Source organism: Ctenopharyngodon idella, chromosome 8 (assembly GCF_019924925.1).
Source record: "Ctenopharyngodon idella isolate HZGC_01 chromosome 8, HZGC01, whole genome shotgun sequence".
Taxonomy (NCBI): Eukaryota; Metazoa; Chordata; class Actinopteri; order Cypriniformes; family Xenocyprididae; genus Ctenopharyngodon; species Ctenopharyngodon idella.
In genome coordinates, this window is record NC_067227.1 from 18,034,193 (window position 1) to 18,178,371 (window position 144,179).

General features: G+C 37.3%; 4 protein-coding genes across 10 annotated transcripts; 2 read left to right on the forward strand and 2 right to left on the reverse strand.

Moving 5' to 3' along the window:
* Positions 1-401: 401 nt before the first annotated feature.
* Positions 402-8,827, forward strand: prdm2a (PR domain containing 2, with ZNF domain a). Of its 4 annotated transcripts, none has more exons than XM_051903748.1 (3): positions 402-487; positions 2,486-2,563; positions 2,703-8,827. In XM_051903748.1, exons 2-3 carry the CDS (start codon positions 2,545-2,547, stop codon positions 7,190-7,192), a joined length of 4,509 nt encoding a protein of 1,502 aa, XP_051759708.1. In that variant the 5' UTR covers positions 402-487; positions 2,486-2,544; the 3' UTR covers positions 7,193-8,827. The 4 variants fall into 4 exon arrangements, with proteins under 4 accessions (XP_051759708.1, XP_051759707.1, XP_051759709.1 ...); XM_051903747.1 differs by having other exon boundaries at positions 429-487; positions 2,684-8,827; XM_051903749.1 differs by having other exon boundaries at positions 460-502.
* Positions 8,828-10,830: 2,003 nt separating this feature from the next.
* Positions 10,831-25,951, forward strand: rimkla (ribosomal modification protein rimK-like family member A). The gene is made up of 5 exons (XM_051903801.1): positions 10,831-11,475; positions 17,197-17,427; positions 19,939-20,025; positions 21,928-22,131; positions 22,683-25,951. Exons 1-5 carry the CDS (start codon positions 11,313-11,315, stop codon positions 23,213-23,215), a joined length of 1,218 nt encoding a protein of 405 aa, XP_051759761.1. The 5' UTR covers positions 10,831-11,312; the 3' UTR covers positions 23,216-25,951.
* A 305-nt stretch (positions 25,952-26,256) lies between these two features.
* Positions 26,257-36,195, reverse strand: zmynd12 (zinc finger, MYND-type containing 12). Of its 3 annotated transcripts, XM_051903806.1 has the most exons (8): positions 35,908-36,195; positions 34,681-34,822; positions 34,414-34,585; positions 32,049-32,218; positions 31,673-31,795; positions 31,510-31,591; positions 27,180-27,325; positions 26,257-26,570 (listed from the first exon to the last, which is right to left on the reverse strand). In XM_051903806.1, the coding sequence occupies exons 1-8, from the start codon at positions 36,018-36,020 to the stop codon at positions 26,457-26,459; spliced, it is 1,062 nt and encodes a 353-aa protein (XP_051759766.1). In that variant the 5' UTR covers positions 36,021-36,195; the 3' UTR covers positions 26,257-26,456. The 3 variants fall into 3 exon arrangements, with proteins under 3 accessions (XP_051759766.1, XP_051759763.1, XP_051759764.1); XM_051903803.1 differs by having other exon boundaries at positions 26,257-27,325; XM_051903804.1 differs by lacking the exon at positions 35,908-36,195 and adding an exon at positions 35,526-35,714 and having other exon boundaries at positions 26,257-27,325.
* Positions 36,196-37,043: 848 nt separating this feature from the next.
* Positions 37,044-64,974, reverse strand: slc16a1b (solute carrier family 16 member 1b). 2 transcript variants are annotated; one of them, XM_051903794.1, is made up of 5 exons: positions 64,787-64,974; positions 49,269-49,561; positions 42,823-42,966; positions 41,905-42,699; positions 37,044-39,913 (listed from the first exon to the last, which is right to left on the reverse strand). In XM_051903794.1, exons 2-5 carry the CDS (start codon positions 49,483-49,485, stop codon positions 39,675-39,677), a joined length of 1,395 nt encoding a protein of 464 aa, XP_051759754.1. In that variant the 5' UTR covers positions 49,486-49,561; positions 64,787-64,974; the 3' UTR covers positions 37,044-39,674. The 2 variants fall into 2 exon arrangements, with proteins under 2 accessions (XP_051759754.1, XP_051759755.1); XM_051903795.1 differs by lacking the exon at positions 64,787-64,974 and adding an exon at positions 49,654-49,675.
* Between the last annotated feature and the right edge of the window lie 79,205 nt (positions 64,975-144,179).

Sequence of the window (144,179 nt, forward strand, 5' to 3'; positions counted from 1 at the left end):
CTGGATAATACTACATGATGAGTTTGTTGTTTATTTTTAATACATTGGGGGATATACTAGCCTAATATAATCTCCTTTTAAGAATTGCTTTCATGCATTTACATTTGTGAGTGAAAAAATGAACAAAAAATACCTTATTATCAGACAACAGCATTCCAAACACAGTATTTTTCTAAACCTCTAGCCAATAAAACATTCCCCCTGAAAATATTTGAAAATACGCAGTTAAAATCGGCATTCTCTTGTCCCTTTGCCCACTTGGGAAAATATATATTTGCCGTGATAAAAATTAAAGCAAATAATTAAAACGGATTTATTACACATAATTGAATATCTTAAAATGACTTTTGCTTTACGTGTAATATTCCATGTACTATACAGGTGCATGAGATCTCGCACATGCGCCTTGTCCGTAGTGCAGTCTGCAGTAGCGACCGTCCTGCGCGTGCCCACCAGACTCAAGCAGCGAGGCGTCACAACAAAGCTGGTAAGCAATACACAGGTATAGCCAATTTAATACAGAGACCAAAAAGGGCATTTCTAATCAAAATCATGTGGCATAAAACGGCTTGCCGAAGTTTTGCGATGTCAATCTCGTTTATGTTGTCTGAGAGTTAGCACCGAGACTAACCGTTCGTGCATTTTATTTATTTTTTCTAAGTAATTACGCCATAAAAATCACAGTGATATACAGACGTACGAACTAAAATGCATGTCGAAGCACTTTAACGTGAAGCGTGTCTCTGACCGTGACCTTCTCGTCTACGCGCTTAGCGACAGTGTCAAATGGGGTTTGTCTTATTTAAAGGGCTGTCAGACAGCCGCAACATGTGCGCCTTGACTGTACAACAGACATGTTTACACGATTATACCCGCCTTTAACAGTTTAATTTATTTGCTGATACCATGCATTTATGTTGTGTAATTATTTGCACACGTGCATAAATCTGAACAGGCCTGTATGATATTATAAACAGCCGCTGCACGGTGGTAAATCGATCCCCCGCATATGTACAGCGGGAATGCGGCAGTTATGGGTGCATTACGTTATTCTTGAGCATCGTAGACAAAGACTCTTGCTTGGTCCTGTTGCCATTGTGTTGATAAGTTGTCTATTTACTGCATTAGGACGCCCAGTGATCCTAAGAAGCCTCTGTAAAATGAGATTATTTAATATTAGCTTATAAATTAATCTGACCCCACCCTCACCTCCACAGTCGTACAGGTAGACTACAAATGAACCCATAAGCTCACTCCCTGTAGGTTTATCTTTGCCCACATCTGAATTTAACATTTGTAATACTGGTAGGATGTGGGGTATAGGTTGCAACACCAATTGTAAACATGGGTGTAGTTTGTGTATAGATTTGTTGTGGTAATTCAATTTACAAAATAATTATTATAAAGTAAGTTATGCCAACCCACTCACCACCCCACCCTCATTTCATTTTAAAGGAAACATTTTAATTCAACAGCAAATAAAATAGGAAACAAATATAGAACATACAATTATAGCAACTAAAACATAACAGACCTTGTGTGTGTGTGTTGTGTCACTCTCATAATTGTGTAAAATGTATGCATGGTGCTATTTTGTGCAATCTTGTGTCCAGTAGCAATACTTTGGAAAGTAGCATTTCAACCCTCTCTGTCTGGCTAGCCGTAATATTTCATGTTTTGTTTTGTTTTTTAACATGCAGGTGAAAAAGTGTGGATACTGTATAGAGCCTGCTCATTCAGATGATTCCAGATACCTGTCATTTTACATCCATTAACATGGTCACAAATCAAACCATAAACCAAGACTTCTATTGTAACCCAGGATGACAGTGGACATTTACAATAGTAATTTCACCCCTGTAGATAATTTCAAATTGGTTAAACTGATCGTGTACAACTCAGTCCATGTTACAACAGTATTCAGCTTCCCCAGTAAAATTAGTCTTTGTTTTGCATAAGTATGTTTGCATCACTGCTATTTTTTTTATTGAAGGGCAGCGTGAGTATTCTTGGAAGAAAGAATTTTAGCTCACACTCTTTGCACTGCTAGAGTCATGTTGTCATGGTCATAGAAATCTAGATATTTAATAGCATAAAGAGAATTTTTAGTAATGAACTCAACTGCCCACCTATGTTTTATTTGAAAAGTTGCAATTATGATGATTGTTATTATTAATAATAATATCATTATTATTTAATTACCCTTTGTTTACACATTTCAGACATGTAGATTGCATTTATGAGTTTATGTGTATGTGTTGGGCCTGGGTTAGTTTAAGATATCAGACAAGAGTGGCATTGCATCATGCCATGAATCAGCAACTGTACTTTCTGTCACCCAGTTGGTTAATCTGGCACACATATGTAAATTCTGATTAAAAAAAAAAACTATGCCATTTTAATAGAGATATCTCTTATGAATCGTTATTTTTAAGTTAGTATTGTCTTTATCAAAAAATATTACTGTATTCATTTTTCCCTTCAGCCAACAGGGGGCCTCTCCTACATACCTAAGAAGAAACATTAGCGAGGCCAGTGAGGAAGATGTGGAGATCAGATGACAGTAAGTTTAAAAATGTTTCTTCATTTTATACATTTAGCAATGTTTTTGACATATGTTGGACAAGATTGCACAGGGTATATACATTCATACAGCAAATAAAAATTCTTCATTGTGTCACAGGCATGTTCATATGTTTCAGTTGTGGAAGAGGAGAGACATAGTATGCCATCAGAGGCTTTTCTCCAGCAACCTGAGTTTCAAGATGACCACTCTGATGAAGCTGTACTTCATAGCATCTTGGAGCCAGAAGGGGGAGAGATAGAAAGAACCGATGAAAAGATGGATTGCAAAGACAAACAGAACCCTCAATTGTTTCAGAATGCAAGCCAGCCTGTGTCCCAAAATGTAGCTAATCATAATCAAGCCTGTCAGGCAAGTGACTTTGAGCATGCTGGAATGATAAAACAGGATTATAGGACTGATTTGCCTTTAAATGACACTAAGGCTGACCTTGACCCTGGTACTAAACTCCAGGGTGAATTGCCCTGTCCTCGCTGTGAGAGAAAGTTTTCGAGTAGTCAAGGCCTGCAGCGGCACATACAAACACATGCTCTTTCAACCTGCCACACACAGCGGTTTAAATGCAATCGCTGCAGAAGGACCTTCAGTACACTGTTTAGTCGTCGGAGGCATGAGAAAAGGCATGAAAATAGAAACAAGAAGATGAATGATCACACAATTGCCACTTGCACTGCTAGTCAGATTGTCCCTGGCAGTGGTGAACCTTTGAAAACAGCATCACAAAACCCACAGCCAAACAAGTGCATTAATGCAGCTGATGGTGAACAAAAGGATGATAAAAACAGTCATTTCAAAGCCTCACATGTCTGCAAGTACTGCAAAAAAGCATTTAGGACTCATACTTGTCTGAAGAGACATCAGCGCAGGATCCATGAGCACCAGCTTCTTCCAAGAGGAGTTTATAAGAAGATCAAAATCACTCAAGCACCTGAAGGACAGCAGCTTGTTGAGACAGACAGTCAGACTGCTAACCCACAGTGTGCAGAGGACATTGATAAGGAAAAGGAATACATGGTTGACATCTCCAGTAATATTTCAGAGAATCTCAGCTTCTACATAGATGGGAAAATTGTCTCGACGAGTGCTGTAAGTAACTGTGAGGTGATTGAGATGAACTCTGGGGGTTCTGCTGTGATTGGATTGAATGCGGTTATAATCAGTCCAGCTCAAATTACACAAGCTCTTAAATTAGAAACCAATAATAACAGTTTCAACCCTGACCTGTCTGGACAATCCTCAACGAGACGAAGGACATCTACCCCACCTTTACTCCCACAAATAAAAACAGAATTAGAGTCTGAATCCATCTTGAGTACCTCATCATCTTCCTTGTCATCTTTATCATTGTCCTCCACATCTGGAGCTCCACTGGTCACTGCTCATTTACCTCAGTGCATTGAGACAGTTGCCTTTCACAAGGAAAAAACTGTCTATCTGTCTCCCAAACTTAAGCAGCTCCTGCAGAATCAGGATGGCAGTAAACAATCATTTGCGTTAATTTCTGATGGCCACAAACTGGGTCCTCCCTTATCCCTGACTGTTTTACCTGCAACAACAACTAGATTTAAGAGAAGGACAACCTCCCCTCCCAGCTCACAACAGCAAAACTCTGATCTGAATGTAGAAAAGCAAGATCAGGATTCTACAAAAGCCAAGATGTCAAAGTTGGAGAGCCATGAGTTGAGCATCTTGGGCACTGAAGAAACTGAGCCTTTAAATGTACCCATAAACAGCTCTGATGGAGCTCAAATGCAGCAACAGATCTTGCCATTGGACTGCTCTGTATCAAGAACAGGTGGAAACTCCTGTAATCAACAGCCATTGGACCTCTCCAACTCTGTGGGTAAGCGAGACAGCAGTGACTCCTTAGCAGAGTCCATTCTGGACTTAAGTATTAGTGGAAAGAGTTTAGACTGTGACTCTGCTGGAGTCTACCTCACTCAGCCTGCTTTGAGGAAGAATAAACCTAACTCTATTATGCTTCAGAAGGTGCTTATGAATGAGTATGGTGGGGTAGACAATCCTTCAGTTGAAGATTCAGATGCTGCAGGTGTCGTCAGTGCTCCTGACCTAACAAACCTTGCAGTTATGCCAGTGTCTGATGCAAGTCCACCAAACCCTGAAAGGCTTTTGTTTGAGTTGTCTCTTCCTCCTGCCTCAATCCATTCAACCCCTCCATTGCTCACTCCTGTCACTATCCATCCAGCTGCCTCAGTCCCTCCAAGTCACGGTTCACCTTCTTCATCTCCAACTTTTGTATCCTTTCTATCAACTCCCACAGTGGAACCCAATCAGGACATTCAAACTCTCCATTCAACTTTCCTGGTATCTGACACTGTACCACCCGCAGGGTCTATAGAAGACTGCGCTGATAATCCTGTACATCTTTCACAGGGTGATTTGAAAATGACAATCCCTGACTGGGTGTCCTCTGCTCCTGGAGGTCTGGAGAGCCTTATACCTGCAGCCCCTTCACTGACTTTACAAGGCCCTCATTGGGTCGCTGATCCTGCCATATGTGAACTAGCTCAAAGAACTTTGGTTGTAGACTCTGTATTAGCTTCTGATACACAGATATTTTCTCCATCTCTGCCTATTAACCAGTCCAACATCACATCCTTGACTTTTCCTCCAAACACTGTTGTTATTGAGTATACAGTTGCACTGCAATCTACAGAAAATATTCTCCCAGCTCCCCAAGCTAATCCTGTTCAATGCCTCTCAGATAAATTTCCTGTTGATGCATTACAGCAAGAACCTTATGTCCCATCTGAGCCACAACCTCTCAGTCAAGACACCACCCTACTTTATGAGCAATCCACACAGTCGGCACCTATAGAGCAGTCATCAAGCTCTACAGATGGTACACCGACCCTCACGGCCTCCACTAGTGTTATTAAAGCAGAGAACAAAGACGAGGATCAGGACAATGTCCAGTCCTCTGATTGTTCTAAGCAGGAAAACACAATTGAAGATGAGTTAACTCCCTTGCATCCTTTTTGCAAGAACTTTATGTGCAATGTTTGTGAAGAGCCCTTCCAGTCCATGAAGATTCTCAGTCAACATGTAGGTGAACACTCTAAGGAGTGGCCCTATAAATGTGAATTTTGTGTACAGTTGTTTAAGAGCGACACAGGTTTGCTGGAGCACCGTTCCAGTTATCATGGAATTGGTAAAATTTATGTTTGTAAAACATGTTCTAAGGAATTTGCTTTCCTCTGCAACTTGGAACAGCATCAGCGAGATCTCCATCCCGGTCAAGAGTGCTCACACACCGAAGTAGTACATGGCAAGTTAAGACCTGAAAACCATAACAGTCCCAAAACTGACATGACTGATCCAGGCCTTCCAATCGAAGAAATCAAGCAAGAATCTGACAACACAACCACTAAAGCAGAGGAGGATGCCTTGGACAACTCTTCTGAAGAGCTGTTTACAACAATAAAAATCATGGCATCTGGAGGGGTCAAACCAAAAGGCCCAGATGTACGTCTAGGCATTAACCAACACTACCCAAGTTTCAAACCGCCTCCTTTTCCATACCATAATCGAACACCAACTGGGACGACAGCAGCATCAGCCACTAACTTTACCACCCACAATATCCCTCAGACCTTCAGCACAGCCATTCGTTGCACCAAGTGTGGTAAGAGCTTTGACAACATGCCCGAACTGCACAAGCACATCTTAGCCTGTGCTAATGCTAGTGACAAAAAGCGCTACACTCCTAAAAAGAACCCTATACCACTTAAGCAGTTTGCAAAAGCACAAAATGGGGTGTTATCACCTGCAAGGATTGTTAATAGTAGGCAGAATCTCTCTCAAAAGGTCGGACAACCGAAAAAACTGAACTTTCACGAATCGCCAGTTAAGATAAAAATGAGTGTCCTGAATAAGAAGAAATCTCAGCTGGTGCAAAGGGGTAGACCTGTTGGGGGGAGAAGGGCCTTTGCTCAGGATGACCTAGACATTTTTGCATGTCCTCACTGTAGCAGGGAGTTCACATACAACGCTAGCTTAAAGAAACATGTAGCTTTTAGCTGCCCCATGAGGCCGACCAGTAGAAACTCCAAGAAAAGAACACTCAGTGTCGTCTCAGCCCAGGAGAACAACGGGAGCCTTCGGAGACAAATTGCAAATATGAGTGCAAAGCCACAAGGGTCAAGCCATGGGCCAAAAACAATAACAAAGAGTCAGATCATCAAGCAAAATGCAGCAGTTGATGCCACTCAGGATTTTAGGCTTAAAAGATCTTCCATTCTGTCAACATCTGTGGTTCAATCTAATAAAAAAAGCAAGCCTATTTTAAATAGCAGCTTTTTGCCGCAGATGGATTCAAAGCAGATAGTCCTCTCCTCAGTTGCTCAGGTTAACTCTCAGGAGCCAGGTGTTCGGGTACATGTTTTGGGTAGAAAAATGGAGCAGAGAGTGGGCGACGTCAAGCTACAGCCCAGAAGAGATGACCGTTTGTCTCTGAGGTTGAGAGAGAGAGTAGGAGGACCTATTACTCGAAGTGTACAGCAGGCCAGCACCACAACAACAGTCCTTAAACAGCCAGACAGTCACAACATCATCATGCATCCTGTCATTCTTCAAGTCAAGAAATGAGAGTTGTGAAAAAAAAAAGATCATTGATGTCAACTTTTTTTTTAAATGCCTCCTTAGTGCAACATTTACCTGTAAATAGGCATCTAAATATTGGACATGTTGAAACAAACTTAGAATTATGGCTGAAAAAAAGAATGCCCTTTTTATCTTTTTAAATTCACTGGCTCAAACACAGCAGCCTATAATATTTACATTGTAAATATCATAAAATACCATTACTATCTATTCATATGAGAACACGGCCAACATATCAACTTGTCATATGTAAATACTTTTGCCTTCTGAAAAATTTTAATGTGCTATCACAGTTTCTGGGTAAGTCCACTTACAGAGTTTAACTCATACTCTGCTCTAACATATGTAGTTTTGAAATGACCTTGATGGGCTAGTTTAGGACTAAATGCTGAGCTAGCTAACTAAATTCGGCAGAAAAGTAGATCTCCGGAGCTAGACTGAGTACCTTTGGATTACATAAATCTCAAACCTTGGAAGTATAATGAAATGTCATGTTAAATCAAAGCCTGAAGAGTGGGGAAGTGGGGGGTCTCATGCACTTTATGCTGTAGTTCATATTCACCTGTGTTAAAATGCATTGCAATACGATTAATCAATTACTACCAATTATTTATTAATATATGTATTCTGTGTTTAAGAGAAGACAAGATGTGTTCAGTGAGGTTCACTGGAAAACAGGTATTATTGTAATGGTAACTGCTTCTATTTTTGTAGATTGTGTTAGTTGTGTTTTATTTGTTGTATAGATGCAGTTTAGACTCTTCATGCATGCCAGAGATTTCATGTATGAGTGAAGGGAAGGGTCAGAATATAATATATCTGCACCTCAAGGGGCAGGAGAAATGTATATTCTGTTCACAAATATGTATGAATCTATTTTAAAAGTTTCTATTTCTCTCTTCCTTACTTTTTGTGCTATTCTCCTGCTGAAATATAAACATATTTGGTCAGCTGTCAAATGAGTAGGTCTCATTTTTTGATGCACATATTGCGTAGCATTTGGGAAGATAGTTATTTGTGAAATAAGGCATTGGCCGTCAGGTCTGGAAATTTAGCTCTAAAGATGACTGTTTTAGGACACATTTGTGTCTTGTTGAGTGGCCATGCTGATGGTAAACAAAAAGTCCTAAAAGGGTCAATGATCATAATGCAGAGATGCAGTGTTTAGGACAAATGTTAAATGATTATATTTTTTATTAGAAGACCTGTTCTTTAATTGGATTCATTGTAACATTTTAGAACAAGTTAACAGGTAAAAAGTTTAAGGCTAATATGAACACTGTGAAATGTTTACACTATGATTGATTGTTGTGACTGAAAATGTTACCAAAGCTTGCTAACAGGAAGATACACTTAGCTAAATGGGCTTCTTTATAGTATATCAGAACTGATAATATCTATTAGAACTTGTCTTCTGGAGAGAAATAACACAATTATTGTAGGCTTAATCCTTTTTGTAACTTTTAATCCATTGTTTATTTATGGCCAAAAAGTTTGCTTTGTGGCATTTATATTCTTGACGCAAAATTATTGACTCAAAGTTTTCAGGCTTGAAAGAGTTTCAAAAGTTTTTTAATGTGAAATGTGAATGACTTAATAAATTGCTCTGTTTTAAGTTCATTTTATGAATATGTGTTTGATTCTTCAATTGCATGATATCACAAAAAAAAAAAAAAAAAAAAAACAGTGCAAGCTAAACTCATAAACATATTATGTATCAGTTTTTAATTCTACCCAAACAATTATGCATCCCAAGAGTAAAGAATGTCAGTGGCATTTCAGATGCATTCCAATAGCACTCACAAGCCTCATAAACATGTGATAGTACATTATCCTCCAGTTTCACAGACAAGGCTTAAGCCTATCGTCCTAGACTAAAATGCATGTTTAAGCTGTTTTAACTGAAAGCAACTTGAACTGGCATATCTTAAAATATATTATTGCCATTGTTTTGTCTCATTATGCACACCAGTAATGTTTTTTTTTCCTAAGGCATGTTTATAAAAGCTACTTAAATGTCCTAATTGAACTGAGGCCTAATCCTGGCTTAATCTAAACTATGACTGAAACCAGACCTATGTCTAAATATGACTAAAAACTAAATGCTAATGAACCATGGATAGTGTTTATTGTCTTGCACAACTGGTTGCTTAAATGAATCAAGAAAAAAAAATTATATTTATTCTATGTATTTTACTTATGAATATTATGTCAATAAAAGCTTCAATCTGAATATATGGTAGTGGTTTATGTGCGTGCTGATGTTATAGTAATAATATCCACTAGGTGGCAGCGTTGACTCGCCGTATGATCGCAACATCATGAAATTTACATCACAGACGCCCACATCATTGTTTAGAAATAATATATTTGTAATGCATTTGCTGAAGAAAAACTTGAATTTGTCCATCATATTAAAGTACTTTGGTAACATGAGTGGGTCACAGTTTTATAAACATTATTCAGGCTGTGCAATGTACATTGTATACGTATCGACATAAAAGAAATAAATAAATATCACGCCATAAATGTTCCGCCCTGAAAATATTTCTTGAAAGCTGATTGGCTAAGAAAAATTGGCGCTGGAGGTTGATGGACGTGTTAGGTCGAAATAAAGGCTGGACCAACAATCCTTCAAGGCTGAAATGAGGATTTACTGCATTGTGTTATTTTTGTGAACGGTACAGATCACATTTCACAGAGAACAGAAGAAAGATTAATTTGAGACAGGTTTGATTTTACTTAAAGATATTTATTTACCGGACGGTTTAATAATGTCTGTATCTATGTCTGTTTTCTCTCCCCCCTCGCCCCTCCCTCTGCCTCTCTGGGTGTAAACAAAGCCAAAGTGGGTCATTTTGTCGTGGTATGATTTGATCTCACATAAGAATAGTAAGGGTTCTGCATCCGTGACGAAATATTTAAATAGCCTCCAAGCTATGTATATGTCACTAAAACCACAAAAGAAATTAAACAAAGATATTAAGGTTCCTCTGAGATATAGTGGTACATTAACTCGAATTTCTAGACTGACAAGTTATCCATTTCCGACATCTATCTTTCAAAAAAAGAGAGAAAAGAAAAGAATCTTCAGTGTTTTGTTGTTATAGGGTTGCCACGACATTAAGAAAACGCTGGTTGAGCTACACAAAAGAGTGAGGATGCGCCTGCAGACGCTCTCATTCCCCACTTCCTCGGGGTGGGGGATTCTTCGCTCAACCGTTTTTTTTTTTCTTTTTCTGACCGTTTCAACACGTAGCATGAGCGAGACAGGCGTTGGTATCCAAACCAAACCAAACCTCCCCACGCCCGGTCTGAACCGGTTCGGGGGTAGTGCGCGCTCTTGGAGACTCCCTCCCCTCTCCCTTGCTGAAATTCCTGCCACGCGCTCATACACAAAAAAAAAAATCCTAGCAGAGTACGAGCGCGCGCACGCCCGCGCATACGTCACCTCCTCCCCTCTGCCTTGTTCACCCCGCATCTCTCATTGGTTCCTGCGGACATCTCGAGCCTCCTCTTGTTCTCTCCCCCGATTGGTTCGCGGTGAGGACTGTGGACTGCGATTGGTCAATGTGAGTGCGAGCCCTTCTCGCTCATTGGCTGGTGCGGGCTGTGCATGAGCGCGAGGGAAAGAGTTGTAAACGCGAAGCGCGTGCTGGAAAAGCCGAGGCGTAGGGCTGTGAGCAGCGCGAGCACCGGAGATCAGCAGGGGCATCACTCGTCACAACATCCAGCCTCTCATCCGCTCGCTCTCCATTTTGTCGCAATTTTTCGGTATATCTTTGAAAGTCTGTATCGTAGTGAGCAAGAGGAACCGAGCTCTGTAGCGAGGCTTTTGTTAGCCCGTGTTGGGGGCAATTATTGTTGCCCTCAGTGGGGGAGCGCGTTATCATTTTTCGGTTATTTGGGAGGCAAAATTGCAGCCCCTCACCGCGTGTTTGTTAAAAATCGATTTTAGGTCCGTTCTTGCTTGATCTCGGATCTGGTTAGAGCGGATTAACTGGGTTTTGTTTTTTAAAAAACAGTGTTGCGGCTCTTTGTGTGGCTCCAGCTTCGTGTCCCTGTTGCAAGCTACCCGAAGTTCCGCAGTCCGAGCTCCAAAAACATGTGTTCCCGGGTGTGGTTTATCACAGACCGGCGGATCAGCCAGGAATACCCGCAGGTCCAGATCCTGCGAGCTCTGAAGGAGCGCTGCGCCGAGGACGATGTTGAATTCCGCTATCTTCTAATGGATGAGATCGTCCTGACCATCACGGACGGACAGCTCGGTAAAAACCGCACGCACATATATACATGCATTCCATCTTTACGAACACTGAAATTGTTTTTGTTTGAACTGTTGAGTTGGCTAAATTACTGGACCGTGTGGATGTTTAGCACGCTTGCATTGAGCGGATGTGCATCACCGTGCGAGTGTTTTGTGTAGATGTGCGGGTGGGTGACCGCCTAACCCACTTTCAGCCCAGTCAGCCACCATAACCTAGTCGATGGATGGAAGGCCGTTTAAAATAGTTGGGAAATTGTTGTAATCTTATAGCGAATATTTAATATATTCACGTCAGTATTTAGATATATAACCGTGTATTGTTGCACCATGTGCGCGCGAACAGTCACGAGTGTGCGGCGCGAGCGCGTTCATTATCAACACATAAAGCCTCGAGCGCAGATGGCGCGACGTTCACAAAGACCCGTTATATTCAGGTGATACACTCGCCTTTATTTATTTATTTTTTAATATTCAATCGGCCAGCTTTGATCGAAATGAATTGAACTGTGTGTTATGACGCATTCGCGCGAGGTTCCTCATACAAAGGGCTTTAATCGAAATAATCGATTCGTCACGTGCAAACCTCAACTGAAATGCGACTTTAAAAATGTTTAATCTGCCGGAAGATGTTTGTACCGTCGTTTAGACGACTATCGTTGTAATAGCATCACGGTCTGGTAGCAAAGCAATACTAAGGATGCAGACATTGTCTGATTAACTTGTGGTATCCGGGATGCTTAAAGATACACACACCTATACTGAATCCTCTTAGTCACACACTATCTTGTTTTACCTGTCTTGTTTTATAGACACTTATATGCTTAAGCATTTAAAAATCGGAGCCAACAGTGGTTACTACCAAAGATGACTTCAATTCACTTTAAGACCTAGTGTGTGAATTGATATTGCAGAACCCCTTAATATGCAGAAAACATATGTGTGGGGGTCATGCTGTTAAATTAAAAGGATAGTTCATAAAAAAATACATTTCTTTATATTTTAATCACCCTCATGTTGTTCTAAACCATCATCATGCTGATTTTCTTCAGTGGTAAATGTTAGGCAGAATGTGAGAGGTTGGCAGCCTGAGTCACCATTCAGTTTAACGGCATCTTTTTTTCCATACAATGCAAGTGAATGGTGACCTAGTCTGTTATTCTGCCTAACGTCTTCTTGGAAGTAAAACATACCAATTTGGAACAAGATGAGGGTGAGTAAATGGTGGTTTGTTTGTTTTTTCCGTTTTTTTTTTCTTCATTTTTTAGCTCAATTATCCCTTTAATAATAAACTGACAGCAAGTTGCAAAGTGTTTCATAAGATAATGATCTGAGTTATTGACACCAGTGTTGCCATTGTTGGTGGGTAGGGCTGTTTTGCTTTGACATGACAGCATTTCTTTTAGGTGGTGCAGATGGGCACTGGGATATAGTGCATTTTGCATGGACCTGAGGTAAAGGGAGTGGCTATGCACCAATGCAGCTCTGCCTTGAATCAGCTACTTTAAGTTTAGTGGTGTGACTTTGCGACATAATAGATAGCCAGTCTAACAGGATGATCCCGAACAGACAAGATAAGAAGGAGAGAAGAACTGAGACCACGTTGACCTACTTTAATGCAAAGGTATAATGCTGTATGGAGAACACAACTGGAGCAGGTTGTTGGCCCGTCATGTTTATGTCTGTGTGTGTTTAATGTGCTGGCCTGGATCCTGTCTTGGTCCGATAAAGAGGTGGTTGACAGTTGGTCAGCTCTGGGATTTAAACCTCCAGAGATCCTGACATTCTGCTGAGTTACATCATCAACGTCAGACACATGGAACAGAGTAGGTCAGCACATAATCATGATCGCTTGTGTCAGTAAAAACATTGCAGTTAAAGACCATCGTTTGAGGACATATCAAAATTCCTGAATAATAAATTCCTAAATTTATTTGTGAACCTATTGACAGGCGCCCCAAGAGTGTGTGTATAGTTATCTTATCACCTGCTGTGCGTGTTACGCCACATGCGGCAATCAAACAATCAATAGGCAATCAAGGTTCAGGACTTTTGGCAGCGTGATTTTTCACTTCATGTGATGGTGTGACCGATGTGTATGTGTGTGTGCGCGTTACTTTTTGATGTCAAGTGTCCATTCCTCTAAGACATGTGAAATCTAACACCAATTTATTGTCTCACACATGCACAAACTGCAAGCATGCTGAAAAATACAAAAACGTGCAGAAAATGCGCACACGTGACTGTATTAGAGTTAGTGGTTAGTGAAACTTCAGACCGGAACAATTGAATCAACTTCCCAAGACATTTTTTTTCTATCAGCAAAGTCCTAGGGTAGATTTTATAGACATAGAAGGTTGGGAAGTGTATCTGTTGTGCACTAAAATTGAGGTAGTTCCCCTTGATGATCTCAACTAGGAAAAAGCAAAATGCAGAAGATGATTCACATGAGTTAGGAACCTCAGTGTTTGATAACACTACTGTAAATTCAGTGGCTTTAGGAGGACTCAATTTAAATTTTCTCTGGTGTATGCTTGTGTAATAAAGCGTCAGTCTGGATTATACAGGAATGAATGCCAATTCTAGCCCTTAATATACACAATTTGAGCTGTATGCAAGTTGTTTATGGTGGTCCCGCTTGTTTATGAATGGTAAGCCAACATGGCTTTTTTTTTTTTTTTTTTTTTTTGGGGTGATGATTGTGGTTGAAAATCTGCAGGATGAATTTAAATATGGTAATGTAGTTTTGAGTACTGCTTTCTCATTGGCAGCTGAATGACAAGTATTCAGAACACTCAAAATGCAACTCAATATATGAAATTTTCACTTGCACCACCATTCAAAAGTTTAGGGCCAGTAAGATTGATCAAAAGTGACATCTTTTGTAACAAAACAATCAAACAAGTTCTATTCAAAATATCCTGAAAAAAATATTAAACCGCACAAATGTTTTCAACATTGATGAACAATGAATGAAATGCTTCTTGAGTATGATTTCATGTGACATTGAAGACTGGAGTAAAGACTGTTGAAAATTCAGCTTTGCCATCACAGGAGTAAATTACATTTTAAAATATATTCAAATTTATTTTAAGTTTTAATTTTTTACTATATTTTTGATCAAATAAATACAGCCTAAATGGGCATATAAGAGACAACCCCAAACTTTTGAATGGTAGTTTATATTGAATAATTGTGTTGTATTATCCAGGCACTGTGTGATTGGCTGTTGTGGCTGTTAATGGGGATTACTTGTCTTGTGTTTTGTCTGTTTATCTACCTGTATCTAATTCTAGCTCACCTTACCCTCACAGCATACCTCTGAAGTAGGTTAACCCTGTGTCTATACTGTGCTTAACACAGTAGGTTACCCTGAAATCCTCACTCGCTCTGGATTTGGTGTGAGTGTGAGAGTCAGTCGTGTTTCTTAACCCGCAGTGAGACAGCTGCCGCAGAACTGACAGAAGGGGGAAGTGAGGGACGTGCTGTATGTTCTGAGTCTATGGATACGTTTACTGATTGAGCCTCAGGCAGATACAAGTAACCATAATTGACTTAGCTTACATGAACATAATAATACAAGACCTAAAACAAATAAAGGTCTGTACACACAAGTGCTTAATAGGATAGTTCACCCAACAATGAAATTTGTCATCATTTACTCACCCTCAAGTTGTTCCAAACCTGTATGAATTTTGTTGATCTGCTGAACACAAAAGAAGATATTTTGAAGAATGTCAGTAACCAAACAGTTGATGGGCCCCATTGACTTCCATAGTATGGAGAAAAGAAAAAAAAAAGTCACTATGGTCCATCAACTGTTGGTTACTGACATTCTTCAGAATGTCTTCTTTTGTGTTCAACAGAACAAAGAAATTCATACAGGTTTGGAACAACTTGAGGGTGAGTAAATGATGACAGAATTTTAATTTTTGGGTGAACTATCCCTTTAAGGGGTGATTCTCTGTGCTGCAGTGAGTATATGACTTTCATTTCCTCCGGAAATTAGTCAGTCTGGTATGAGCTTCAGATCTGTTGGTGCACCTGGTTGGTTAAAGTTGGTCTATATAGTGTACTGTTTTATTGGGAATTAATTAGTCAGGTAACTGGTTTATTCAAAACCAAATAAATAAACATTCTACCATGTTTATCAGTGTTGTGAAATATTGAGTAAGAATTGTGGTGTTTCAAAACCTAGTGAACCACTGACACCATCCAGGATGGTGAACACGGTGAGATAAATGTCAACTACAAATATAGACTTGTCTTTCAAAAGGAAATGAATGTTGCAAAAGATTTCTATTTCAAAAATGCTGTTGTATTGAACTTTGTTCATCAAAGAATCCTGAAAAATGTATCACTGTATTTGATCAAAATGTATTTTTGATCATATAAATGCAGCCTTATGGTGAGCATTAGAGATTTTTCAAAAACAATCTTGTTGACCCCAAACTTTTGAATGGAAGAGTAATTACTTGGTTGTAATTAATAGCACAGTTTGTTGTAATTTAAAATTTATTATTGCACCCAATATTTGTGTGTGCTTTGTATTTGAGGCTGCCAACCTCAAATTCTATTTAAAAAAAAAAAAAAAAAAAAAATTGCGTGTGCATTGTTGGTGTAGCACATTGAAATGCTTATGAGGTCCTGTGACAATTAGGATGCTCCCTGTTTAGGAAATTTGCTAGGTTTCGGAACAGAGCTATTGTCCTCTCAGGTGGGGAAAAAGATGACTGACTGTTCAGTCAACATACAATACATAATGTTATATAATTTGAATTTAGTTTTTTTTTTTCTTTTTTTTCTTGGGAATCAAAAATGTTTGCATTTCTCTTTCATTTCTTATATGCCAATATAGTTCTGTCATGCCCGTTTAACTGCATTCCAGTCCCATCTGCCTTGATCCATGAGAGGAAAAGAGAGTGCTGATGTAGCAGTTGCTAGTGAAGATGCTGAGTCGTGGTTTGTGTGTGTGTTGCTCCATCCTAAGATGGCGGAGAAGCAGGAGAGATTAGAAATACAGTGACGCATTCATGTTTTGTTTCTTGTTCTCTCATGGCTCCTTTTATATCCTCTGATTTACATTTCCTGTTATTTCTTGAAATACTCAATCATGTATTTGGCTTTATGTAATCTCTGAAATCCTTTCTTCTGCTATTTTGTGTGTTCTGTTCCATCTAAACAACAAAATTACATGTTTGCCATTTTTAATGTTTGATTGCTCTCAACTGTTCTTGTATTCGTAATCTGAGTCGAAACGCAAGATTTAAGTTAAGTCCAGTGAGTGCCGGCTTTAAAACCGATTTAAAATTTTATTCAAGTGAAGGCTCGTGTTAAGTGAGCATAAAACCAAACTGGCATCTTAATTAAAAACAGAAAGCAGTGCAAACTGGGTTAGTGGGTCAACGTGAACTTCGCTATAGCGAGGCAAAGCAAGCGACCTTCTGCAGCATTGTGTAACAGCTCTCCAAAGGAGATCAGCTATTTAGTATTACAGAGATGCTGTTGTGTGTTGTTTTGTGAACTAAGGCCAGCTCATCTGTCACATTGACTGTTTGTGTGTGTGAGGGCAAGAGAAAGGGGCGACACATCCAAATGAAAGTCTGGCTCTCATTGGTTGCTCAGATACATGAGTGTAATCCCTCCACACAATACTGCACCGGCCAAAACAGACTGCTCTGCCTGTGCTGCAGCATTTGATTTATCTTCCCTTTCTTTCTTTCAGGTCTGCGGGTTGGGCAGGAAAACGTTACCTCATACCCGCAAGTTGCCGTGGTGCGCGTTCCGACCCCATGGGTCCAGTCGGACAGTGACATCACCGTACTGCGTCACCTGGAGAAGTTGGGCTGTCGTCTGGTCAACCGCCCTCAGGCCATCCTCAACTGTGTCAATAAGTTCTGGACCTTCCAGGAGCTCGCTGGGCATGGAGTGCCTCTGCCTGACACGTACTCCTACGGTGAGAGATCATCTTTATGTCTGAAACCATCAATTCCCAATAATCAATTTGTAATAAAAAAATAAGGAATGAAGTTTTTTGTACATCTTATATGAATATTAGGGCTGGGCATTGACAAAATTCACGATTTGGTTTTGATTCAATTTGTTTTAATATTGATTAATTGGGCCTATCTCTTAGCTAGTGCTGTAAACTATACCGGGAACCCCAGTTGGTACATCACTATAAAATTAAAGGTAATTGTTACATAATTGTTTTTTACTAAATTGTTTTTGTTTAATATAAACATTTAAATTGTGGCTGTCATAAAAACATGATTTGTTCAAACATACGTTTAATATTGAAGAACAGTTGAATACAATGAATATGCAATATAGTGCATACATTTAGCAAAATATTCCATTTTGAAGTTAATTTTTCTAGCTGACTAATGAGGTTTTGGACATTAAATGGCTTAAATGTATTGAATGGGTAAATGTAACATTGTGATATTGTTTAGAAGCTGTTTTGTTGACATTTTTTCATGGTTGAAACACTGAGCGATTTACATGTGACAAAACGGATTTTGGTAAGTTGCACCATATCAACGTACATAAAGAGGAAGAGATGATCAGTTCATGTGCGCTCCGCACTGCTGCTTCTCTTGAACTGAAGAGCTACAGCAATCCATCATGACACATGAAAGAACGCCTAAACGGTATTTATTGTTTGAATTTCATAATAAAATTGACCAAATTTGAAAGCTGAGACCTTTTCATATCAGAAGTAACAAAACACAAAGATTGAGATTTATTGGATGGGAGGCACGATAAAAAGTTGTTCGTTTTTGTTTAAATAAAAAAATTGTTTAAGTTTGTTCATTCATTAACTGAAAACAGCATAGACTGAAAGATCGATTCTTGGGATTGAAGAATCAATATCGGTTATATGCAAAGGATGCATTAATTTCGTCAAAAGTGACCATAAAATTTTAACTTTATTCAAAGAATCCTGAGAAAAGTATCACTGTTTCCATAAAAATATTGAGCAGCACAACTATTTTTTTTTTTTTTTTTTTTTTTTTTTTTTCAACCTCCAAACCAGCATATTAGAATGATTTCTGGAGGATTGTGAATATGAAGACTGAAGTATTGGCTGCTGAAAATTCAGCTTTTGTTCATCACATAAATAAAATACATATTAAAACATAAAACGGTTATTTTAAAGTGCAATAATAATTCACAATATTTTTGTCTTTTACTGTATTTTTGATCAAATACATGCAGCATTGGTGAGCATAAGAGACTCTCAGAAACATTACAAAGATACTCTCCTGTTTGTAGATTGAAAGGGGAAGCCCTCATTACTAACTGAAGAAAACCAAAATGGGAAAAACCAGAGAGAGACTGAATAGAAGGGGAGGGGGTGTATAAAAGCAGATACAGCTGTTGTAGTGACGTGTTCCTGGCAGAGCCAATATGACATACCCTTCATTTTCTCTCTTTCGCCCCCTCCTACTGATCGCTGAACGAGTTCATCTGCTCCTCTCTAACCAGCCAAACAGATTCTACATCCATAAAGAATGTTCTCTTCAAAAGCATGAAGAATATTTATATTTGGGAATGTACAGGGTGCTGACACATTCAACAGTTATACTGGCTGTGGTTTGGGTTTGAGCTTAAATTATATTTCTACCCATGTTTTCGCTTTCTCTTTCTCTCTTGCTTCTACTGTCTTTCCATATGTTCTTTCTGTTTCGTCTTGGACACGTTCTATCAAACCAGAGGTTGCATTAATTAAAAATTGTCATTTACTGAACATTGATGGCTAATTTCAAATGCTGTCTGGTATTGTAATATAGGTACAAGAAAGAAAACGATTTAAACCTGGATTCCTTTTTTCCTTTAAATGTCTCTAGCTTGTAGTCTGTTTTGCCATGTTTAGGTGTTTGAAGTCATAAACATTGACTGTGACTTAAATTTAAAAAGGGGCTACATTTATATTGTTAAAACATGAATAACAGACCATACATGTCCAAAGCATGAATTACATGAATCGTCACTTTAATTATTAAAATGGTTCATATTGGCTATATTGAGATTATATAAAATGTACACAAATAGAACATATCTCTACATTCTTAAAGAGGAAATGAAAACAAATTTCAAGTATAAAAATAGACCATGAGGGAAGTTTTTACAGAGTGATACAATTTATAGCACAGCCTCTGGGTCTGACATGTGGCCATCATGTTTTTTCGGAAGAACATATTTTCCTAAAACATCTTCGAGCCATTAACCTTCAAAAACTGGCCACGTAGTTGGACAGAGTGCCGTCCAGGAAATGGGAAATGTGCGTGGCAAAAAAAAATCTGTCCAGTGTTGCAGTTCTTCTCATGTGGATATTGAATGTCTCAGTGTTGCTTGTTTCATTAGAGCTGTTTGCGTCTTGCTCCAGAATCTCACACTCAAATTAAATCTCACTTTTAATTACATTCATTACATATTCACTAAGCTGTGTGTGTGTCTCCAGGAGGACACGACAACTTCCGCAAGATGATCGATGAAGCTGAGCCTCTGGGTTACCCTGTGGTGGTGAAGAATGCTCGTGGACACAGAGGTAAATCACTGATCCTAGAACAGTCTGTGTGCATAATGGGTCCTTTGGGGACTGAAAGAAACAGGCCACATTAGACTTCAGATCTGGGTGCTGACAAACCTTCAGGAGCCCTGAGAACACAAACGCCAAGTTATACAGCACGCTGGATCTCTGAAATCGGGCAGCTTAGAAACATCATCTCTTTTACTCTAAAAACAAAGGTTGTCTTTCTTTCTTTCTCCCAGTGCACATAAGGTGTCTTTGTCCTGCACTGCTTTTTTTCAAGCAAATTTGAGGTGTGTGCTGAAAGCATTTTTTTTATATATATATATATATATATATATATATATATATATATATATATATATTTATATTATATATATATATTATATATATATATATATATATATATATATATATATATATTTTAATAATATTATATATATATATATATATAATATTATTATTATTATTAAAAAAAAAAAAAAAAAATATATATATATATATATATATATATATATATATATATATATATATATATATATATATATAATATATTATTATAATAATAATAATAATAACAACACCTCTCAGCTTGTGTAATTCTGTATGGTTACTGATCATCAGCAACTACCATTAAAACAATAGCAGTTGTTTAAAAAAAATAAATAATAATAATTAATTATATATATATATATAATTATTTTTTTTTAAACAACTGCTCTTGTTTTAATGGTAGTTGCTGATGATCAGTAACCATACAGAATTACACAAGCTGCCCTGGATTAACTCAAAAGTCTCACGGTTAGATAAGATCTTGCCTCATTAAAGTTAAGACCAGTGGCCACACCTGAAGAAAATTAATTTCATTCACTTATCAATGGGGTGTGTGTATATTTTATATAGATAGATAGATATAGAGATTTTTTTTTTTTGTACTGGACAATGCTCCGAAATCAGCCCAACCAATCTCAGAATGTCTACAGGTTCATACAAGTGCTGAAATCTGTTTTGAATGTTCCATTCATTATCAGTGTTCCCACAGAAATTGAAAATACAGTAAATATGAGGTAATTACAATGTTAATTAATAAAATTGTATTTGTTATTGTTTTCTTTATTTAAAGTATTAGAAAAAGTAATGAACAAATCTCCGCTCTAATATATTTATCAGCTAGAAGTCACTTTTTTGCAGTCTTAATGTTTTAATCTGTAACCAGTAGTGATCACAAACTGGGTAAGTCATGGAAATTTATTGGTTAAAAGTTTCGGAACACTAGTTACGTAAAGCAGGACGCACACATTTCAGTCAAACCTTTGTTAAAAAATTGAACTACAGATGAAAATAAAATGGCTCACAGTGTTGACCTTTTGTTGGGCTGTGACATGTTTTGAAAGGTTTCCTCTGATCCAGGAGGAACTGGGTGGGGTGGCGGCAGCCTGATGGTTGAACATCTGGAGAGTTCACAAACCTGCTGTACCACATTTGTGCCCTTGAGCGAGACACTTAACCCCTGGTTGCTCTAGGGTGCTCTCCCTGAAATTAGTGTCTGGTATATCTCCTTAGATCTGATAGATGACACTTACCTAATTCTTTTCTCTTCCTCCATGTTAATTAAAAACAAGACGTTTTACATGTGGCCAAATTCATGCTGCCACACCTGGCAGTGTATCAAGAATGTAAAATGATTTGTTAATGTGGAACAGTGTCAAATACATCCCTTTCGCACAAGATTGTCGTCACATGAAGGTTCACGCATTTAACCCTGGATTGTTACTTGTTCTATTTGCTCTTTACACAGAGGAATCAATCATTGCTTTACCCTTTAGTAACGCTTTGAAACTACAATCAAAACCTCTCTACTGATAAATTTGCACTTGATCATAGTTGGTCTTTAATGATGTCCCATTTTGATCTGTGCAGGTAAAGCTGTGTTCCTGGCCCGGGATAAGCACCACCTCTCAGACCTATGTCATCTGATTCGCCATGACGCCCCATATCTGTTTCAGGAGTATGTGAAGGAGAGCCATGGGCGGGATGTGCGGGTAGTTCTGGTTGGAGGGAGAGTAATCGGGTCCATGCTGCGCTGCTCTACCGACGGGCGCATGCAAAGCAACTGTTCACTAGGTACACGATTGCACACACCTCCCCCCTAATTTAAAAAAAAAAAAAAAAAAAAAAAAAAAATTAGAACTGCTGATATTTTTTATTTTTTTGGTCTGTGGCTGTTTTTCTTTTTCAACTTATATTTTTGATAAATAGATTCCCATGTATAAAGTTAAGATTTATATATAAAAGTAATAATAATTGCAATAATTCAATTGATGTTGGGAAGGGGGAATTTATGTTCATGTTATATTTAATTATCAATGCATGCAGTGTCTCATCACTGTTATTTTAGTATTATTTATATACTACTATTTTAGTATTTATATACTATTATTATTTTGAATTAGCTTTTTATATTTTCATTTTTGTTTTTATATTTCTTTAAAGCTTTAATTTTCATTTTTAGTAATTTGAGTTCTTAAAAATGTATAGGAAAATTAGAAATGCTGCCTTAGCAACTTACTGAAAAAAAGTTTATCTATTTCAGATTTTAATTATTTTAGTTAACAATAACACTGACCACAATTTCCCATTAGCCTCTCTGCTCAAGATTTCACTTTCTTTTCTAGGTGGGGTGGGAATGATGTGCCCCCTTAGTGAGCAGGGCAAGCAGCTAGCCGTGCAGGTGTGCAATATTTTGGGGATGGACGTCTGCGGGATCGACCTGCTGCAGCTAAACGATGGTTCCTTTGTAGTGTGCGAGGCCAATGCTAACGTAGGCTTCATCGCATTCGACCAGGCGTGCGGGATGGACGTGGCGGGGATCGTGGCCGACTACGCCCTCTCTCTCCTGCCGAGTCGCCTCAGCAGGAAGATGTCGCTGCTCTCTGTGGTGTCCAGCACCAGCGAAACTAGCAGCGAGCCTGAGGGGTGTATCCCCACAGAGGTGATGATCCCCACAGAGGTCTGTATTCCCAACGGGATCTGCCCACCCGGCACTACCTGTGCCATCCCTGACGGCATGTCCACCATGAGCACAAGCTCCACCTCCAGCGAGAGTGAGGGGGATCTAAACGAAACAGGCTCTAATCCTGTCAATGCAGATCCCGCTTACAATATCAACTCCCTCCTCGCGAGTGAGATGAAACTGTTGACTGAGTGAATTACAGCCACAAACACACACAGATTCACAGACATCAAAGAGCAACACATACTGAAGTGGACATTAAACGCATACAGATGCACACGTGTAATCATACTAACCCTCCCTGTAAACCCCTGTCTGAGGCTGCTCCCCTGATGTTTCTTCTCCATTGACAGACAATAGAATTAAACAAGTGTACAGTGCAGTTTGGAAGTGCACTAAATAGTGTACACTCCAGCCTGGCTGTAGTGCACCAGCTGAATATGCGTTTGCCACTGTAATTTGAGGGTGCATGCACTGTAGAGTGGTTTTATCGGGACATGAATTCCAAAATGTAACCTTTCAGCTACCATCAAACTGGATTCTGATCTTCATACTCTGGGTTAGGGTACACACACACACACTGACATACACCTAAGGACATATTAAAGTCTGTATTATAGAGAGAGAATGAATGAATGAATTTTGTCTGTTACAAACCTTGTGGTAAAGCCTGGCTGAAGGCATAATGCATTGCATGCATGGGGTGAGAGAGAGGAAACTAAATGGACCCAAATTTCAACTGCCCACCAGGATACAAAGGCACATACCTCCCTGCCCCCAAAAAGCCCACACAGACAGACACATAGAGGGACAACAAGAACAAAAACTGGAAAGCTGTGAATATTCTCATCCATCCCGACTCTTTTAAAAGCATGAATGAGTATGAGTTATTTTAGTCTGTTGCAATGGCTGCCTGTAGTAAATGAATTACTGCTGATCAGACAAGCGTAAAGGTTTTATTTGCTTTGCTGGTGTCTGTAAAATTGAATGACTGGTGTGGGACCCGTTTTGAATTACCTTCCTTAATGTGTAAGTGATAATTTGGCCCATAGGAACTTATTTCTCACAGGCATCTTCTGCTTCGTAATTCTGTAATTGAGGCGGCCATTTTAGAAATCTTCACTGTCCACCATTTTGGACTGGTTAATGTACTCTGTTTACAGCTCACTAGTATGGAAAATGTGAATGGGAATTTTTTTTTTTTTTTTTTTTAAATTCTTTTTCCAATGTCTAATTTAAATCTGCTAATGACCACACGTCAATCTGCATGTCTGCCACTCCAAAAAGCAAATCTCCCGATATTAGAGTCTGAACAGTGAGTTGCATAGAAATAGAGCAAGTAGACTTTTAAATACTAATGTTTTTACCACAAGGGCTGAACGTTTTGCCAACACTAAGCGCTGACGATGAATAAGCTATTTGTCTTCAACGATTTGTTTGTACAAAAATACTGCAAAATAAAACTGAAGTGTCAACTCAAATGGGTGCTACAAATTCTCTTAATTCAGCCCAGTGGTCTAAAACCCAACCTGAAAGAAAACCAGAAATTGTATTGATTTGAGCTAAATTTACATTTATTTGTTGTACTCCATTATATAAGTGCACCGCACATTTCTCAAGTCTAATTCTTCTATTTAAAACTCTTTTAACATCCCTATTTCTATCTGGAAATGTCTTAAAATCCCAAAATCCTTACTCTGTATATTTGCATATTCAAATTTACATCGAGTCTTAAATTGCATATAACAAACCTCAAATGGACCAAACTCGCAATCCAAACCAGCTCAGAATAGTTTGCCATGTTAAACGTGATAGTTTAGATCAATTAAATGTGAGTTCAGACAGTTTACATTAAGATGCAATATAGACTTGAAATTTAGAGTTAACTCGGGGAAGCAGCCTTGATCAAATTCCTCTCCTTGGATACACGTGACATTCATGTTAGACAGTCCTGCCTATGTGTATCAAACAAAAGGACAAAGCGTTATAAAATATTAAGAAACAGATGCTGTGAGACCTGATGGTTACATGCAATCTTTTCTTGTTTGTTTTATATTTAGTGTTCTGTTGTCTTCTGTTTTCCTAATTTATAATTTTATTTTTTGTTGAGGAAAAACTGGTTTATATGCGATTAATCTTTTCTTGGGAAAGGCCGAAGAGTGGCAAAGGGTTTTAGTGTGAGTTTGACTGAACAGACGTTGACCACCTGAGACACACACACACACACACTCTTCTCACCGCCCCCTCTCAAACGTTGTGATTTGCCGTCTTGTGTGTGATGTGTTCCATCATTCCATGCAACCAGAGACTTGCACCCTCGATCTCATCCCACACAAGAACAAGTGTCCCTGTAAACTCTGACACTTTTCGGTGTTTGCGATAACGCACCATATGGTTGTTGAACTCTTACACACTCTGCCTCCACTTCCGGTAGAATACAACAGGAAGTTTCTTCTCCCCTTATATTTAGTATCAAACCTGTGTGACTCCAAATCTAAATACTTAATGAATTCGGAATGGAGCCCCAAGTCTGAACTGAGAGCTAAAATTGTGTCATCACATCTGCCTCAGTAGAAAACATTGTCTATATGAAATAATACTCATTCTGATTGAAAAGGTACCACTATACTCCTCTGACTTGTGTGAGTTGGCAATTAACTTAGCGTCACAACTAAAACTAAAAAACAACAGTTGCTGCTAATGAACACTTAGCTCTATGGAATGGAAAAGGGAAACATTTTGACTCCATGTGTTCATTTCATTGCCTCTTTTTCTCTTCCTTTTTTTAGTGGGAACCTAAATGCCAAAAACCAAGCAATGTTGTATAATTTAAAACAAGAAATTATTAGTGATAGAACGCTAACATTGATGTTATGTGTCATTACGTAATAATACCAATAAAGACATTCAAAAAATGTCCAGAACATGAAATTTGTGTCAGCTTGTCTATTTATCTCACATCACAGTTGCTAGACCTTTTCCACCGAACTTTTGCTATAGTTTGCTTCACTAAAGGTGCGGTGATATTTACTGTTGTTTGGCGAAATTTTGCGGGCAAAATCCAGTCAATACAATAACAACCCATGGGCTTGGGAATTTTGCGTGACTGCGAAACCGTTCCCTATGCAGATTTCGCAACGGGTTGGAGCTAGTCCTGAATTCAATGTGTTTACCAGCAGAAAGGTTTGACTTCTGTGTAAGCTGTGCGTCATACACTATTGACAATAGGCAATGGACCCTTTTTGCCTGTGAAATTTTACTAAGGTGACTGCACCTTAATTTTACATCATCTTACAATATCCATTGACGAATTAATATAAAATTAAGCAGGATGCCACCGTACATACAGTGTAGTCAATGTTTGATTGTTGATTGTGCTGTAAATTGTAGTCTGTTTTGATTTATTGTTCTTCTGAGGTCTGTGATGTGGGCAGTCTCATTCCAAGTGTTTTTCAGCATGTTGTAGGAGATTATGGATTGACTCTCTTAGTCTGTTTTGTTCACTTAACCCCTGGATCAACACCTCAGCCTTCTTCCCATACTCCAGAACCTTTATACAGAAACACAAAAACATAAAAGGAATATATTGTACCAGAAACAAAAAAGGAAACTGATTTCCAAACTTATAAGAAATTGCAATGTTACCTATTAATATGGTAGTATGAAAAGTGTAGCTGTTTAATGTAGAGAGTTAAGCATAGTTTGATGAATAATGGAACGTTTGACAGAAGAGCTGGAGAGATGCGAGGTGATAAATGGAAAGTTTTTTGTAGTTGGATATGAGAGCTGGGAGGTTGAACTAATAACTAGGGATTTAAGCTGTAGTCTGAGATGTAGCGGAAGTAGAAGAAATCCTAAAGGAGAATCCCATTACCACCAGAATAGCAGTGAACAGTCTAACTGTCAAATTCCATCATGTCTTTAATCATTAGTGTTAATTAGTGTTCACAGCATGACTTCATATACAAAAATGCATCCAGGTCTGAATTCAAACGTTCCATCTCAGCACTTTTATTTTAATTAGACATTTGGGTGAGGTCTGGTTATTTACTATGATTTGGTTATGCAGGGCAGTGGTGAGGAGGTGAGTGTGAAATTCAGGAGCATGTTGTAAATGTATTATATGAAGTTTCTTTATTAGTCGATCTTTATTGTTTACCTTGGTGTAGTTGTTGCATAGCAACCATAGCATAGCCAGAGAATGAGCCAACATGGCTGCCTGGTCAGGGCGAGGCTTCACACACTGTTCCTCAAACTCTAAGATACATCTCAACATCTGATCAGCCTCCACACACTGGGCCTCATCTATACAAACACACAAAAGAGGAATCTCAATGTCAGCTATAAAGGTCACCGCTCAGTGTAGTAGTTAGATTCTGAGAAAACAGATCTATTCTCTTTCAAGTGTCTGTATTAAATAAAAGCTTTACCACTGTTCGAGGTGAGTAAACTGGGTAAATTCCTGTTAAAAGTGGAACGATGAATTGTGTTGAATAATCTCTAGGATATATTCAGCAATATGATCTTTCATCTAGTGTTTGAAACATATCACCTTACACAGAGTTGTTTCCATTTGACATTGTTTGCCAGGCTGATGAATGAGCCAATATTTTGCCACTTTGAGACTGTTTGAATCAGCTGATAACCATGATCACTTGGTCCATTAGGAGAAATATTAGCTCTCCCTTGTGCCAGTTCAAAAATCTACCAATGACCTAATCTTTGGAAATTTGTTTCCAAAGATTTTTAGTGTAATTCAATAAATATTGCATGAAAATGTTTAATTTCAGCGTATGTACACTGCCGTTCTAAACTTTGGGGTCAGTAAGATTTTTTTAATTAATTTTTTTAAATTAAAAAATAAAAATTCAGCAAGGGTGCATTAAATTGATGAAAAGTGACAGTAAAGACACATAACATTAAAAAGATTTCTATCTCAAAAAATGTGTTCTTTTGAACTCTATCCATCAAAGAATTCTAAAAAAAAAAAAAAAAAAGTATCATGTTTTCCATAAAAATATTAAGCAGCACAACTGTTTTCAACATTGATAATAATAAGAAATGTTTCTTGACCACCAAATCAGCATATTAGAATGATTTCTGAAGGATTGTGTCACACTAAAGACTGGAGTAATAATGCTGAAAATACAGCTTTGTCAATATAGGAATAAATTATATTTTAAAATATATTAAACTAGAGAAGGTATTTTTAAATTGTAATATTATTTCACAGTATTACAGTTGCATGAATTTGAACATTGCATATGTACATCAATTAAAATTATTGAAAAGTATTTGCTTATAGTTTATTTCAACATTTCAAATTGTGTGTATCACCAATAAACATGAATGCACAATGAACAATAGTACTTTTACATTACCGATACACTGATTTACTATTAAATGTATTAATTTATAAATAAAATAAGAGTAATTATGATTGTATTTGCAAGTGTTACTAAGTGGCTTGACTGAACGGTGATGTAAGGCTCCATTGACATGATCTGACTGTCTGCCCTAGAGACAATAAAAAATAAAACTGTGGCTAGTCTGTGTCCCTGATTGATATCAGGTCATGCTTGTTGTTGCTGCTCTGTGCAGTCTCATCCACAGTGACATGCAGAGCAAGGCCAGCTGAGCTGTTTCCTGCTATAGAGTCATCTGGTCAGAAGTTATAATATGATGTGGCTGGTCAGAGGGCGGAACCGGCGCCAGTCTACTGACCTCGGGTCAGTCATTAAGAGGCCAGAGAGCAGGAAGGATCAAGTGCGCTGACCAGTGACCAGCCAGTAAGAGATGCTAAGCTAAGCCAGCCACGTCATTAGAAGACTTAGCCAAAACACTGCTGAGGTTTATAGGCTTAGAGAGAGAGAACTAGGGCAGGAGTGCCGCATGTACTCGCAGCTCTGTCACATTTGATCTTCGTTATCAGTGGAATAAAGTAGGTTTTGCTCTAGGACACAACCTCATGATATGACTCTAAATATATAGCTAACCTCTTAAAAACTACATACAATAAACAAAAAGCACATACAATCATGATGGTACAGGCTGTCATAAAAGCTATAAATAATTAAATCTGCGGCATACAAATGTGACGTTTCGTGAGTAAAATTAGGATATGATATTAGAATTAATTTTTCATTTGTAAATTTGAATAATTTTAATGTAATATATATATATATATATAAGCAGGATGCAGGTGAAATTGGCAGGAATAAACATCTGAGTGAATTTGACAAGGGCCAAATTGTTATGGCAAGGCGATTGGGTCAGATTATCTCTGGCAACGGCAAGGCTTGTGTGGTTCTCCCGGTCAGCAGTGGTGAGAATTTACCAACAGTGGTCCGAGGAGCCCCAGGCTCATCAATGCACAAGGTCAATGAAGGTTATCCTGTCTGATCCGAGCCAACAGAATGTCTACTGTGGCAGAAGTCACACAAAAGTTTAATGATGGTTATGGGAGGAATGTGTCACAACACACAGTGCATCGCACTCTGCTGCGTATAGGACTGTGTAGCCGCAAGCCAATCCGAGTGCCTATTATGACCTCCCACGAGCGTCGGAACTGGACCTTGGAGCAGTGGAAGAAGGTCGCCTGGTCCGATGAGTCCCATTTTTTTTTTAGATCACATGGATGGCCGTGTATGTATGCGCCATTTACCTGGGGAAGTGATGGCAACAGGATGCAGTGTGGGATGACGAAAAGCTGGTGGAGGGAGTGTGATGCTCCGGGCAATGTTCTGCTGGGAACTCCAGGGTCCGGCCGTGGATATAAATTTGACACATGCCACCTACCTAAACACTGTTGCAGACCAGGTACACCCCTTCATGAAATGGTGTTCCCTGGTGGAAGTGGCCTCTTTTAGCAGGATAATGCACCCTGCCGCACTGCACAAATTGTTCAGGAATGGTCTGAAGACATGATGAAGAGTTCAAGGTGTTGCCCTGGCCTCCAGATTCCCTAGATCTCAATCCAATTGGATAGATATATCTAACAGAATATTATGCAGGTGGTCATAATGTTTTGGCTCATCAATACACACACACACACACACACACACACACAGACAGACATACATACATATATATATATATATATACAGTGCCACTTGAAAGTTTGTGAACCCCTTGCAGAATCTGTGAAAATGTAAAAAAATTTAACAAAATAAAAGAGATAATACAAACTGCATGTTATTTTTTATTTAGTACTGTCCTGATTAAGATATTTTACATAAAAGATGTTTACATATAATTCACAAGACAAAAAATAGCTGAATTTATTAAAATGACCCCGTTCAAAAGGTTGTGAACCATTGATTCTTAATACTGTGTGTGGTTACCTGGATGATCCACGACTGTTTTTTTTGTTTTGTGATGGTTGTTCATGAGTCCCTTGTTTGCTCTGAGCAGTTAAACTGAGCTCTGTTCTTCAGAAAAATCCTCCAGGTCCTGCAGATTCTTCAGATTTCCAGCATCTTTTGCATATTTGAACCCTTTCCAGCAGTGACTGTATGATTTTGAGATCCATTTTTTCACACTGAGGACAACTGAGGGACTCAAACACAACTATTAAAAAAGGTTCAAACATTCACTGATGCTCCAGAAGGAAGCACGATGCATTAAGAGTCAGGGGGTGAAAACTTTTGAACAGGATGAAGATGTCCAAATTTTTCTTATTTTGTTTAAATATCAATTTTCTTCATTTAGTACTGCCCTTTGGAAGCAACAGAAGATACCTACATGTTTCCTGGAGACAAATTAAGTACAATTTACCTTGAAATTCAAATTCAAAAAGTTTTTACCCCCCGGCTCTTAATGCATCGTGTTTCCTTCTGGAGCATCAGTGAATGTTTGAACCTTTTTTAATAGTTGTGTTTGAGTCCCTCAGTTGTCCTCAGTGTGAAAAGATGAATCTCAAAATCATACAGTCACTGCTGGAAAGGGTTCAAATATGCGTAATGCTTGAAATGCAAAAAATGCTTGAAATCTGAAGAATCTGCAGGACCTAGTGGATTTTTCTGAAGAACGCTGGGCAATTTAACTGCTCAGAACAAACAAGGGACTTGTGAACAACCGTCACAAAACAAAAAAACAGTCGTAGATCATCCAGGTAACCGTAAACAGTATTAGAAATCAATGATTCACAAACTTTTGAACGGGGTCATTTTAATAAATTCAGCTATTTTTTTGTCTTGTGAATTATATGTAAACATCTTTTATGTAAAATATCTTAATCAGGACAGTATTAAATAAAAAATAACATGCATTTTGTATTATCTCTTTTATTTTGTTAAAATTTTTCACATTTTCACAGATTCTGCAAGGGGTTCACAAACTTTCAAGTGGCATTGTATATATATATATATATATATATATATTAGATATTAGATATTAAATATTAAATTAACTGTTATAGTCCACAGAGTTGAGACTGTGCAGATATCGGATATGTCTTTGTGTAGGTTTACTGTCTTTATGCCACTTACCAAAACATTCTTCTGGTTGAGTGCCACTCTGACTGATATCATCCATCAGCTTACACAGGTGAGTGTGCCATGAACTTGCCACCTGTACACATGCACGCAATGTGATGAAAGACATTTCACAGACACAGATGTCTCAATGTGCACTGATGGTGGGTTTGTCTACCTCTGTGTAGAGCGAGAGGGCAATGTCAGGCTTATTTTGCTTCAGAAACACATCAGCCATAAGGAAATATCCTCCAGACGTCACAGTACTGTCCAAACCAAACATCTCACTGGCATAGTACACCTGCACAAAGAGAAAAATATTAAAATTTAAAAATTAATGCACAGTTAGTCAGTACCCCAAAATGAACTCTACTTTATTTTTAAATAAATAGACAAATAACTGACATACATAAATGGACATGAAATATGGATTTTTAGTTAAAATTATAATTATTAAACAAAAATATCTAATGGCAATATGCCACAAATGAGTAATAGTACATAATTATGTACATGCAATCCAATCACAGTGTTCCACGCATATTAGGACTTACGTCATTGGCAAAGTGAGTGAGAGCAGATGTGTATTTTCCCATGGCAGCGTGCAGGCGGCCCAGGGTTCTGTGTAGCTGATGAAGGACAGTGTGACTGCAGCCTGGCGTTTTCATCACTGTCCACTCAGCCTTAGACAGATAGTCATGTGCCTGGGAGAGAGAACCTAAACCTAAACACACACAAACAACATACACTATGAACAAAGGGTCCTTGATGCCTCCTGAGTTTGAGTTAACCTGGCTATTAGAGGGTCTGTCTGTGTCTACTCAATACAACCATCTTTGATGTTTCTGTTGGAATAGACATCCAGTGATGTAAAAATTCATGCCTGGTTTGCTCAATTGTCAAAAAGAGATTAAAAGCAGCCACATTGAATTCTCAGCATATAAAGTATCTATCTGTAGATGGAAGCCTAATGATCAAGGGTGTGACTCAATCCGCTCCCTAGTTCAACAGTGCACTGCCCTTGCCCAAGGAGTTGGACATTCCTAGGGCTCAAAATTATTCCACTACCCTGAAATGTTCACTCCCAAGAAATCAGCTGCTCACTATATTCACTTACTGGAATTGTCGTCATGTCTTCAATCTCTCAGTTTGTGAGAGGTTGAGTGCAAGTGTAAATGCATGAAGACAAAGCTTTATTTCTGTCTTTAAAATCTTTTATTCCTAATATGCAGGAAAAGAAAAAAATCCTGCAAAAATTATGCAGGAATTAAGTTTTTTTATAAGATTGATTTTCTATTTAAATATATTTTAAAATGTAATTTATTTCTCTGATGGCAGTGCATAAGTTTCAGCATCATTACTCCAGTCTAATATATATATATATATATATATATATATATATACAGTTTTACCAAATACTTCTATTTAGAAAGAATGTTAAATTGATCAATGATGACTTACACATTATATTGCAAGGCAAAAGGCACAACTTTTTCTGCAGCAGTTTATTTCTGCTACAAAAGAAATGATACTGCCATCTACAGAGAATTGAAGATACTATATCTTGAGTGTTCTGCCCCTACTCACCAAAACTTGTCAACAAGGCTAGTGGATTAGCATGTAGTTGCTGAATCGCAGGTGTTTATACAGTATATGAGATGAGGACATGGCTGCAGCTGAAACCAACAAGTCCAGTGCAAGTAGGCTTTGACTACTTAATTTTACTTGACATTATTTTATGTATCCGTTATACTGAAGAAACCTTTTTGAAAAATATTGGTTTACTTATGCCGTTTGAGCACTTGAGATTAACTGAGACTTAAATGTTTGTAGACGTTTAAGAGGCTGTTGTGTCGACCTTGATTTAATGCAATTTTGAGGTGTTCAGTTTTGTTTTGATTTTAGAAAATAAACATGTTATTGCTTTCCACACAAAAAAAAAAACTTTTTTGTTTTTCACTGGCATGCCTCTAAGGTATTATATAGGAGCCTACAATCAGAAATCAGATACTCAAAATCAGATACTCTAACTCCCAGTTTCACAGGTAAGGCTTCAGCCTAGTCCTAGACTAAAATGCATGTTTGAGCTGCTTTAACTGAAAGCAAATTGCACTGACATATCTTAAAATATGTGCTATTGTTTTGTCTCAAGATGCACACCAGTAGTGTTTGTTTGTTTTTTTCTAAGGCATGTTTATAAAAGCTGCTCAAATGTCCTAATTGAACTAAGGCCTAATCCTGGCTTAATCTAAGCCCTGTCTCTGAAACCAGGCCTTTGACTCTTACTCAAGTCGCATTGGAATTGGTGACTTTTAACATGTTATGGAGTAATTTTTGCTCATACTCTTTACACCTCTGGATGTTGATTGTCAGATGCATTTTGATGCGCAATTTCTTGTCACAGCAAACTGAGTCATCAGCATCCCAATATTTAATAGATCAAGGCCCCAATTTGTGTTCACAATTTGCTAATTCACGTCAGTGAATTTTCCCATCCAAACTATCAAATCTTCAGCCACATAAAGATGAATCCTTCATATGCTTATGTCAAAGAGCTTTCAGTGCAAGAGGTTTTCACTCAGACAGTACACATCTGCATGACTAGTCTGCCACATCCTGAATTACATAACAAGCGTCTCTCCGTTCAGTTCATGTCCAAGCACCACCCTTTAGCCCACCAATAGACCGTCCCACAGGAAGTAAACAGCTCAATGTCAGCCTCAGTTTTTAGCAAACGTTTGTTTCCATTCTCTCCTGAAGTGAAAGTTATTGGCTGTCAGCCTCCAGAGAGGTTCAGAAAGTGAAGCAAACTTTTTTAAGTCTACTAATGGACCTTAGAGAGATTTACATGAGTACAGCCATGGGTTAGTTTTTGCAGGTTTTGTGCATATCTTTTGTTTGGATTTGTGCATGTCTCACCTATATTAGCCTGCGCGAGCAGTAGATAAGCTGGTACCAGTTCAACAGCACAAGTTCCGTATACCCGCATGGCCCAGCGCAGGAATAGGAGAGCGGCCGGTAACACATCCTGGAACCTCTTCTTGGACACCCACCTCTGCGCCTCTATATGAGCAATTTCTATTAGATACTCCTATTGTCGAAAACATACAAAACACATACTTATCAGACATCTGCCCTGTTAACAACCCAATTTGCCCCATTTTATGTGCTGGAGTGCATATGAACCTGTTTCTTCACTGTTTCTTTGTGGTGGTGGTCTTGGTCAGATTGCAGTGTGCCGAATGGTGCAGGTGTGTGAATAGATACCAGCAATGGACACACTTTTTCATGAATACTGGTCCAGTCAGTATCCTGGTGGTCAGGGCCACTACACACACACACACACACACACACACACACACACACACACACACACACACATTACTTAGCTATCAAATGAGATTATTCAAGAGACTTTAACTCCTGGTTTCACAGACAAGGCTTTAGCTAGTCCTAGACTAAAATGCATGTTTGAGCTGTTTTAACTGAAAGCAACTTGCACTAACATATCCTAAAATATGTCAGTGCTATTGTTTCGTCTCAAGATGCACACCAGTAATGTTTTTTTCAATGGTACGTTTATAAAAGCTACTTAAATACTCTAATTGAACTAAGGCCTAATCCTGGCTTAGTATAAGCCCTGTCTGTGAAACCAGGCCTAATTGTTTTTATATATATCTAGTTTAACCTAACCCCAACAGAAACATTCTGCGGTATATATATATATATATATATATACATATTGGTTTTGGAAGGTTTTGTCAAGACTTAGCTAAGTACAAATTTATCCCTAAAATATAAGTACACACACGTTCCAACTTTTCTCCATTTGTAAAATACACACAATAAAGTAAGTCTGGTTCGAAACAACATGGGTAAGTAAATGAAGGCCATAAAATCATATTTAATTTAACTATCGCTTTAAGAGCTGCCCGTCAGAGAACATTCTGTTTCTGAAAAGAAAAAAGAAAAAAACTGTCTGACACTGGCCGAGTTATGAGACACACATTTGCATGCTGACACTGTGAGACCTTAGATATGCGTCGTGGTTCGTGGTGTCTTTAAAACGGCAAGTGAAAACTCCACGGATGCACACTAAAACATATATTTTTCCAGTCATATTTCTTTCTTTTTTTCCCCCCTGGTTGGTTTGAAGCACGCATGGCTGGCTATTCTCTTCCCTCTGCACATAATTTCTCCTCCAGCTGTTTGAACTCGTTCAACCTCTCCATCTCTGCAGTAACACGGCCAAGAAGAATGCGTGCGTGACATGTGTGCCTATAATGCCACCTGCTGTCTGTATGCGCAATTACACAATAGAGTATTATTTACCAGTGTAACGTTACTTGGTTTAAGGTGTTGTATTATAAAGACAAAATACATAATTGAATAACCCGAAGGCTCCAGACTCACCAGTAAAATGTGACCAGGCATTTTGTGCACTGCAGTTTTGCAGGTTTCTGGCAAAGTTCGCACAGCTTCTTCACTCCTTTAGGATTAGCTAGAGGGTTAATGGTGGCCGACATCCCAAATAAATGTACAAGTCTATATTAAACTCTCAGTCAGCAAAATGTGCTTAAAACTAATACAAAACAACACAAAAAAATCTGCGTTCTGACCACAAACCGTTTCAATAATTTTCCCATTACAAATCACCTCACGCAATATTTCTTGCTTTGTGTCTGGTCTGAACAAGTTAGTGTTTTTCAAAATGGTTCCCATGGAGATGACCTCAGGGCAACCGACGAGGATCTGTCTCTGCTATTTTTTATAATGTTTTATATATTTTTATACACTATTCCTTTTTTGTATTTTGCAATAGCGTTATGTTTAAATAGCTATAATACATACCTTCTTATTTAAATAAAACGCTCCATTTGCATAATTTTTGTCTTGAAATACAGGTAAAACGTGATCTACAAGTTTATCGCCATCTGGCGGTGAAATTATATCCGCTTCCGTGATAAAACTGATTAAATGATTTAACTGAAGTGCATTGACTAGGGATAGTTTTCACAGGTTTTATACATGTTTTACATAGCCTACTACACGCTTTATATTACATGTAAAGCAGTGATTTTGTTGTACAATATTTATTTATTTATTTACGTCCTCCATCCGTATAAAGAAGGTAGATTTTAACCTAAACACTTACTTGTTTTCAGGACAAGGGCATTTTTTTCATAAATGCCATGCTGGGGCAAGTTGTAACATGTTATAAATGTTTATAAGTTAACATTTATTCATTTATCAGATGCTTTTATCACAATGGTTTCATATTTGTGTGCATAAAATCTAGCTGAAAAACCTATAGTTTAATAATCAGGGTTGGTTGATTTTTGAAAGTCAATTTCTATATTGACTTAAAAGGCACAGGTCAACATAGAAATTGACTTTCAAAAACCAACCAACCCTGATAAAAATTCACTAGAGTAATAAAGTGATATCTAGTCTCCCAGTCCCCTCACAATGTAGCCCATATAGGGTGTATGCAACACTGAATGACAATTAAATTACAATTTATACATTTAACTCACAGTCATAACACATTTACATTTTTTAAAAAGTTTATTGATTTGCTCATCCACACAAAACACATCGAAACATACAAAATTTCACACGTGATATTGTTTAAAATACCTAAAAATACAATTACTTTTACTCTGCCCAGAATACCTTATAAGGGCCACTCTCCTAAATTAATCATGGAATCTCTGTGCACAAACACACACAAAATACAGTCAATCTTCCAATACTTCCTACCCGTCTCTCTTCACCTCAGTTATCTTTCTGACAGGAGACATTTTAAAAGCACTTTAGTTAGTGTTAGTGTTACTTCTGTTCAATCGGCCCACAAGAAAAAGTGGGAATAAGAGGATGGAACATTCTCAAGGTGGTCCATTTTCTGTACAGCAGTATTTTCCTTCACACAATTACCAACACTAATAAGAATCCTGCACACACAGTCGAGTGGAGTTTAGACAGCTCTTCCTATAAACAGAAGTGCAGTTGGAGCGATACTGATCTTATCTGAGAGATACTGAAATTGAGTCGTTAACACTGCACTGAATCTGCTTGTCTCGCAGCTGCTATTATTCAGCAGAGCTCTGAGATTACCAACTCCGCCACACCAGAGAACTGGAGCACATACCCACCAGGACCCAGACCGATTCATTTCTACTCAGGAAAAAAAACTAAATAATGCCTTACACTGTGAATGCTGCATGTGCATAATTCAAGAGGTTGAAATTAAAGTGCACTATACAAAAATTGCCATCTGCTGTGACTCAAACAACGTTACTAGAAAAGAATTACTTGTATTTGCACCCAAATGTTTCTCAAAAATACTACAAAGAAACTGCAGTGAACCAGCATATTTGAGTCACTGCTGTTGAGCCGCAGTGTCGCAATGAACGACAGCGGCCAGCAGGTGGTGGTGTTTCCTCCCTTTTTCAATGTATGTTTTTTCCTGAACGTGACAATGCAGCAAACTGCCACGGATGTTTGAGATCTGCTAAGTCTTGTGTATCTTGTTCATTTGGCAGACCTGAGAGTCGTGTTGTTTTCCACATCAGCAAAATGTAATCTAAAAAGCAGAAGGAATAAAATGGCTTTGGAAACAGATATATTCCTTCACCTACTTGCATTCTTAAAAGCATAAACACCTTCATTTTGCACTAGCAGAACTTGAAATCACGTCAGTATCTATAGCCAACAGAAATTCAGTACCGTGTTTGTTGCTGGCTCAGGTAGAAATGAAGCACTCTACTCTCCCTCAATATGGCACAAAACAAATTAATATCAGACTATGAAATTAAAATCAGTACACATCCTCTTGATAATCGCAAAAAGCTCTTTAAAAGAGGTTTCAGGAATTAGTATTGTATGTACCTGCATGTAGATAGAAAGGCACCCAATGAAAGGCAAAGGATCTGTTGGCAACTGTAATTAAAAGTTTCTAGACATCTAAAAACAACATGGTCAAAAAGGTAAATGAGAACACACTTTTAAAAGGATCCCCTATTTGAATGTACGCTAGTGAAACAATTATCATCTTCACTAAATTAAAAAAAGTAAAACATATAAGCTAAAAACACATCTCCAAAAGACTGCTCATGTGAAGAAGTGAGAATTGCCTCTCAGACAAAAACAAGACCTTTGCAATATAGTGTCTGCCGAAGTTCCTAAAAACAGTAACCACGGAAATCTCCATGGTTACAGTACAGTGAATAAAGAGTTTGATGAGCAACGTGAGATCATGAGATCACCAGAGCAGGAAGCAACCTGTCAAAAAAAAAAACATATTAAACCGTGAATTCTTCTGCCACGCAAAAAGGCAAAACACAGTAACTACATATTTTACCCTAATTCATGAGTGAAATTGAGTCTATGATCTGTTCTGTGACAGATGAGTTTTACTAAACTATGTTCAGATTCAGAGAAAACGGAGCATGAAAGTTGACATCAAATCAATTCAAAAACTTTGTCCGTCTTGACATTTCTGCGTTTTGCCTTTATATGGCAGTCTAGCATAGCCTGGCACTATTTTCTACCAGCCAATCAGAACAAGGAAGACTAAAATACAGATACTAAAACATAAAAACTCCACACTCAACTTAAAAAAAAAAAAAAGAAAAGAAAAAAAGAAAGAAAGAAAAGTATCCTACATATAATAATGACCTTTAGTCCAAAAAACTATTCCTATGATATCCTTCTCCCATGTCTTGAACCAACAAATTCTGTGCGCACGTCACCTTAAATGTCACACATGGCAATTCTCTTATGAAAATCTGCTCTATTTTGAAATGTGCATTTTGAAGTTTCATTCAAAGGTGAGATGAACGGTGTAATTCTGAAGTCAAAAACTAGGAATGCTCTTGTAATGGTTGTAATATAACAGAGAAAGGTGAATTGTGACATTAAGGTACAGAGAGACTCCCATATGAATGTTGGGAGAATGAAAGTAACACCTGAGGTGTGTGTGGGACTGCATAAAAGAGACTATTTCTTGGCAACACAGTCTTTTTGTGCTTTTCTAAATGCTAACTGAATCATTAAGTACTGCATTAGAGGGAAATTTTTTTCTGTGTTTATCATTTTGGACGGTCAAAACTGGAAGACGTGGATTGTTGGCATGTGTGCGCTGTTTAGAGTGTCCTTTTCCGTTTTGCAACATCCGCTCACGCATCCCATGCGTCTCCATCCGCCTCCTTTGCCTTCTCGTTCAGGGCATTGTCTATATTTGTCTCTTCATCCTTTTCTTCCTGCCTAGCTATTTTCTCCTCCTCCCTCTTCTCTTTTTCCAACAGCCGGTAGTTGATTCCCATTCCCACAAACAGGAATACGCTAGCGACCACCAGGACGATTCCACAACCCTGATATGTGTATTTATAATCATGGTAGATATCATTGAGTTTTCCTGCAAGGGGAGAAATGGAAAAAGAAAGTTTCATCAATCTCTGTTACACACTAACTGGACCAGAACATGCTATGACATTTGAGTGATTAGCTTAATAATAAAAGCTGAACTGCATAAGTCCTGTCCCAATCTCATGTCTTTAGTTGAGCCAATGTTGCCATAACAAACTGATGTTTTGAAAGTGCCACAGGGCCAGTGGACCACAGGCTTCTTACAAATGGCCCACTTAGTGTTCATTTTTAAACAGTGTTTTGTTTTAGTTATAGTTTGTCTTTGTTTAAATTGTCAATATTTTAATAAGTCACTTATTTATCTTAGTAATATCATTTTAGTTGATGAGAGCATGTAAAATTAGAATATCCGAACATTTTATATATTAATTTAACATTCATTAATATTATTACTTTAATGTTTTTAATATTTGTAATATTTAATTTTATGTAATTATTTTTAATAAAAATATTCTTTAAGTTTAAGTCAATATTTTGTTGTCATAATGATTAATTTTTGTAATGTCATTTTAGTTGATGAGAACATTAAACCAAATAACACTTTTGCCCCGTTTCACAGACAAGGCTTAAAGGGTTAGTTCACCCAAAAATGAAATTTCTGTCATTAATTACTCACCCTTATGTCACTCCACATCTGTAAGACCTTCATTCATCGTTGGAACACAAATTAAGATATTTTTGATGAAATCCGAGAGGTTTTATTTTAGAAAGCAACGTAATTACTGTCATTCAAGGTCCAGAAAAGTAGTAAAAACATCGTTAAAATAGTCAACGTGACTGCAGTGTTTTAACCTTAAATGTTATAATGTGACGAGAATACATTTTGTGTGCAAAAACAAAACAAAAATAATTTCATTCAACAATTTCGTCTCTCCCCTGTCAGTATCCTACGCTGTTTATGTTGTATAGACAGTGCAGGATTCTATGTACTACGTCAGAACGCAGACTCATTATTGGCCGGTTCCTGCGACCTCCTCCTGTTGCTTTCTATGGGGGATAAAAAAAAAACCTCTCGGATTTCATCAAAAATATCCTAATTTGTGTTCCGAAGATGAACAAAGGACTTGTGGGTTTGGAGCGACATGAGGGTGAGTAATTAATGACATAATTTTAATTTTTGGGTGAACTAACCCTCTAAGTCTAGACTAAAAGTCATGTTTGAGCTGTTTTAACTGAAAGCAACTAAAAATATGTCACTAAAATATGTCAGTGCTATTGTTTTGTCTCAAGATGCACACCAGTAATGTTTTGTCTCTAAGGCATGTTTATAAAGCTACGTAAACGTCCTAATTTAACTAAGGCCTAATCCTTAGCCCTGTCTGTAATTTAAATATTTAATTTGATATTAATACTATTGATTAAAAATTCTTTACATTTAATCAGTATTAGTCATGTCATATTCATACATTTTGGTAATTATATTTTAGTTGATAAGAACATTAAACCAAATATTTAAGCACTTTACATGTCAATTTAATTGTAATATTAATTAGTATTACTTTTAATATTTTATTATTTTAAATTTAAATGTTATTATTTTAAATATTTAATTTTATATATTCATATTTTTGATAAACTAAAAACACCCTATAAATGTAGTCAATATTTTGTCATGTCATAATTATTCATTTTTAGCAATAACACTTTAATTGATAAGAAAATATTCAAGCATTTTTATATAATAATATTTATATTTTATACATTTTATATGTATTATATTATACATTTAATAAAAACAACATATGAAATTTGTCTCAAAAACAAATTTTGCCATCATTTATCCTCTTGTCAATCCAAACCTGCATGACCTTCTTTGGAACATCAAAAGGTTCATGGTAAACAAAACTGTTTGGTTACAAACATTCTTTAAAATATATTCTTTAATGTTCTGCAGAAGAAAGTCATACAGGTTTGGAATGACATGAGGGTGAGTAAATTATGAGAATTGTCAATTTTGGCTGAACAATCCCTCAGCCTTACCCAGTAACGGCGGCCCCAGCAGCACAGGTCCACACTCCACGATAGTGACCAACCCGACAGCACTAGAGAATCTCTGAGCGCCCACCAGGTCCATGAGAGTCTCAAACAGCACAGAACTGAGCCAGCCGAATGCCACACCGAAAAATACAGCATAAATGGCAAAACCCAAGTAATCGGTGGAGAATGGCGCCATCAAGTGGCAGACACCATTATACAGCACAGATGCGGCAAAGAAGTACTGAATGCGTGGACGGACCCAGCGTGTATTGGCCACCAGGCCCATGGATGGCCGAGCAATCATGTCAGTAAAGGCCAGGATGGACAACAAGAACGCAGCCTTATCCTTGGAAATGTCTTTACTCTTCGCGTAGTTACTGAGGAACACAAGTGGCGCGAAGAGGCCAAAGAACATGATGACGTTTCCGAGCAGGTACAGCAAGAAGCCTCGGTGAGTAAACAGGGTCAGATCCAGAAAGCTGTTGATGGTCTGCAGGCATGTTTTTTTCTCTTGACGTTTGGGTTCGCCATCCTCTTTTGAAATGGCAGGTTGTGGTTTTGGTCCAATGGGCCGCATTAGCGACCCCGCAACACAGCAGTTCAGCAAAGCTCCTCCCAAGATGAGAAAACTGCCCCTCCACCCGAAATGATCAAACAGCCAGCTGTTCAATGGGGCCAGGGTGGACAAGAACACTGGGCTGCCCGCCATCGCGATGCCATTAGCTATTGGCCGCCGCTTGTAAAAGTATTTGCCAATCATGGTCAACGCTGGATTCAGATTAAAAGCCAAACCCAGTCCTAGAAACATAGGAGAGAAGAAGAGAAAGCTTGTATGCATGATTCAGAAACATGAGTTTGTAACTTTCATTATTTAATTGTACTCGCTCTATCTTCATGATTAGTGTCATTCAATGTACCTACCGCCTATAACTCCCACACAGAAGTAAAGACCCTCCACTGTGTTACAGAACGATGCAGCGACTAATCCTGTGCCAGACAGACAGCCTCCAGCCATCATGATGGGTCGACTACCATACTTATTCACCAGAATACTGCTGATTGGTCCTGTTGAGAAAAACAGGATAGTTAAAAAAAAAGAAAAAAAAGAAAGAAGACAATTTAGGATGTATCTACATTTGTGTGATTTGTGTGATTATTATTTATATAGCTAAATACCAATTAAATATAAAATAAATATAAGACACCAGATTGGGTAACATTTTTCAAATTGTTTCATATTCTATTAATCTGACACTAAGTTTACAAAACTTGTAAACTTGGTTAGGCCTGTTAACTGAAACCGGTGGGTTTAAAAAAAAGAAAAAAAAGAAAAGAAGCTAAATTTTCAACCCTGTTACCCCATTGTGGTGTTTTACACTTTATTTTATGAACTGTAAATTAAATTTATGTAATGTTTAGAAAATAGGTAAAAAAACAAAACAAATGGTTTAAAACTATATTCATTTATTTAGCTAAATAAAAATAAATAAAAATATAAAATAATAACAATGCACACAAACACACCACCCTGTGTAACAGAGTTGCAAAAATTGTACACATTTTATCAAATATATTTCATTCGACCTCTTGAGGTTGACAATCAACATTACCAACCATTTGTTGTAAAATAAAAATTACTTAATTTTTAAAAGAGTTTCAGGCTGCATTTTGTTCCACCACAAGATGGCATCACAACAGCAGCCATTCACACCACTGACTATTTTAAAGCAAGACTGCAGGAGGACACAGGAGACGATTCAGAGGAAGGAAACTGTGATGTGATATGCACACACTTCACTACATGGCATGTGATCAACTGAGGTGGTGAGGGAGAAAAACTTAATCAGCAGAATGAAGCTGACCTATGGTGACCAGAACAGGAACAGACGTGTTCATTTCAGTTAAGTTGGCTCAAACATTATGGGAAAGCAGACAAAACAAGCAGCCTAATATGACCTTGCTTTCTTCGACAGAATTACGAGGAGTCCCTCAAAAATACACAATTTCAAGATTTAAGCGGTTTTCAAAGATATACAGTAATTATTTAATTCTGGGCTGTACTGTGCATCACAGAAGACAAGTATTACATTTCACATTCAAAAACAAAAAGAAAGAGGATGAAATAGGCAGGTTTTCTTGGTGAATAAATAAACTGCTTCGTCAGTGCAGTGCTTCTCTTGTGAAAGGCCCCATTTAGAGCAGCGCGTCACCCTTAAACTAATCAGAGTTGAATAACTTCAAAGCAAACACTACAGCCTTTTAAAAGAGGTTGTTCAGTCAACATGGTAACTAAAGACTTTTTAAAAGATAAATACAGAAAAGACACTGATGTTTGGCATGGCTACTATAATAACAACCTATATACAAATCCATCACAGTGCTATTGAGAGATTCTGAAACAGTGCAGAAGAATCTAGCGCAAACTCCATAAATCATCATAGCCAATAGTATTGTGTACACACAACCCAAGCTAATGCTAACATGTCAAGTAGCTTTAAAAAAGACATGATAGATAATTCCTTTTAGTGCACATAAAGGTATAGACAAAAGGTCCTAAAATGCTATAAATTCTTCATTTATGTTTGCAAAATTTTAGTTTGTAAATATCTGCAAACTTTACATGTGCCGGTTCACCATAAAAGCTAATCTATCATCAGGAGGAGAAATTTCCTGTATGTTTCAAGCAGCCAATCAGAGTTCAAAGCAATTTGTTCGTCCCCCAGTCACATTCCTTGAATTAATTTACTCTGACAGGCTTTGTGTAGCACCAAACAGGCCATCCTTTCCAGTCCCAAAAAAGACAAAAACAGCAGTGATTCAAACACGCACATACACGATTATACAAACTGGTTCAGAGAGACGGGAGACAGCAGAGGATAGGTTTTAGATATTCAGCCGAGAGCTACTTGTAATGTGTTTTTACAGTTTTACAGAGAGAATTTAAAATGTACAACTTACAGAAGCACAGCAGTGTGATTCTCACAAACACACGAGAAAACTCAAACACTCTACAAGGCTGAAAACAGACACAGATCACACACAGGTATTATATGGTATAACTTCAGTAAGTGCTGACATGAGCTAAGAAGTGTCCAGACATCTTACTCAGGAAGATTCTAGATCTGACCTTGAATAAAAGTGAAGGACAAGAGGGCCACCACACTAGATTGTGTGATCACTACATCACTTCCATTCATTCATCACTCTCATTCATTCACTGACGTAAAGTTTTTTAAAGGTTTTTAAAAGTGCAAAAAACATAATGGAGATAACACTTAATAAAACGTCAAAATTAATTATAACAATGAGATTATGTGGTTTTTATAACACTGCTTGTGTCATTTTTTACAAGATGGACAAAATTTGTCACCAAAAAAAGTCATTTGGTTTAACCAAAATTTCGGTTTTACTGAATGACACTTTTGGTTATACCGAATGACGATGTTTTCATCAATGCTAACAGGCTGATATCTAGCTATCAAACATTTTATATTTAGCATAAGTTTTTAAAATATTACAACATTTTCCATGTTTTATAGCGGTTGTACCAAATGACCGTATGTTTTGGGACATGTGTATGAGCAAGTGAAAACATGAATTTTTCAAATAGTTAAGAGAGAGTTAGTTACTTTGCTTCATGACCATGTGGTCCTTTGCAGGTGTCTGAATGATGTCACATACTGTCACATGATATTGACGCATGACTTGATCTAAAATGGTCCCTTTATATTGGTTACTCCGAATGACATCAATGAATTAATTTTTCCGGACATTTTCTCATAACAAAGCAACGACTTCAAAACATAATTTTAATACCATTTTGCACTATGTTAATATATGATGTTATAAAATCATGCCAGAATAAATAAATATATACATTTATTACATTTTAAGATATTTTAATCACAAATTAAATGGCTGTATTGGCCTTTGGACAGTCAAAACGAATGACCTTTTGACATTTTTCATTCTTTATATGTAGCATATTTTGCTAATTAAAACCTTTTGGATTCAATAAAAGACATCTATTTATACTACCTTACATACTTTGGATGTCATATCTTTGTTTTTATTATTATTATTATTATTATTATTATTATTATTATTATTATTAAGGCCTTTGGACAAAAAAAAAAAAAAAAAAAAAAAAAAAAATTACCCGTCACGTCATTGACCCATTATACAAAAGCATATATATAGAACATGATTTTGCTAGGGTTCATGAGGAAACTGAAAAAAAAAAAAAAAAGATAAAATATTTTTTGTTTACCTGCATGTCATGTGACCATTAACCGACATCAGAGAATTGTGAACGTGATTGTGTTGTTACAATTTTGAAATATTAACTTATAATCTCAAGGCGAACTAAGTATTTCAGGTCAAAGGGGTTCAGAAGACCAAAAGAGTTTGAAAATGACTTGTATAGAATATTCTCATTTTGTTGTGCCAAAGTTCAAGTTTGGTGAACTCTCACCTGCAAATTGTAAAGCAACAAGGTGTTTGACCAAGAAAGGGTCTAAAAGTCACAGACTGACCTCTTGGTCAAATCAAAGAAACTATTTTTTGACCGTTTAAATAATAGAAACTTCACTTATTAGGAGAAGCTGCATGGTGGACTTTGTCAAGGGAGTATTTTTTGAATGCATCATTGATTTTATATTTATATATATATATATATATATATATATATATATATATATATATATATATATATATATATATATATATATATATATATATATATATAGAGAGAGAGAGAGAGAGATTTTTTTTTTTTTTTTTTTTTTTTAAATGGCAGACAACATGCGCTACCATTCGAAAGTTTAGGGATGGTATGATTTTATCAAATGTTTTTGAAAGAAGTCTTATGCTCACCAATCACGAAAGTGAAATATTACAGTAAAAACTGTAATACTGTGAAATGCTAAAAAAGAAGCATGAAATGTTTCAGCATCATTTACTCCAGTCTTCAGTGCCGCATGATCCTTCAGAAATCATTCTAATATGCTGATTTGGTGCTCAATAAACATTTCTTATTACTATCATTGTTGAAAATGGTTGAGCTGCTTAACATTTTTTTTGTAAACTGTGATACATTTTTAAGGATTCTTTGATAGATGGAAAGCAGTTTAGCAGTGACATCATTTTGATCAAATTTGTTAGTCTAGTTTGAAATTTTGTTTAATTAGTGTGACCACCCCTTATGACAGAAAGAAGAAAAAAGAAAAAAAAAAGTATAGAAAGTGATAAAGATTCATTTATTCATTAGGTTACTACACCACATGCTCATCTTCGTAACATTTACATCTAAGTATACTTTTCCTTTCCTTCACATTCACTTTTTTAAATTCACAGGTCACATTTACACCAACTGGTTCAGAAGAAAAAAGAAAAGAGCAACTCCCTCTCTCTCCCTCCCTCCCCCTCTCTGACTTTCTCAGGTTATAGGTGACTGGAAGAGCCTCTTTGTTGAGTTCAGGCTACGTGCAGAGCAACATGAACATAATGTAGTCAGTGTATATAAGTGTGTGGGGGGAAACCACAGAAACGTTTGACTCCAGGAAATGACACCATCAGTCTACACTGTACTCAGCCATATTCTCTCTGACGTGGTAGTTGACCTCAAATATTAGTCATACTATGTGTTCATGTTTGTATCCTCCCTAGTACAGCGTCAAGTGACTCTGCAACTCTTCAGACCTCACACCAAAAATTCATATATGTAAAGAAGTGCGTTTTAACGGTCTGATGACAAATCAGCATTGCATTCAAGGTGCTAGAACATCAGGTTGGAAAACCAGTTTAAACCTACCTCTACCTATTCAGCTTAATTATATGAAAACTTACACACCAACAAACACAGATGTGCAGCCCTGCAGTGCACATCAGTAGCAAAATGCAGGTCAAAGTTTAAACACACAGCTGTGTTTCAGATCTGACCTTATTTTACTCTACCAGAACACAGCAGAAACAAAACTGCTAGAGTGAGTTAAGGGGGACCTATTATGCAAAATTCACTTTTGCATTTGGTTTGGCTATAAATGTGTGTTGGCAGTGTGAGTACACAACCATCCTATAATGATAAAAATCCAACCACTCTTTTTTTTAATCCCCATAAATCATAAAGCAGTGTCTCAGAACAAGCCGTTTCCAGATCCCTAGCAATGTGACATCACATTAGCCACAGGCTCCGCCCACGAATGTTGACAGACAGTGCCGTTTTAACATAGAACCGCCCTGCGAGTTCACAGCCAGTTGTACAGTCTGCCATTGCTGCACTGACGAGAACGTCTCCCAAGCGTTTTAGGTGTTCTGTAGCTGGATGGATTAATCCACATAGCTCTCTCCATTTACTCACTAAATCTGAGCCGCTGAAGACGAGGTGGATTAATTTTGTTTTGTGAAGAAAATGCTCCCTCAACTCTACCGAAATTTGTTTATTTCATTTCACACCAGACTGCTTTGTGAACAAATGTCAATGCAAAAGGGACAATACAAAACAGAGGTTGTGCTAAAAAGTTGTTACTCAAGGATAGATCAGTAAACTGTTTGTGATCCAGCTTACAGTCTCAAGAGTGATACTGGATACGGCAGTAATGAAGGTAAGAGCACTTTATTACAGTTCATCGGAGTTGATTTACGGATATAAAGTTTACCAGTTTATTAAGCAACACCCGAAAAGGCATAAGGTCTTTATATATTTGCACTGTGTTTTATTAAGCTCTTACAGAGATTTTCTAGAGTGAAAACGTCTTTTGTGTAAAGTACAATAAACGTCATAAAACTCATCTGTAAAGTTGAACGGGGTCTGGTACAACAGGCTTGTACTAATATAGTAGATAAAAACAAGACGACAATATAAGTTATAACCGTAATTGAACTAAACTATGCCTGTTCTATCTCCATGAAGCATAAATTCACAGTTTCTGACATTATAGTGCATCCTGACTGAATCCTGACACCGGAGAATCAGCTCTTGAAGCTCTGCCCTCTTAGCCCGAGCGCAGCAGCTCATTTGCATTTAAAGGGCACACAATGAAATGGCGTGCTTTTTCCCCAAAAAGTGGCAATTTTAACATGCTATATAAATTATCTGTGGGGTATTTTGAGCTAAAACTCCTCTCATGTGACTTTTCGCCATTCATTCTCAATTACTCCCCACCAAACCCACGGCACGTTTTAGGGGGCTGTTATTACAAAATGCAGCCAACTCTTATCAAACCCAAGCTTTTTTTTTTTTTTAAACATTTTTTCACTCTCTCTCCAAACATTGATAAATGATTAAATATCTCATGAAAATATATATAAATTTATCAAATATCCCACTACCAAGCAGGACAGAAGTGAAAGTAGTAAACAAAACTGACCTCCTGCATACATGACAGCCAGCATGATTGAGGAGATCCATGACACTTGGCTGCTGGTGGCATTGAAGATCACCTCAATCTCTTTGAAGAACACCGTAATGGATTTGGGGAAGGCATAGGAGAAGCCAATGCTGATGAAGGCCCCTACCACCACTGCCCAGCCCCAGCCGCCCTCGGGAGGAGTGTAGCCCACCGGCCCTCCTGTCGCTGGCGGCATCTTTACACGCACACACTGATGAGGATGATGACGAAGAAAAGAAGAATCAGCTGAGCTTCAAGCGCACTGGATCAATCTGTGAGGAGAGAAAGAAGGATTTAGAGAAGAACACACACAGTCATAGACTGAAATAATAAGATGATTCACACAGCAGATCTCAACCCTAACCCTGTGAACTGTGTCAGACGCTGGTAGATCACACTGGACAAGATCCAATTCAGGGAAAGTTATACACGCGGACAGAGCAAGAGTACAGCATGTGAATGAACAAAGCGTGAACAAAAACACTGTGTAAACAGCTTGTAGTTTGAGCGTAACTGCTACAGTCAGTTACTCTTTAACAGAGCTAAATGTCAAAACACACAAACATGTGAGACATGGAAACATCAACTGTTCTTCCCACCACAGGTATCTCTGAGAACAGAGATGCTGGCTTAGATACCTTCACACACAAACGGTCTTTGCTTCCAGTGAGTCTCTCAGGCTTCAGAGTACAGAATAGGTTCATTAGAGCATGAAAGTCATGGTCTAGGCTGGTATGTGTGCTTGGGGAGGTGAAGGCTAAATCATTGCCAGGGCCTCAGATAGGGGGAGGTGTCTTATATCAGAGAGAGTAAAATAGATGGGGGTAAAGAGTTCCATTTTAATTAAGTCCTCTCTTTGTTGCTTCAGGCAGAACTTGCTTACCTGAGCACACTCAAATGCACTAAGAAGAGTACTGGACAGCAATTGTGCGTTCGGCGGAGTCATGTAGTTGAATAAAAGTATATTTAACCACCAACTCAGTGGTTAAATATACTTGCACCTCGGCTCCAAATGCATTTATGACTCGGGATTAATGTAAAAACAGCCCACTGCGAACACCCTTGTAATTCGCTTCAACCTTTTCGAACTTTATGAATGATTGTTTTAGGTTTAAGTGGTGTGTGTTAAGAAACTGGAAGCAAGCAGAGTACAGGTGTTTCTAAAGCACGTAGTGCCATCTGCTGTTAAAAACTAAGCTCAGAATCGACTCAAGAGAGAATAGCGATACATCGGAAAATACCAGAATCGTTCTAGATTCTATGTATTGTGAATCAAGAATCGATGTATTGCCCCAGCCCTATTTAAGTGTGTTGAAAGTTATGTTAACGTTACTCTGTGTGTTCACTTGTTGGCTGGTATGAGACACTTGTTGCACACTGCAGTAAGCTAGATCGATATTAGAATATCATATTAAAAAGAGCTGGATGACTTGTGTTGCTAAGTGGAATGCAGTTCCATTTTAAAACATTGTATGGTGGAGAAAAAGCTGTATTACTGTTACTACAAATAAAGCTCTTTCTGATTGTGCTATGTTAGCTACTTAACAAAATAGTGTTGTCTATTTTTCTTTTTGGGTACAAACATGTTACTCACGGTAAATCAAGGAAACAAGAGATTCAAACCATGTTGTGCTATATAACAATGATTTCTGTTTTCTCTCAATAAAAGGTATCCAAACAGTTGCTCACCTGTCTAAAAAAACACCTAATATATTAAAGCTTCTTTGGTGTTTCCATGGTTTCTATGGAAGTAAAACTAGAAATCGAGGGTAGCGCGGATATGACGTCATTGACAGGCGACACAATGACATAGGCTGTTACACTGGTTGAAATAGCTGATTTCTCTGGATTTAAACATTGTTGGAAACACTTGGGATAATGCAAGTACACAAGTCAACAAAATATATAACACCGTTACAGTCGTTTTTGGATATATTTACGTCCAAAAATCGTACATATTGTGCCTTTAATGTGCCTCTGGTCATAGAACTTTCTGGACGGATGCCGCGACTTTTTAGGTCAGGTAGAATCTGCGATCTCTGACCCAGTTTGTTTGCTGGCTTCCATGGCTGCAATACGATGTGTTTTATGCCAACTGGCAATTCAGGGTGTTGAAATACTATTGGGTAAATTGGCAGTGGGCAGGATCACACAAACAAAAACAAAAACAGACATTCCGACATGGAACACACATTTCAAAGTAGAATAACTGCTGTAGCATTGTTTTTCTGAGTAATAAGTATGTGAACTTAGCATGTTTATCTAAATATCTGCAAACATATTATGGTATGTTTATGCTTTAGTACAGTCAAAAAAAATTTACATACAGCACCTTTAAAGGTATACCCGCCCAAAAATGAAAAATCTGTCATCATTTACTTACTCTCATGTCATTCCAAAACTGTATGATTGATTTTTATCTGTGGAACACAATAGATATTTTGAAGGATGTTGATAATCAAACAGTTTCCATTGACTTCCATTGTATTTTTTGTCCATATAATGGAAGACAATGGGAAACCAAACTGTTTGGTTTCCAGCATTCTTCAAGATATCGTCTAAGTTCCACAGAGGAAAGAAAGTCATACAGGTTTGGAACAACATGAGGGTGAGTAAATGATGGCAGAATTTTCATTTTTGGGTGGACTGTCCATCATTAACCTATGTTATGTTTTGTCTAAGCAACCATGACAACTTAGTTTCATTCTACGTTAAACCGGTTTAAGAATAAGGTCATACGGTATTTGCAGAATCATGGGAATTCTCAAGGCCTGCTAATGCATGTCCAAAGAAACTAAGTGTCAAGTCAAGTCAAGTCACCTTTATTTATATAGCGCTTTTTACAATGTAGATTGCATGACTGTGTAAAGTACACTCCCTCTATTCAAAGGATGAAGGAGAGATTTAGAAGTTTGGGGTAATTGTTGGTGAAATCTAGTGCAGTGAGCAGAGGTTTTTGGCATAAATAGTGCAGTGAAGATTTTTTATCAAGATAGCAGATGACACTAACAAATACGTGATGATTTATTTGCCAAACGTTCAAGAGGGTCGAATTGAGACTAACTCTGTTGCTGCATGTTAAGCAAATACAAATATGAGAGATAGCAAAATTAAGACACCTTTCCATTTCAAAAGTGGTCGCACATTATGGTGGGGAATAGCTTCTGCCATTCTGCCACTAGAAACAGCTAGGACCTCTAGTCTTGAATAGCCTAACTTCTGACAAACGACAAAGTCTGGTTGAAAAGATTCTGGCCAAGGGCTGCTTTAAAAAAAAAAAAAAAAAAATAGCCTGACCAACATCTAAATTGACCAACCACCTGCTTTTATGTACCATTTAAGGCACGTCTCTCTTCTAACATTAGGGCACATGTTGTTCTGACGATATGATGTTATAACAGAGCCAAAATATTGGAGAGTTGCAGAGATAACAATAAATTATGAGATGCTGAGACATCTAAGCAGCTGTTCGGTCTTCAAGTATTAGGACACATATAACATCATTGCCAATACTGAAATCCTGAAAACATGTTCTGAGAAATAAACTCCTGCTGAACTCAACATTTCTAAAGAGCAGCTTTCACTGGCACCCATAATAAAGTCCTTACAGGCTCTCACAAATATTTACACAACACAAATCCTAAATTACAATCCAAAAAAAACATAAGCAGTATAAATAAAGCAACATTTATACTCAATGCGAACTGCCATTTGCAACCACTGGAGTAGAATGGAGTAGAATGTGACAAGTGGGCAACAGCAGAATGGAATCAGATTGAGTGCAAGTTTGCTAAAACATCACCTAAATGCAAACTGTTAATACTTTTAATAACAATAATCATTATTAAAATAGCATGCATGAAAAGTGACATCAGCAAGAAAAGTTATTTGAGACCAAGAACAAGTTGAAGTTGAGATTAAATATTACAAAAGACAAAAATGATTTCTTTGGAATAACATGCATTAAAGTAAATACTGTCAATTTTGATTTAATGTCAACTTGCATGTGACAGTTTCAATCCAGTATGTGATGTCATCCTCTTGTATAATGCCATCAAATGTACAAACATCTGTGGTCAGACAAGTTCATAGACACATCAGCTGGATTGCTCTGGGAACAAACTGAGAGTCGAGACTTGAGTGCTATGATCTTCCCTGTGATGTTTTATTGATTACTACAGACTAACCTCTGTTTGGTTGGTGATGATTAAGTGATGATTAACCCTACCTCTTAATCCTAATTGGTCAGCAAATCTGTCAATGTCAACTTTATTCATATAGCACCATTAAAAACAACAATTGTAGACCAGGGTGCTGTACACTATACCATATACCACAAACATTTAACACCATATACATAATACAACACCAACAGCTCATTGTCAATCACCTTCACAACTTGCTGATTTGGATTTTTTTCACTGTACCACACACACAAAAACAACAATTCTTATGAGAAATACCAAACAGCTCACTGGAGATGAAACAGAGCCACAATAAACACTTGAGAATTTCGCTTGGATGCCCAGGTGCTTTTTCACTCACGCACAATGGGTTAATAAAGACCATCACATGTCGACAAAACCTCTGAGTTTGGAAACATCTGTAGGCTTGAGCACTTTAAAGTGCTGATCTGTTTCCTAATACACTCCAATGAGTTCTGTGAGGGACCAAAACCCCAGCAGAATACCAGATCAGCTGGAGCCAGATCAACTCATACATAAGACTTGTGCATTCCTACCCGCTGTTCTTTTAATACTCTGGAAACGTATGCATTTAATCTTAATGAAATCTGGTACAGAAAAAACTAAGGTGTGTGTGTGTGTTGCAACCTCAAGATACCTAAAATAAGCGTTTTTGTTTTCCGCTGACTTCGCATATGCCCTCATAAGGGCAGCGTAGCTTAACTGCCATAGGGTTATTTATAAATCATTAATAAAGTGTATGACAACTTGGCAAAAACTTCTGGTTACTGCAGAACCACATTGATGTAATACTCAGTGGTCAGAAATGTATTTAAAATCAACATAACGTTATTACAACACCTATACAATGTATGCATCCATATTTATGTGGAAATCATTTCAGTTTAAAAACTGAATGCTTGTTTTAAACTCTGAAATCAGTTGAGCGTTCCTTTTAAGGACCATGAATACCAGGCTAATATTAAATAGCCTGTAAATCTCCCAGAATGCTTCAGTATGGCCCAATTAAGCCATGAAGAGGCTCTTTCCTCCTGAGACTGCAGTGTTGGACAGGCTGCTGGTTCAGCGGTCTCCTGAGAGTCTGTGGATGTCCTAAACTGCTCTGCATAGTGGATCTGTGTGTATACCAATCAGAAGAGGTTATGACCTAATATTTCTCCACTGGGATACTGACTAGTCATAGGTTGAAAGATGATGGTCTTATGCTTTTTACAAGAGACAAGAGATCAGCACTAAAGGAAGCAGATGTCCATTATTACCCTCTCAGTGTAGGTCAGGTGTTCTGTTTAAACCTAAAGTAGGGATGAGTCAAATTGGTCGACCAGTTGGTCAATAGATCCATCATCAGCCGACATTAATTAAATCCCATTAAACCTGGATAATTTTGCATACACACTATGATAATGTTATTCCATATTCTGTTAACATTTTCAATGGATTTTCACTTTGCTCTCTGAAACTGAAATGCAATTGTGACACCAAGTGAAATTCTTTGAAGGCCGAAACGTCAATTCATGCTGTTTCTCAACAGGTATCTGGAGAAGTTTTTCAGAACAGCATGTTCTTTTCATTATTCAGACACAACAGGTATTCACCGCAATGCATGGTGGGTAGGGAAGTATACTGATAGTACAGGAATAAAATTAATTCACGATAACGAGTAGTCTCCTCTGTGTATAGGATGCAGTGGCACTTACCGCACATTTTACAAGATAAAATATGTCAATGACGCTCAGGATCTGTAGCACACCAAATCCTCCACCATCATCCTATCATTCACCCCATCTCTCCTTACTCTCATCACGTAATAACTGTAATCTGATTCATGCTGCACTGTGCTGTGACTCTGCAGCTCTTGCTGTATCATAGACTTTATATATAGGAAGCCGGTGCACTGCTATTACTTATGAATGGGAGAATACCCAATACGGTGAATAAGCCCCGCCTTCCACGTGAAAGAGCCAATCGTTGATTAGTAAAGTCATCGAGTCACTGAAGTTGCCTTTAGAAGCTCCGGTTCCTACAGAAACAGGCAGCGTTCTCAGACTCGTGCTCATGACTGCACATTGGCTGGTCTAGCATGAAAAACAAGCTTTTTAAAACATTATCTGAACATAAGAAACATGCTTTATGAGACTGTTGTTGTCAGATTTCATTGGTGTTTTTAAAAATGAAATTTAATCGTACCCATTTTTGTAGAATTTGATGTTTCTCTATTCAAAAAGATAGGAGCTGCACTTGGATGCCCGAGAGGCATTTCAAAGATGGCTGCCGAGAGAAATGACTTGTCTCAAAGGGACTTTGGCTGTGGAGAAGACAATTTCAGTTTATAATTGTAGCATCCATTGTCCACTGAACTAAATGGTTTTTATTTCTATAAAAAAAAAAAAAAAGAAAAAAAAAGAAAAAAGACAGTGCGGGTGGTGCCGTGGTGGGTAATGCAATTGGGTGTACAGTCGGTGTAACACCGGTAACACCGAATACAGCAGCCAGCAAGCCTAGTATTAACTTGAAAAGTCATTAAAAATAATCACTCTGGTGATTAATCTGTCAAGCACTCAAGTATACAAAATGACAAGAATGCCTATCCCTAGTTTTTTATGGCTTAATGGTTAAATCAGTTTGAAAGAAATATCACTTCCTACACCGTGATGCATAATCTCCATCTGTTACGCAGGTGACATTTAGTCTACCTTCCAAACGCCAAATGAACTGGATCTTCCTGTGAACATCAGTCCTCTCTGGCACTGACCGAAACAGATCACTAAGAATAAACCCATCATAAAACCTAAAACTTTATATATGCTGGACATGAGTATGCATTTCTGAGATGCTCAAAAGAATAACAAAATCCCAAGAATTTTAAAAAGATTACCTTACTGAATCTAAATAAACCTTCAATTCAACCTCCATCAAAACATCTGTAAACACTGAATGCATCTACCTGTGGAATGTTTAAAAGACAGAACATTATTATTGCAGTAAGGCCAGTGGCAGTGTACAATAAGAAATGGCACAGTAGACTTGGAGGCTATGAGATTTTAGATATGACCAATTACAGCTGTCTAGACTAGAGCTCTGAATGCTAAAGACATCTGGTCAACCAGTTTACAGCTGCCATTATAATAAGAGCCCTCAGCTATGTTCAGAAGAATATACCATTCTCATTATTGCTGCATTAAGTATATGAATTTTCTTTACTGACAAAATACTGAGACAACGTATGACAACTGTATAAATGTGGAGGAATACTGTATCCCACGATACAATTTGCTCTATTTTACCTTTTATATCGACTGTGATGGATGAATATGAGATGATGCAATATCTATGGCTCATTATATGACTCATGATGGGACTGCCCAGAGTTAAGACATAGCCTAACACAAAAGCGCATTCATTTTCAAGATGCTAAGTGGAACTCAACTTATACAAATTAAATTAAACATGCACTATTAAAAAACAAAGCAGGTAGTGTACAGTGTATATTGTGCTGTACTAAACCTTATCAGTTCATACACGGTATAAACTTGAGGTTAATGATCTAATTTTTACCAAAGACAACAGACACATGACAGCTGCCAGCATCTCAAAAGAAGGAAGTGATCGTTTCCTGAAACTTCTTGGTCTGGATTAAAAATAAAAATTTACGAGTGTTAATGTTTAGTCATTAATGGGCAAAACATCAAGGGGAAAAGTGTGATAAAATGCTTATGTGCCTTGGAGTCCAATCTTTTAGGTTAAACACTTCATGTCAAAATTTCTATGCAAAAACATAAGGATATACTCCATAGTATTGAACTTAACCGGTGCCAACTAAACTACACTCACCCTCATGTCATTCCAAACCTGTATGACTGACTTCATTGGAACACAAAAAAATTGCATAGGAGTATTAAAGGTTCAGAAAAAATATAAAAACATTATGAAAGTACAGCTATATTCCAAGTCTTCTGAAGGTATACTATAACTTTGTGTTGAACAGACTGAAATAGGGGTAAGATGAGCCAGTGGGTAAGTTGACCCACCCCCTGTATCTTGGCAACCATACCATTTTATTGTCATGTGACCATATATTTTAGAACCACCCATCATTTCTGCCAGACTGTGAAAAGGAGAAGAACATGGGAGGAGTGGAAGTCGCCTATTTACTTTAAAAACTGTTTTTGGCTTGTCAAAGTAAAATTTTAACATAACGGATGTAATGGCTGTTTCATCAAAGCAAATTTGTCCAGGTCTAAAACTATTTATGATGCATATTGGTGATTTAGCAACGTATAAAACCATGCAAGTCATTTAGCTAAATATTATTCTGAAATGGTAAGCCAGCTAGCTTTTCCTAAAATGGCAGCTGTGGGGCAAAGTGAGCCAAATGCTGTGGGGTAAGTTGAGCCAGCGTTTTAACTTACCCCACCATAAGGCATTGAATTTAAGTTAAATCTGAAGTATAAACTGGTGTCATTTCAATGTAATATTATGCAACTGGTTTAGTTTATCTTTATTTTCGAGTTTATTTGATAGGAACAGTGTACACCAAATCCTTCTCTGATACGAACCAGAGGATGTTTAATCATATATATCTTTCCACCTGTAGTCTCTAATGGCCTAACATGGTCGACATTGCAGAAAAACTACCATGTCAAGAACCTTTTGACTAAAATGTTTATTAGTTTCAGTGACATTTATTCATTCTTATTTAGTTTTTATTTAATTTTACTCAACAAACTCTCTGTTTAGTCTGTTTATGGGAAGGTTACAACTTTGATGTTCAACATATTGTTTCAGAAATACAAACAATTAAAGATACTGAAATTTCAACTTCATTTGGTTGGTTTTGTGTTGTTTAATTTAGCTTTAAAAAAAGAAATATTTGTAAAATATTTTTACAAAGAATATTTGTAAAATGAAATTTGATTATTACATTAGTTTTTAAAATAGGTACATTATCTTTAAAATTTCACATGGGTTTGATTCAGATTCAGTTAGATGGTCAGTTTACACCTACCTACTGACTCGGATCAACTTACCCCTAACCTGGGGTAAATTGAGCCACAGGAACACTTTTTTATAAGAAGCCATATTTTTAGAACCCTTTGTCATAGATGTATTCTGATCATTTAAAATGACATCCTGAAATTACTTTAAATACTTTCATTGTACTGCCTCATTTTCCCTAATCTTAAGGACCACATAAGTAAAAAATGGCTCATCTTACTCCACTCTCCCCTACAAGTCTTTATTCAATGAAAATAATTTCTCCTTGGTGGATTCATGAGAGAACGGATTCATGAACGGATGCCTTCAGAAGACTTATGACCAGGGCTTGACATTAACATCCGCCAACCCGCCAAATGTGGGTAGATTTCAGCTGTGGCCGGTAAGACAGCCACTCCCACTAGCCACTTTGGCGGGTTGAATATAATTTCAGCCTACAGTCGAATGAACGGTAGCTAAGCTCGTTGTAGTTGTATCACAATTCGTAATCGATTAACTTGCAATTAGTGAAGGCGGGAGTGGCGGAATAGCGCTGAATGACACACAACAGAACTGCTCTCTCTCTCTCTGTCGCGCACGATCAGATCTCCTTGCACCTGAATAGTCAAATACACGCACACACAGATGTCAAAATGTCCATCATGAGGAGTATCTCGCGTGAATACAGTCGGTTATGGCTTAAGTGTACGTAAACAGGTGGGTAAAAACTTGATATGTGTCAGTATATTATGTACATGCATTCAGCAGCCCAATTAAATACCTGTCTGTCATTAATGTTAATCAAACAACAGAAGATGTTAAATAAATGTTAAATAAAAAAAAAAAGTATCTGAAAAGAGTTTAGGCTATTTAATTTTGGCCTACTATTGTATTTGTAATTTGCTTCTTTGTTCTTTTTATATAGCCTAACAAAAATAACTTATACAATTATAAAATTTATCATATTATGGTCATATTACCCACCCTTTGCCCACCCGTACATACCAGCTGATATACCATGTCTTGATTTAGGTGGTCAATCTGCATTTGAAAGTTTGAAAGGGTTTTAAATCTAGCTAATCAAGTAAAATGACTCAAAATCAAGTAATTTTAGCATGCCAAAGTCAACTTTAATCATATAAAATTTAATTTCACAACAGCAAAATTGTGACCAGTGAAAATCTGTGGCAATAATTTTAGAAAACCACTATCCACAGTGGCTGGTGAGCAAAAAAGTTAATGTCAAGCCCTGCTTATGACATATGGGCCACTTAACTCCACATTCATTATAACTGCATGAAAAGAACGACCAGCACATTATTACATGGTAATTTTTTTATATTTTTGCCACAACTCTGAAGAAATCCTCAAACCATTTCCTCTTTTTAAGAAATCTGATAGAGAACGCCCAACATCTACGTCAGAAAACAAGTGAATTAATCATGAAATCAATTCATTGCTTCATAATGGTCATCACTCATGAAACTTTCATTATATGAGTAAATTCGAAGTAATTCGCATGTAATCGGACTTTCCCGAAAACTCTCCTCCGGATTCACAAACACTTCGTAAACATCAGATTTGATAGTTAAACGCGTGTATGTTAATGAATTTCAAATAGGGCGCGCGTGCACGCTCATTCACAATTAGCATAATCCCTGCCTTTGAATTACAGCTACGTAAATTACATCTCCAGGAACGCTGTGGAATCTTCTAGACTCCCTTCTCATGATTAGCTCCAGTATATTGCATAAATGCAAAAAAAGACTAATAGACCATAAGCCTAACAATAAATGTTCAATATGTGTCCACCAAAGCATTTTTAGCCAGCTGAAAAATGCCTGGTGCTCTTCTGATAATGGCCAGCTGGTGGCGCTTGAGAGCACTTTGGAGGTGCAGCGTTTTTCCAGCTGAGACGCTCTGGTTGCTATGGTTTAGAATATCCACGGCAGTAACGCGTTACTAGTATCTCATTTTGAAGAATATTTCTGAATATAAAAATGCAGTAACCAGCAAAATTAACTTCTCTATTGTTGTTCAGTCATTGTACAATTAGAATGATTGGTCGGTGTAGTATTTGTCCCGCCCCTCCTCCACTGTGATTGGATGGCTGGGTAAAAAGTGACAGTGACGACAACTGTGTTTTACCCAAATATTTCAACGCTCAGCTACATAAAAAAAAAAAAAAAAAAAAAGTCAGGGCAAAAGAACTCATGAAATATTATTATGGTACATAATGCATCAAAATCCAGTGTCATCGGTTTGCCTAAAAGAACACAGAATGTTCAAATGTTTTACGCACCATTTACACGTGGTAGGGAAAAGGTGTAAATTTGCTTCATACAAACTAACATTTTGAAAATACAAACATTCTCATGAATCCAAAAACGTCAGAAAGGCTTTAAGAATGTTTTACACAAAAATTCGTTCTGCTCGAGTTTCATGAATGAGGCCCAATGTGTGGCCTCTAGTCAGAAACCAGACTGTTCATTTAGCAAAGTTTTGCTTACATGCATTTTAAATTGTGTGAACTACAAGTCTTACAGGCTTCAAAGTCTATCAGACTGATGGTATTTTTCACAATTCCCCTTCTCTCACTCTCAGCAAAGCAGCAAGGATGGTACTGAGTGACATACTTTATTAATCCATACACAAAACCAAAGTACACACTAACACAGCAAGTTATTTGCTTCTGAAAACAGACTGCTCAGTATGACGCCTGATGGAAATCTAAAAGTGGGCCCATAATCACCCAAGAGCCATTCTTATGACCCTGATCAATTATTAACGGTTGAAACAAGTAGCACACACACAGTAATATATAAGGAATAAGTATTAAAAACAATTTCACAGGCCCTTACACATACACAAAGACATTAAAATCACTTGCCCTTTCAAATTCTTGAGGCCTGAGAGGTGGATTTAAACACTCCCCCCAACATTCATTGGTTTCTGACTGATATACGCAACATCTGTATCCTCAGAGCTCTGACGAGGAAACATTTGACTAACGCACACTAAACGTTTACATGTGAGGAGAGGGTGTGAGAGAGTTTTCTCTCTTTCACTCAGAGTTAAAGCAATTATTCATCCCAAATATGAAAATTACATTGACAATGACAATAAATGTGGACTAAAGCTTTCAAGCTTCAAGGCAAAAAACCCTCTAAAAAAGTATCATAAAAGTAGTCCATACAAAACATGCTCTATTTTCTATATAAGTTTTCTTGAGCCATACAATAAGTTTGTGTGAGGAACAGAACAAAACTCATTCTACACTGATAAAAGCTGTTGAAAGCTGCAAACAAATCAATGAGTGAGCGAGAGGTTCAGTCTAATTTGTAAAAGAATCATTAATTCATAGTTTTAAGTCATTTTTGAAGCTCTTCTTTATTGTTATAACATTTAAATAAATAAATAAGCAAGCAATGAAAAAAGTCTTACATTTTCTCCTTTCTGTCTACGGAAGAATAAAGGCATAGAGGTTTGTAAATGAAACTTTCATTTTTGGTTGACCTGCCTCTTTAAGATATTGGGGCCTCAGCAAACTTACAAGGGGGCTTCAAGATGACTTACAAGTTACAACGATATAAAATAAGATAAGCTAAAATAAGCTAAACAATTAAAATCATGATATTTATTTTAATTTACCCCCTTAACTGTTTTTTTTTTCCTTTGAAGAAACAGGATTTTCATGGTTGGAAAACCAGGATATATGAGAAAGCCTCAGTTAAAAAGTGTGATTTCTAGACTTGTACAATTCATGTAAATTAATAAAATCTTGGGCATTTTTATAATGAATACAACTTGCAAGATATGTCAAGTTCTAAAATATTTAATGGGTAGAAATTGTGAATAAAAAAAAAAATACTAATTTTATATATATATATATATATATATATATATATATATATATATTTTATTTATTTACTTTTTTTTTTTTTTTTTTTTTAATCCTTATCCATTAAAACATGTAAAAGGTTATGGGGCCTTCGGATATTGTTGTGAAAAATAAAGTGGGCCTTGGAGTAAAAAAGGTTAAATGCTTTAAAGATTTTGACAAGTGTTTAAGAGTGAGTGCATCTCAATAGAATTAACATTTACCACCAAGAGAACAGCGGAACAGCCAAATGGACCAGCCTTAAGCCATTCACACCTCCCTTTGTACTCCATTCTTATTCAAATTTTACTTGTATTCTCAAACTTGACTCCACTCAATAGATAGATGACGAGAAAGCAGTCTTCATGCTCATCGTTTCCCCTCTTCATTTCATCAAACCACAGACTTTAAGTTACCCAATACGCTCTATGAGACTGAATGTCACAACCATAGACTCTGTGCACTCAAAGAGTGGACACAGTCAAAGTCTCTGACACGCAACAGTGAGTTTGCGGCATTCATAACTAGCCAACAATAGAACGTCCTTTCGGTCACATTCAATTGCCACCTCATACAGGGCACATAACCACACACACAAACCATCACTATGAGCCTATACATGTATACCAGCCAAACAACCACAGACTGACTGACACTATAGTAAGTTTGTGGCTTGTCTAAGCAACAAACTATACCTGTAAAGAAATATAATAACAAACTTAGCACTAAACAATACCTGTAAAGAAATATAATATCCATCACTGTGTTGTTGATGGTGACAGTTTGGAATCAATTCAATTGTGTGCTCTTGGTTGGTCTTGTGACCCCTTTGAATCGCTGAACTCTTTCCCTCCCTTCCACAACCTCTGCATTTGCCCTTGTGTGAACCTTTGATCAATTACAAATCAGATGTGACCACTGAACTTTACGTCAAATCACACTGAATGTTACGTCAGTCGACTGGATCTCAAACAACACAAAAACAGCCCAGTCAAATGGACTTAAGCAAACATTACAGCAAAACATTGCAACAATGCTTCGCTGATGGGAGATTATCATTACACTCTCAACGGGGGTCAAAGATGAAAATGCATCAGAAGTCTCCTGGAATTCGTTACTACTGAAATAATTTCAAAGTTGCTCTTTTGTTAAGTAGTGATTGTGTTTGCATTTTATGCCAGAATTCACTTTCCATAAAGATGCAATAAAGTCATATCAGGTTTCTGGCATGCAGCTACCTGTATCTTGTACCACACAGAGTCCAGAGTGGCACCATTTGCGCCCTTATAAGAGTCTGACCTCACTGACATCTCTCTACCAAACGTTGTTCTTCTCCATGCTAGTCCTAAATTGGGTAGGAATCTGTTTAATTCAGTCTGAGTTGACTTGATGACCTACATTTAACCTCATGAGAATAGCTTGCACCATTGATGATTTATGATGAAACATGAGATGTTGAAACATTCCCCTGCAATAAAAAGCTGATAAACTAAATCAGATTCTCTTTGAGAATCCGCCGTGACAATGGACTATATAAAAATGTCCTTCATACAGTTAGATACAGTTAGCATTTTGATCTAAGTGGAGCAAAGTGAAGTTTGCTTAGAACTTCTTATTTGTTTATTCAAAGTGTGAACGGAAGTGGAGCTCTAATTTAACAAAGCAAGTAGTTGGTTTCTAAGTCTGACCATCAGTGTTTCTCTTACTCACTTTTTGTCTGAGTTGCTTTGTGACATTGTTTGAGAAGAAAATCAAGAAATATACAAACTGGCCAAATTACTCTGAAAAGCAAGCTACTCAATGTCTCAAAACCTGGTGATATGTCTGCCTAGAGAGCATTTGAAGGCATATGAAACGCAGCACATGCCTATGATGCTCAAAAACTTTAGGTAGGCATCTCATCAGGATTGATCCAGCCTAAGAATAAATGACTAAGTGAAAACACAAACGTAATCTTCTAATAACGATTAAAATGATAAAACAAGGGATATAGCCGCATTTGAACAGATGCGGTTTTTATTAATTCTTATTTTATTGTTTATTTTTACGCACATCCATTGCGCACGTGAGCGCGTGACACGTATGCGTGGCGATGAACTCAAAAGGCGAGAAAAGCGAACAACGTGATAATGGAGACCCACTTCTCAGTCTAAGAGAAGGGTCTGTTACGATGTTGGAGGGTCACAAACACCCTATTCACCCAGCAGCCCGTCTAAATTGGGCACAATGTGCAGGTCTGCGAGCACTGCGACATCGCGAATGATGTAACTGACAAAAAACATTGAACGGCGGCCACAAAGAGAGTGTGCTTGCACCCTCCAGAGTTTAGGTTAATTCATTGTGTTCATCTAAAGCTCAAGATGCACTTTTCAATGGACTCCCCCTTTCTCTCTCCAGCAGGAACATGTGGTCCACAGTATACGCCTGTAAACACATACCTGTGCGTTTCATTCACCAACTCCGGTTGCAAGTGTGCGATATCCTTCTGTGATGTGCGGTCCCGGTTCACTAAGCAGCATGGAGAGCTCTGAATGTCTCCATGAATTCGTGGATATGTGGTGTGACTTTCCCATCCGCTCGACTGTGATAGAAACCCTGCTGCGCATGCGCACAACTTGTACGGCCCTACGGTCGCTATGTGGTGTAATAGTCTCCAGTTACAAGGACATGAGGAGTTATGATGACTTTGAACGTGATGTTAAAACTTCACCGGAACCCTTTGAAGCTAATGCTAAATGTTATTTACAACCCCAGTGTCATTAAATTGATAACAAGGAATGCGTGATTTAAACATCAGGACAGTAAGTAAATGTTAAACTTAAGTTGTGTCCAACACTGAAACGTGTTGAAAAAGATTTTGGTCTTGTTTAAAAATAAAATATATCTAAACATTCTTAAACAAGATATGTTCAATTCAGGAGAAAAAAAATGAATAAGATATTCAAGTAGGCTACAATTTAATGTGGATACTTTTTACTTACTCAGTATTTTTTCTATTAAGGCCTTGATACTAAGACATATTCATTTTCTTATGCAAGATTACTTCTCAAGTAAAATGATTGTTTAAAAGGATGTTTAGACATCCTTGTGTCTCCCTCTCTTTCATTTCCAGTTGACAGCATGTGAAATTGCTGTGCTGTGCTGTACCAGCAGAGATTAATTAGTGTCTTTTGTTAATAAGCATGAGCTCCAGTCAGCAGCAAAGAGAACAAATTCCTTCATACTGAATCAGAGATTGACATATGAAAGAACACTGAAATGAAAGAAAAAATTGGAATTAAGCCTTGGTAAACCACTTGTTCTGTTTATATGAATATTTCTGGTGTGCCAAGCATGCAAACACAGATAGTGGCTACAAAGTCCTTAAAGGGTTAGTTCACCCAAAAATGAAAATAATGTCATTTATTACTCACCCTCATGCGGTTCCACACCCATAAGACCGTTAATCTTCGGAACACAAATTAAGATATTTTTGTTGAACTCCGATGGCTCAGTGAGGCCTCCATAGCCAGCAATGACATTTCCTCTCTCAAGATCCATTAATGTACTAAAAACATATTTAAATCAGTTCATGTGAGTACAGTGGTTCAATATTACTATTATAAAGCGACGAGAATATTTTTGGTGCGCCAAAAAAAAATAAAAAAAATAACGACTTATATATAGTGATGGCCGATTTCAAAATACTGCTTCAGGAAGCTTCGGAGCATTTTGAATCAGCGTGTCGAATCTGCAGTTCGGGTCGCCAAAGTCACGTGATTTCAGCAGTTTGGCGATTTGACATGCGATCCGAATCATGATTCGATACGCTGATTCATAACGCTCCGAAGCTTCTGAAGCAGTATTTTGAAATCGGCCATCACTATATAAGTCATTATTTTGTTTTGTTTTTTGGCGCACCAAAAATATTCACGTCGCTTTATAATATTAATATTAAACCACTGTACTCACATGAACTGATTTAAATATGTTTTTAGTACATTAATGGATCTTGAGAGAGGAAATGTCATTGCTGGCTATGGAGGCCTCACTGAGCCATCTGATTTCAACAAAAATATCTTAATTTGCGTTCCAAAGATTAACGAAGGTCTTACGGGTGTGGAACGCCATGAGGGTGAGTAATTAATGACAGAATTTTCATTTTTGGGTGAACTAACCCTATAACCAATGAAGCTTTTAATTGAATAGTACATTAATCACTCGTGACTTAAAGCAGTCATTGCACATCATGGACTAATTTAGGATAATTAAAGTTCAATTTGGACAGAGAACTTGTTCTCACCACAGAATTTCAAACTGCGCCTTGTGAAATGACTGAAACATTTGTGTGAACATTCAACAGACAGTTCACCTTCATATAGTGGGTGTGTCTTTAGTTTATACATGCTAGACAGCAAGGATCAGGATTTGTTACAGGAACTGATATATTTTCATAGAGGTCCCCCAGTAGTGTGTTTTTTGTATATTGCACCCTGAGATCAGTTTTGATGAAACATTCTTAAAGAGAGAATTCTGACCCATAAACATCTGTTGTGAGAGTTTATCTACAATCCATATATTTTATTACATTTTGAGTGTCTGAAAAATGCAGCAGGAGTGAGAGCAATAACTCTCTCAAAAAACTGAAATTCCAGGAAACTCCCCACTCAAGCATTCCAATTTTAAATAGGAGTGGACATCAATACAAGTGGAATCTCTCAGATCTCTATAGTCACATATGTTCAAAAACATTATTGCTAACATGATCCATGTGCCAAATCAATTCAAAGGGGAAATTATTACCTTTCAACACCCTTATAGTAAGTTCAGTAGCGGATGTCTAGCACAGCTCGAAACGAACACTTCCATTATTCATTCAATGCATAAATAAATTATTAATATGCTAACCTTTCTCTCTTTCTCGCACTCTCTTTTTAAACAGACTGGCATTTTCTGTGTAACTTGCTTTCATCATCTTTTATGGTTCAAAGTCCATAAGGACAGCTTTATCAGGAGCAGACACACCCGTCACCATCATCATTAAAGTACACATGAAATCAAAATTGACCTTATTTATTTTGTTAGCTCAAATTGCTAGTTTTGTGGTGAACAATTCATCCGTGTCAATCCACGGGTCAATCCACACAAAAAAATTGTTTGGCTTCGTAATATTTAATCAAAATCTGAAAATGCTCCTCCCCTCTGCAACGGTGCCTCTTCTCTAATGACATCAGTTTGAAGGCTTGGGTTGAAAACGCTTAAACCACTCCCCTCCGACCGTTAGTCTGCTATGAGCGAGAGATAGAGAGGAGGAGCGCTAAAATAAAACCCTGCCCTCTATTCAATATTCCGTTTCACCTGGAAATACGTCACAACACTGGAGAAATGTCGTTTGCAACTTCCGGTTCACGGGGACTTTAAAAGCTCAGACTTCACCTAGAGGAATAATACATTGTGTCCTCTCATTTGATCCATTCCCATCACCCTTTTCTCAGTCTAAATCACCACTTCATTAAAGACACAATTTATATGATTTTTGGATTAAAATATCCAAAAACCAGTAGAACTGTTATATATTTTGCTGACTTGTGTACTTAAATTATCCCAAATGTTTCCAAGAATGTTTAAATCCAGAGAAATAAGCAATTTTAACCTGGACACGGACCATGTCCGTGCGTCGCATATTAATGACATCATACCCACGTTACTCTCGATTTCCGGTTTTATCTCTCATTAGCAATCGCTCCAACGGCCTCGTTCCGCTCCAACACCCTGCTTCATACTACAGTAATGTTAATAAATCAAAACATTAGCTCATCCACGAATAAATCGCGCTATTCGTGCGTAGTTGGACGCTTGAACATTTTGAGTTTACTCGCTTCATTCGCGCGTGAAATTCGCTTCATTTGTGCATGAAATTCACTTCACAACAGACGTGAATTTGCGTCATGAGAGGGGCTTCTGCCAGGCGGCTCGAGTCTCGTTTCTGCACACTTCCTCTGAATAAACACATCAACTCGTCAGTGGGAAAGTAGTTGTAAAATACGGCGAATAAGCTCAATTTGCCGGCTTTAGCTAGCTTGTAGTCTCAATATGTATATATATATATATATATATATATATATAGCTCAAATTGAGTAATAAGCGTTTTTTACAACTTACCAGATTGTCCGACCTCCTCACTTACTTTCTTCCAAGCAAGATCCTTTTTATTCCTGTTTCTATAAAAGTATGAAGATGTATCGTACAGCGAAGATGATTTTGTCCTCCATTGTTGTTTCAGATTTCTGCCACCTCTCGCTACGTCGTAATCACGTCACTACTACAGCAAGCTCCTGATTGGTTAACGTGGCGCGAATTTTCACCAAAGTTCAGATTTTTCAACTCGCGCGAATCACGTGTTACGCGCGTCAAACGCCCGAAACGCTCTATTCACGCCGCGTCATTCGCGCCACCTCATTCGAGCGAATCGCGCCGCAGGATGTCTGTTCGCGTCTTTGCATTGACTTAAGATGTAAATCACTCGCGCTTACACTTGGTGTGAACGCACCATAAATCACCAATTCATTAAAGGCACAATTTATATGATTTTTGGATTAAAATATCCAAAAACCAGTAGAACTGTTATATATTTTGCTGACTTGTGTACTTACATTATCCCAAATGTTTCCAAGAATGTTTAAATCCAGAGAAATAAGCAATTTTAACCTGGACACGGACCATGTCCGTGCGTTGCATATTAATGGCATCATACCTACGTTACTCTCGATTTCCGGAGCAATCCATTAGCAATCGCTCCAACAGCCTCGTTCCGCTCCAACACCCTGCTTCATACTACAGTAATGAGTAATAAATTTAATACAGTAATAAATCAAAACATTAGCTCATCCATGAATATGATTTCTGCCTGAGTGTCGTCGGATTCTTTTCCGACAGCTGTAGATGTGAAGACAACACCTCCCATGATTCCGCGAAATCAAGGCGTCATCAAGCTATGCTTTTGTTTTGAATAAGCGACCTCTAGTGGCGAAATTTACATATTGTGCCTTTAATTTTATTGGCAAATATTAGTCATTTGATCATAGCAAGGGATGATATCAAGTGACAAAGCCAAGAATTGGCAGCAAAAATACAGTAATAACATCATTTGATTAGATCTGCTTAGCAGGCTTAAAGCTAGATTAGATTTAGCTTGGAACAGTTTCCATAAACAACTATTTTAAAAAGGGATGTTTATGAATTTTTATTTGAACTGAATTTTCCACCTCATGTCATTCCAAACCTGTATGACTTTTTTTTTATTCTGTGAAACACAAAAGAAAATGTTTCTCACATTGACATTCATTATAAGAAGAAAAACATTATTTCAAATATCAAAATATCTTTTTTTTGTTCTAGAGAGTATGCCACTATCTGTTATTTTTTCACTAATACAGATGTAGAATGACCCATCTCTGTTTGAACAGATCAGATGTGGGAACTTTAACCCACAACCCCACAACACAAGCAAACTAGACTGCAGGCCTGTTTATCCACACTGAACTTCTTCTCCTTTCAAGTCTCTTTCAAAACATATCCCTGCAGTTCATGAGGAAAACCACCTGTATCTCCTCCTGTTTCGGTGCCATTTATGATAAACAGAAGCCTGTTTTTCTGCACACAAACCAAATATTTACATGAGCAGCTGAGATGAGTGAAGCAGTACTTTAACAGAATAATGTGATTAAACTGTGGATACTGTCGGTCATAACCATCAACGGGGTGGATGGCTCTCTGATTTCATTTGGCATGGCTAATGTTGTATTAGCATGTTCTAATATCCTTTCTGCTTATCTAAAAGTCATTTCCAGAATTTGTTAGCCGAAGAACAGCACATAATCTTTATCTCTTGTTGTTTTAGTGATTCATTTTCATCTAAGAATCTTTTATGTGATTCTGATAGTACTGGATCCTGCTAAGAGCTAAAAAGCCAGGTGGAAAGATTCTAGTTTAGAGGCCAGATTAGTTCAGGTCATACAACCACTGCATACGGATTGAACCCTGCATCACAAGACCTTTAGTACAACAGAAATATCAATTGCAATACAGTTGCATTTAGATAGCCATCTACAGGTCCACAACTGTCACCATGACGCTTACCAGAGACATGCAGAGAAGTTGTGCTCTTTTTTTCCGTTACTAATGGGAGGCATGTGGAGTGAGAAGCATGTGACGTGCTCTAGATAGTACAGAATGCAGTATAACACATCTGATTTAAATGCGGAATTCAACTGCACATATATTTTAGACCAAATTAAACTATGTGTTTTTGTTCTCTGAAAAAGAATTTTATGTTCTCTGACTGAGCTGGAAGGACATTCCTATAGGACTCAAACACTGATCAAGGTCAACAATGATCACTAAATACCCATCAACACATACTACTGAATACTGATCACAGAATGAAAAACAGGTTCTAGGCCCAAATGTGTAACATATCAGCCAGACTATCTTGTCCTCTGTGTTATGTACAAAAAAAAAAAAAAAAAAAAAAATGGTGTGAGCAGTGGTTCTCAACCAGGGGCCCTCACCCAAAAATGAAAATTCTGTCATCATTTACTCACCCCCAAGTTGTTTCGAACTTGTATGAATTTCTTCTGCTGAACACAAAAGAAGATATTTTGAAGAATATGTTTAGCCAAACAGTTGATGGACACCGACCATTGACTTTCATAGTATGGAAAAAAAAAAATACCATGGAAGTCAATGGGGTCCATCGACTGTTTGGTTATACAGACATTCTTCAAAATATCTTCTTTTGTGTTCAGCAAAAAAAAAAAAAAAAATTCTTACAGTTTTGGAACAACTTGAGGGTGAGTAAATGATGACAGAATTTTGTGCCCTTTTCGGAGTGTCTATTTACACTAAGTGCACATAGCATCCCTTGTTTGCAAATGCTATTTACACTAGGTCCAGTGGCGCAGCAGTAAGCTAGTAAGGCTTATGGACCTGGCTTTTAATGCGATAAATGCTGGTTCGAACACGCCTTTTGCCAAGCTCGCATTTGTTTTCAATAAAAATTAAAATAATGTTCTAAAAGTGGAAATAAACTGCGAACGAGTGTGTTTAATAATATTAAAAGTGTTTTTTATTTATTATTCTACTAATGTCACGTTAGTTTCAGTTTTCATGGACTTTCAGTTTGGCTTTCATCTGTCACATGTTCCTTTGTTTGTGTTCCCGCCTGTCTTCCGTCTCCATGGTCACCGTCATTATGATTTTCACATGTGTCAGCTGTTCATCATTGAGCACCTCATCATCTGCACTACTTAAGTTCCCGCCTGTCTGTTGTTATTTGTCCGGTCTCGTGCTAGTCATGTGTGTGTTATACCGATGCCTGTTCCGATTCCTGTTTGGATTATTGTATTAAAGTGTGTTTGAACTTCATTCGTCTTTGTCCTCATCTTCCTGAGCACGCACGTTACAACTAATAAGGCAGCATCCATTTAATAATTTTAATAAATATAATTGTTTACACTCTCTGATATTATTTCATCCTGTTAAAGGAACACTCCACTTTTTTTGAAAATAGGCTCATTTTCCAACTCCCCTAGAGTTAAACAGTTGAGTTTTACCGTTTTTGAATCCATTCAGCCGATCTCCGGGTCTGGCGGTACCACTTTTAGCATAGCTTAGCATAGTTCATTGAATCTGATTAGACCGTTAGCATCTCGCTCAAAAATGACCAAAGAGTTTTGATATTTTTCCTATTTAAAACTTGACTCTTCTGTAGTTACATTGTGTACTAAGACCGACGGAAAATGAAAAGTTGCGATTTTCTAGGCCGATATGGCTAGGAACTACTCATTCCGGCGTAATAATCAAGGAATGCGCCTGTGACCCCCTGCTTGCACAGAGAGCGTGCCTTGCAACCATGGAGACATTTGTGAGAGACGATGCGCAATATCATTGCGCCTACTGCACCCGTGGTATGGCAGCAAAGTTCCTTGATTATTACGCTGAAATGAGAGTATAATTCCTAGCCATATATCGGACTAGAAAACCGCAACTTTTCATTTTCCGTCGGTCTTAGTACACGATTTAATACAAAAATTATACAAAAATACTGAGGTGCAAATAGTATCTGACAATATAAAATATAGATTGCAATAAGAGTAAATAGTAATTAGATGCTAAGACCTTTTACATGGTGTAAATAGAATATATCGCTATTTTCACCTAGTGTAAATAGAATCTATCACTAAGAAAATATGCTAATTTCACTTCTAAAATCAATTTGCTATTTGTAAATAGCCACTGCCCTTCATTTTTTGGTGAACTATCCCTTTAAGATGATTTAAAATAAGACAAAACAAGCTTTAAAATATAAGCTAAAACAATTAAAAATCAAGCTTTTAAATTCACCTACTGAACAACTGTTTATTTTCATCTTTGAAGAACCAAGATTGTTTTTTTTTTAAGTTAATTTTGAGTAAAAATTTGTATCCAGTAAATTACGAATGACTGGAAAAGTCATATAAAATATATTGTTTGTTTAAAAAGAGCAGGATCCCTGAAGATAATTTCTGTAATCCTTCGATTTAAATTTGTCACTTTGTCATTACACAAAATCTTATGTTCAGGTAATTGTAACTTTATTAATCTTAATTACGAATTTTTATTTCTCAGAATTGAGACTCTATTTCCTAAAAACTGCATCTTTGTATGTCAAAGATTTGCAATACAGTATAACTTTATATGTCGCATGTGACTTTAAATCTTACATTAAACTTTATCTCACAATTACCTGTTTTATTTTTTTACTCTGAGGCAGAAACAGAGAAAAAACTTACTGTATTTCTAAGTCTAAGTTAACGCCTTAATGCTGCAGTGCATAATCTCTGTGGCACTAATGGCACCAAATTAAATAGCAAAGATTGCGACTGCTTTCAGACTGTTTGAACAAACAGAGCGCTGTTTTAATACCACTATCCACAGTATTTACATTTTTTGGAAAGCAGACCTACAAATGTCTTACTTATAGTTGTCTCTGCACATTAAACATCATAAAATGATGCACTTCATTTTTTTATATATCTCTACTGTTTGTTTTTTTTACCTTACATGGTGTATTGTACTATATACCGACTACTTTCCAAGAGTTGTTGCTCTAAACCACATGAGAGCAGCCGTATCCCACCGCACTGCCAATCCCTGTCATGTGTGTATAGGTGTGTATGTTTGTTATGACTGCCATGCGTGTCATATTTACAGCACAGAGGGGCTGTTTCATCTCCACATGCACTCTGTCACCCTTCAGCCTTCTCTGTACACCAGGAGGTGGAGCCTGTACCCGCCTCTGCTGTGATTGGTGGACAGGAGATGGCTGTGTGGCCATCTGTATCTGATTTAAGGCAAGGATTTGAAAGTGAAGAGGGGTGGTTGCTTTTCATAAAGCTTGTGAAGGAAATGAGAGATCTGCTGGCTGCTGGCTTTGACCTTTAACAATGTGCTCATGAATATGTGTAGTAAAACATGGGGAGATAATAGGGGTCTTGAAATTCTTAGTTGTATTTGGAGACTGACCTCTGACCTCTTCTAAGACTTCTTATAAATCACCTCTAAACCTTCATAGAAGTGTATTTATATAGATGCATATATGTTATTTAGAGTTTCTGTAATGCATTTGTGTGTGTGAATGAGTGTTTATGCATGGCATGTTACTTGTGGTATGGGGAAGTTTTAACCAGATCCAACAGGCTGGAGTCGGTTTCAGTGTGTGTGTGTGTGTGTGGTGTGTGTGTGCGTGTGTGAGTGTGAGGTGTTCTCACTATAGTCCTGGTGGAACAGTGCATGACATAGTCAGTGAGATGCTAATATACTAATTATAGAAACAGTGCTGCAGATTTTCCATAGAGTTGAAAAGCACAATCGAGCACATGAGCTTGAGAACATGAGAATCAGTTTGTCATTCAGCAATTCTAAGTTTTTCCTCAATATAACCAAACTACATAATGAATGAAAGTTGCATTTTATGAAGTAGTGACCTCATCTGTCAAGGACAAGAAGGCCATTAACCCTGTTAAGCCTGACATGAGAAATAATAATATATATATTTTAAATGAAACAGTTTATTGAACCTTTAGACAAAATATATATATATATATTTTTTAATCTATTTTTTAATAATCAAAAAATATAATATATATGTATTATAAAATATTTTTTATATATATATATATATCGGACTATTATTTCACATGTCAGGCTTAACAGGGTTAATGGCTTTCTTGTCCTTGACAGATGAGGTCACTACTTCATAAAATGCAACTTTCATTATATATATGCACACTTTAACCTGACCATGTTTTGCTTAAGTGTTATCTGACATAATTAAGATTAATTTTTTCTGACACAGTTTAACTCTGAGAGCTTGTCATATTTTATTACCTTTTTTTAAACTAGAGTTAATAAACTCTTATAATGAATGAAATGTTCAAGGTGCCTGAATAAAATTTTGGTTTGACTAATATATATATATATATATATATATATATATATATATATACAGTGCTGCTTGAAAGTTTGTGAAACCCTTGCAGAATCTGTGAAAATGTGAATAATTTTAACAAAATAAGAGGGATCATACAATATGCATGTTATTTTTTATTTATTACTGTCCTGAGTAAGATATTTTACATAAAAGATGTTTACATATGGTCCACAAGACAAAAAAAATCGCTGAATTTATAAAAACGACCCGCTCAAAAGTTTGTGAACCCTTGATTCTTAATACTGTGTGTGGTTACCTGGATGATCTACGACTGTTTTTTTTTTGTTTGTTTTTTTGTTTTTTTGGTGATGGTTGTTCTTGAGTCCTTTGTTTGTCCTGAGCAGTTAAACTGCCCAATATTCTTCAGAAAAATCCCCCAGGTCCTGCAGATTCTTCAGATTTCCAGCATCTTTTTCGTATTTGAACCCTTTCCAGCAGTGACTGTATGATTCTCAGGTCCATCTTTTCACACTGAGGACAACTTATTTTCTTATTTTGTATAAATATCTTTTTTTTTTTTTTTTTTTTTCAATTAGTACTGCCCTTCGGAAGCAACAGAAGACACTTAAATGTTTGCCAGAAGACAAATTTAGTACTATATTCCTTGATCTTCGAATTCAAAAAGTTTTCACCCCCCGGCTCTTAATGCATCATGTTTCCTTCTGGAGCATCAGTGAATGTTTGAACCTTTTTTAATAGTTGTGTTTGAGTCCCTCAGTCCGCAGTGTGAAAAGATGGATCTCAAAATCATACAGTCACTGCTGGAAATGGTTTAAATACACAAAAGATGCTGGAAAACAGAAGAATTTTTGGGACCTGGACGATTTTTTTTGAAGAATATTGGGCAGTTTAACTGCTCAGGACAAACAAAGGGACTCAAGAACAATCATCACAAAACATAAAAACAGTTGTAGATCATCCAGGTAACCACACACAGTATTAAGAATCAAGTGTATCACAACCTGAGGAAGAAGGATGTTTTTTAGAATTATACTAAAAGGCTACTTGCTAAAAGAGTTAAAAAACTATCAATTAGATGACAAAAGGCATGATTGTTTTTAAACAAAGTTTTGATCATGTTGACAATTTAGAGGCCTTAGAAATTTGTGTATCAAATATAATTAAGTGGTAAAGTCTTGTATTTGGCATTGATATGGCTTGCTTGTGGCCCAGATCTGGCAAACAGGAGAGGAACACCCAAGTGCCATCATTCCATGCGGCCTGTGGGCTGTATGAAAATGTCAGGTGTGGGCTGGATCTGGAGTAGGCTTTATAGGGCTAAAGCATTACAAATTAGTTTATATGACTTAAAATACAGCGCATATGACAGCTTTATGTGAGATGTTCTTCCCTTGATAATCTTCCACTCTGCCGAAGCTTAATTCTTAACTGTGTCCATGTTTGAACACACAGAATAAGAAAATGAGATTTAAAGTGTCCGGCAAGGGGAATATTTTCTGTGAATAATTACTTCTTTTTTGGTCTGTTGTTCGTACAAAGCTATCATATGACTTCAGAAGACTTGAAGTATCATGCACAAGCCACGTGGAACACTTTTTATGGTCTATTTTTGTTCCATTTGAAAAGAAACAGCAGCAATACTATATACGCTAAGGCTTTGTTCAAGGTTATAATGGTGATAAGGCAGGACTCTAATCTCCGCAGTTCATAAGCCATCCAATTTACATATCTGTAAATGGTTGAGTGATCTTCCAAACTCCCCTCGAGCAACTAATAATCATTAAGAAAAACTAGAAGCCTTATTTAACCCTTATTTATCCATTACTTAAAATTATACTCAGTGAATTAAAGCTAATGTTCTCTAATGGAAACAAGAGTTGACAAAATATTGAGAGATGTAGCAGGATGCTGCTAAGGAGAACTGTGATCCTGGGGCGCCTGCAGGATTTTATCTCAGGGTACGCACAGAACTAGTACCATACAACCAGATTTCTTTTCACCCATATCCCCCACGCCCACCCATGCACGCACATAAACACATTTGACTTTACTACACACAAACGCACACATTTATTTATTCTCATTCTCTCTTGCTTTCTTAATATGTCATAAGTGTACACAGAAAGAGTTTAATAATCAATTTAAAAATTATGTTAAAAAAATAAAAACGGCATTAATTAGCGCCCTCTCATGGTACGCACAGGCGTACAGCCGTACTGCTGTGATCCAATAGCCCAGATAGGAAATCCGGACTAAGCAGAGCCAGTGCTCCACCACTGCGGTTTATGTTACAATGGCGACATCTAGTGGAGATCAGGCGTTATTGGAGTCGATTGGAGGCGGTGATGTGAGGGAGGATGTCCAAAAAACGACTGATAAAATAAGCGAAGATAATCCAGTAAAAATCCAAATACACGTATAATGTTAGTAATTTATTAAAGTTTAAGTAAATTATAGGAGAGTAAAATGTATGCGTATCAGTAGGCTAAATATCATTTCTATTTCTAGGAGGATTTTCTTGGAGAAACAATAATGACTACTTATTTAGGAAACATTTCTACTCGCTTTCCAAATATAAATATTAATAAGATTGATAGGCCTATGTTTTTTTTTTTTTTTTTTTTTTTTAAATCTGTCACTGTTTACTTGCAGATGAATGAAAGAAAGTAAACAGATGTTCAGATCCCTACACGTTTTTTTCTGTCAGCTCAGGATATTTCTCGAACTGTCTGTAGCTGCTGGGTTTCATCCTGTCCGACTCGCAGCTTCAGGCTCATTACTCAGCATCAGATGTTCACAGCAGGTGCAACTCGGAGAAATGATGATTCATATTTCAACTAAACAACACTGACTCTTGGAAGCATGTTTTCACCACGGAATAAAAAATGTAAAAGATAATTGCGACTTTTTTTTTTTTTATCTCACAATTCTGACTTTTTCCCCCTCACAATTGCGAGTTTACATCTCGCAATTCCGACTTTTCCCCCCTCTGAATTGTGAGCTAACTCGCAATTGGGAGTTAAGAGGTCAAATTCTGAGGAAAAAAGTCACAATTCTGACATGTTTTTAGGCTACAATTGCGAGTTTATATCTCACAATTCCGACTTAACCCACAATTGCGAGTTTAGGCCTATATTCTAAAAAAAAAGTCAGAATTTGAGATAAAAAGCCGCAATTACCTTTTTATTCAGTAGCGGAAATAAGCTTCCATAAACTCTCTCTCTAATTTGGTATAGCCTATGCAAAAAATAGCTTTAATTTTCACCCTTTAAATTTTTTTTTTTGCTAAAGGTTTAATGAGTAGGCCCTCATTAGGCAAAGTTTGCCACAGTCTTTTTAAAATTATTTGAAACATAAGATTTTGAGTCTGTGTGATATCATTATATGGAGATTATCAAATGTAGCCTAAATACAATGGTATACAACCCAGTCTTCACATGAATCTACCTTGTGAGCAACCAGCCCCCTCTAGTGGACAAGACGAGTTAAGTAGGTTGGTAGGACTTGAGTAAAAATGACAAAGAAAAGGCAGGTTATGTCATAAATTACACCTTACTTTCACCTGGACTTATTTTGGGCACAGAGCATGTGAGAATAGATATCATAAGATCAAAACTCACCTAATGACAAAATATTGATTAATTACCTTTGCTCAGCATGTTAAAGGCACTTATGAATGTCATTATTTGCTACATTATTATATTCAGGACATGAATGAACATGTTCCACAAACATTTGACAACCAGAAAGTTTTCAAATATATTTTTGTCTTAATTTTGAACAATATCTTATTATTTGTGAACAATATTATCTTTTTATTTTCATTGTATTTATTTACTTTGTCTGTGGAAAATGATTTAGTTAAAAAATGTTTTTTTTAAATCTTGTTATCTATTTTGTTATCTAATGCTAATGCTGTTTGTACAAAGGGGGCGCTGTATATGAAATGAAATGGAATCTTCTAATCTTAAAATGACAATAATTAAGTGTTGGGGATGGAGAAAGCTACCTTTAAAAGTAATGTGTTACCCCCCCTAAAAACAACTAATTGCGTTACTTAGTTACTTTTTATGGAAAGTAATGTGTTAAATTACTTTTGCGTTACTTTTCTCACCTTGCTTGCTTGTTTGTTTTTTAAATAACAACAAAAAACGTTATATTTTAGCAAATGTAAAGGCCCTTTCACACCAAAAGTGAAATGAATAATAAATGCAAATTCATATCTGTACAGTAGAGGGTGCAGCTCAAACACACCTTTCAGCTGTGCTGCCATTCTGGATTGCAGAAAAAATAGGAAAAACTTAAAAAAGAAACAAATGTGATGTTTATCTAAAGTAATTTTTGCTTATTAGTATGGTTGAATTGGATCATCGAAGGTCAGCAGCAAAGACATTGGTTAATAAAGTGAGAGTAAATACATAAAGTGTACTATTGCAGGTTTGCGTAATATTTTACTGTTTTTATTCATTTTGAGGAATACTGAATCTTTATCTGCACAAATGAGATGAGTAAATGCATGCTCATATTTAGTCTAGAACTAATAACCATCATGTTTACACAGCGCACACAACACATCTGCTCTTACTCACGATTTCTCTCAACATAGGGACAGGAGAGGTGTCAGTCAATAAATGGTAATGCGTTACTTTATTAGTTACTTTAAAAAGTAATCTGATTACGTAATGTAATCGAGTTTTATTGACATCCAACATTCTGAGCTGATTCTGCACACTAAAATATTAGTTTTACTCACAAAAACCTGTGCTTTGAGGCCAAAAAGAATCTGCCATATCCCACTAAATCTATTGTTTTCAATTCTGCCTGAAGAACACTTTGCAGAAAGTGAAACTCCTCTGAGTGCTGATTTTGGCTTTCCCATTATACAACAACTAGATGACAGAGAAAACTACTTTCAGTGAGAGCTAGTAAAGGTCAGCGTTTTGACTGTAGACCTGCAGGATTAGATTAGAATAGATTAGATTAGATGAGATTAGAGGGATTAGATCAGAAAGTCTTGGCAGATGCATGCTGTGTCCTGAAAAACCATAGAACAATAAGTCATCAGCCTATTTTGCCTTTAAGATGATACGATCAGGAATTCAGCATTATAACACACTAACACTGATGGCCATTTTTTTTGCCTGCAAACATGGTTTGAAATTTAAAAGATGAACTTGGAACTTTATAACGTTCAGTTTTAGTTTAAATGATTTTCAAATAGAGTTTTAAAGCTGTCAGAGCCAGTAAGGCTTCTTTTACAGGCAGATAGAGAAAGAAAGAGTGAGAGAGAGAATGGTCTTCTCTTCGACAGTGGTCCTGACAGACTCTGAGTCCATCCTGATGAGGAGATTAAAGGTCCCAAATTCAATAAATGCAACACACACACACACACACACACACACACACACACACACACACACACACAAACACCCCTCACTGTCACACAGATACGCTCAGTGACACGTAATTAAGATAAGTGGACAGGGGCATTATTGCAGCCCCACAGAGACAGACAGGTGAGAGCAGCAAATTAACCCCTGTGTGTGAGACAGAAAGGGAGAGTGAGATCACTGGGCTAAAAAGAGACAGGTAAATTGACCTTTGAAAGAGAGGAAGAGTGCGTGTAATTGAATAAAAAAAATAAAAGCATGCAAGAGGGTTTCTGTCTGACATTGATAAAATGGCTTCTCATGACTCAAAATCATATTTCGGAGATAATGAATAATAATGGATGGCATTTTATTTAAGAGAAACTCACAGCAGGAGTGTTCTGCTCAACTGCCTGGTTTCTAAATTCATTTACATAATACACCACAGCTGCATCTGGGCAAAACTTAAACCTTAATTGATCCAGTAGCAACATTGTGTCATAAGTACATACAGTGCATGTACAGCTTCTTAATAAAATAAATAAAATAAAATAAAATACCAAATTATTAATGTGGTTTGTAGCTACTGTAACTGTACAGATAATTTATAGATTCACTAATTTACAGGTATGTGATGGATTTGTGTTTCACACAGAACATAATATAAAGTAAGAGCATAGCTATGACAGCTGAGGACATCTCTATTTATCACTTTCATTCTCTAGTTTTGTCATTCTCCATCTTTGTCTTCTGTCTTCCTCTGACAGTGTCCTGTGTCCCGTCTACACATCAGCGTGTGAGAGTGATGTGTGGGGAGGTCTCGGATGTCAGGCCGTTGTTTAAAGTGCTATCTGTGGCCTCAGAGGTCTGCAATATTAACCAACACTCACCGGAGGTTCTCCTCCATCCTTTTCTGTCTTTACAATAGTGTTATCAAAAAGAAATGCTATACATTTTGTATGTAGTACAAAGACTTTTTGTATTTCATGTACATTTGTATTGTTTATTAATGTGAAATATGGGCATTTTTCCTATGGGTTAATTTTTGTTAACAAAAAACAAATTTGAACATTTTTCTTTTTGTTATGAAGGTCACTTTAAAACTGGACATTTTTCGACATAATTTATTTTCTCCACTTTTCATTTTATTTTATTATTTTACTATTGCTCCGGACCCGGACTTTAAATCCAATAAAACATTTTTTAAAACACTCCTCCAAGGTCTTCACTAGATAATATTCAAGATTGATTTGAACTCAGTACCTCAGTCTGGGGATGTCCTTAAAAAACTAAAACATATATTATTTCAATGTACAATACAAATAATTTTATCAGCATAATGCTATGAATGTTTTACATCATTACTGTTCTTTGTTTTAAAATGCAAAAGTTTCTTTCCAGGTTTAAACTTAAAATAATAATAAAGTGTAGTTTGTACTGTATATGGCAGTTTATATATATATATATATATATATATATATATGTATATATTATACAACAGTTCTTTCTGGTTCTCAAATCTGATTGGCTGATAGCCGTGTGATATTTTAGTGATAACAGCACTCCTACCGTTTCACTTTTTGTATCACTCCGCTTGAAGCAACTGTCATAGTGACCGAGCAAATCCACCGTAATTTTTGTGAATACTACACTTGTACCACGAACTGTAAGAGTTTTTTAGGTGAGAACGTAGTTGTTTAGACCTGAAATATGTGACTCATATCTAATCAATGCGCCTATTTTACTACTTGTGTAGACGTTTTTGGAGATGCGAGCTGCAGGCCATCAGCGGCCGTTCAGTGCTCGTTTACCCACCGAGAACAGCTTCATCTCGGCCAGTGCTTCAGGGATTTGCAGCTGTGTCTTATAGTGGTTAAACATGAAAAATAATTCATTTTGGGTACATAAAATGGGCAATCTTTGGTCTATGACCTCGTGCCTACGGCCGAATCACAGCCGTGCTGATATACAGCCATATCGCACGGCTACGAGTGTGATATATATATACACACAGTTGTGCTCAAAATTATTCATACCCTATATGACCAAAGAAGGCTATGAAAATAAATCTGCATCGTTAATCCTTTTGATCTTTTATTTTAAAAATCTACAAAAATCCAACCTTTCATTGGAGAATAAGAATTTTAAATGGGGGGAAAATCTCATTATGAAAGAAATGTTTTTCTGTAATACACATTGCTCACAATTAATCATACCCTTTTATTCAATACTTTTTGCAACCTCCTTTTGCCAAGATAACAGCTCTGAGTCTTCACCTATAATGCCTGATGAGTTTGGAGAACACCTGACAAGAGATCAGAGACCATTCCTTCATGCAGAATCTCTCCAGATCCTTCAGATTCCCAGCTCCATGTTGGTGCTTCTTCTCTTCAGTTCACTCTACTCATTTTCTTTAGGGTTCAGGTCAGGGAACTGGGACGGCCATGGCAGAAGCTTCATTTTGTGCTCAGGGACACATTTTTGTGTTAGTTTTGATGTTTGTTTTGGATCATTGTCCTGATGGAAGATCCAACCATGGCCCATTATATGACTTCTAGCAGAAGCAGTCAGGTTTTGATTTTTTATCTGTTGGTATTTGATAGAATCCATGATGCCATGTATCTGAACAAGATGTCCAGGATCTCCGGCAGAAAAATAGGCCCACAACTTTAAAGATACAGCAGTATATTTCATTGTACACATGGGGTACTTTTTACCCCTGTGTGCACCAAACCCATCTTGAGTGTTTGCAGTTAAACAGCTCATTTTTTTTAGTTTCATCTGTGCCTCCTCAAAAAAACTGGATGAGAAAATAATCGATATTACAAAAATAAAACAACGGAAATGTTACAAAATTTGCCGTTAAAAAGTGTAAAAGTCACTCGTTTTTCTAAAGAAACACTGTCAAACAGCGACACCCGCAGGTGAAGTTACAGCGGGGAACCCGCGTCTCTTGTGCCTCCCTTCAGCTCATAGAAATAAAGCAGAGCCCGTATAGCATGCGGTGGGTTTAGTGGGGGGTAATTGAGAATGAATGGGGGAAAGTCACGTGAGAGGAGGCAGAATGGCCTGAATGAAGACAGTGATGGCGTTAAAAAGTAAGTAAACAACTGTCACTTACATATCACCGCTTTGTGTCATGTCAAAATCAAACTCGAAATGGCCTGAAAACATGATGACTGCGGGGGTTTTTAGTGAGCAATCAGCATGGTGAAATTAAAGGTAAATCTTTGTGTCTGTGAGTGAGTGACCAGTGTGTACAAGCTTGATGACTGCTGAAAATAAATTGACTATTAAAAAGAAAAGCTGAATATTAGTTTATAAATAATATATATTTTTTAAACTGTTACTGCCTTTAGTTATTATTTTGGAATAAATGTAAAAATGCGTAAAAACACTAACTTGATGAAATTTATACTTGGTTTTAATAAATAGAACATTACATAGTGTAAAAATACAAAATAGAATTGTATTTGGTCTCTCTTTTTATGTAATGTTAACTTAACCAGGAAAATTGTTTAACAGGGACATAAATGAGGACGTTGCCTCCTCATTTTAAAACACCACCACACACCACTGATATATATATGTATCATAAATAAAATGAATGCTAAAAAGTTTGTTAAGTTTCCTTTTAAAAAAGTATGGTAAGTCTGTAGTCAATATAATTTATAAAAGCAATCCATGTCCTAAAGTATGTCATGATTTGGATTGCTAAGTAAACACTTGTGTGTGTGTGTTAAAGACTCCTCTGTGACTGAATGAGTAAGCGTCTGCTTCTGAATTGTTCTGCATCTGTTCCTGCTTCAGTGGGTTAGCATGACAGCAGGACAAACCCATCACTACCATGCTAAAGAGCAGCAGAGGAGGATTTGAAAGTTGATACAAAGAAAGGGGATGTAAGTGGATCACTGTGGGATTCCAAACAAAGATATTTTAAAGCTACGTCTCCGGAAGGACAAAAGATGGCGAGATGTTAAACTAAGAGTCCCTTTGTAAACATCAACAGCTTTAGTAATTTCGAATTGATTTTAAAACAAAACGCTACTGGAAATGGAGGACACGGTCGGCTCTATCTGCAAATAGTGGATATTTTCTCTGATTTGTTGTAAGGCCGCAAGCGAGGGCTCGTTATCTAGCGGAGGTTAGCACGGGCTCATTAGCTTGTGCAGGTTAGTGATGGCTACTTAGCTCACTCTATGGGGGGTCTCTCAAGTCTGTTGGCTAATTACTTCCCATTCATCTCTTCTTAACAGTCAATTAAATAATTAATGTTTGATAAAGGTGCGATGTCAGGCTGATCTCGCCTGTGAAATATTAATTAGATCAGGAAAGTAATTTATGAGAGTAGATTAGTAGAGTAATTTTCCTCACCCATGAGAGAAAGAGAGTCTTGGACAGAAATAGAGACAGAAAGAGAAAAGGAATGAGAGAACTGAATATTTGTCCTGAATTAGTCTCCATGAACAACGTCATACTTGCCACTACAATTTTGCTTGCACCAGAAACAGGTATTTGATTTTTTGTTTTGGCTAGATTTGACCATTTATACTAAAAACCAGTTGAGAACCACTGGACTAAACACTACATCCCCTACTGAAGAGTCAAGGGAGTTATACTATTGTTTCAAATAAAATACAATTAAATAAATTAGCTTTTTATCAGTACAGCCTATTACTTCAGATTTTTTAAAGCATAATTCTCTTGGTGACGACTTTTCAGTGGGACGTGGCTTTCTAGTGGGCCTCAACCATTTCTTAAAATAGCTAGAATGTGCTGCACTCTTATTTACCATTTTAATTTTTCATATTTTTTCATATGGACTCTAAGGATCATACTACTGAATACAGTAGAAGGACCAGGCAGAATGAGTTAGAATGACCATCTGTGTCCACAACATTTGATGAAAGTGCACTAAACACAAAAATGTGTTATAAAATGTTTTACAGGCTCAAGTTGTCATGATAGGCTTGAACACAATGACAATAGCAGATGTTGAGGAATAACAAACTGGCAATTTTTAATTATAGAAGCAGCAGGAACACAATCCAATGCAGGTGAGCAGTGCAGCGATCACAAATTAACAACAATGGAGTCTTTGATGATAATAACAGGTATCATCTTACAAATGATCCAGGCACACACATGGGAGCAGAGGAGACGAGGAGATGACTACAAGATGATTTGGAACGAGGTAACAGAGATTGCAAAAGAACACAGAAGCTTACGGCAGGATATTCTCAGGTAAGTTTCCAGGTAAGTGAATCCGTGCTCTCTTGACGAGGCCAGACAAGGGGCAGAGAATCTAGGGAGGAGATAAAGGAGTGAGGAGATAAGAGGACTCAGGATTTTATTTCAAGACCAATCAAGACCACAACTGCAGGGATATCACTAAATTGCCAGTGCATTGGCTGATCTATTTGTTATCATTAAAATAACTGGATGTAAAACTTCCTGGTTCAAATGCAATCAGTAACTTATTTCTAATTTGATTTCTTTTGTTGTTAGTGATTTCATTTGATTCATATGGTTCATGCTTGTAGCAGGTTCGAGCTCTGGGATGAACACAGCTCTATATAGTGTCTTATTAACCTAATTATGTTTATTGATTAAATAGAAGACATTTCTCAGTCAGTAAATGTAGATCTTAATACCAGATAGCTTTGGCCATTGACTCTTGTGTCTTGGTCTTGACTTGGTCTCGCCCTGCTTTGGTCTTGGTCTCAACCCCTCAATGTCTTGGTCTTGTCTTGGTTTCAACACATACTCGGTTTAGGTGATCTTGACTACAACACTAGATGAAGGAGACTTGGTGCTGGATGATGAAGGAGACTTGGTGCTGGTTTGACTCAATGGCAACGAAGATGACTTGGGACTGGATAGGACCAACGGTGGAGACAAGGCTTGAATGTGGCTTGTGGTTCACGCTTGTGGCGAGTGCAGTTTCGGGCTCTGGGATGAACACTGGCTCAGGCTCGAGCTCCAGGACAGACAATGGGGCCCGCTCACACACCTAGACAGACTCGGTAGGCTGTGGCTCTAGGTCTGCGGTGGGCTCAGGCTTTAGGTCCTAGGTGGGCTTTGGTATTGGTTCTGGGTTCAAGGAGGCCTGAGGAGGAGTGAGGAAAGACTAGTGAGAAGTTCTGAGGCAGGTGAGGTCACTGGAATGAGGATAACTGCTGACTGGTTGATGGTGGGAGTGGGCTGGGGAGGGTGCAGCTGAATGTGGATGTCCTCAACTTCCATATAGCCAACCCTGAATGAAGAGCCACTCAGCCACAACGCATATTCCAGGAACTGTGCCTGCATGCAGGTGGTAGCTTGACGAGGCTAGACAACTTGTGATGGTACGTGTTTGTGCTATATTGTGCTTGTGATGAGGGCTGATAAGTAACAGGTGTGTGTGGTTAAGTGCCTGGGAGGATCATGGGGAATGCAGTCCATGACACAAATATATTCATTTAAATGAATGTTAAACTTATTTTAAAACATTCCATAATGATCATTGGTCATTTGTGGTGATGGTGTATTTTTTAATAAATATTAAACAATGCAAATTTCTATAAAAACAATTTTTTTTAAATAGTTTTAATCACACTATTTGCTCCAGTTTGATAGAATGACTCATCAAAAAATGACTCATGCACATCTAATAAGTAATGTAATATAATTGGATGTTGATTGTATAAGCTGTAGAACAACATGTGAGAAGAGGCAAAGTGTTGTGTTACCACACCCTTCTCTATCAAACACTCAGTCACTTACACACAAACAATTGTTCTCTGGTTCTGGGAAAGGATAATATCAGCAGGAAGTGGTGGCAAGGGCCTTAGATCAATGTTCTCTTAATAACAGCACAGCACAGATCAGGACAAGGCTCTTCCTCAGAGCACCGTTAACTCACACACAGCACTGCTGGGCAAATGAGAGAAAGATTAGGGGAGTTTATATAGTGTGTGTTGACTCACAGTAAGTTTGGGCTCCAAACTTGCTCCAGGCTGTGGAGCTGTTGAGGAGAATACCAAGGCAACAAATGACTGTGTGTGAGTGTGAATGCCTTTCAATTGCTATGGAAACGCATCTCCATCCTCCCATCTCTGTGGGCAACAGGCACCCTGAGAGAGTTATTGGATTAGCATAAAAGCTTCTTTCACAATAAAAAGCACTTTTATTGCTCTGATCGTTTAATTTCTAATGAAGTTATGGCCAGTGGGAGATCTCTGACCTGACCCTGCATGGCCTGTTCATCCTCTTTGGCTCTTTCTTTTCATCATGGAATTCTAGAGCCCTCTCACATAACAACAGCCAAAGTTTATTTAAAAAAAATACATCATACATCACACCAAACACTTGGACATTGATGAGAGAGGTTTGAAAGTAAGTAACTGACAGAGAGACAAACAGATACTGAAAAGCAAATTTTGTCAAAAGTCAATATATGAGGGACAGACAGATGTACTGTAAAATATTCAAGCCTCGCACACACACAGCATTTGTGCCAAACACACTTTTCTGAGACTCTATAAGGCTGCTCTGAGATATTGAGATCTGTTTTTGTTGTGTCTGAGTGAATCTGAACCCGCTCTGGGTTTCCTCTAGGTATGCTAAACACTTAAGAATGCAAGCGCATTCTGTTTCATCGAATCTTTGAAGAGTTAGTACTATTATGTGTTTGTGAGGTCAAAAGTTCCTGTCAGCTCAGCCTGGTGTGTGATGATAACTGAAATCCTGCGGCCTGAAGTTCCTGTGCGGCAGTGAGGAACATCACCTCTGATGTTCCAAACATGCCAGGAAGTCCCTCATGTCTAGATATAAGCTATAGAAGACACCTGCGGGATGTGCTGTTTCTAGGATAGTTTCTCCCAGTAGATTCTGTTATCTTACTTTTGAGTTAATGTTTTAAAAAAGTGTTGGAGCTGTACAGTAGCAGTTAGCACACACACTCGACGTTGTATCTTCATTGTAGTGATACTGTTTTGAGCCCTTATCATGTCCCGATCCAATTTTTCCCTCTAATCATCCAGTGGGATATCCAGACATTTCTAAATGGACTGACCCATATGGAGAAAAGATAGCATGAAGCATTTGTCAGGATAAACACACTTGACAGGGAGGTAAGTGAATCCACACATGCTTTACTGAACACACAAGCTGAAGCAGAGGTAAACAGGTGAGTAGTTATTGAGTTTGTGGTTGCAGATAATAATGAAATGTCTCTCTTACAGATGATTGACAGAAGGAGTGGATGGTAGAGAGGATTGTTGAAGCACACACCTCAACGGGTAGACGTAGGAGACGAGCACAGGCAAGTATCACTTGGAAATACACTTGGAAATCCACGAGAGAAGAAAAATCACAGGAACCAGAGTTTAGGTGACGATCGCAGGGTCCATGTCCTAGTTTAAGGCTTGACATCCTAGAACTATTGGCTGAAGTACCCAGATTTTGCCGTGTTCGCACCACAGGAACTAGGATGATTTTAGTTCTAGGAACTCCTTTTGTGGGAACTAAATTAGCTTCTATTTCAGAGTAGGGTCTAAACCAGGAACTATCATGGATGTAAGTGTACATTGATTGGTCAAACGCTTGTCAAACACCGGCACCCGGCATTTTTAAAAAGCTGTGTAAACATATTTACTTCACAAACATGGAAAACAGCGTTAACGGTATTTACCTGTTGTCTGCAGGGTTGTGTTCTTTTCTCCGCCTCGATGATATGTAATACTGAAAATTGTCACAGGAGATTTCGTCCCTTAGCCACACTTTTTGCTCTTTCAGTCACATAAATTTTCCGTTTACATTCCATCTCCGTTATCACAAAACCCACGACACACAACAAACACAGCTCCTATCACGGCATCCTCCATCCACCGGTTTTTAGCGTTTGTAAAAAAAAAAAGCCGTGCTTAAAGACGCCACTGTCGGCCGCTTCAGAGTTCCTATTCCCGGTGCGAACGCAACCAGGAACATGGCCCGCGGGAGAAATTAGTTCTATCCTAGTGGCTAGTTTCTATAACTGAGTCATAGAACTATTTGGTGTGAAAGCCCCTTGAGGTGTGTGCTTATATGTGGTGGCTGATGAGGTAAGTAATGAGTGACAGGTGTCAGTGATTAGAACTCGGATGACTGGGATCGCTGAGTGGTGGTGGTGAGAGAGCCTGGTGAACCCGTGACAGCATTATCCAACTTTCTTAATAATAATAATAATAATAATAATAATAATTACAATAACAATTGAATTTAAAAAATAATTTTGTCAGGTGACTTAAATAATGTAAAATTATAAAAGCTAAAATATAAAAATGTAATTTAATATGGCTGAAGCAATTAATTACTTAATGCTTGCATTGGTAAGTTGAGCACACATAAACACCACTTTATAGTTGTAATTACTTTCTTTTTCTTTTTTAAGAGTCTCTGAGTTGGAGCTGGTGGTGAATAATTAAAGAATTATGGTGGAAGCAAACTGTTATTAATCAAATTAGGTTTCATAGACATAATAAGCTTCAGTTTTACTGAAGGTCCCGCCTTTGACTTGACTTAGTGACCAGTCAAATTTTAGAGCATCGCCCTGGCCACTTGGACACACCTGTGCTGTAATCTCTCTCTCTCTCTCTCTCTCTCTCTCTCTCTCTCTCTCTCTCTCTCATTTTACAAGTAAAATTATTTGGAGGATCAGATGAGACAGCTGTGAAAATGCCAAAAGCATCTCTGGCTAGAAAACACATTTTGCTCAGTACTGTGGGGTAGCATTACACAACAGAAAAATCTCCAATCATAGAAATGATGAAATATTAGGATCTTTATAAAGCATCTCTCTACTCCCCAGACAGTCAGTTCCACCTGTCTGAGAAGTATCTGGAAACGATGAGCACAAACAGCATTGATCTACAGTATATGTGCTGTCAGCCCTGATGACTCAGAATTATTCAAAACATTCTCTGTTCTCTGATTTATTTATGGTAGAATTGATTAAAATCAAATCAAAAGTTAAGGATTGTTTTTTTGGGCATAGGTTAAGGTTGCGTAATACATTTGCAAATGACACTCCACTGACAGCCTTTTCTGCTGGGGGACTTATCAAAAGCTCCCATTGTGTTTATATCTCACGTTTCTGATATGAAGCAGGGAGTGTGTGTCTGTGTGTGAGAGAGTGAGACAGAGAGAGAGAGAGAGAGAGAGAGAGAGACGTATCATAGTGTATTTGTTGTTTGCTGTCACACGATGATGTTCCAAGCCGGATCAATATCCAATCAGACCTGCATTTCTCACCTACCCAGAATTCCCTCTTGCTGTTGGAGCGCAGCATCCTGGAGATGTGGAGAAACAGACTAGATGAGAACAGCTCTGTGCGTATGAACAAAATATATACCAGCTACAAGGACTTGCTGCCAGAGATCAGAAACTATCCCGCTTTATTAAGGTACATTATTTTAGGTTTCTCCTGCTGAGATCTGCTCTTCTAAGACTTCATGAGTGTTTCCATTTACTGGAGTCCAGTGCTGGGGAGTAACTAACTAAAAGTAGCAAGCTGAGATAGCTAGCTAGCTAGCTAGCTAGATAGGAATTAGATGATATTCAAAGCTCATTTCTCTTAAAGTGAATCAGTTTTAGTGATCAGTGATGCTTCAGAGATTGATCACCTGTGCATCTTAGACTGCAGTGAGTCATAGGCTCAATTGAACACACATCACTCAATATCCTGCTTATTGCAGCTGAACGTGACGTCTCATTTCAAATACAAAAGAGATGCTGATTATCTCGTTTTCTTCTTTCCTTTTCTTTCTCTCTCCATTCCCCTGTGGGGTCGAGCTTTGGGTGTCAGATCTGACCTCTTTTGTGGAGGGTTTTTAGGGGGGACGTGATCGATTAATGAGAAATTCTCAGCAGAATAATGAAGGATGACAGGAACACTAATCACTCTCACTGTGATTGATCTGCATGCTAGAGTGATAAATTAGTAGCTTCACCCTCTTTCTCGCTCGGACGTATTCTAATCACTCTCACTAATTAAAAGCTATTGACGAACACAGCGAGGGGCGTAACCGGGCGGCAGCGACAGAGATGAACTCTCCGTGACACGTAACTCTGTCTGTACTGTCTCGTGTTTGCATTTGAAGTGTGTTCTGTAAGTGGCACTGGCCTTGGTTTCATTCTGCCACAGTAAAGAGCATCACAGACAGACTTTCAGGCTCTGAAGAAAAGATGAACAAGTGTCAGAGGAGGTTTAAAGCGGTTCAAAGTGGAGCCAGGGGGATGAGGGAGCCTAGGTGGAGCCATAAGGCCGAAGGTCTTCAGGTGAGCACACACAGAAACGATCTATCACAGCGTGCGAGTACCGCATTGAGTTCTCTTTTGCAGTGTCTTATGCTTGAATGGCTTAAAATCACTTGAATGTTTAAACTGACAAGACTAAAACCATGTGAAAATGATAAACTTTCTTGAGGAAGCAGCACTGCCCGATCATTCAAATAGGTGATTATAGTTTAAGGGGTTTAGAACCGCCCATGACAAATGTCATTCTCAAAATATGATGGTAAACATATGGTGACTTTTTAGTTAATAAAATGATTTAAATATTTTGTTTTGCATATTATTTTAACCCTGGAATGCATGAACCAAAAAACCTACGCAAATGCATAAAGGGGGTGAAAATGATTTGCTGATGTTCGTCCACTTTTCTTGTATAGAAGCATTAGAAAAGATGAAAATTAATCTTTTTAAAATGCAGTTGTACTTTTTCTAAACAAACAAATTTAGATCTACTGTAGAGTGTATTTTAGTCTGAACCTTCACTCCCCACATTTCTCACAGACTATGTGTAACGTTCACTATATGTAGTCCAGATGATGAGACAGAGATGAAAAAGGCTGCAAAACAAACTCAAGTAATCCAAAGGGAAGAAGCAGGCATCGTAACAGCATGTGGCAACAACAATACTGGACAACTGAAGTGAGCACAAAGAGGAACTTAAATACACAGTGATGATGACACAATGACAAACAGCTGTGTTGATTAAATGAATATCCATGGTAACTAATAAGTGGCGGGAAACCGGGAACAAAGGAAAAAGGAAACTGATGATAAACAAACTAAAAGTCCATGAAAGTGAACCGTGTGAAAATGACCTTTTCAGACAGAGACAGACCATTTCACGTAATATTTGCACCTTTCTAAACATGACTTTTGAGAAGAGTTTGCAGCTCTCACTTTTTCTTGCGTACCAGCACTTCTCACGTTGCAGATACTCTGACTGCAATCCTCATGTCCCTCCACACCCGTAAGACCTTCGTTCATCTTCGAAATCCGAGAGGTATATGTCTCGTCCATAGACAGCAATATAACCACCACTTTCAAGGTCCAGAAAGATACTAAAGACATTGTTAAAACAGTCGATGTGACTGAAGTGGTTCAAATTGTATGTCATCATATTTCAGGAACAACCCACAAATGAAACTGACAATAAAACATATTGCCATCCTAACTTTTTTCCACTGATTTTTTTTTCATCCAATGAAGGAAGTCTGTGTGTGTACGTTTATGTGTGTAAATCCCTAGTTCAATCCAGAGGCCTTCTCACTTCACTTACACATGCTGCTCTCACTGGGGAATTTCTGTTAATTAATGCTAGATTGGAAAAATTAATTTAGCTGCAGGGTAGCTAATCAATAATCATGTCCCAAGTCCATTAAACGTCTCTTTCACTCTCTCCTTACCCCCCTCCTCTGTTTCTTTCTGGACTCACAAGGTGATTTTCTCCCCAATTAATCATAAAACCCTAAAACCCTGTTACATCCACTAATGCAGGTCAATCAAATCAATAGACTCATTATTGGATGACACACTGCCAAAGCACACTTCTAACAAACCCACAATCTCTCTGTTTCAGACACATTGTGGTTAGAGACAGTACAAAGGATATTTTGTTATCTTATACAATCAAGTGATTTGCAATGTTTCTAAAACATTCAAATATCCAATTTTCTTGTCACAATTATAACTTTATTTAAAAGGTTACAATAATGTTACCATAAAATTTTCCTAATCTTATTTTTACTCAAAATATAACATTCTTTTGTAATATTCCAAGGTTAATGTTAACATTCATCAAAATAACCTAATGTTCCAAAAATGTTGTTCTCAGAATGTTTTTTTTTAACATTATGATAATGCTCAAGTAAAAACAAAATCATAAAGACATTTCTAGAACATTGTTTTAAAAACGATTCTCTCAACATAATGAGAACGCATATTATTAATAATGTTATTTAAAGAACATTTTATTTTAACATTTACATAACCTTTACAAAACGTTAGTGAAAGTTGTGGGAACGTTCCCTGTTAGCTGGGTAACTGTCATTATCTTTCCTCATTACATTTCTGTCCAAGAAACAACCAGTTTAAGTGAAAACAGCATTTGAGATGCATGTGAGGAATATTAAACTCTTTGCACTTCAACCACTTCGAATCTCATTAGTCGTTCCTCAGAGCTCATTTTTTTCAGAGCAGGTTTCTCTCTTGAGAGCTGATTTAAAGTTGGACATATAATATTGCAGATATTTTTTTCTGCTAAAAAAATCTTCAGCTCCAGCAGATGAAATCTATAAATATGTATTCTGATGTGAATGACTCAACATGCATGCTCAACTGATTTAGACATATTTTCATTTCTAGATATTGATAACTTTAAAGATCTATCTATCTATCTATCTATCTATCTATCTATCTATCTATCTATCTATCTATCCTTAAAAGTAAATCCTGCAGTTTGTCCTGTGAACCTTTTGTGAATTTTTGACAGAAAATTTGTGCTCAGAATCTTTATTGCGAATATGAAAATAACAATTGCTTCTGAAAAGTAGGAGCAACAGAACATTTATGAAATAGAAAAAATTCAGAGAATAATATTCAACAAATTTCATAAAAAAGGAATGCATCAACACAAAAATGGTCATGAAAAACTAAAATATTATATAATCATTACAAGTAGACAAATAATAATAATAATAATAATAATAGAAATCCATTTAATAAAGAAAACAATAAAAATGGATTACAATTCAAATGAAAGAAATTATAATACAATCCCTATAAATAAAAGGCTTTTCATAACAGTACTTACATTTATAAAGATTATACATTTATGAAGATTTATAACCTATATAATTTCAGCTCTGTCAACTATATATATATATTTTTATTTTTCATTTTTTGCTGAGTCTACTGCAATACACTGCGAGATTACCTTTTCCACAAGGGAGACGTGATACTTCCTCAAATTTAGGCAAAAAATGAGGTATCCTTCAATTTACTTACTTAAGTTTGAAGCAGCTGCCATATGCTTCATAACAGCTGACATATGGTGGCTAAAATTCAGTCTATATAGACAGCTTTGAAAAGTTTAAAGTAACGTTCCACACCGCATTTGAACATCCCTCGGGATGTCATTCCTCATGGGAACAGCTTCTCAGTTTGAGACAGAAAAAAAAGTGTTGCAGTGTGTTTCTTAAAATTCCATACCCCACCATCACAAACTAGCTGCGAAAAAATGTGATGAAAACAATCTTCTCTGCAGGATTATAACTTTGATTTGATTGGTAAGACTTTTTTGAATCATTGTTCAATGATCCATCTAACATTGTATAGGTCTGCAGTATCTACCACAATATGTCTGAGATGCATACTGATATATATCTCCATGACAACCTGAAATCATGTCTACCTGTTTGTATATATATGGTTTCTGTTCTGTAGATTGGAAAGTTTTGCTTCTGAAAGTCAACTGAGTTCAAACAAGATATGAGCTTTCCGTGTCGTGTTTATTGCCTTTCCTGGTCTACGGTATCTTGTGGTAGCTGGTGTGTTTCTCTCATCAGGATTATTAACTTGTGTATCATTCAGAGCTCTGAATAATCAATACTTCCTCTCACACAGGCAATGCACTAATCCAATCACACAAAGCCTAATATCAATTACAGTTACATTATCCACACCTGCATCGATCTCTCTCTCTCTCACATACAGATCATTACCCAGATCAATCATTAATCAAAACCATCTCGCGATTCTGAGCTTCTGAAAGATCTTTAACATTCAACTAAGAATTTATAAATTAGTGTTGAGTTCCTCCGTTAATGTACATTTATTAATTTAGCAGTAAATGTAATGTAAAATCTCTCCATACTAAAGAAAAATCACTTTAGGGGTCATGAATTGATATATCAAATTTTCCTTGAGCTTCTGATGTATAAGAGATCATCGTACTATAAGAATATCCTGTAAGTTTCAGAACTGAAAACTTAAAACTAGTTAGTCCAATAAAAGCCTTTATTGACACCAGGCCCAGCGAACGACTGATCCTGGAATGTGCCTGTCATAGATAGGTGAAACGCCGCCTCCGCAGAAGAAATCAACGCCTACTTCATCATTGCAACATTAGCCCCACCCACTGGCGTGTTAGTGAGATTGAGGAGAGAAGAGCGATACAGGACTAAAAAATAGCATTATCTTTCAAAGGATCCTAATGCTAGGAATATTGTTATTTATTTTCAACAATGTGAATGTCTCAGCTGAGCTTTATTTATTTGTATTCGGTACATTTCACTGTTGATTCTTTGGTAAATCAATCGCATTTCGGCGTAGGCTTTGCAAACATACTTTTATGATATGGACTCGACAGCAATGCAACAACATGTAAGTAACTGTGTTAATTCTAATGCCTGATCTGATATGTAATGATTCATGTACAGTCAGATGTTTTTTGTCTATATGTCAGTAAATCAAACCAGTGACTAAACGGTCAACTTCACGTTGTTTCTCTTAGTAGGATGAAAATAATCTGTTATTTAAACAGTGATTAAATTATATATAGAAAGCAATCAAAGAACGCTCCCTTTACAATCGCTGGAGCTGTCAATCAAACAACAGCGTGAGTTTATCAGTGACTGAGTTCTGGATTCGTGCCAAAACTCCCTTTTTATTCAACAAATCTCTTAGTTACACTGAGTTTGCACTGTTAATTATGATGAAAGCATTCATTAGTGTGCAGATATTGAGTTGCAATGACGAGATCACTGCTTTCTTGCGCTCAACAACATGTCTGTGATCGGCTACAATGTTCATCACTGCAGCCTTTAATGCCATGATCTAAATATAATGCCATAGATCTAAATGTAATGCTATAATCAACACTTTTCATGATTAGTTAACCTTGAGAGCTGTAATAGTAAAACATGCTAAAAGTTTTCCAGAGAGTAATACTTAGCTATTTCATATGCAAAGATGTTAGCCAATCACAGCAGTGGGCGTTCACAGTCTCACAGCAGACACACCCCTTAAAACAGCGTTCAAATCAGAGGGCTAAAATCAGGGTAGGAAAAATGCCTTTTATTTCTAAATTATGACAATTTTTGATGTAAAAAGCGGGTTAACATTATAAGTGCACCCCAGGAAACATTATAAAACCATACCAATCCGATCTCATGAGAAAACACAACAAAAATATATTAATGGATGTTTCCTCATGAAATTGTTTTACGTTTTGGCGAACTGACTGCATGGCAAAAGTGAATCTGTATGATTTTTTAGAAAAAAAATCATTATCAGCTTATCAAATCGGCCAGAAATGAAACTAGCGCATCCCTGTTTTAAGTATCACTGGTTTCTCAAGAGATTTAGTGGAGAGAAAATGAAGAATTCGGCAAAAAAAGAAAAAAGAAAAGAAGATCTCACATATGTCTCCTCTAAAGTTTCAGTAGAGATCTTAAATTCATAAACTGCTCAGATTTGCCAAGATACCAAAGTAATTTAAAAGTCACAACTCAAATATTTCTCACCAACATATGCAAATTACCTGGGCAACGCTAGCCACATAATTTTTTTATACTGTTACTTTCATCCTATTTGTGCCCATTTATTTCTCCCAAGACATGTTTTAGGAGAATTAAACCAAATAATTAGACAAATTATACATACAAGAACATGCTAAGCTTTAAAAGATCAAACAGAGCAATATAACTTTCATCAAACTCTCCCTACCACTGCTCACTCTACACCCTAATAATCAGACATTCAATCTAAGCGGAACAACCACAGGGGTTGGGAACCAAAATTCAACCTTGTGGACTCAATGCATTATTTTTGACACACGGGAGATTCACTTTATTAAGTCAGTTTAGGTTTGGTCATGCCAGCTCCCCTCATGCTAATGTTTCTAAATAATCCTGTTTCTGAAAACAGGCTTAAGTCTTAGCAACCATGGGGTAGTGGAATTCAACCACAGAGGCCCTTGTTAAGCTTGCTAATAGACTTTTCAAAGCTGCTAATTATTTACTTTGTGTAGAGCTGCCAGGATGGGAAAAGCCTTAACACACAGAACTCAACTTCAGTCTGTCTTATCTATACAACGCTAAATGACGAGTTCACTCAACAGTTTAGCGTGTGATATTTCAGTGCAAAAACCTGAATAATTTTGTCTGTCTAAAAATAAATAAACAACAAACAGAGTGAATTATAACTGAATGTGTGGTGGAAATCTTTCCCTAAATACTCTCCTGTATCTTCCTTTGTGTCTGTCTGCCTCATCAGTCTAATAAGAAGTTCTGTTCTCCTATCAGCATCACATTATGTGGCAGTAAATTAGAGATTTATTATTCTGATTAGTCATGTTTCTCCAAATTCTTTGTTTCCAATGGGAACTATAAATAACTCTGTAATAGCTGGGAAAACCACTTTAAGCCTTTTATACCACAGCTGCTTAATAATGTGACTCTTAGAAAAGTGATTCTTTCTCATTTGGTGCTGAGGATCAGAGGCCGTGTCCTCTCTGCGATTTTACGTTCCACTTCAAGAAATTTACAGTGAAATTAACCATAGAAATAACCCCAGCTTCACCTCTCATACTCTCTCTGAATATGATGAAAAAAAGACTCAGTGAAGTGATATGTCGAACTACAGCTCATTTCAAAATGTGCAAGCGTTGTTAAATGTGTGATATTTATGAAAGGTTATTAACATGATGATCATCATCATCATTATATCACTTCTCAGACAGTGATATGGAGTCATTGATGCTCAACCAGTAAATGAAATTCCCTTTTTCAAATAAGATAAAATGAAGATTTACTTTCTAAACACTACTGTTCAAAAGTTTGGGGATTTTTTAAAAAGAAGTCTCTTATGCACTACCATGGCTGCATTTATTTAGTCAAAAACACAGTATAACATTAAAGGGTTAGTTCACCCAAAAATGTGTCATTAATTACTCAGCCTCATGTCATTCCAAACCCGTAAGACTTTTGTTCATCTTCTGAACACAAATTAAGATATTTTTGATGAAATCTGAGAGCTTTCTGTCTCTCCATAGATATGCAACTGACACTTTGACGCTTCAAAAAGTTCATAAAGAGATTGTAAAACTAATCCATATGAATTGAGTGGTTTAGTCCAATTTTTTTGAAGAGACTCGATCACTTTATATGAAGAACAGATTTCATTTAGGCTTTAATTTACATATAAACATTCATCAACTCACAAATCAGTTGTGGTAAACGGAAGCTCAAGCATGTTTGCTTGACATGTGAGAACCATTGAGGTTCATACTTATGTGTTATGCAGCACGTCAATCATATAAAGCGATCATGTCTCTTCAGAAAATTTGGACTAAACCACTTTTCATATGGATTAGTTTAATAATCTCTTTATGAACTTTTTGAAGCATCAAAGTAGTAGTCACGTAGCTGTACGAAGGGACAGAAAGCTCTCAGATTTCATCAAAAAGATCTTGATTTGTGTTCCGAAGTCTTACTGGTTTGGAACAACATGAGGGTGGGTAATTAATGACAGAATTTTCATTTTTGAGTGAACTAACCCTTTAATATTATGAAATATTAAGATAAGTTTTCACTTCTATATTCCTGTAATGGCAAAGCTTAATTTTCAGCAGTCATTACTCTTTATTGAGACATTATTGTCTTCAGTGTCACATGATCAATTCTGTCATGATTTAATAACCCGGTCTCAAGTTGTTCCAAACCTGTATAAATTTCTTTCTTCTGCTGAACACAAAAGAAGATATTTTGAAGAAATATAACTTAACAGTTGATGGACCCCATTGACTTCCATTGTATTTTTTTTTTCATACTATGAAAGTCAATGGTGTCCATCAACTGTTTGTTTACCAATATTCTTCAAAATATCTTTTTTTTTTTTTTTTAGCAGAAGAAAGAAAACATTTCAGACTCAGACAAGAAAACAGCTAATTTTTGGGTGAACTATCCCTTTAAGAAATATTTCTTATTAGTATCAATGTTGAACACAGTTGTGTTACTTAATATTTTTGTAGAAAAGGATTCTTTGATGAATACAAAGTTTAAAAGAACAGCATTCATTTGAAACAGAAATCTTTTGCCACATTATAATATGGTCACTTTTGACCAATTTAATCCTTGCTGAATATAAGTATTAATTAAAAAATCTTACTGACCCCAAACTTTTGAACAGTAGTGTAGATACTTATATCAGTTCCATTTATGTAAATATCTATTGATAAATCTGGATTATACATGATTACAGTGATCTAAATAAATGAACCCAAAAAGAAAAAAGTGACCAGTACATTCTTCAGAACATCTCCTTTCTTTTCCACTGAATAAAGAAAGTTAGAGTGATTAATTAATGACAAAATGTTTACTTTTTGGTGAACTGTTCCTTTAATTACAGAGGATTGTGGTTATGAATAGAGCTGTGTCAGCTGCAGGACACAAGCACATTTGAGTGAAATTCACATCTCCATTACAGAGATGAGAAAAAACTCAGCAGGCAACAGGTCACACACGTCTGCACACATTCACATACTGTAATTGAGAATGAAGTACACCATTGCCTTTCATAAAAGAGATGATGTAGAGTTCATTGGTTGTAATTAATAGGTTTAACCTTTGTCAGTGCACATAATCAGTATGAATAGATTTTGATTGCACTGAATTGCTCATCCTGGCTGCTCATCGATTTAAATAGCATTGAATAATGCATTTGAAAATTTGTTTTATGTACGCAATCAGTCCCACCATAAAGCCCTGTATTAGTACACACAAGTATACTTTTCCTTACACTGACTGGATATTATTAATATTATTCAAGGGGTCATTATTACAATGATTTACATTCAAACTATCAGCAATCAATACTTTGGGGAAAATCAGACTTACCAAATATTCTTTTAGTTGATTATTGGCTGTTACAGGATACAAAAAGAACTTGATTTGATGATGTCGGATATTGATGTATGGATATTGTATGGATATGTATGGATATTGTAGGATAGGATAGCATCCACGTTACACATGCCATCATACAAATAAACCTAAATTCTCTAAAAATATACAGAAATATCGTTTAACGTGTTTCACAAAAATCAAATCGAAGTACCCTCTAAACATACACACTTGTTTTATGTGTAGTTTTGCACTTGTAAACAGCTGTTATGTTCAAAATTTCCCCTCGGGGGTAAAAACATTTTCATTCTGTCTGGATGACTGTCTGTCTATGTGAAAATTTTACCAGCTGCTGAGTTCTGTATAAAATGTTGCATTGAGATGCAATAATTCCATCTGCCTTGGAGGAAATTATTATTAAAAGGAGAAAACATTCATTTAGAATCCCAGAGCATGCAGAGGTCAGCGTCTTAGACAGCCTTCTGACCTCAAGGCTAGACAGATGAGAGAGAGCTCAGAGCATCACACAGATAGATGTAATCCATGTTCACCATCAAACAATTCTGCTTTCTTTATTTCCTCTTATTTCACCCGATTTCATCCATCCTTCACAGATATTAAAGAGATTCAGAGCCACCAACACAAACTCTCCGTCTCGCTCACAAACTCTCAGGCACTCAAAGAAACTCTCGTCCTCGGGGAGCATCTCTATCTCATTTCAAGCACTCACTCATGAACGACAGTGGATACATCCGCATAAGAGGTGATGTGTTTGTATGGGGGAGGCTGAAGTGTGTGAGTGTGAGTTCGAGTGTGTGTGAGAGACAAAGGCAATGTGCATATGCTAGTGAGTGGGTAGATAGTTGTCACTTTAACTATGGGCACTTTTATGTCCAGGGATTGATTTTTATTCAAATTAACATACTTCAACTTTTTAAAAAACAACTTTTTGTTATATGAAGGTCACATTTAAACATACTTCAGACTTTTTTTACTTTGCTTTTATCATGGTCCCAAAATTTACATCATATTGTTACACTCTCCGTTTCAAAATTAGTCTAGGGGATTGAGGAAAACATAAGACGAAAGGAGAGACCACATGGAGCTTCTCAGTACAGCAGTACTAACTGGAACTCTATCACAGATTTCAGCATTTGCACCATCAGTTAGTAAACAACAAAGCAACTAGCAACAATTGTCAGGGGCTGTCGAGAAGGTCCGCGTGGAGAAAGAAGTGGCTCTGTCTCCCTCTTCTCATCTGTGCTTTCTTGATGGCTTTTATAGCTGGTTTCCTCACTGAAGGAGCCAATGAATGAAGTGCTAGTTGGCTATCAGCAAACGAGGATCAGGTGCCAGCAATCAGCTCCTGTTAGAGCAGCAGCATAAGAAAAGAGAAGAAAAAGAAAACACAACATAGAGAAAAACAAAAACACATTACTGCCCCAAATCAGTACAAACTACGTCACAGGACGTAACAATATATATATATATATATATATATATAAATAAATATAAAAATCTCATATCTGTAAAATAAAAATAAAAGAACAAATAAAAAAACAAACCAATAAATTAGTACACTGCTCAAAAAAATTAAAGCAACACTTTGTAAACACATCAGATCTCAATAGAGAAAAACGTCATGCTGGATATCTATACTGATATGGACTGGGTAATGTGTTAGGAGCGAAAGGATGCCACATCATTTGATGGAAATGAAAATCATCAACCAGAGGACTGAATTCAATGACACCCCGAAAATCAAAGTGAAAAAATTATGCAGCAGGCTAGTCCATTTTGCTGAAATTTCATTGGTACTCAGTAGTTTGTATGGCCCCCACGTGCTTGTATGCATGCCTGACAATGTCGAGGCATGCTCCTAATGAGATGACGGATGGTGTCCTGGGGTATTTCCTCCCAGATCTGGACCAGGGCATCACTGAGCTCCTGGACAATCTAAGGTGCAACCTGGCGGCGTTGGATGGACCGAAACATAATGTCCCAGAGGTGTTCTATTGGATTTAGGTCAGGCGAGTGTGGGGGCCATTCAATGCTATCAATTTCTTCATCCTCCAGGAACTGCCTACATACTCTCGCCACATGAGGCCGGGCGTTATCGTGCACCAGGAGGAACACAGGATCCACTGCACCAGTGTAGGGTCTGACAGTGGGTCCAAGGATTTCATCCCAATACCTAATGGCAGTCAGGGTGCCATTGTCTAGCTTGTAGAGGTCTGTGCGTCCCTCCATATATATGCCTCCCCAGACCATCACTGACCCACCACCAAACCGGTCATGCTGAACGAGGTTACAGGCAGCACAACGTTCTCCTCGGCTTCTCCAGAACGTTTCACATCTGTCACATGTGCTCAGGGTGAATCTGCTCTCAAAAGCACAGGGCGCCAGTGGCGGATGTTCAATGGCAAATGCCAATCGAGCTCCACAGTGCCGGGCAGTGAGCACAGGGCCCACTAGAGGATGTCGGGCCCTCAGGCCACCCTCATGAAGTCTGTTTCTGATTGTTTGGTCAGAGACATTCACACCAGTGGCCTGCTGGAGGTCATTTTGTTGGGATCTGGCAGTGCTCATTGTGTTCCTCCTTGCACAAAGGAGCAGATACCGGTCCTGCTGATGGGTTAAGGACCTTCTATGGCCCTGTCCAGCTCTCCTAAAGTAACTGCCGGTCTCCTGGAATCTCCTCCATGCTCTTGAGACTGTGCTGGGAGACACAGCAAACCTTCTGGCAATGGCACGTATTGATGTGCCATCCTGGAGGAGTTGGACTGACTGTACAACCTCTGTAGGGTCCAGGTATCGCCTCATGCTACCAGTAGTGACACTGACCCTAGCCAAAGGCAAAACTAGTGAAAAAGATGAGTAGGGAAAAACTGTCAGTGGCCTCCACCTGTAAAACCATTTCTGTTTTGGGGGTCGTTTCATTGTCGCCCATCTAGTGCACCTGTTGTTAATTTCATTAACACCAAAGCAACAGAAACTGATTAACAACCCCCTCTGCTACTTAACTGACTTGATGCTATCCTTTGATTAAAAAGTGCTCCTTTAATTTTTTTGAGCAGTGTACAATATTGTATGTGTGTTTGTGTAGTGGTTTGGATAATGGATGGATGGATATATAAATTTACAGTTTAAAAATTTTCAGTTTGGTTCCAAACTTTCCATCTTAAAGTGTTAGTTCACCCAAAAATGTTGTCATTAATTACTCACCCTCATGTTGTTCAAAACCCGTAAGACTTTCGTTCATCTTTGGAACACTAAGATATTTTTTGATGAAGTCTGACAGCATTCTGTCCCTCCAGACTCTTCACAACTATAACTTTTATGCTTCAAAAAGTTCATAAAGAGATTGTAAAACTAATCCATATGAGTGGTTTAGTCCAAATTTTCTGAAGAGACACGATTGCTTTATATAATGAACAGATTTAATTTAGGCTTTTACTTGCATATAAACATTTATCATCATTTCCACCACGGCACAACAAAATGATGTTGTAATTTTGGAAAATTATGCAAAAAGTTATAACATAAAATGCTAGCTGTAGCCACAGCAAGCCAAATGAGTGAACAATTTCCCTCCAAAAATTCTTTAGATTGTAATTTTTATCACACAATATTATCAAACACAATCCATCATTTGAGTTTTGATAGAAACGACACTGTGGTTGAAATGTTCATGATGTTTAATAAAAATGTCATAATTTTCCTGTGATGCATGTATATTCACATTGTTAGTAGACTAAACAGTTCATTTTTCATAAGTCCTCAGGCCCACAAGTGTCAATAGTTGAAGAAACACCCAATTACTGACGCTTGTCTCATGTGGTTTGTGTGTGTACATTTTATGTGTTTTGGCTGAGTGTGTTCACAAATAGGCCTATCTGTGATGTGTGTTGAGTGTGGCGGTGTCATTTCCTCTCCAAAAAAGCCTTCAGCTCTGTTTCCTCTTTATCCAACATTATACTATTGATGACCAGATGTGTTCCACCCCCTCAATAAATGGGAAATTTGAGAGATCATTTAAAGGAAAATAGTGCTTTATGCTGCAAATTTTCTGGGAACATCAAAAGTGCTGTCATCCAAATCAATAAAAGTACAGGCACACCAAGAACATGTCCACTTCAGTCAGCAATCCTTGAGGTTTGGGGAAATATGTGAAGAATTTAAATAAAAAGATGACATTTCAGTAGTTGTTTTAATAAGCTGATCATATGCTAAAGCAATATGAAATACACACACAAAAAAAGCAGCCATTTTTTTTCAGATGTGAAGTATTGCTGTTGTCAATGCTTCATTTGAAACTCTCAAAAAGTAGGTATAAATAAACCACAGCTTTGATCCTCTTTTGTCAGTATGAAAGGGATAATAAGCCTTCTAATACTAAAATGACCATAGTTTATCCCTGAATGGCTGATATGGGGCCATAACAGGGTAAATGAAGGAGAAAATGAACAAATTAGCATGTAAATGTAATAAGATGTCATTAGAGATTTAAGAGTGGGTTAAATAAAAAGGACCCACAGGCAGTCCTTCTGACAAATGGCTATCTACACAGAATTGCATTAGTTTTTATTTAATGGGCCTAATAAAATGAGCATATGATCATAGTTATTATAGATATGCACTGGAAGCGCTTCGGTACGCGAGCTGGGAGAAGAAGTGGCGTTAGATGAATGTTTTCTAGTGTATTCATAAAAGCAGACTGCCTTCCCTGCTCAAAGCCCAATACATCTCTTCCAACTATGCGGCAGCCAATGGCACATCACTCAGAAAAAGTGACAGATGCCCCCGCACTGCATTCCGGAATGTTCTCCTGAGTTCTGAGTTCCACCTCGGGTCAATCTTCCAAATGTGATTATGGCTCAGGATAACTGAGCCTGCCAGCGCTCTTCTATGGCCAACATATCTAGTGAAAACCCACGAGAGTGCTTCGCCTCACCCTTACCTTCCCTGCTCGCTCTCTCACTCTCATTTTCTGTCTTTCCCCATTCATCTAAAATCTACAGGAAGGAGAATAGTTATCTGCAGCCTAACAGAAAACAAATCTGCACAATTAACAGCGGTAGACAAAGTTCTCTTCCCCAGGTGATCCATTTATCTTCAACTTGGTAAACCAAGAGCTAAAAAAAAAGGAAAAAGAAGCTTGAGCAGAACCAAAACGAAACGAGCCAAACAACAGAATGACAGTTGGGAAATGGACTGGATCTGTAGTCCGCACACAAATAAAGATGAAGAGAGCGAAACAAAAGAGGGAAATATGAGATGGATGAGTGGACAGCAGGATTGGGGTACGCAGCGGGAGCCAATTTCCAGCCCAGTGAGACAAACCCATCTCTATTTCACACCTCTGAACCCTGCATTCGCTTCAGTTCGGCTCTCACCTGCCCGCTGAACCCAGAACAGTGTGCCGTTTTCTCATATGGTAGACTGAAGAGGTGTAAAAGTGCAGGAGGCTGATCCCGGATCCATGTTTATGTTATTGCTTTAGTTGGAACAGACAGGAAATCAACACAGCAGCAGAAAGCAAAGTGCATGTAGGTTCCTGGCCTGAGATCATTTGAATTGAACCTGCAATACCTGACAGTTTTCTCATATACAACTTGTTAGGCTCCGCCCACCTGTTTACACTCAGTTTGCCCACTGTGAACTGATTCAGGCTATAAACTAGGGCTGTTTTATAATTTCACAGATGGTCCCTGGAAGCTGCTGTCCTTACTGTTTTCAGACCTGTACAACACCACTTAAACATGAAGCATACAACAAACAAAAATAAAGCTGTTTTAGTGCTAAAACGTGAAAGAGAGCATTTTCCAGCCAGGAGAAATTTCTTATGTGTGTATTGAATGTTTTTTTTTTTTTTTTTTGATTTGTGAGTAAAATAAAGTCTGTTCTCAATTTATTTTTTTTTGTTCTAAAACACATTACAAATCACAATAATAACTCAAATATGAATTTGGAAAACACTGTGCTTTAAAAAAGAGCTGCAAACAAGTTGCAGTAACAGTAAGCCACAAATAAATGAATACTTTTATTCAGGAAGGATGCACTCAATTGATCAAAAGTGACATTTCTAATGTTACAATAAATGCTGTTCTTTTGAACTTTCTATTAATCAAAAAATTCTAAAAGCATGTATCACGGTTTCCACAAAAATAGCAGCACAAATGTTTTAAAACATTGATAATAATAAGAAATGTATCTTGAGCAGCAAATCACCATATTAAAATGATTTCTGAAGGATCATGTGACACTGAAGACTGGAGTAATGGGAAAACTTAATTTTCAGCAGCCATCACATGAATAAATTCCATTTTAAAATATGTAAGCAATAAGGTACAAGAGGCTGTGCTGTATCGTGAATAAGTCACGGCTGAAGGGCATTGTTAGGCACGACGCGAAGCGTTTTATAAAATGGTTACCACACAATTCAAATATTAAAGCCAAAAAAATACATGTATCAATGCAACTTTCATGAAGTAAAATCACTAAAAGCCTTCCTTCCGCCGGAAAGAATATTCCCTGACTGTGAACAGCAACAGAAGTTACATTATTATGCCATTAGATGGCATAATAATGTCATAATGGCATAATAATTATGAGTGTGTCAGTCAGTAGCGAAGACTTTTATATTGAAAAGACTGAATTGTTGTGAACACGGAACAAGACACAACTGACAAATGCTTTGACTAGCACTGTCAGTCACGGAAACTCTTTAACTGTTAAAAGGAAAAGATATTGCAGCAGACATTTAAACTGATTTTTTTTTATTATGAACATAGGACTGACCTAAAGGAAAATGCTAAATCTGAATGCAGGTAATAAACTCGCTCACTCAATCTCTTTCTCACAATACTCTTCTACATAATACAGTAAGCTTCAATGAGCAATATCAACTAAGAACAAACAGTTTACGTTGCTAAAAGTGGTTGTTAAGAGTGTTGTGATACACAGAACCGTTGGGTGAAGCGGTCACAGGAACTAACCATTTTATAAATTAAAATAAAGTAATTTTAAAATTGTAATATTTTTTCACAATATGACCATTTTTACTGTATTTTAAGTGTAGCCTTGGCGAGCATAAAAGATTTCTTTCAAGACGTTTTAAAAAATTAAACTGACCCCAAACATTTGAACGGTAGTATTTTAGCAACATGTTTTAAAAGCACAAAATGGTTTCAAGATTCTATTTAACAACTAATGTTCAGCACAAAGAGAATCCATAGTGAATTAGCCTTCTGGGTCAGGCTATGAATTGACAACATGACTCAACAGGCCATGAAGTTGAAGAGAATTATTGCAGTTGTCCTTGTTCCTTTGTTTGCTGTTCCCAATTAAAGTGAAACGAAGGAAGACACCGCACTAAGGGTTATTTAATCATGAAATACAGGATAAATGCTGATTGTTGAGCTATCAATCTCTAGACGCAGCTCATCCTAAACTGATCCAAGCACAAACATCATAACAATAATATCAGTGAAGAATTACACCACCCAGGGCCTGACACTTCATTCATTTTTCAACACTTTCACCAAAACATTTTTCACAAACTTTGCATGAAAAATTGTATATTATTACGAAAGTTTCAAGCAATTCATCGTTATGGAGGGGGTGAATATTTTCAATATTCTTCCCACACCATAAAACTCAAGCTCTCAACAGAGCCTGAGAGAAAATTCAGCTGATATCCTCTTATGTATGGGAATTAATGCGATCTTACTGTCTGCCTGGCTCTCACTGTCGATTTTCTCTTCTCAGAAGGCCAAATATATCTGGTACACATGTTTGGTACTGTATATTTGGTATATTAGTTATTCACACATCACCTGACTTAGTATTCTGCTCAACAAAGATTAATCAGCATTGTAGATAAACAGATTTTCAAAAATGCCTGTAACTCAAATACTATTTTCCTTTAATTTTAAAGGAAAAGAATGTAAAAATGCTACAGTAAAGATATAATTCTAGTTTATTTTAAAATATGTTATAAAAGATTTAAGAAAAAACAGTAACGTGTCAGGTTCTGGAAAAAAGATATTAGATTTACTTTTTTTAAAAAAAAGCATGTGTTTCGGAAGTAAAAATTAATGAAATACTTTATAATTACCAGTAAAAACCTACATTATATTTATATACACCACAGTTCAAAGGTTTGGGGCCAGTAATCTTATTAAAATGTTTTTGAAAGTATAAATTACATTTAAAAATATATTAAAATGGAAAACAGTCATTTTAAATTTGAATAATATTTCACATTACTGTTTGTATTTTGCATATTATGAGAACAAGAGACATGGAGAATACAGAAGCACACTGCACATAATACATTGATGACACAGAACAGAAAACTGAATGAACTGAGGGTTTAAATGCACAGAGAGAGTAATCGACATAAAACAGAACAGGTGCAGGAACTAATAGACAAACAAAGAAATGCAGGGCACAGGCAAAACGGGATGGCACAGACTGAAAACCAAATAAAATAGTGAAACTAAACATAACTGTTGAAAGATCCTTTAGAAATCAATTTAATATGCTGATTTGGTGCTCAAGAAACATTATACAGCCTATTATTTTATAATAATTTTATATATACATATATTATTATCAATTTTGAAAGCAGTTGAAACTTCTTGTGGAAACCATTATACTTTTTTTTTTTTTTTTTTTTTTTTTTTACATGATTCTTTGATGAATAGAAAGTTCAAAAGAAATCTTTTGTAACTATATCTAAGTCTTTACTGTCACTTTTGATCAATTTGATGCATTCTTGCTGAATAAATGTTTTAATAAAAACTTCCTGAACTCAAACTTTTGAATTGTATTATACATTAACTGCATATCATTTTTTAAAAAAAAGTGAAATAATGGTAATTATCAGTCACCTTCATAATACAAAGCTGTTTTAAGCAGTTCAAGGATGGTATATTACTATTTTATCAGTTAATGAATACAGTTATGAAATATGAAATACACAGGCACCAGAAATGCCTCCTGTAATGCCTGAAACATTGCCACCTTATTTTATATAGATAATATCCAGCTACCACAGCTGCCAAGCTTTTAATATACATTTAACAGGACTTTTTAAAGACCATCCAGCTGCATGAGGCCAGAGTTTAAGTGTCATCTTGGGGGAGACAGACCGGAGGACCCCAGTTAAAAGTGTGAGGTGCTAAAATATGGGACATACGGTACTCTGTGTGGATTTAATATGGAATGCGTTTATTTCCCTTTTAAATACGTGATAATTCCATAATATATGAGCTTGCTGTTATCACAGGTAAATAAATATTCTTTAAATAAACTTTCCATAAAATCCTGCCAGCTGTGAGTTGCGTGAACCAGAAATTTCATCAAAGAATGAAAAAATAAATAAACCAGCTGGGTCAAAATAACCCAACCAGCTGTTCAGCTGCGAATGACCCCCTTACAACCCATTTGACAATCAACAAAACAGTGTGTTTACAGAAACAACCCAGCACTTTTTCACTTTTTTGTACTCTCTTAATAAACCAGTGAAAGACCGAAGAAAAGAGACTGAGAAAATGAAACAGAGGGAGAGAGAAAAAGAAAACGGAAGCATGACTAACGAAAACGATGCTCTTCTTCTCACTCTCTGCCCAAAGGCCATTTATCCAACAGTTTCTCTCTCTCTCTCTCTCTCTCTTACACACACTCCCATAACTACTCAGACTCAGTTATTGCATTAGCCACCACTTTCTTCCTGTGTGATTTGTGGGTAAAAAACAAATCCGGCCTCTGATAGAGCGCTGCATTGATGTAGATTACCAGCGCTCACATACACACATCAGATAGGAAATGCAGCGGCCTGATTACGAGTCTTACTAATGGTGCATTACTGAAATGGTGCTTTTAAAATAGAATGTGTTTTATGAGTGAGCTGTTTATGGGGTTTTGAGGCTGGTTCCCTTCAGTACCTCCATGGGAATTCGCATGGCATCCGCCGCCCAACACTGAGCTTTATAGAGATGAATATAATGTGCTCTGATGCAGTGGGCTGTTATTAAATTCTTCCATAGGCAGTTACAGTGTGAACTGCACAACAGATGCTGCTATCCGCTCCTCTCCTTCCCTTCACATACCATCCTCTCCATTTCGCCTCCTTTTTCCTCCTCCCTAATGACTTCTAAGCAATAAATTTGATAAAGTTAAATGGCAGCTGCTCTGACACAATAAATCCAGTTCGATATTATTAAAGTTCAAGTTGTTTCTTCACTTAAAAACCCTCCAAAGCAAAGGGTCAATTATGCTTATCGTTTCAAGCACACAAAATACATTAAGCTTTCATTGTAATCAGTTAGAAGCTCTAGAAACAGTCTCTTTAAATTAAATTAAAAAGGGACAAATGTTTATTTATTTTTTTTAATGGAATATTGCAGTATTTATTAAAATATTTATCCGTGTACGTCATAATTTTTTTTTTAAATTCATGTGCCGTTGTATTCTTCAATTTAAAAAAATTCCCCACCCACCTACAGCGACATCTCTTCAACCTGTCACTCACATGAGATGATCTGCAGCAATGCTTAGGCAGGTGGTACGTGTCAAAGGAACATCCACATAGATGGCAGGACCCAAGGTTTCCCAGCAGAACATTGCCCAAAGCATCACACTGCCTCAGCCGGCTTGCCTTCTTCCCATAGTGCATCCTGGTGCCATGTGTTCCCCAGGTAAGTGACGTACATGCATCCGGCCATCCACGTGATGTAAAAGAAAACATGACTCATTAGACCAGACCACCTTCTTCCATTGCTCCGTGGTCCAATTCTGATGCTTACATGCCCACTGTTGGTGCTTTCGGCGGTGGACAGGGGTCAGCATGGGCACCCTGACTGGTCTGCGGCTATGCAGCCCCATACGCAACAAACTGTGATGCATTGTGTATTCTGACACCTTTCAGTACTAGCATTAACTTCTTGAGCAATTTGAGCTACAGTAGCTCGTGTGTTGGATCGGACCACATGGGCCAGTCTTCGACTAGGAACACCCCACAAGAGCTGCAGTTTTGGAGATGCTCTGACCCAGTCGTCTAGCCATCACAATTTAGCCTTTGTCAAACTCGCTCAAATCCTTACACTTGCCCATTTTTCCTGCTTCCAACACATCAACTTTGAGGACAAAATATTCACTTGCTGGCTAATAAATCCCACCCACTAACAGGTGCCGTGATGAAGACATAATCAGTGTTATTCACTTCACCTGTCAGAGGTCATAATGTTATGCCTGATTTCTATAGTTACATTTTACTAGACATTTCTGAGCCCCTGATCCCTTCCCTAATCTAAAAAAATGTGATTTACATGTTACAAAATTTCTCTCTTAGAAACCAAGTGCTGCTTACTAACTTAATAACAATGACTGGGATGTGAACACCAGTGTTAGTGTCACATGTCACCTCTGTTTGGACTTTGTTTTCATTTGCACTGTTTCTCCCTGCCTAGTTTGTTGTCATAGTTACAGATTAGATTTCATCATTCAGTTCAGGTGTGTGTGTCTAATCATCCTTGTTTGGAGTTGTTTATAAGTTCATGTGTGTTAACCCTTAGCTTGTCGGGTCTCGTCTATGGTTACATTGTGTTGCTTTGCTCTTTTGTACTTGGATTTACCTGTGGATGATATTAAATTTTATCTTGAACTTGAACCTTCTTCTTTGTGCGCTTAATACTACACAACTCGTGACAGAAATATTCAACAAAAATTCACAATCGTATTTTACATGGCCAATTCAGAGAATATATAATTTCAAATGAACTTTTGTTAAATTGCAGTTATATTTTCAATAAATGTACACAAAAACAGTTGGATTCATTTTTGTGCTGCTTTGATTTTTGTTACTAATGCCGGAAACGGTTATGTCATTTAAGTTGAATCTTTTAATAAAGATTAAGTGAAACATTTGTAGTCACTCTTGTTTTTCATATGTTCTTGTGACACTTCTGCATTGTATTAAGAAATGTGTATCGGTACATGCCTACGAAATAAGGACACATCATTCTACTTTAAAAAAAAAAAAAAAAAAAAAAAAAGTAAAGTACAGTAAAAAGTACTCTTTAACTTAAAACTAACTATAATGACTACAGACTATAATGACTAAACTAATAAGGAAAGGAAACAGGGAATGTCTGCTTGAATCCTGCATCATCCAAGTAATCCTGTTATAAATTATGCTCATAGAAATTACAGAAGCGTTTCGGACTCACACACACACAAACTGTCACAAAGTAATGGAGCACCTGTGAGTGTAATATGACGTCCAGTGGCTCAGGTGTGTTGGTGAACTACAGATCCATTAGCACTGTGAAATAACCTCCATTTCCTCCATATGAGCGTGTGTGTATGAGCGAGTCCAGTAATTCCAATAATCACAGCTGTTGGTCTGATGAAAAGTATCTCACGTGTGATATAATTCACTGTGTGTCTAAATGGTTTCAGCCAAGAAACGACTTGTTTAAATCCTTAATGAAAGGAGACAAAGAAACTTTATTGAGAATATGAGGCACCGGTGGTTATTATCTAAGGACTGAATGGCAGAAAAACATCAGTGACTCACTGAATGTCAGTCATACTGCATGTGTGAGAGACAGCAAGAGGTGAAGGCGGGAGCTGGGGTCGCTCACTCACACCTGCAGTAGAGTAATTGATTTCTGCCATGCTCTCTGCGTGCGCGCACACACACACACACACACATACACACACACACACACACTAAGGGCAAACAGATTAAAGTTACTTTCCCTCACACCACAAAAGTGCTGTCACACAAACAGAACTTTTAATAAGCATGCACATCCACACATCCTCACAATCGCACTGGCGAAAAAGTTCACTCTGCAAAATTATTTAATAGAAATTATTCAGTTATTTGGCCAGGTGCAGGGTGACACATGCAGGATGGAACGGATCTGGAATAGGAAAAGAGGAAATTTATATGATAATTGCACTAAGTGACTTTATGAATAAATGCAAGGAGATTACAGATAAAAATTCATCTAAATTTCACAACCGCTTTACCCAGCTAACCACAGAGCGATTGGGAAATGTTTTGAAGATCATTTGAAGGACATTTTGTTCAGATGCACAGATGTGCCCTGACAGTAACAGATGTGTGCACATGTGTAACTCTGTTTAATGGCCCACTAGCAGTTTGAACTCCGTCATTTCACAGCCATGTGTCAATAGATGAAATCTACAGTGCAATTGTGAATTGATTATTAGATTTGTTTAGTGAATCTTTGGCTCTGAGTCTTGTTATGAAGATGGCGAGCAACTTATTATACAAATAAACCTGTTCTCCTTAAATCCAGGGTAAAAAAAAAAGAAGTTATTTTGCAGCAATATTAAAATTCAAGCCATTACAGAGTTCACTTTCACAGAGTTCAGAGTTCAACTTCACTTGCCTGTTATGGCCAATAATAAAATGTCTAAATAAATGAAAAATAAAACACTAAAAACTGAAATGAATTGTTTAAAATTCTAGAAGTAAATTTACTATTCACAACATTATAATGTACAATATGAAAAATGGACATTTGCTAAACATTACATTTAACATGTAATGATGATGGCAAAGATAATCTAAATGTAAAAAAATGAGAAGGAAGTGCACATAATTAAATATACAATATCAACCAATATACTGTATATCTGATACTGAACAGTACCACAAAAAAAAAAAAAAAAAAAAAAAAAAAAAAATCGTAGAAATCTAATGGTCAATAACTGGTGTGGTACTGATTTCATCATCCTTAGTTCTTATAATAATAATAATAAAAAACATCCCTTAATCCCAATACCTAAACTTAGCAACTTCCTTACTAATATTAATAAGCAGTAACTAGGAGTTTATTGAGGCAAAAGCTGTAGTTAATAGTTAGTTAATAGTGAGAACTGGACCCTAATCTAAAGTGTGACCAAATATGCTAATGTACATTGTTAGTTTATGTTGATTAATGTTAATTAATGCCACAACTTTATTTTAAAATATATATATGTATATATATATATATATATATATATATATATAGGTATAGAAATTAAATACACCTAGATAAATGACGTATTATTTATTGTTAGTTCATGTTAAATATTGCATTATGCTGACAAACACAATCAAATTGTAATGCCTTATAAAAAACAATATCAATATAAAAGACCAAGCTATCTTAATACAAAGAAAAGATAAATATGTACATTTATCTGTATAGTAAAACTTTCTCCAATAGCCCTAAACCAGTCCCTCTCCTACCACAGATGTTGGTGAAGGTGTGTGGAGCGTCAGTGATCTATCCTGATGGCAGGCTGATGGATTGGCTGTCAGTGAGATTTGAGAATTGGCGCAGTGGAAGTGTAGCTCACAGTAACGATTACCAGGGGAATTCAATACAGTCAACTACAGCCCTCTGCTCAGTGCCACCAAAACCTCAAAGGGCTGAACGGCCACATACATCAGCCTGTCATCCACTGATATGAAAGACAACAGTGGTCATTTAGAACCGCTGTGCCACGTGTCAGTCATGTATGTTTATAGATGAGTGTGTGTGTAGGTGTGACATTTTCCAGAAAATTGCAAAGCAAAAGAGTCATTTAAGCCCTATTCGGACGGGACTAGTTTTACAGGGGGTCGTTAGAGAAATTTGCGTTTTACAGACGTACTTTGAGATTTTAATCCCATCCGAATCTGCCGTGTCTGTGTTTTTCTCACACAACCTCTGTAAAAATTCCAGAGCAAATTACCTACTGTTTTTCGGCAAACTCAGCGGTCCTCTGAGAAATCTAATCCCGTCCGAATGCAATCTTTATGTACCATATATCTGGAACAAACTCCCAGAAAACTGCAGGTCTGTTGCAAATAGGGCTAGTCAAGTCCACCTTTGTGGAGTCCAAGACAAGTCCAAGTCCAGGACTAGTCGAGACCGAGTCAAGGCCGAGTCCAAAGAGGATCGAGTCCAAGTCAAGACCGAGTCCAAATGATACAGTCAAGACAGAGACAGAAAAAAAAGAATCCTCTTCAAGACCATGTACATAACTATTGATAATTTATGTGATGCGAGAGACAGCATATCTTCTATTCTAAGATAATCATTTTGCATTATTATTTGTAATGATCAAAAAGCATGTGCAGAGTAGCAACACTGTAGGATCAAATAAGGCCATTTTATTTACTTTAGGTATAGCAATTTCACTAAAGTCACATAAAGCTGAAGTGCAACTTCACATTTTCAGTCTTTTTTATTATAGTGTAACAATCACATTTTAACAAGCAACACAGGTGTCACTAAAAAAAAAAAAAAATTACATGTTCCCATTCTTGAAGTTATTACTTGTCCTAAAGAATCCATAGTAGGCTTACAAAGTAACTAAAACAATAAACCAGTGGGGTTTTTTGCAATGACGATGACTTGCGATAAATAAACTAATAATTAAGTGTGCATATTAGCTGCCTGCTTGTTTTTAAATTCACTTCAGCTGTAGTTCCCAAACATTTTACAGTCACGTACCACCTGAGGGATTTAACATTCTTCTGCATACCCCCTCTCTTCCACTTAGACTGCTGCAGTCACACCTTTCCATTAAGGGACAATATTTTCCCCCTTAAACTGATTGTGCATTAAAGTGCTTTTTTTTTTTTTTTTTTTACCTTTATAAATACCTTTATAAACTAAATAATGTTTTAAATTAAAAATGTCCAAAAGAGAAATAAGCAATGATGTTAAAACGAGTGATACTTTTAAATATTAAACTAAAACCACCAGTAGGTGGTGGTAAGTTACTGTCTTAATGAGTGAGTCATCGAGTCATTCATTCATTCAGTAACGAAGCAAGTGGCGGTATTTTTGAAAGGGTAATTGAATCATTGACTCTCATGGTTTTTTCACAGCGACAGATTCGTTCACAAAACATCGATATGAGTCGCAGTTCTGCTGTGGCTTTCGTTGGAACTAGAGATGTGCCGATTGCAATTTTCTTGGCCGATTCCGATTATTCTACTAGAAAGACTCGGGAGGTAAGATAACGAAACAATGATATTTATTGCCAATCAGCAAGCAAAATATAACAAGATATGGTTCTTTGGCGTAGGCTCCGTCTGTAGCTCACATCCTGAGGGTTGCGGACTTTGCATTTCCTGCCTGAAGCTGAAGGCAGGGGCGTAGCCAACCCCCTGGAAGTATGGACAGGGACCATCCTGGTGGTGGTGGGGAGGATGGAGGTGAAGGTTGGCGTCAGCATCTGCGAACTCAGACATGTCAATCTTTTATACTCCAAGTGTTAGATAGTGATTGGTTAGATCTGAACTAATAGGTGATGTAACATTTGAGTCTTCCCGGCAGAACTTGCGCTAGAGCTTCATTTCTACCAGAAAGACTCGGGAGGCAAGATAACAAAACAATGATATTTATTGCCAATCAGCAAGCAAAATATAACAAGATGAGGTTCTTTGGCATAGGCCCCGTTCTTAGCTCACATCCTGAGGGTTGCGGACTTTGCATTACCTGCCTGAAGCTGAAGGCAGGGGCGTAGCCGACCCCCAAAAATGGTGAATGGCCACATGGAGACAAGGCCCCATGATAGGCCACATAGAAACAAGGCCACGATAGACCACATGGAGACGAGGCCACGATAGGCCACATGGAGACAAGGCCCCACGATAGGCCACATGGAGACAAGGCCCCACGATAGGCCACATGGAGACAAGGCCCCACGATAGGCCACATGGAGACAAGGCCCCACGATAGGCCACATGGAGACAAGGCCCCACGATAGGCCTCATAGAGACAAGGCCACGATAGGCCACATGAAGACGAGGCCACGATAGGCCACATAGAGGCAAGGCCACAATAGGCCACATGGAGACGAGGCCACGATAGGCCACATAGAGACAAGGCCACGATAGGCCACATGAAGACGAGGCCACGATAGGCCACATAGAGGCGAGGCCACGATAGGCCACATAGAGGCGAGGCCACGATAGGCCACATGGAGACAAGGCCCCACGATAGGCCACATGGAGACAAGGCCCCACGATAGGCCACATGGAGACAAGGCCCCACGATAGGCCACATGGAGACAAGGCCCCACGATAAGCCACATGGAGACAAGGCCACACGATAGGCCACATGGAGACGAGGCCATGATAGGCCACATAGAGACAAGGCCACGATAGGCCACATGGAGACAAGGCCCCACGATAAGCCACATGGAGACAAGGCCACACGATAGGCCACATGGAGACGAGGCCATGATAGGCCACATAGAGACAAGGCCACGATAGGCCACATGAAGACGAGGCCACGATAGGCCACATAGAGGCGAGGCCACGATAGGCCACATGGAGACAAGGCCACGATAGGCCACATAGAGACAAGGCCACGATAGGCCACAAAGAGGCGAGGCCACGATAGGCCACATAGAGGCGAGGCCACGATAGGCCACATAGAGGCGAGGCCACGATAGGCCACATAGAGGCGAGGCCACAATAGGCCACATGGAGACAAGGCCGCGATAGGCCACAGAAAATTCATTAAGGCTATAGAAGCTAAAAATAGAATCAATGATAAAAATAAGAAAAACATAACACCACCACCAGTATTTGCATGAAATTACCTTAATCGTGACTTGAGAGAGCTTGCTGAGCTTCAAGGATGGTTTTGGAATCTAGTCTTATATATAATTCAAATGCAGAGGAGGACCATCTGCTCAGGAGCTTGATAGCTGATGTTGGAACACCGCGTTCAGCTGCAGTGGTGGGTGCCCTGATCCTGAATGAATGTCCGGTATATAGCAGGGGAGATAGGTCGCAGCTTTCTAAGACAGTAGCTAAGTCAGTCCTGAACCAAGCTTTAGTGAGGGGTACTCCATTAGATAAGAGAAAAAGGGGGGAGTGATCAGGTGTTCTGAAGTAAATTCCCCTAGACGCATAAAGCCATAAAAAGCTGATAGAAACACAGCTTATAGCATTATGTTAATATAAGGGAAAAAGAGACCATTGCGGATTGAAATGATTAATCTTTGCAAAATAGACAAAGTGATTGGCAGGCGATGATCTGGGCTGGATTTCCCGAAACCTTCTTAACTCTACGTCGTTCTTAAATTATACCTTAAGCTGTACCTTAACGTTAATACGTGTTTCCCGAAACGTTCTTAGTTAAGTATACCTTCTGGACCACTCTTAGCTATACTTTATCTACCTATATTGACAGTCAATACGAATATAATTCTGAAGCTGTAATACACCTAGTGTTCGATTAGGATTATGGCAAAGAATAAAATGCAAAGATTCACTGCTAAATTCAAATGTGCTTTAGCGCTGATCCAGAGGCAGACGTGCGCTCCGCGCTTGTCATGCATCACAGCTATTCTGTTTTTAACCTCATCAGGTTTATTTTAAGTTTCAGACATATAAATACACATTTGAATTAAGTAGGCTACTGCATAAAAGACATTTATAGTTTGTTAAAATCAAATTCCATACACTAATGTCTGCGGAAGCTGCAACAATAACCCTTTCAATTATATAATTTGACAAAGTGTTTTATTCATATCAGATACACATTGTGTATGAAACAATAAAGTTTACTCTATTCTTCTCCCAGTTCACTGGCCACATACTTTTATGTATTTCGGGGAAGATTTCGTAAATCCGACAGCTCTGAATTGACGTGCAAACTCATCGTGCAACAAAACACATTCACTTCCACATATTTTACAGTTGGAATATATCATAAAATTCATGATATAGTTAACAAGTTTGTGAATATTTTCAATTAAAAAAAACTAAAAAAAAACTATATAAACGCAATACCTACATGTCTGTCAGCTGCATGACGCTTCTCCAAGGAATTAAACCTTTGTTCTAAAATAACGGTCGCCTTAAACTATAGAGAATATAGATAAATTACAATATAGATTTAGTTTGCAATTTGAATTACTTTTATAACATCCCATGAGCCCTGATAAATGCAATTTCTACTTCTGAAGTGCTTCTTTTTTATAAAGAACACTGATTTCTCATATAACGCAGTGAAGCAGCTCCTGTATAGAGTGAATTATCGATTCTCGAGCCATCGATATCAACCAATTCAGCACCAGCGCCATGGACAGCACCTGGTAACGTCGCACTTATTAAGATATACCTTAAGCAACCTCCAAAGGGATAGTTCGGGGAACACGCCTAGAAACGGTATATCTTCAGTTAAGGTCTACCTTTAGAGTCTTCATAGCGCGCTAAGGGACAGCGTTATCGGGAAATCCAGCCCTGGAGGTTTGCTGGAAGATTTAGCAATGCCTTTGAGTAACAAGCGAATAAATGGTACGGTGAAAAGACTTGGATAATTATGATTAAAATACCTTGCATAAAATTGAATGCCTGCGAGCAACCTATGAATGGATGAAATTTTTAGATTGCGATTTTCGTAATTGTGAACTAGAAAGGAACAAACGGTCGTGATCAAAATGGGAAATAATGGGATCTGAAAGGAAAAGTGTAGAGGGAGCCACGCCTTTTGAGATATAATGTCTAGCCGAATTAAGCAATTTGTCTAATTTAATATCTCTGCTAGCAGGGGGCAAGGTGTTGGATCCAGACTGGCTGATGGGCAAAGCCATCTGAAAGCCTGAAGACGAAAACGAGAAAGTGCATCAGCTATGATATTGCAGTGTCCGGGAATGTGAGCGGCCTTAATTATGAAGTTATGAACAACAGATTGCCAAATTAAACGTCTCAAAAATGGCATGATCTTCAGACAAGAAGATCTACCTTTGTTGATAATAGCAACCGTGGCTTCGTTATCGCAAAACATCATAATACGTATCCGTAACCACGCCGAGCCCCAAAGAACACTGGCTACCGCTAAAGGATAGACTTCATGAAGAGCGGACGAGACGGAACCTAATGCTGACTTGGGAAATTCATTTGGCCATTTCTCAGCAAACCATTGCCCTTAAAAGAACCCCCCAAAGCCAACAGAAGGGGCGGCATCAGTGAATAATTGCAATTCTTCAGACGATTCGGGAACATCATTGTAGAAAAAAGAAATGCCGTTCCAATTGTTTAATAAGTGAATCCAAAATCTGAGATCGGACAAACACCCTTCATCTACCCGAATCAGGTCGCTTAAATTTGGCACGGAGTGAGCCAGTGTTAACAAGCGAGAAATAAATGTTCTGCCTTGAGGAATAATACTCAAAAAAAATTGTGAAATTTAGGTGACCGAGCAGAGAAAGCATATCGCGCTTAGATACAGAGCGTAATGAGAAAAAGGATTCCAAAAAAGCCCTGATTCGTAGAAGCTTCTCATTTGGAAGAGAAGCTTGCATGTTGACAGTATCGAGTAAGATGCCTAGAAATTCTAGCGAAGTAGAGGGACCCAGGGTTTTCTCTTCCGAAAGGGGAACACCGACGTCACTAAAAATCTGTTTAAGCTTGTTGAGAATTGAAGTTTGGGAAGAAGGAAAATCAATCAGCAGAAAGTCATCAAGCAAATGAAAAACGAATGAAAGCTTACAGACATTCATCAGGATCCAACACAGGGCTTCGAAAAGGGAAGTAGTCACGTAGGAAGTAGTAAGATGGGAAAGGATGCCCATCCGAAACCCTTGAGACAAACCGGTGATTAAGTAATCAACAAAAGTTGGATCAGGGTGAGAAGAGAGATAGCTAGAGAGAACTGGGACATTAATAGGAGTTGATGGCTGACGTTATTGCCTGTGCTGTGCCGCTAGTAACAACGGATCGGCTTGGAATTGGAAAAAAGTGAGACTGGCCTGCTGGACTTGGTCGAGACCAACTAGAACTTTTGGCGAGACCAATGACCAAGTCTGAGACAAGTCCGAGTGCAAATACCAACGAGTCCATGACAAGTCCGAGACAACAGAAAAACGAGTCCGAGACCGGACTCGAGTACTACTGCACTAATTGATGTCGAAAACCCCCCCATCAAACTGACGTCAATTTTTTGACGTCAATTTGACATCCACACACTGATGTCGAAAAAAACCCATCAAATTGACGTAAATTTTTAGACGTCAATTTGACGTCCACACACTGATGTCCAATTGATGTCGAAAAAAAAAGAGTCAAATTGACATAAAAAAATTTACGTCCGTTTGACATCTACACACTGATGTCCAACTGATGTTGAAAAAAAAATTGATGAAATTCAAATATCAAATTGACGTCAAAAAACAGGTCAAAAATGCAAATCAAACTGACATCAAAAATTTTACATCCATTTGACATCCACACACTGATATTCTTTCGACCACCAAAATAACGACGCAATGCAATGAAAGAAAAATACAAAGTTCTGTCATGAAACTCTAAATGCGCAGGCTAATAGGTCCTTAACTCAACTGCTCGTAATCACATCATTATCTATAGGACACAGATGATTGGTTCCTGCTGTATTAGTAGCCAATGAGCTTGCATGCTCACGAATACACGAATAGCATTTGCCTTAGCAGTCCAGCGCGCTTTCAGAAACCCTCCACCTTCCCCAGCTCCACCTGTATAGATCTGCTACGGGTAATTCATGTACACTATATTGTACAGCAGCAGCATGTCTTACTTGCTCACAGCAGCGTGTCGTGTATGTATTGGCAGTAGCAAATCCCGTACTTGCTCTGCAGCAGCAGCAGCAATAAAAGCAGCAGCAGCATAGCAGATGTATTCTGCCAAGACCAAACATATCAACATTGTCATACCCATTACCATGCCAAACGCTCAGAGAGTTGTCATGACAGAACTTTTATTCAGCAAACTTCAAATCAATAATACAAATGTAAATAAAAACAAAAATGCACCTATTCTGATTGAGAACAAAGATCAATGGCTGTCTGGTCCTTCTGGCGTCCCATACCCCCATATCTGTCGGGAGCTGATCGGAGATAGTTCTTTATGTATTTGATGATGTCAGCCTCAGACGATTCTGGATTTGACCGCTGTACAGCACCTGTATTAAGATGGAACAACTTGTATCACTTGTATCACAAGACATTATAAACTACAGCATTAATTACAAGATTTTCAGCCACCATCACTCATACTAACATGCTGTAGCAATCCACAAAATAATTAAAGCTCTCTAAACAAGCATGGATAACCACCTAGATCAGTAATCCTCACTATTTCTTCCAAGTAAGCCACACCAGCAGGATAAAGTCAACAAGCAAGTCACCACAGTAGAAAACACGCACAGAAATACAAATCTGCCTAGTACAATATGCAATGCATTTAGCCACTGCCATTCTAATAATACAAAACTGTTAAGGTGTACAAGTTGCTTTAAAGGTGGGGTAAGTAGATTTTCAAAAATCTGATGTCGAAAAAAACCCATCAAATTGACGTCAAATTTTTTGACATCAATTTGACGTCCAGACACTGATGTCCAATTGATGTAAAAAAAAACCCCATCAAATTGACGTAAATTTTACGTCCACACACTGATGTCCAATTGATGTCGAAAAAAACCCCATCAAATTGACGTCCAGACACTGATGTCCAATTGATGTCGAAAAAAAACCCCCCATCAAATTGGTAAATTTTTCGACGTCAATTTGACGTCCAGACACTGATGTCCAATTGATGTCGAAAAAAACCCCACCAAATTGATGTCAATTTGACGTCCACACACTGATGTCCAATTGATGTCGAAAAAAAACCATCAAATTGACGTAAATTTTTTGACGTCAAATTGACGTCCACACACTGATGTCCAATTGATGTAAAAAAACCCCCATCAAATTGACGTAAATTTTACGTCCACACACTGATGTCCAATTGATGTCGAAAAAAACCCCATCAAATTGACGTCAATTTGACGTCCAGACACTGATGTCCAATTGATGTCGAAAAACCCCCCCCATCAAATTGATAAATTTTTTGACGTCAATTTGACGTCCAGACACTGATGTCCAATTGATGTCGAAAAAACCCCCACCAAATTGACGTAAATCTGACGTCCACACACTGATGTCCAATTCATGTGGGAAAAAAAACCCCCATCAAATTGGTAATTTTTTTGACGTCAATTTTACGTCCACACACTGATGTCCAATTGATGTCGAAAAAAACCCATCAAATTGACGTCAATTTTACGTCCACACACTGATGTCCAATTGATGTCGAAAAAAACCCCCATCAAATTGACGTCAATTTTTTTATGTCAATTTGACGTTCACACACTGATGTCCAACTGATGTCGAAAAAAACCTGTCAAATTGACGTCAAATAAATTGACGTCCATTTGGCATCCACACACTGATGTCCAATTGATGTTGAAAAAAAAAAAATCAAATTGACGTAAAAAAACAGGTCAAAAATGCAAATCAAACTGACGTCAAAAATTTGACGTCCATTTGAAATCCACACACTGATATTCTTTTGACCACCAAAATAATTACACAAAAGCAATGCAATGAAAGAAAAATACAAAGTTCTGTCATGAAACTCTAAATGCGCAGGCTAATAGGTCCTTAACTCAACTGCTTGTAATCACATCATTATCTATAGGACACAGATGATTGGTTTACTGCTGTATTAGTAGCCAATGAGCTTGCATGCTCAGTCTTTAAATAGTCTATAGTGAAATAATAGTCTTTTTTTTTTCGACATCAGTGTGTGGATGTCAAATTTTTGTCAAAAAATTGATGTCCGTTTTTTTTTTCGACATCATTTGGACATCAGTGTGTGGACGTGTGGATATGAGTCACAGTTCTGCTGTGGCTTTCCTTGGAACTAGAGATGCACCGATTGCAATTTTTTTGGCCGATTCCGATTTCCGATTTGTGATCTGCCGATACCTATTTTTGCAGATTCCGATTTTCTTTCAAGAACTATAATTGACAGCATATACAAACAAAAATCTACTTTTATTCAACGCAGAGCTTTATTTTCATTAAAAAAAAGTAAAACTCAGTAATAAAATAAGAACAAATAAAAAAAAAATGCAAACAACAGCACAAATAAATGCAATAGAATAGAAAGCTATGAAACTAAGTTTTTCAGGTTAAGTAGGTTTTTCTACAGTGAAGATAATATGCAGTGTTTTTTTATATTTGATTACTTTATCCATTTTCTGTACCTGAAAACTACTGTTAGATACCTGAAAAACCTGAAAAGCACTGTGTATTTTATTTGAATATTTGCTCTATTTTATTTATTTGTGATGTTGCTTGTAGTTTGAATATTTGTTCTTATTTTCCTTATTTTTATTTGACAGTAGTCCTATTTTCCCTGAACATAGCACATACCAAACTGTACCGAAACCGTGACCCTAAAACTGTGATACGAACCAAACAGTGAGCAATTTGAACCGTTGCACCCCTAATATATATATATGATTGTGTGACAGCTAAAATAATAGGCATATGCTGTTTCAAATGTTTACTTGCATTTGATGGTATATCATGCATCCCACAAGCTTTGTGGGCGAAAATTACTTAATACTATTTTGGCTACACTCATCACTCATTGCTGGTCTGAATCAGGGCTATAGCCAAGCCGTAAAAAATAGACTATAGATTGCCTCGATTTCGCCGGGTGGACTAAACGCAGACTGCACATAGCCTATCCAATTCAGAGCTAAATTGTGACTACAGATAGACCATGTCATGAAATGACACTTAAATCTTGTAGATATCATTGACTTTGCGAACATAATGGGATATCAACCATCTCATGCACTTCCTGTCCAAAAACTACAATAAATCAGGATTGACTAAAGGTGGGCTACAAATAGCTGGTCTGACTACAAGCTAAATCGTGGCTATGCACAGCATAGAACATGTCAAAGATATGAAACCAAACACCTTGTAATCACTGTTGACTTCGCTTACATGATAGAATATCATACATCTCGCAAGTTATTTTGGCAAAAACGACATGTAACCAAATTAACCAAATGTTTTTTCCAGCGGCTAGCATACTTTTCCAATTGTTTTTAATGGAAGCGCTGCATTTTTTTAAACACCAAGAGCGTAACGACGTGCTGAGCGTCTTTTTCACGCACAAGCTCTGAGTGCTCGGCCTTTTTACCAGTCGCCTTGAGTTGAAGAATGTTCAACTTTAATTAAAAATGCTGTGCTCATTACTGTCGCTTTTTTTTTTTATTATTTTTTTTTAAAAAAAAGGTACTTTTGAATGCTAGTGTTTACAAAAGTCAGTTTTCAACACATTTTGCTACATTTGTGAGGGTACAAACATTATTGGGTTTGTTTTAACCCAATAAAACAAACTAAAAATGAAATTACAACTACAGGAGGCCAATATTTGTCACAATCTGTTGTGTTTTCTGTTGGTTTTCAAGGAATTTTAGTTTATTGTCTTTTTCTGTTTTCTTCCTGTTTACTCTTGTTGCTATGGTTATTCATTGTATCATTGATTATTACGCACCTGTTTCTCATTTAGTTCATTAGTTCACATGTAATATATACATATACATGTCATATAATGCCCTCAGTTATTTTACTCTTTGGTTGTGTCTGAAAACCTAAAAATGCTGACTTCGGAGGATGAGTTCCAAGGTAGGAAGGCATCAAGGCACGTCTGAATCCAATGTTAGCTTCACTTCCTGTCTCCTGAGATACCTTAATCTGATCAATTTTTGAAGGCATGCGACATATATCCTTCACTGCCTTTGATATCCTTTCCATTCTGTGACGGTTGAGCTATGCTCTTTTTTATTTTATTTAATAAAGTACTGCTGCATTTAGATCCACTGTGCTTCACCTCATCTTCATCCTCCGACCAGCCGTGATAATATTCAGCTTTCTATGATACTCAAGTATCATGTTTCAATGAACTCTACAGTGCAAATGTGAATTGATTATTGGATTTGTTTAGTGAATCTTTGGCTGTGAGCCTTGTTATGAAGCTGAGTGAGCTCTAGACCTGTTCGAGCCAATAATACAAAGACAATATACATTGATATTAATTTAAATTAATAAATTCCACCTACGGGTGTGTGGAGCTTCAGTGATCTATTTTGATGGCAGGCTGATGGATTGGCTGTCAGATTTGAGAATCTCACTGACAGCCAGTAAAAAAAAAAAAAAAAAAAGATTCGTTTTTATGGTTGATGTTTATTGTTTTTACAATATTAAACGTAATTTAAACAAACATGTCTAATCAGTTGACAAAAATAGTATAAAAAATAGATAGAAATAAGAAGTAAAAATTATAGTCTTGTGATATTATAATATAATACACAAATTTAACACATGTTGGCCTCAGGATGTTGTAGTGAGGTGTGAGGAGTCAGTGGTGAGGAATTGTTGCAAATGGTGTGTGACAGGTTTGCTCAGAGAAAATGTTTCCATGTCACTAACGGACAGCTGTTCCTTAGAGCAAAGCAGGATACAATTTAACATCAACCATACATGAATCTGGCTGATCTAACATGAAAAGGAACTAATAATTCATCTGCATTAGAAGTAACAAAGCAATACAACATACAACTTCATGAACACAAACACTCTAGGATGGTCCAGCTGAGTCAGTAAGATTAACTATAATAAATTAAACTGATTATGTCGCAGAAACACAGAGTTGAAAATACCACAGTCCTCTCTCAGAATTCACTCTCAGAAAAAACCTTGAATATGTCCCTAATGTATTATGATCTGCTCGCTGCAAAGTTCATCATGTCAGATTGTGTTTCAGACTGAATTCAGTCACACTCACCCTGTTCTTAGCCATAGTGTCTCTCTTAGTTAGAGTTAGAGTAACACTACGTGCCACTAGCTCCACAAATCCATTCAGCCCTTACAGTTAGTTTCAGTCTAGGAGCAACTCACACGGGAGTCCAAGTGAATAGCAAGATAAGTATTTCTCAAGGTTCCTACTTCACCAATAGCCCCACAATAAATGGCTCGAATGGAATTTTCTGTAATTTTTCACTCTATTTATCATATTTTTCCACACTAAATCGAAGAAGCTAAAAAGCCTCAGGAGTTGGTCTTGCTTTAAAAGCAAGGGTTCAGAGAGAGGTGAGTATGTGTATGTATGTGAACATTTGGAGGGAAAGTTCAATAAATAAAATAAAAAACTGCAGTTTTAGCTCAGTCCTAAAGGTCTCTGATTGAAGAAAATACCAGTTTAGTTTAAATGGTCCCCAGTCACGAGTCTAGAAGCACATACTCATGAATCGTCTCTCTCTTTGGGCAGACTAGTGGAGACTGTGCACTTTCTGGCAATTCCACTTTAGGATTATTGATACTTTCAATAATGAAAGCGACTCAAAGCTCTTAGGCTAACCCAGCTCAGGTGAACAAAAGCGAAACACTAAACACACACACATCTACATTCAGCGTTGTCGTGTCAGGTTGTCTCCATGACAGCCCCTGAGAGGGGTGTTTAAATATTTACCTGCTGAGGTCCTGACGGATCATGCTGACTTCTGTTTGCATTCTGATCCATTTAATACGCTTACACACACACACCAGAAGACACACTGAAGAACCTCTCATTCTCTGTCTCACACACATGCATAGGCCAGAAGACCTGTTTTATGATGCAGCTTCAGGGGCCATCTTAACACAGAACTGTTTTTGTGGTTAAAATATGCAGTGCAGTGAAATGGGGAAAAACGCAAGGTCTAGAAATGCATTTTTTAAAAGTTGACCTTTTAACTTGAGTGCCGTCACTGTGTTTTGAGACGCTGCAAAAAACGCGAGTGCAATGATCAACCATGTCCGTCTAGCGCATGTTTAGAAAAACAATGGAAAAGCAGCGCAGTGGAATGTAAAAACGCGAGTCGCAGGTCAGTGGAATGAAAAAAAAAAGACTATGAACTTCTTTTAACTTGAGCACTGTGTCTTTAGAATGCAATGTCACGCATATGATGCTACAAAAAACGCTAGTGCAATGGTTAAAAACATCCATATAGCATGTGTTTCATTGGAAAACACTGTAAAAATAGCACAGTGTAATGGAAAAACACATTGTGTGAACGGACTCTAATTAGGCTGCTGGACAATGGCAGTCTTCTGCTTTACTCCCTAGGATATTACAACTAAGGTGGGTCATTTAAACTGGTCTGAGTACAGATCTCACCACGTCCCATCTTATGATTGCTTTGACTTGAGTTGATCCCAGAACAGCACTGATGTGCACTTCAGACTCTTTCTGACTCCCCAATAAGGTAATTTTCATTCGATCCCCTGAAGCTTTGACTGCCTCTTTGAGCAGATTGGGTTATGGGGCAGATGAAAATTCATTTTCAGCCTGCAGTTCTGTGCAGTGTGCAGTTATTAATAATAAAGATATTAAAGCTAATATCACATAGGACTAACTCAGTTCAGCATATCTGCGCCTCCAGTCGGAAATACTGATTACTGACAGGAATATATCAATCAGACTTACTGACCCATACGTTTACTATGATGATGACTGCAAATAAGACTATTGTGCAAATGTCATGTGATATGATTAACCGAAAAATCTACGTTTGGTATATTTCAGGTCTATAATGTACAGTCTACTCTTAACAAATGAATGAACAAACAAACAAACAAATAAATAAATAAATATAGCCTGGGACTTTTAAGCAATGATCTTGGATATACACTACCATTCAAAAGTGTGGGGTCATTAAAGGTTTTTTTTTAAAGGAATTAATACTTATTTATAAAATGGATAGTTCCGGCCCTTGATTCTGATTGGTTGAGCCGCATTCAAAGCCATTGTAAAATTCCCGAAAACATACAGCTGACCGCATTACATAAGTATCGCTGCGCCACTGAGTGAGTATGTTGCTGCGTCAGTCTTAGCACGTACACATTTGTTTGTTCTCTGTTGATTTTGTTCATTGAAGCTGCATTATGTAGAAGAGTATTGTGAGAAAGATATCGAGTGACCGAGTGTATTACCTGCATTCAAATTTAGAAATTTCCTTCGGGTCAGTCCTATGTTCATAATAAAAATCCATTTGAATGTCCACTATGATCTTGTTCTTTTTAACATTTAATGGGTTTTCCCATGCAATGATGACACTGACAGCGCTAGTCAAAGCATTTGTCATTTGCGTCTTGTTCCGTGTTCACAACAAGTTTCAATTCTTCTCTTCTTTGCGACAATATTTGACCATAAAGACAATATTTGACCATCTAATGGCGTAATAAATGTAACTTCTGTTGCTGTTCACGGTCAGGGACTATTTTTTTTTCCGACGGAAGGAAGACTTTTAATGATTTTACTTCATGAAAGTTGCATTGATACATATTTTTTGGCGTTAATATTTGTATTGTGTGGTAACCGTTCTATAAAAGCAATAAACCCTGTGAACCTCCGTGTCATGCCTAATAACGCCCCTTAGCTGTTATAAATTCACTGTAAACCATGGCTTCTTGGGGCTTATTGCTTTAATTTAGCAAGGATGCAGTAAATTGATCAAAAGTGACAGTAAAGACATTGATAATTGCACCAAAGTTTAATATTTCAAATAAATCCTGTTTTTTTTTTTTTTTTTTTTTTTATTTATCAAAGAATACTGAAAATAAATATATCATGATTTCCACAAAAATATAAAGCAGAACAACTTTTTCAACATTGATAAAAATAAGAAATATTTGTTTCTGGAATAAATTACATTTTAATATATATTAAAATAGAAAACTGTAAATATAAACATAGAAAACATTATATTGTTTCATAATATTACTGTAAATTCACTCTTGGTGAGCATAAGAGACTTCTTTTAAAAACATTAAAAAATCCTACCAACCCCAAAACTTTTGAATTGTAGTGTATACATACTTTGAAAGTCACTTTGAATAAAAGCATCTGCTGGATGCATAAATGTAAATATATAAAGTCTAGATGTACTCAGAATGTGGCAGAACAGCTTGCAGGATTTAACAGGAAAAGCTGCATGTGAATAGGTCTTTTTTTAACAGATGCCTTTTCCCTAAATCTATGTCAAAACTAAAAAAGCTGAAAATTAATTCTCTTAGCAAAAGAAGGATATAACATGCTTGATATTCCATGGTAATTTAATTTCTTGTCAGGAAAATTAATAATGAATGTCGGGAAGCGTTCCTTCTCTTTCTTTCAGTCATTCGTCACTCTCACGGCTGCACATAGCAGCTGCTTTAATACTCCTTTGAATTAAGAAGAAAATACCAGGAGTGACTCACACACAAGACCCGCCAGATACCGGCTTAAAAAATTCACATCTGCACCACTTTCTACTACATTCTTCACACCATTTTGAAAAAAAAAAAAAAAAAAAAAAAATCACTATTATTTCTCATATCTAACACTGAGCACACACACACACAGGTGCTTTTGAATGCAGAAGAACGGTGCTGTCAGTTAACTAATATTGGATACAGTTTTGTGCATTGACTATCAAATGAATTATTTCAGCCTGTAAGGAGCTGAATCACTCTCAACTCTGATATAAAACCCACATAATGGAGGAAAAGAATAGGAGCAATGTGTTCCTTTCCGTGAATAAGATAGAAAAAGCTTTTTTCCTGTAGATAATCATTGATATGTTATGCAAACTGAATCTGTTATTTAGTTTTAGAGGGAACCGCTCCGTAGCTGATATGATTAGAAATGTGATGGAAACTGTCCTTATCCTTTTGCAATGAATGTGATTTCTGAATATTTCATTATATATCTACATAAAGTGCATATTAATTGCTGTTTAATGTACAGTGACAGAATAGATGCTACAAACTGTATCAGTTCAAACCCACAGTGCAAATTAATTCATAGCATTCCCCTATGAATTCCCCATTAGCATGTATACTGTGATGACCCTCCACTGGAAAGAGGAATCTGCTGTTTAAAATGCAGTTTGTATTCATTGTTCAATAATGTGGAAACATTCAGCAGAACTTGAATGTGGCATCGCATGCTGTGCGCAACTCATTTGACAGAATGATATGAGGGGATAAAATGAGGGGTAAGAAAGGATAAGCAAAGATAAACAAGCCAGGATCAGCAAACTAAATAAATTTAGTTGATTTTTAAAAGACACAAAAATCTGTTCAGGAGATTCAAAATAAGTTAACAGATGAATTACAGACACAATTGTTCTTGGCTGCTTCTCTTTCACTGTACTGTAATGGTTCGATCCTACCTGACAAATTGATTTCACCAGGCCTTAGGGCGATAACCTTCTCTATATGGTAATTAAAGCACACCACACACACACAATACTCATGTGTGCTTCACATTGTAATTAAAACTTCTCTGAAAATTAGTGCTGTCAGCTTCTAAGTAACCTGAACAAGGTTGTGGGCCAGTGCTCTGTATCCCATCATGAAAACACAGCTCTTTGGCAATACATCATTTCCTTAATCAGTATCTTGTTTTCCAGTAAACATATCTAAATATCCCTAAAACAAGATATATTTATATGACAACCAAAACTGATAATAATTTTTAATGGTTTTTTTTCTTGTTTCAAGCATAAAGTGCATCACATTTGGTTATATTTGTGTCATGACAACTCTCGGAGTGTTTGCCATGGTAATGGATATGATGATATGGTTGGTCATGGTGAAATAGACTACGCTGTTGCTGCTCAGAGCAAGTACGGGACTTGCTACTGCCAATACACGCGAGACACGCTGCTGTGAGCAAGTAAGACATGCTGCTGCTGTACAATAGCATACATGAATTACCTGTAGCAGACCTATACAGGTGGAGCTGGGGAAGGTGGAGGGTTCCTAAAAGTGCACTGCAACTGCTACAGAAACTGCTGACCAAGTGTTTGAAGGTTGAGCAGCAAGCTTATTGGCTACTGATACAGCAGGAACCAATCAACTGTGCCCTATGATGATGTGATTGCAAGCATTTAAGGACCTATGCACCACCATCTAGAGTTTCATGACAGAACTTTGTAATTTTTAAAAAATAATTAAATAACTAATTTCAGGATATATTCTCTGAAATAAGACAAAAATGCTGATTAAAAAGGAATTTTTTTCAGTGGAGTTTAATGTATCTGTATCTTTGCCATGTTTGTTCCAGAATATTTATATTTTTATATTAAATTATATTTCCAGACACTATACACTCTAAAAAAGATGGTTCTTTGATGGTTCTTTACACGTAGTAACAGTTCTATTTAGAACCGCATGACCCTGAAGAACTCTTTACATGCTGAAATGGTTCTTTGTGTTTTTCCCGCCTTTTTGTTTTTCAAATATGTAACTGTCAAAGCCACATCATTACTGGTTTTCTGGAGCTTAGCCACTCAATTACACAGACTGTCAACACACTCTCAACAGGTAAATTATTTCTTTCTTAAAATGTCTACAAATTTTAACTTTCAATTTGTAACTGGTTCCTTCCACTATTGAGGTCCAATAGAACGCAATGACTGAAAAGAGCTCTTGCTGTAGATATTCTTGTTATGTCACTTTAAAATACCAAGTGGTACGTTATTCTCGTGATGTCAGAAAATAAAAAATGACGGAAAGTTGACAGCTCATTCAGTCAAACTGATGGATAAGCTTTATTTGTAGGGCAACATTATGATTTGAGATGATTCGTTTCAGTTTTTTTGAATGGAAGTTCTCCAAAACGGAAGTGCAAACCCTAATTCAAAACGCAGTAGGCTTGTCGGGAATAAGGTGGAAAAAAGGGTTCTATTTAGCACCAAAAAGGGTTCTGCTATTGTTACAAGCCGAAGAACCCTAATTTGGTTCTGGTTAGAACCATTTTTTCTTTAGAGTGTAGTCCTCTCCTGCAGAGCTACAGATTAAAGAAAGAGTAATAGAGAGGGAAACAGAGAGAAGTGGCAAAAGAAAAACTCTTTAACAACTATTCAGCACCAGTCTCTAAGTTTATTAAAAATAGAGTTTCAGTAATGCAGAGTATGCACTGAGAAATATACAGTACTCCTGTGAACATGTATTCATTATACTGTATGTACTTAGCAGTTTTACACTTTTCTTTGTGTGTCAGGGTACCAAATTTAACAGCAACCTAAAGTTAAAGTCACCATGAATTTAAAATTGACAATTCATGATATTTTTTTTTATAGAATCTTGCAGTACTTATTATAAATGATTCATCCATGCACATCACTATTTTTTAAGTTGTGCCCTTGTAATCTTTAATCAAAATAACTTCCCCTCCCTCTTGCAGCGACATCTCTTCTCTTCTCTGATAATGTGTTTAATGGCTTGAGGGTGGGACAACCTGTCACAATGAGATCACAGCCAATCATCCAATTACTTCCCAATGGACAAAATCAAGTCCCGCCCTGCAATATTTCTTGTTCGACTCGCCGTTTTACTTGGATATATGTCACAATAGAGTGGTGCAGGTATGACGTCAGAACCCCGAAGTCTAAAAACAAAGACATTTGCGACTTCCGTTTCATGCCAACTTTAAGTATAAATTAATTAAGTTTATACTTATACATGCCAATCCTGAAGTAATTATTGGAGATCATAAAACATGTTATCAAAGCCTAACAGGAAATATATCTCAGTTTTTATCAGCAATTATATTTATAAACAGCAGTCTTATCACTTATTGGAAAACAGTTAATGGTGAAAAGCACACAACATACAGTAACATGGGTGTTTTACTGTCCTTAAAGGAAAGCAGCTTCCAAACAAACAATGTGGTGGGAGGTGTGGAAACCAATTATCGTCTGCAGTAGGAAGTGCACACTAATGACTACATAATAAGAATGCACTCTGAGAAACTCATCGAGTTCTGCTGTATGAAAACTGCTACAGTACTTTACAGCTGTAATCACTGCAGTGTTGGATAATATCTAACTAAAAGAAACAATGCTGCTACATTATTTATCAGTTGTATGACAGTAGTTCAATAGGCCTGCTTCATTTCAGTGAATCAGTTCATTTACACTACTGTTCATAAGGTTTGGGTTTTATTTGATGCAAAATACAGTAAAACAGTAATATTGTGAAATTTTATTTTTTATTAAGTAATTCACTCCTGTGATGGAAAAGCTAATTTTTTTTAGCATCATTACTCCAGTCTTCAGTGTCACATGATCCTTTAAAAATCATTCTAATATGCTGAAACAGATCTTATTATTATCAATGTTGAAAACAGTTGTGTTGCTTAAAGGTGCAATATGTAAGATTTTTGCAGTAAAATATCCAAAAACCACTAGGCCAGTGTTATATATTTTGTTCACTTACAATATCCCAAATGTTTCCAACTATTTGTAAATCGTGAGAAAATTGCAATTTTAACCAAGGCTCTGGGACGTGTGAGGAGACGCCCATCAATTGCGTCATACCCGCGCTACCCTCGGTTTCCGGTTTTATTTTGTAAAAACCATGGAAACACCAAAGACGCTTTAATATATTATATATTATGTTTTAATAGACAAGTGAACAACTGTTTGGTTACGACAGAAAACTAATTGTTGTTATATAGCTCAACATGTTTAGTCTTATAGTTTAAATCTAATTTTCTTGATTTTTTTTTTTTTTTTTTTTTTTTGCGAGTACCATGTTTTACCATGCCTCAGAGAAAAACACTATTTTGTCAAGTAGCTAACATAGCATAATCAGATGCAGCTTTATTTTTAGTAACAGTAATACAGAATTTTCTCCATCATACAATACATTTTAAAATGAATCGCAAGCCATTTATCAACACAAGCCATCCAGCATTTAATACGATATTCTAAAATAGATCTAGCTTACTGCAGTGTGCAACAAGTGCCTTGCAGTAGCCGCCGAGGGAACGTTATAACATCATTTTCAACACTCTTAAATGTATCTAATATGATAAACAGATCTGCGTTACCTCATACTCATGACCGGAAAAGCGGAAGCGGCGCCGGCGACCGTGGCATAATAAAAGTTCCGCTGCTCGTGAGGCGTGTGTTGCACAATCGCTCCAGCGGCCTCGTTCAGCTCCCACAACACTCGGTCCTGCTTTGCTTCATACTACAGTAACGTTAATAATCACATCCATGGACATGATTTCTTCCTGAGTCCTCCCGATTGCTTCCACCGGCTGTGATGTGAAGACCACAAGTCCCAAGATTCCGCGCTCAAACTTGCCGTCATCAAGCTACACCTTTGTTTTGAATAGGCCTCTAGCGACCTCTAGCGGACAGAAATCCCACATATTGCACCTTTAATATTTTTATGGAAACCATGGTAATTATTAAAGTTATTTGATAATTAGAAAGTTAAAAAGAACAGCTATTTATTTTAAATAAAAATATTTTTTTTATATACTTTTCTGTCACTTTTGTCCTTGCTGAATAATAGTAGGCTATTAATTTATCTAAAAAACTTACCCCAAACTTTTGAACAGTAGTGTCAATAAATGATTCAGTCATTCATTGGAGACCCTTTATCATTTTTTAACGAAATCTTCAGATTTGAACACCATTTTGTAGTTTATTTGTTGAATTTAGTATAAATCTTCTGTTTTATTTTTTTCAATTCAGATCCTCACTGTCTTTGCACCAGATAAACATTGCTCTGATTCAAGGGTTAAATATTATCTGATATTATATATAGTACCCATAAATGTCTTCAATGTTGCTTTCTGTTAGCAACTTAGTAACCCATTACTTTCTCTAAAGGGTAGCTTGGGTGTAGTTCAGCTAGTCCTACTTGAAATTATAAACGGTTTCTCCAACAACCAGGTATAAATGAAGAATTGTATTGTAAATAAATATATGTATTGTTTCCTGTGTCAGACCAAGGAGGGAGAGAGATAGAGAGGTGGAGTGAGGTGGAAAGGTTATATTACTAAAGGAGGAGTATATTTTTTGCACAATCAATTTTTGTCCTCACAAATTTGAGGCAGAATCCATAAACCCAGACAGAGAGAGATGACCACTCTTTCGGGGGAGAAAGCAAGAGAAAGCCAGAATTTAATGGGATTCAGCGAGAGGGATGAACGGAATGAAAATGACTACATCATTGTGTCGTCTCTCCTGATAAACGCGCGCAATAAATAAGAAGCGAATGCTTTAAACAAGCCAAACAGCTCATATTCAGTGTAATGCCTCCATGTGTCATTCACCAACAGTGAATAAAAAATCCATAGAACAAACACACATAATCATTTGTTTTTCTATCATAGTGTCTATCAAGTTTCTGTTGACTTCTGTTGTGTTTATACTGAGGTAATGATATATTCTATTCCCTAACCAAATGAGATAGTTCATCCAAAAATGAAAAATCTGTTATTTTTTACTCACTCACATGTCGTTCCAAACCTATATGACTTTCTTTCTTCCATGGAACCCAAAAAAATTGCTTTTGGTCATACAATGACAGTGTTGTTGTGGACTCTATTAAATCCTTTTGTGCGGACAGTTGAAACTTTCTTCAAAAAAAATCTTCTTTTAGGGTGAACTATCCCATAAACCTCACACAAATGTTTATTAAAACAATATTTAGTCAGTTTAAGCCGTTTTCCTCATGGGTACATTTGGCTGGTGAGCGAATGAATTTTAAACATGTATCTGATTTTTATGTGGCTCTTTTCAGGAGGTTTGAACTATAACCTCCCAACATCCATAACAGAATGATATTACAGTTAAGCCATGGGGTCCAGGCCAGAGGTCCAAACAGAGGTCCTGCTTTCCATTCCTTTTCTAAGACAAACACACATACTCTTTTCTTTCACCTTGAGTTTGTTCTGCTCCCTTGGGGAAGACTAGAAAAGACACTTCCAGAAGGCAGAAGGCCGGTCTGAGAGGAATAATCTGTGTGCTGATTTTTAATGGAAGGCTAAATGCATTCTGGGAGGGTAGACTGCTGTCTTAACCTCCATATGATGACTGAATTTCAGACACTTCAAACTATTGCTGCAGGCTTCCAACTGTGTGATTGTATTGTAATACAGTCATCCTCCATCTCTGCATATATGTGTGTGTGTGTGTGTCAGGACAGAGAGAAAACAAATGCCACACACAGTGTAATTCCACAGAAACAATAATCCAGCGGCCAATATTATTCAGTGGCATATGATAAAGCTTATCAACCTTAAATCTGCATGGCTAAAGGGTCTTACACGCTCTTTCCATCTCTATTTTTCGCTTTCTCTCAGTCTGAGTGCAAGATCTCATTTAACTCAAGCTTTCTTTTCCATCCACTGCTCAGTCGGTGAATGTAAGAGAAAATCAGCTGTATTATCTGAGGAATTTGGTCCTTTTGCAGGAGCAAAACCATTTGGCTGCTCATTATTTGGTGGATATGAACTCTAGTTTTGCGGCACGCTATAATTAAGCTGTAAAAACAGATATGAGATTTTTTAATTCACTTACTAGCAAGTGTTCAAATATATAATAGTACTTAATAAGCAGATGTCAGGGTGATGTTTTCAAGTTCAAGTTCAAGAAAAGCTACTAGACTGAAAGCACACACACAGTGATAATTAGTTCTCTCGGATGGTTGTGGACGGTGTGAATTAACAGGTTACTGAACTGCTAAATGTGACAGCTGATGAATCAATAAAGCCGATCCTCTCGCTTACTCTCTCTCCATCGACACAGATCCACTCCACTCTTTACCCATCAGCCAGGCAGTTAATCAATGTGATTATCCTTGAGAGAGATAGATCTGAAAGTGAGAGAGAGAGAGAGAGAGAGAATAGACACACACACACACACACACACACACACACATCTAAGTACCATTTGAGTGACATGTATCTCAAGCAGAAGAGATGAAGAATATGTAAAGTGATTTGTTTGATGGTCCTAGTTGCATTGAGTGAATTTGATTATTTTGTTATAAATCACAGAGAATTCTCTAATTTAGCACAGTCTTTTGAAAAACTGTGACAAACACAGACTATGGAATAAAACACAGATTATGGAATAATTTGTTTAGGGCTGCTAATTTAATGCTTTAATTTAGTGTGATTACAGTTTTTTTTTTTTTTTTTTTTACAATCGCTAGGACCCATTTCTTAAAGGTTAGTTCACCCAAAAATGAAAATTCTGTCATTAATTACTCACCCTCATGTCGTTCCACACCCGTAAGACCTTCGTTCATCTTCGGAACACAAATTAAGATATTTTTGATAAAATCTGATGTCTCAGTAAGGCCTCTGTTGCCAGCAAGATAATTAACACTTTCAGATGCCCAGAAAGGTACTAAAGACACATTTAAAACAGTTCATGCGACTATAGTGTTTCAACCTTAAGGTTATGAAGCGACAAGAATACTTTTGTGTGCAAAAAACAAAACAAAATAATGACTTTATTCAACAATATCTAGTGATGGGCAATTTCAAAACACTGCTTCATGAAGCTTCGATGCTTTACGAATCTTTTGTTTCGAATCAGTGGTTCGGAGCGTGTATCAAAATGCCAAAGTCACGGTGAACCATTGAAATTTCGAAACACTAATGATGTAACAAAGTCTCGTTAACTGAAATCACATGACTTTGGCAGTTTGATACACGCTCCGAACCACTGATTCGAAACAAAAGATTCGCAAAGCTTCGAAGCTTCATGAAGCAGTGTTTTGAAATTGCCCATCACTAGATATTGTTGAATAAAGTCGTTATTTTGTTTTTTTGGCGCACAAAAAGTATTCTTGTCACTTTATAATATTAAGGTTGAACCACTGTAGTCATGAACTGTTTTAAATATGTCTTTAGTAGCTTTCTGGGCATCTGAAAGTGATAATTATCTTGCTGTCTATGCAGGCCTCACCAAGCCATCGGATTTTATCAAAAATATCTTAATTTGTGTTCAGAAGATGAACGAAGGTCTTACGGGTTTGGAACGACATGAGGGTGAGTAATTAATGACAGAATTTTCATTTTTGGGTGAACTAACCCTTTAATACTTGTAGGTCTCTTTTTTCAAAACTCTTCACATAGTGAGCACAACAGCTGTCTATGTGGGCTATACTGTTTTTCATTTATCACTGCTTTGGTACTAAATGCATTCAATGACGACATCTTTCAATTTACATGAATTCTTTTCTCACTTAGACACAAACAGCAACAAAACATTATGTACTAGACAAGCAATTTGCACATGTTTATCAAAGCAATTAGATGTAGGCTAACTGAACACCTACACACGTGTTAGTCTTTCAGTTTCATTACCATCTATACAAAAGTGGAAATTTAAGAATAATTTTTGTACTGTAATATAAACATGGACTTTGTAACATATTGCAGCTAATTCTGAACAGTAGAGAGTGTCATTTTTGTTTTGTAAAGAAATTTTACAAAAGAAAACGTATAATGCTACCTGTTAGTGTTTTTTTTTTTTTTTTAAGGTCTGAAGCAAAATACCTTTACTAGTATTATGGAAGAATGAGTTGATTTGATGCAGTTGATTGTTTGTTTTGGTAACTTTAGTGCATTTTGAATGTGAAATTAACTGCTGTGCCAAGCTGAAAGTTTGTTAGGAGAACTGTGTGAAGAGTTGCCTAAGTATGGGAGTTGCCTAAGTATTGGGAAATGTGTCCTAACGACTGTATAAAACTGTAATATATAGTAGTGGAATCGAATACAATGCAAGAAAACAGTAATTTTAAATTGTAATAATATTACTGTTTTTACTGTATTTTTAATCAAATGAATGCAGCCTTGGTGATCATAAGAGAATTCTTTCAAAAACATTAAAATAAATCTTACTCCAAACTTTTAAACAGTAGTGTAACTTGTACATATTTCTCACATTAATCATCAAAAGTGTCACAGATCACAGAAGTGTTTCTTGCTTTTAAGCGGCGGTGCTCCTCACACCACTAGGCTACACTTGTTGCCACTAAAATAAGTGAAAATATATTATTTCTCCATCTGTATTATTCACACTCATGTCTTTATGCTGCTTATTTTCACGTCTTACTATAAACCTAATGATAATGCGATGAAACGTATATGTAAAAACATTAACTAAAAGAGAACAAATTTGTTTTCCCCATCATATTTCAACAAAAATACCTGAGATAAATTACACCTCTCCAGGCTGGTCCTAGCATGAACAAGTGTGGGAATCCCTGGTGTAAACCCACAGTTTAAAAATAATCGCAGCTGGAATACCAGATGTCCCCTGTGTCCACCTCACACAAAACTTGCTTGCAAAATGGACTGCAATAGACAGTAAGCCAGTGATAATTGTGCTGAGGTTCACTCAGAAAAAAAGGTACAAAAGCTGTCACTGGGGCAGTAATTTTTGTACCTTTTAGGTACTAATATGTACACTTTTGTACCTTTTAGGTACTAATATGTACACTTTAGGTGCTAATATGTACCTTTAAGGTACCAATACGCACTAGGTACAAAGGTGTACTTTTTGAAAATGTACTGTCTCAGTGACAGCTTTTGTATCTTTTTTTTTTTATATGGAAATTAACAATATACTTACTTCTAAAGCCACTTTTCATAATATTTATTTAATATTTTTGTCTGCTACACAATTAATGTAATGTATCTGAATTATCTACACTACAATTTAAAAGTTTAGGGTCAGTAAGATTTTTTTTTTTTTTTTTTTTCCAAGTATTTTTCTATCTTTATGCTCACCAAGGCTGCATATATTGAAAAAATACAGTAAAAACAATATTATTCTGGAATATTATTACAATATATAAAATTTTAAATTTGTACAGTTAAAAATGTACAATTCCATCTAAATGACAGTAAACTGCACCTTTGAAACTGTGCTGAAAACCGTTTTTAATCAAGGCAACATTGCCATCTTTAAACTTCCTCCACCATTCCCACCGGTAAAGCGGGATGAGGGAGATTTCAGAGCCCGTGTCCTCTCTCTGCTCAAGAATCATCCACAGAATACTCCAACCGCATGCGGCCTGATGAAAACATGCTGTCTGACTGCAGCTGCTGTCCTGCCATTTTAAAAAATGTATGTCTCATTCCAGAAAAACATTTGAGACAATTCCCAAGAATTTAATCTATGTGTCACACCTCTGTTCTACCGGCGAAGACAAGATTATCAATAATCTCATATTTTCACACAGATTACACATTACAGGCAGCAGCCTTGAGGTGAGGTATAGACTTGGATCCCATCAGCGGGGGGCATTAGTCTGGATCCCACCATATTGTGAAATTGATCTTGTATCTGAAAGCCAGGATTGCTCCTCTGACAGCCGCTGTACACTGGGTTTCATTTAAACACACTCCATTTCATCCAAACACCTTGAATGTGACAGCGGTTGGGAGGAGGGAGATATGCACCATGTAACCGTTTTACCTCACAGTCAAATTTCTGTCAGAACAGCACAAAATAATGTGTGAAGGTTTTCTTTCTTTAGTTTTAACTGCATGAAAGTAAAACTAGAAAAAAAGACATCTCATTACTTACAATTTAAGTAATGCACTGTACCTCCAAGCAAAGGGAAATGATTTATAAAGAATAGACCTGATAATGAACCTGTCTTAGTGTTGGTGATCATCTGAGCTGTTCTGGAATTGACTGAACACAATCAAGAGAGCACAGACTGTCTGATCCTGTCAGATGTTAATCTACACGCATCCCTTTCACAATGTTCTCAGCATGAACCCACCAAAATATATTCATGTCTACTGCCCTCATTTTCACACCAGAACTTTTTGTTCTCAAATTGGTATTCTTGAGCCTGCTGACATATGCATCCGTTTTTTCTCTTCTCTTTTTTTTCTTGTCTGAATGCTCCTTATTCTTCCCAAGCTGATCAAAGGAAAAGCAATTCATTTCACATATGGATGTTTTCTATAAAACAATAAACAATAAACAATATTATCAATATCAATCTTCACTCTAATTGTTGTTCATAATATACTATATACACCAATGACCCAAAAAATTATGACCACCTGCCTAATATGATAATATGATGTTGGTCCTCCGTGTGCTGCCAAAACAGCGCTGGCCCCCAAGGCATGGACTAAAAAGTATAAGCATAAAATGTTTAATTTACTTAAAATGTTAAATGTAATTTACAGACTTAAAAACTTTTTGTGTTATTTTCTAACAGTTTGGACTTTAATAAAGAGAGAAAACCTGCACTTAAAGGGTTAGTTCACCCAAAAATGAAAATTCTGTCATTACCCTGTCTCATGACCAATTCGTACGTATTTTATGAGGTGGCTAATTTGTACGAATTCGGACGACCTCACTCGTACGAATTCATACGATTTGTCTAAACCCCAGTGACGGGTAGGTTTAGGGGCGGGGTTTGGGGTAGGTCATTCGTACGAATTCATAAGAATTTGGCAACTCATTAAATACGTACGAATTAGCAAAAAACTTACGAATTCGTACGAGTGAGGTCGTACGAATTCGTACGATTTAGCCACCTCGTAAAATATGTACGAATTGCAGTGAGATCGGGTTGGATATTTTTGATAAAATCTGATGTCTCAGTAAGGCCTCTGTTGCCAGCAAGATAATTAACAATTTCAGATGCCCAGAAAGCTGCTAAAGACATATTTAAAACAGTTCATGTGACTACAGTGGTTCAACCTTAATGTTATGAAGCAACGAGAATACTTTTTGTGTGCCAAAAAAACAAAATAACGACTTTATTCAACAATATCTAGTGATAGGCGATTTCAAAACACTGCTTCATGAAGCTTTGAAGCTTTACAAATCTATTGTTTTGAATCAGTGGTTCGGAGCGTGTATCAAACTGCCAAACTGCCATTTTGTTTTCATAGTTAGACAGATGTATCATTATAGTATTGTCCAGAAATATATCGATTATCACAGAATCGCTGTATCGTGATATTATCGTTATTGCGAGCCATGTATCATGTGGTACCCTGCGATTGCCACCCCTAGTCCAGTTCCGACGCTCATGCCCAGTGTAGGCACTTTCGACTGTGGACAGAGGTCATAATAGGCACTCTGATTGGTCTGCGGCTATGCAGTCCCATACACAGCAAAGTGTGATGCACTGTGTGTTATGACACATTCCTCCCATAAGCATCATTAAAATTTTGTGTGACTTCTGTGGCACAGTAGACCTTCTGTTGACTTGGACCAGATAGGATAACCTTCGCTGCCCTCGTGCATCAATGAGCCTTGGACACCCAACACCCTGTCACTGGGTTGTGGTTTGTTCCTCCTCGGACCACTGTTAGTAAATTCTCACCACTGCTGACCGGAAGCGCCTTGCTATAACAATATGGCCGGTCAAGGTCACAAAACAAAAAAAATAATGAATGGCTATTTTGGGTTTCTGTGTGTGGTACAGTATGAGCATGAAATCACTATACTATTCACAAATGAATCATAATTAATCCTCTTGTGAATTAATGCAGCCATTTGGATGGACCATATGGATGAACACTAGTTGAAACTCTGCCCATTCGTTTAGCTCTACAGTCAAGAAAAATCTCCTCTTTTCCCCCATAGTCTATTTTTAGTCTACCTTCTGCATTTTTTTTCAGCATGTGCAGGAGCATCATCAGATGTACATGGTCATTTACGGTTGTGATTATAATGTTATATGGTTTTAGTATACCAGTTTAGTGCCAGGGGATGTCAGTTACTCTCCAGGCTATGAATTAACCCTCTCTTGGTTTGAATGTGGGTCATCAACCCAAATCCTTAATCACAGCCACCATACAAAGCTGCTTAGTGACAATGTCTGTTTCAAATCTTTATACAAAAAAAAAAAAAAAAACCATCTAAATTGAATTGTATTAAACTGAAGTTCAACTGAAGTTGTGTCCCTGTCTATGTGGTGTGCTACTGTTTAAACCGCAGCAAACAAATCAATGTCGAGTTCAATGTCCCCTTAATTCATTAAAGATTGTGCAAGAGAAATGCCAAGACAACCACAGCTACAG

Coding starts and splice junctions, on each gene's coding strand:
- rimkla (XM_051903801.1), top strand. CDS start 11,313: ATGTGTTCCCGGGTGTGGTTTATCACAGACCGGCGGATCAGCCAGGAA. Junction 11,476..17,196: donor CATCACGGACGGACAGCTCG/GTAAAAACCGCA, acceptor TCTTTCTTTCAG/GTCTGCGGGTTGGGCAGGAA. Junction 20,026..21,927: donor GAATGCTCGTGGACACAGAG/GTAAATCACTGA, acceptor TGATCTGTGCAG/GTAAAGCTGTGTTCCTGGCC.
- zmynd12 (XM_051903803.1), bottom strand. CDS start 36,020: ATGTCGGCCACCATTAACCCTCTAGCTAATCCTAAAGGAGTGAAGAAG. Junction 34,586..34,680: donor AAGAAACAGTGAAGAAACAG/GTTCATATGCAC, acceptor TTTCGACAATAG/GAGTATCTAATAGAAATTGC. Junction 27,326..31,509: donor TCAACCAGAAGAATGTTTTG/GTAAGTGGCATA, acceptor GTGTTTGTATAG/ATGAGGCCCAGTGTGTGGAG.
- slc16a1b (XM_051903794.1), bottom strand. CDS start 49,485: ATGCCGCCAGCGACAGGAGGGCCGGTGGGCTACACTCCTCCCGAGGGC. Junction 42,967..49,268: donor GGCTGTCATGTATGCAGGAG/GTCAGTTTTGTT, acceptor TTTTCTCAACAG/GACCAATCAGCAGTATTCTG. Junction 39,914..41,904: donor GCTGGGGCCGCCGTTACTGG/GTAAGGCTGAGG, acceptor CTCCCCTTGCAG/GAAAACTCAATGATATCTAC.